Raw genomic sequence first — 121,896 nt, 5'->3', positions numbered from 1 at the left:
CGGGTCTTGTTTTTTGTTTCATCCATTCAGCCATTGTCTATCTCTTGATTGGAAAGTTCAGTTCATTTATATTCAATCTTATTATTGATAATTAAGGGCTTACTCTTGACACTTAGTTATTTGTTTTCTGGTTGTTTTGTGGTCTTCTCTTCCTTCTTTCCTTCATTGCTGTGTTCCTTTTAGTAAAGGTGATTTTCTCTGGTGTTATGACTTCTTGATTTTTATTTTTTGTGTACTTGTTGTAGGTTTTTTAATTTGAGGTTGCCACGAGGCTTGCAAATGATATTTTATAACTAATTATTTTAAACTGATAACTACTTAACACTGATTGCATAAATAAACAAACAAACAAGCAAAAACTGATAAAACTCTATACTTTAACTTCATCCTCCCATGTTTTAACTTTTTGTTTTTTCTATTTATATTTTATTATACTATCTATTTCTTGAAAAGTTGTTGTAGTTTTTATTTTTGGTAGGTTCATCTCTTAGTCTTTCTACTCAAGATATATGTAGTTTAGATACCACAAATACAGTGTTATAATATTTTGTGTTTTTCTGTGTACTTACTATTACCAGTGAGTTTTGTCTCTTCAGATGATTTCTTATGACTCATTAACATCCTTTTCTTTTGGATTGAAGAACTCCCTGTAGCATTTTTCATAGGACAGGTCTGGTGTCAATGAAGTCCCTCAGCTTCCGTTTGTTTGGGAAAGTCTTTATTTCTCCTTCATGTTTTAAGAATATTTTATCTGGATAGTCTATTCTAGGATGTAAGTTTCTTTCCTTCAGTACTTTAAATATGTCATGCTACTCTCTCCTGGCCTGTAAGGTTTCCACTGAAAAGTTTGCTGCCAGGCATATTGGAGCTCCTTGGTATGTTAGTTGTTTATTTTCTCTTACTGCTTGTAGGATCCTTTCTTTATCCTTGACCTTTGGAAATTTATTACTTAATACGTTGAGGTAGTCTTCTTTGGGTTAAATCTGGTTGGTGTTCTATAACTTTCTTGTACTTGAATATTCCTATCTTTCTCTAGGTTTGGGAAGTTCTCTATTATTATTCCTTTGAATAAACTTTCTACCCTGATCTCTCTACTTCCTTTTTAAGACCTATAACTCTTAGATTTGCCCTTCTGATGCTATTTTCTAGATCTTGTAGGTGTGTTTCACTCTTTTTTATTCTTTTTTTCTTTTAACTTCTCTTTGTATTTTCATATAGGCTGTCTTCAAGCTCACTAATTCTTTCTTCTGCTTGATCTTTTTGTTGTTGTTGAGAGACTCTGATGCATCCTTCAGTATGTCATTTGCATTTCTCAGCTCCAGAATTTCAGCTTCTTTTAAAATTATTTCAATCTCTTTGTTAAATTTATCTGATAGGATTCTGAAATCCTTCTCCATGTTACTTTGAATTTCTTTGAGCTTCCTCAAAACAGCTCATTTGACTTCTTTGCCTGAAATATCACATATCTCTGTCTCTTCAGGATTGGTCACTGGTGCCTTGTTTAGTTCATTTGGTGAGGTAATGTTTGCTTGGATGGCGTTGATGCTTGTGGACTTTGGAAATTGAAGGGATAGGTACTTATTGCAGTCTTTACTGTCTGGGCTTGTTTGTACGCATCCTGCTTAAGGAAGCTTGCCAAGTCTTTAAAGGGACTTAGGTATTGTGGTGTAAGTCTTTGGTCCCTGCAGCCATATCTTCATTACGGGGCACTCCAAACCCAGTAATTCTGTGTCTCTTGTAGACACACAGAGTTACCGCCTTGGTGGTCTTGGGTAAGATCTAAAAGAATTCCCTGGATTACCAGGCAGAGACTCTTGTTGTCTTCCCTTACTTTCCCCCAAACAAACAGAATCTCTCTCTCTGTGCTGAACTTCCTAGAGCTGAGTGAGGGTTGATACAAGTACCCCTGTTCCCACCACCATTGGAAATGTGCTGGGTCAGATCTGAAGCAAACAGCACTTGGTTTTGCCCAAGACCCATGGTGACCATTCCTGGCGGCCACCTATGTTTACTCAAGGCCCTACGGCTTTACAATTAACAAGTGGCAAATGCAACCAGGCTTATGTCCTTCCCTTCAGGGTGGCAAGTTCCTCACCCAATCCTGGGAGGGTCCAGAGATGCTATCCAGGAGCCAAGGGCTGGGATTGGGACCTTAGGAATCTACCCGGTACTCTATTCTACTGAAGCTGATGTGGTACCCAAGTTGCAAGACCAAATCTTTTTTACCCTTTCCTCCACTTCTCTCAAGTGGAGGAATTTTTTCCTGTGGCCACCACCCCAGGCTGTGGCAAGTACTGCCTGGCTACCGCTGATGTTTAACTGCCAAGGGTTCTTCTGTCAGCCTGTGGTGAATGCTTCCAGGTCTGGGTCTCTCCCTTAAGGGCACTGGCTCCCCTCTGACCCAGGGAAGGTCCAGAAATACCATCCAGGAGCAAAGGCCTGGTATCAGGAACTCTAGAAGCCTGCTTGGTGCTCTACCCCAATGTGGCTGAGCTGGTGCCCAAGCTGCAAGGCAAAGTCCCTTTACTCTTCCTTCTCCTTTCCTCAAGCAGAAAGAGTCTCTCCCTGTAGCCACCACAGCTGGGAATGTGCTGGGTCACACCTGAAGCCAGCATGTCTCTGAGTCTCACCCATGGTCCACAGTGAGTACTGCCTGGCTACCACTGCTGATTATTCAGGACCCAAGACCTCTTTAGTCAGCAGGTGATAAATCCTGCTAGCACAGTGTCTTTCCCTTCTAGGCAGCAGGTTATCGTCTGGCCCAGGGTGTGTCTAGAAATGTCATCTGGTAGCTGAGACCTGGAATGGAAGCCTCAGCACTCTGCCCAGTGCCTTATCCTACTTTGACTGAACTAGTATCCAAGTTGCAAGACAAAGTCCTCTTTAGTCTCCCCTCTCCTCTCCTTAAGCAGAAGGAAGGAGTCTCTCCTGGAGCTGTAAGCTGCACTGCCTAAGGTTGGGGGAGGGGTGATGCAAGCACTCCCTTGGCTTCCTTAGCCAGTGTCTCACTGCCTGTGAGCCCTGCACAGCACTGTTGCTTGCCCAGGAATTGCAGTCCTTGTGGTGTAGACTGCCTTTCATTTATTTAGGACCCCAGAGAACTTCAGCCTGTGGTGGTGGGGCTTGCTGGAACTCAGGTTCCTACCACTGGGATGGACGATTCCCCCTGGCTAGGGCTGTTCTAAATGCTCCCTCTGTGAGCACTGGCTGAATTCTGCCCTGTGTTGCTTTCTTCTGTGACAGGGCAGCACTGAGTTCCGATGCAAAGTCCCACAATCGCTGCACTCTCCCTCCCCCATGCACACAGATTCTCAGTCCACACTACGTGGTTGCTGCTGGTGGATGGGTGGTGTAGGCAATTCAAGACTGTCTTTTCTACCTTCTTCAGTGCCTCCTTTCTTAATATGTTAAAACCAGGTACTGTGATCACTCGCCTGATTTTTTGTTCCTATAAAGGTGTTTTTGTGTGGATAGTTGTTCAATTTTGTGTTACTGCTGTGCGTATAATTGGTGGAATCTTTTTTTGACCATCTTGCTCTGCTTCCGCCTGAAGTACATGACGTTATGGTAACCATCGTCATATATAATGCACATAAGTGCTTTTACATTTTCCTTTTATGGTTTTCAGAGAGTCATAACTTGCAAATACAATTTTAAATTGTTTTTAAAAATTTGCAGTTGAGTAGAATTAGTCCTAAAATAATAAATACCCATCAATACAATTTTCTTTCTTTTTTTTTAACTCAAGATAATTTGCTGGAAGGTGAATGGTCTAAGTGCTTATTCAGTGTTTTTAGTTTGTCTGTGGAACACCTACATTAGTATCCCTTGGAAGCTTACTAAAATGAAGGTTCTTGGGTCCCACCCTCCATCATCTTGAATCAAAATCTGAGGGGAAACCTAGGAACTTGCTTTTTAAATAAGCTCTCCAGGTAATTTCTATGCACTTTCAAGTTTAAGAACTTTAGATCATACAACTTCTACATGATGTATAGTAACTGGATCTAGTTCTGGTTTTGACAAATAAGTTGCTGCCATTTCATTTTAAACTCATTGTGCCTCAACTTCCAATCTATAAATGTTTGATGTTTACTTTTACTTTAAGTGGTACTCTGAACATTTATGGAGCATCTCACAACCCAAAACTTTCCACAAGTGCCAAATCTGCAATAACTAGTATCATATCCTTGGGAAAATAAAAATCTCTCTGGGCCCTTTACTTCATTTGCACAATAAACAAGGTTAGACTAGGATTTATCTATAAGGCCTTTTCCAAATGAAACGCACTAGAGCTCTGTGAAAAAGTTGTTTACAAATTACCAATTTCTAATGTTTTCCTTCCCAGCAGCACAATTCATAATAAAGCTGCATTAATAGTACATGAAATTACAGAGCCTAAATAGGAGGTGAGTTTAAAGCATTGTGTGACGCTTGAGCTCTAATAAAACTAACAAATGCTTGAAACAGTACTATATACCAATGATTTGCAAAGTTATTTGCACATTAAAATCACCTGGGGACCTTTTAGCTACTCCAGTGCCCAGGCCACACCCCAATTAGAGGTGCATCTCAGGCACAGTAATTATGAAGCTTTCTAGGTGATACCAATATGAAGCTAAGTTTTAGAACCACTACTATATATTGCTGTCAAAATTTAACATTACTAGACCTTTTCAACTACTTGTACTTAATATTAAGTACCTGAATGAAAGTACTTATTACATTAAAAAATCTATATTTTAACTGTAACAAAATCTGCATTTTAATGTTACCTTTAAAATTTATATTGAATATATCTACCTCTCTCAATATTATTTGTTACCTAGCTGGTCTCCTTGCTTTCACCTTTGCCTCCTACATTTGTAGAATACAGGTTTAACTTCTGTTCAGATACTCAAAATAATAGTGACTTAAAGAAAATAGAATTTTATTTTTTGTCTCATGTAACAGCCAAAACTGTGGTAAGCAGTGTGCAAAGCTGGTATGGCAGCTCCACAATGACAGGACCTTGGCTCCTAATAGCTGGTTGCTCTGCCATCCCTAGGGTGTTGCTCTTCTCTGCGTGATCCACAATGTCTCATGACTATGCTCACTTTATAGCTAGCAGGAAGTGGAGGGTGGACGGAAATAAAACATTCCCTCTTAACCTTTGAGGGAATGGTTCCAAAATTGTACATATCACATATGCTCACTCCCATTGGTCAGGACTTGGTCATAGGGCCTACTTAGCTACAAGGGAAGCAGAGCAAGGTATTCTTTATTCTAGGTAGCTTTGTTCCCAGATAAATATTGGGAGATCTATTACTATAGAAGAAGAGAACAGGTATTAGGGTACATCTATTATAGCAGTCTCTGCCAATCTCCTTATAATCCGTTCTCCTTCCAGCAGACAGTGACCATTCTAAAACAGGAATTGAATCATGGCATATACTAGCCACAAATCTTTCAGTGGCTTCCCAGTGCTTTAAAGATACAAACTTCTAAAGTCTTTGCCATAGCCTATAAGACGGCATAGTCTGTAAGAGCTCTTGTCTATTTGCCTGTCTCATCTTGTATCTCACTTTCTACACTCCAGCCATATCAGTCCCTGTTCAATTCTCAAACACACCTTTTGCTGCATGTCCTTTATACCTCAAGTTTACTTCCCCAGGAAAAACTTTCCTAGTGCCCCCCACTTTGTTAAAAAGCTCTAATATAAATCACATGTTTCCATTGACACATTTGTCTCACTTATTTGTGCAATTATTTGGATGTGTTTCTCCTCCATGAGACTTTTAAGTTCCATGAGAATAGGGGCCTTGTTTATTTTTGTTTGTATTGTATTGTGTTCCTAGTGCTAGCCCAGTGCTAGGCATGGAGTGGACACTCGAAGATTTGAATATAAGCTGCAATAATTTAGCTCATTATTTCATGAGCCCCAAGACATAGAATTTATTGTGTAGTGATCTAATATACTAATAGAAATTGTATTATTATTTAAACATTTTACTTTTTCTATGTTTTTAGATGCAGGGGTCTTACCATGTTGCCCAGGCTGGTCTCGAGCTCTTAAGCTCAAGCAATCCACTCATCTTGGCCTCCCAAAGTGCTGGGATTACAGGCGTGAACCACCACACCCAGCCTCAAACATTTTGCTTTTTGCTCTAATTAGAGTTTAAAGAAATAGACTTTGGAATATAAGCTTGACCTTACCATTAAATTGTCTTTACTAATTTACATTAAGTCATTTAGTCTTTTTCTCTTTCAGTTCCCCATCTACAAAATAGATATTAAAACCTTGTTAGGGGCAACTTCTAGGTCTCAAGCTACTAGAAGTCAGGTACAATAACCTTAGAATAACATCAGAGTTACTTGAGTTCTTTTAGGGATATTGCTTGATTTTCACTGAAAATGTGCATATAATTTTTCAAAAAGCTAATATAGTTCAGATTTGTTTTGACAACAGTCTTTAAACCCATATGGAAGAATCATCTTGGCTCATTTAGTAAGTATATATTTAGGCCAAAAATATGAAGGAAACACATCAAATTCATTCAAAATGAGACAGGAGACCAAAAAGTTATTGCATTTGAACTTCTTTAATAATTCACTCAAAACTGTAACACGAGAGGAATCCACTGTTTAGTTAACATTTACACACAATTATAAAGAATAAAAGACTGAACACATTTATGAACAAACTGCAGTATGTCTTTAGGTTCATAGGCTGCTCAACACATTTAAAGCGTATAGCAAATGAAGTCACAGAACTATAGGGCTACAAGGAAATCCCACAAGTTTATAGCTTAACTGGAATCAGATTTATCTTGATACAGAATAATCTATAAACTCATTTAATGGTCATTTTGTCTCATCTAACAAACCACACAGATGTCAACCACCGGGCCTTGCAAATGCAGAGTGGCCATTTACATTTAAAATGAAGTATTATAGACAACCAGAATAAAATCAATTCCCGTATTTACTATTTTCCATTTTCAATATGAGCATTTGAAATGTTAATATGAGATACAATTTCACTATTTGAACTCACATTACATATACTGAAACTACCAATGAGTACAGCAAGAATATAGACATACTGCGGCCTTTGACTTTAACATCAACACACTGGTTAAAATACTGAGAAATTCGAACCACACAAAGTCACAAAATGAAGTGGAAAAACCTTAAGACAATTTAATTTAGCACGCTTATTTTGCAGCTGAGCAAGCTAAGGACCAGGGGCAACTAGACCCTAATAATGTGTACTTTTGAAAATGATACAAACTACCTTGGTTGTAAGAAGTGCAGGTTGAACACTTTAGGAGAACAGTCTTCAAACTGGCAATTCAAAATTTCCCATTATATGTGAATAAAATTGGAAGGATGTTAAATGTCCATGGAAAGTTACTCTTGTAAGTTAGGATGCCTTATACTGAGGCTTTAGAATGAAAGTACACTTCACAAATGGAATAGTGAACATAAATTACCAGAAGTCAAGATAATAGTCATACTAGTAAGGTAAGCAAGGTAAATTCCCTTATACACAAAAATTATTTTGATGACCTTTTTCAATAATGAATCTAAAATGAAGTGTTTTAAAAAGCTCCCTAAACACAAAACGAACATAAAACTGCTTAATAACTTTAGAGCTCATGTAATATTCTTGCTGAAAACAGTTACTGAAATTACCAGCAAAATGATGGAATATCTTTAAAGCAGTACACTCGTATAATCTGTAATAATTTCATTTGCTAACTTTTAAGAAGTATTCTCTGGACTATAAATCTTGTGCAAATAGACTTCCACTTTATTATTACCCAAATTACAGATATCCAAGATACCGACGATATGCACTCTATCCAGTTCAGTTGCTGCTTTTATAATATCACCTAAAAGTAAAAAGCAGATGGTAAGTACTGTAAAATAGTTAAATATTTACTTGACTTTAGTATCACATAAGCTGTTAATTTTTTTCTTATAATATTAACACTGTGCCCCATCCTCTCCCTCTTCCCTCCAATTTATTACATGCATTTACCAAAATTATATGGCAACTTCTGCAGATAAAGGTGAACATATCAAACAGATACACCAAAACTGCCATGGCATGAACTGGTATTCAAAAGCCACATTTAGTTTTCGGGTTTTTGTTTTGTTCTTGGTGGAGCAAAATAAATCCAGATATTTTCAAGGTCATTTGTAAGGTTCCAAATAAATAGCTTATTGGTATACTTCAAAGGAATGCAAAGATAAAGTTTTCTATTTTGAAATTCAATTATCAATATTTTTGTAAAACTATAAGCCATAAAGCAAAACTGTATTTGCCTTATATATTTTACCGCATAAATATATGTATACATATGTGTATATGTGTAACTGATACATCTTTTAAAGTTAAAGTGGCTTTATTAATTAAAACTTATCTTTGGATACTCTTGAGAAACTCTGTGAAAAATATATCAGGTCTCCAGTAAGACAATTCGCTTCTCAGAAAAAAAAAAAAAAAATGGATCAGGTGAGTGACATGGCAGAGTAACGAGTTCCAGGGCCCTGTCCTTCTATAAAGCATCTTATAAGCTGAAAAAACTCTTAGAATCAACTTTTGCAGAACTCTAGAATCTAGACAAAAACTTAGAGCAACTAGGGAAAAATTAATAAAGAAATAAACTGCTACACGGTGGGTAGAGTGTGCTGTGGTATTTTAAATTGCCTGCCTATCACTCCTCACTCCGCAGATAAGGGGCAGTCATGAAGATGGCTGCTTGCACTTCTGGTGCAGGTTGCTAGTACCAAAGGGAGCAATGCAGACCTTATTCTCAAAGATGTGGTCGTGTGTTCTCACCTTTACAGTAGCTCCCTCAAGGAAGATGCAAGGGTTTACTTTTGTTTTACCCAGTTTGGAGCATTCCCACAGCTGGGATGGCTTTTCTGGTGGTGGCATTGCTGAACGCATTTAAAGACAAAAATAGTAGCCAGTGCAGCTGGGCAGGTTATAAAGTTGGGACAAGCAAGAAGCAAACCAAAAAATCCTGGGCAGGAAGAAGCTGAGAAAAGATATATATGGTGGAAAGTGGGCTTTAAAAACTCCTTTGTACAACGGGGAATCAAGAAGGCCACATGCATACCCAGGGCAGACATATGGTCAGAAAAAGGCTGAGAAGACTCTAATCACTCATCTGTGGCTGACCTTCATGCTCTGAGCAAGCAGGAAGTGAAGGCTAAGGCAGAATTGTAAATGGCCTGACTAAGTGTCGAAGGAGTGCCACCACTCCAGGTCAATTTACAAAAACTGGGAGAATATATTTTTTCTTTTTCATTTCTGGGCTCCAGGTGTTTAAGGAAACTGTCAAAACACTAGCTGACTACTGCTAAGATAATGCATCACAGACTTTAGTGGCTACGCATAAAAATACTTTATTTTCAATATAAGAAAATGAAAACAATTAGAGGTTAAGTAACAAGCAAAGTCACATGGTGATTCTTATCCAGACAAGCTGGCAGGAAGGCATATGCTTTTAATCTTTTATGCTAGAGCTACATCTCTACAAAACTGTGCTAAAATATAGTAGTAGATCCAGGTTTTGTGGGATCCCAAGGGTATACTATTTGGCGGCACTTTTTAATGAAAAAATACAAAATACGTAAGAATGCCAAATGGGTTTTAGAAGGGATTTGTGCAAATTTAGGCTACATTAGCGTCACAGTAAATCCATCTCTGCTAGACTTATCAAAAGATCTAATTAATGATTTAAAATTGTGTAAGTTCACTAAATCATAATGATTACAACTGGTAGTACTATATAATTTTCTTTTGCCTTGAGTGGGGTGGACTTTAATCCAGATGCTTTGGAAAGATTTCAAGATCTTGAGATCTGATGCTAACAGATAATTCTAATTGTTATCATATTTTGACTTTTATGAACAATGACTTACTTCTATCCACAACATAAAATATAAATAAGTCTTCTGTTCAGCTGTTCAGGTAATTCTGCCTAGTTGTGTAATGCTTTGAACAAATGACAACTTCTCTATGCCTCAATTTGCTTATCTAGTACCTACATCATAGGGTATTTTGAGGATTAAATACACATAAAGCATTTAGAATGGTAGTTGACACATAGCAAACATTCATTAAATATTAGCAGTGATAATCTTTACTTAAGGAAACCTATTATGAAATTAGGATAGTATTTATATCATAAAAATTCTTTAAAAAGGACTATAGATTTTACCTAATAAAACGAGCTACTCTTCGGTTCATTTTAAATTGCTAGAATTACAAAAATTATACATTTTTAGGAAGCTTACAAATGCATAAGGTAAGTGTGACAAAGGCAACACTATGTGTTCTCCACTCCATTTCCTCTCTTTGGTCACAGGAAAAAACAGTGTCCTGGCTTCCCTTGTAGCTAGGCTGGGATCATGTAACTTAGTTCTTGCAAATGAGAATGCAAGTAGAAGTAATGTGTCAATTCTGGTCCAGCATAATTAAAAGCCAGCATCTCCTTCATCTTTCTTCCTCTGCCTTGATGACCCTAGAAGCCATTTTTTCCTGCTTAGGCAGCAACAAGATGGAAGCAGACTGGATTCGTGAATTGCTGTTGGGAAGAGAGCTGATGACTGATTGCATCAGACTTGAGCAAGAAATAAACTTCTTGAGTTAAAGTGTCTGTGACTTTAGAGTTGCTTTGTAATTGAGCATAGTCCTATAGATATTGTAATACAGTGTGGTATTCCTGTCTCTGAAACTAATAGGGGAAACTTTGATTACCTAGAGAATAATAAAATTGTTTTCTTAGATGTGTTAAAACATTTCCATACCATGCTGTACTTCCAAAATGATATCCTTGGACTTCAAAGTTAAAGATGACACCAAGTAGGATATCATATCAGTAATCAGTATTCAATAAATGACTTGGGATAAATGGCTATTTGGAAAAAAATATGAAGCTGGATCTCTATCTCACTCTTTTTTTTTTTTTTGAGATGGAGTCTCGCTCTGTTGCCAGGCTGGAGTGCAGTGGTGAGATCTCGGCTCACTGCAACCTCCACCTCCCGGGTTCAAGCGATTCTCCTCCCTCAGCCTCCTGAGTAGCTGGGACTACAGGCGTGCACCACCACGTCTGGCTAATTTTTGTATTTTTAGTAGAGACGGGGTTTCACCATGTTGGCCAGGATGGTCTCGATCTCTTAACCTCGTGATCCACCCGCCTCGGCCTCCCAAAGTGCTGGGAGTACAGGCGTGAGCCACCGCGCCTGGCCAAAGATCCCTATCTCATTCTTTACACAAAAATAAATTCCAAATGGATTAAAATTTTAAGTTGTAAAGATGAAGCCATATCAACATCACCCAAATCAAATTCAGAAATGGGCAAAGCATTTGAGTAGATATTTCTCCAAAGAAGACATACGAATGGGCAGCAAGCACATGAAAAGATGCTTAACACATCATTTGTAATCAGGGAAAAACAAATCAAAACCACAATGAGATACCACTTCACATCCATTAGGATCACTGTTGTTAAAACAACAACAACAACAAAACAAAACAGAAAACAAGTGCTGGTGAAGAAGTGGAGAAACTGGAATCCTCATGCATTGCTGGTGGGAATGTAAAATAGTGCAGCTGCTATGAGAAAGCTTGGCAGTTCCTCAAAAAGTGAAACATAGAATAACCATTTAATCCAGCAATTCCACTACTGGGTATGTATCCAAAGGAAATGAAATCAAGTTGAGGGATTGGAGGCAGAGCAGGAGGGCGGAATAGAAGGCTCCACCAATTGTCTCCCACCCCTCCCCTGGGAAGGACATTAATTTAACAACTATCTACACACACACACACACACACACACACAAAACACCTTCATGTGAATCAAAAGTCGGGTGAGCACTCACAGTACCTGGTTTTAACTTCATATCACTGAAAGAGGCACTGAAGAGGCAGAAAAAACACTCCTGAATCACCAATACCACCCCCCACCCCCCTGCAGCCATGGCAGGGTACAGAGAGCATTTCTGTGCCCTGGGGAGAGGGAGATCCAGCAATTGTGAGGCATTGAACTCAGTGCTGCCCTTGTTACAGCAGAAAGCAAAAGTGGACCAAATTCAGCTGATGCCTGCTCATGGATGGAGCATTGAAACCAGCACTAGCTAGAAAGGAATCACTAATCCCAGCAGTCCACAAGCCTCACCACCACGAGCTAAAGTGCTCTGAGGTCCTAAATAAACTGGAAAGGCAGTCTAGGCTACAAGGACTGCAGCTCCTAGGAGAGTCCTAGTGCTGAACTGGACTCAGAGACAGTGTACCAGGGGCGGTGTGTGTGTGGGCGGGGGATGGGGGGGGGAGACACAACCTACTGAGACATCAGCCAGGGTGTCTAAGGAAGTGCTGGCATCACCCCTCCCTTAACCCCAGGCTGCACAGCCCATGGCTCCCAAAGAGGCCCCTTCCTTCTGCTTGAGGAGAGGAGAGGGAAGAAATGGGCAAAGCATTTGAATAGATATTTCTCCAAAGAAGACACAGCAAGACAGGGCATAGCAGGATAGGGCACCAGTCAGTCGTGAAGACATCGTTTCGGGCCTTAGCTCCCAGATGTTATTTCTAGACACACTCTAGGCCAGGAGGGAACCCAGTGCCTTGAAGGAAAGGATCCAATCCTGGCAGTATTCATCACCTGCTAACTGATGAGCCCTTGGGCCCTGAATAACCCGCAGTGATACCTCAGGTACTATGTCAAGGATCTTGGGTGAGACTCTGAGACTGGCTGGCTTCAGGTAAGACTCAGCACATTCTCAGCTGTGGTGGCTTTGGGGTGAGACTCCATTTACTTGCGAAAAGCAGAGGGAAAAGTAAAGGGGACTTTGTCTTGCATGTTAGATACCAGCGCAGCCACAGGGAGGTAGAGCAACAAGTGGGCACTTGGGGTTCCCGATTCCAGGACTTGGCTCTTAGATGGTATTTCTGGACATGCCCTGGGCCAGAGGGGAGCCCACTGCCCTGAAGGGTGAGTGCCAGGCCAGGCAGCATTCACTGCAAGCTGACTGAAGAGCCCATAGGTCTTAAGCAAACATTGGTGGAGGTCTGGCAGTGCTCCCCATAGGCCTGTGGTGCTGATAGCCATGGATGAGGTCCCTCCTGCCTTTGGAAAGGGAAGCAAAGAGGGGGAGGGACTGTGTATTGTTTGAAAGCCAGCTCACCTACAGTACAATACAATACCAGGTAGACATCTAAGATTTTTGACTCTAGTCACTGGCTCCTAGATGGCACGTCTGGACCTGCTTGTGGACTGGAGGAACTAGCTGCACTGAAGGGAAGGTCACAGGCCTGTCTGGCTTTGCCATCGCCTGACTATAGAGCCCTAGGGCATAAGGCGAACATAGGTGGTAGCCAGGGAGTGGTTACAGCAGGCCTTGGGCCAGACTCAGAGTGGTGCTGGCTTCAGGTCTGACCCAGTGCAGTCATAGTGGTGGCTACAGGGCAGCTTGTGTCACTCCAGCCTCAGCTTCAAGTGGCTCAGAATAGAGAGAGAGAGAGAGAGAGAGAGAGAGAGAGAGAGTATCTTTGGGAGAAAGTAAGGGAAGAAAACAAGAGTTTCTTCCTGGTAGTTCAGAGAATTCTTCTGGATCTTGTCCAAGACCATCACTCAGCCATAGCCACAAAAAGGAATGAAAAACAGGCAAATTTCTAGAGACAGAAAGTGGAATAGCTGTTACCCAGGGATTGGGAGAGGGGAGAATGGGAGTTACTGTTCAATGGGTGCAGAGTTTCTGTTTGGGATGATGAAAACGTTTTGGAAATGAATAGTGGTGATGGTTGCACAACATTGTAAATGTACTTAGTGTCATTGAATAGTACATATAAAATGGTTAAAATAGTAAATTTTGACCTGTATGTTTTATCGCAATAAAAATATATCAGTATATATGGGTGAAGCTCTAAAAGTGCTGGAAAAAGACAGTGAATTCAAAAAAATGTAGTCTTGACCTGAGTGATGCCTGAGTATGACATAAAACCAGCAGCTACAAGATAAAAAGTCTAGTGTATTTGAGTACATATGAGTAAAATTACTTAAACAACCAAAGCAAACATCCCATTGAAACAATGTCAAACTGGGTAAAAATCTTTGTAACACATGATAAAAGGTTAATTTCTTTAATATGCAAAGAGAACTTACAAATTATTAAGAAAAAATAGAGACAAATGAAAGGTAAAACCAGCATAGAAAGTATATAGAAAGAAAAAACATATAAATGGCCAAGAAATGTATTAAGATTTTAAAGCTCAGAAATTGATAAATGCAAATCAAAATAATAATATATATTTTTGCTTATCTATCCACCATAGATTAGTAAGACCAATAATATCTAGTTTTTACAAGGGCATGAGTAAAGTGGCACTCTTGCTTTTGGCTCTAGTGTAAATTAGCATAACCATTTTAGAGAACCACTTGACAGTATCTACCAAAGTTACATATCTCTTGTATAAGTATGCCCTGTGGAATACTATTTAGCCATAAAAAGAATGAAATTATGTCTTTTCCAGGAACATGGGTGGAACTGGAGGTCATTATCTTAAGTGAAACAAGTGTAAAGATTTTATTGACACACACACAACACATAATGGATATTCATGCAGTACTGTTTGTTAATAGCAAAAACATTTAGAAACAATCTAAATGTCTACCAGTAGGAGACTGGTCAAATAAATTTTGGCACATCCACACAGTGGAATACTTTGTAGTTACTAAAAAGAATGAGGTAGCTTTCTATATACTAACATGAAATATGTCAAAGACATACTGTCAAAGGGAAAAAGCTGGATATAGAACCATATGTTTACTAATTCCATTTTTGTGTATTTATTCGAGAAAGAGAGCAATAGAATACATACTTTCATAAGCAAAAATCATTTCTTAAAGAGTTCAAATAATACTGGTTATCTCCTGAGAATAGGTGAGTGAGTTGGTGGAAAGGGCTGGACCTGGGAAGGCAAGGAGGGGAGCTTTCATTTTTACCTGGTACCTTTGTGTACTATTTGAATTTTTAAATTATTAATGTGTATAGCTTTTGTAATAAAAAAGAAACTACTTTATAAAGAATGTTTGAAAGATGACACTAGTATTATACCATGAGACACTGCATTATATCATTTTGTAACTATTTTTATCTTTCAGTTGAGAATCATGAAAGGAAAGAAAAAGTTTGGAATCGGATCAGGTTTCAAAATCTAGCTTACTTATGCTAGTGAATCTCTCTGATTTTCAGTCTAGTTATCTATAAATAGGGGATAACAAGGTTCACTTTGTGAGATTCTTATTAGGATTAGTTGTACCATATAAAATGCCCAGGCACAGTGCTTGGTACAGAGTTAAATGAACACTATTATTATTATTATTATATTATACATATTATTATTAATGCTATGTCATGAAAAACATGGTATTCCTCTCAAAATGAACCACTTTGTTTGTGATTACCAATTAATTTGTCTTCCCTAGTGATTCTTGTCCTTCACATTTCAAATATTACCTGCATTGTCAGAAGGGTACCAGGTATATTTCATATGACCATGTTAGTGACTACTGGAAGAATACTGGCACTAGCACTAAGCAGTTAGCTGAGAACACTGAACTGGTATTTTATATCAATAGTAGTGTAGACATACAGCAGAAGACATGTAACATAAGTGGATATTATATGAAACATGAGCATACATGAGTGCACAAATATTTAAGCTGCATGTTAGGGCACTAATTAAGAAATGTGAAATTACTGAAAGTCTAAGGAGCTCCAATGTAGAAAGTAATACGGCAAGTGTATATCATCTCTAAAATGGACTGTGGGAAAAATAAAAAAAAATCATCTCTTATAAAATTAGGTACCCAAGTTCAATTTGCAGCAACTGTTACTGCCCCAAATTACTTTGTCATCAGGCACAGGTCATAAGACTTGTTCAAAAACAACATACACTCAAGAGTTTCATCAGCTTAGAAAGACCCACCACAAAATCCCAAGATAATAAGGCCTTTCTTAAAAGCCATTTTAAATGTAATATCCTGATAAGCTCAATGAAAACTGCTAGAAACTTTACCACATGATTAGGAATTAGAAATAACAGAAAAACGTGAATGGGGTAATTATAATTGGACAGATAACTTTATAGTTACATAGAGACAATTTAGAGTTCAGTATATTATGCAGCAACCTAAACAATTAGCTGGTTGAAGAGTTTCACTATTGGGAATACATATGCTCCTAGCAGTTCTCAAGAAATTTATTGCATAGCACTGGAATAACTAAACATTTATAAGAGAGAATAATTTTACTGTATTATACTATAGAGGTATTGTAATTTCAGGCAATTACAAGGTGAAAGGACAAATTGTGTCGCCTGAGAAAAAGGAAGAAAAGAGTAGAATTTGTACTGTTCCATGTGCATACCACTTATGTCTGATGAAATAATTATACTTGGAATTGTATTATAAGATAATATTCTTAATGCTTGCCTAGAGTAGAAACAGCTATTCAATTTATTTAAAAGACATATTCTCATTTATAAGTCTTGGGGAACATTTACCAAATAACCCTTTAATTAAAACTACACTAAATTTTAAGGCTAAAACTGTTTACATAATAAAATCTTAAGGCTAGGGCTGTTTATAATTATTTTTTTTTTCTGAGTGAAAAGAACACTGAGATTGTTTTACCTGCAACCGCTCTTGGACCTGGCAATCGGTCATTTCCAGTTGTGTCCTGTGGATATGCACAGCTGTAATTCATGGAGGTCAACAGTGTGTCTATTTGAGATGTTCGAATATCTTCTGGACAATACATGGGTAGGAAAGCAACATCGATTGCTATCTCATGGTTCAGACCTGTTAAAGAAAATTCATACATTATTAAAAGTTCAGTGGGTTAGCATGTGGCGCTGATGCCGAGTTTGCTGGTTTGATCCCAACATGTTCCAGATAGCTTTAGATCTGAAAAAACCTGTGTTTGAAAACTGGAGACTAAACTCCTAGTACTGCAATTTATGAATACATGGTATTTGTTGAAAGAGTAGACACTCCAGTACAACCTTTCACCACTGCTGGAAATAACAGTTCAAAAGGTTTCCCCTACTGATGGAAGATTGGAATCTTACTATCCAAAGGACAGCATGGTCACATAAATGACATGTAGAGTGTTTCCTTGGTCATTTAGGACAGGTGCTATTCTGGGGCAGGGGAGTTTGGAGATGACTATTCGTTCCCTTATTGCCATTTGGACTCAAAGATATCTGACTAATGCAAGGTCAGGGATGATATAGTAGCTAGATCTCATCTGTCCTCAAATATACAAGACAAGGTTCGCACACTCACCATCAGGGCCATAAAAGGTTGTGCTAGAAAAAGGGCTAAGAGGGAAGAACTAAAGTGAATCCTGACCTTTGGCTGTCATCTTTTTATGTGGGTCAATGTCAGTTGGGGTAGATAAAAAAGACTTCCTAGAGGAAGAAAAGAATTCTAGCTATGTACTAAAGGATGAATAGCATTTAAATAAACAGAGAAGAGGGCATTTTAGGCATGGCAGGGAATAGCACAAGCCAAAGGTGTAGACCAGAGTAAAAGACCATCTTGGCTAGAGTAAGCGTAAACAAACACACAGAGCACAGCTTCAAAACTATGAATTCTATTTAGTGACCCAAATCAGAAACCTGAGAGTTATCCTTAACTCCTCCTTTTCGGTCTTTCCGAGATATTTAGTCAGCTAGATTCTATGACCTTAATATTTCTCTGATTCATCCCTTATAGTGATTCCTAAGTACTGAGTATGGGCCAATGATGGGTAACCAAATCCTTCTCGTTAAGCTGCAAATCAATCCAGAAATGCAAGTTCTTTGCTTTTTATGGGGAAATGACATTAAATCTCATATATTTAACTTAACATACAGCTAAAGGCCACTTAGCGCTTTCTAAGGATTACTAAAATTTGGTAGCCATAAATTGAAATAATCATGTTATCTAGAATTTTCCAAGAATTCTAATTCAGTATTATAAGAAGCATAGCCACGTCACAACTCCTAGCAATGCTGCAAGACTCATATGAATGTGCACATGCTGGTATCTTATATCCTTGATTCTAAGACTAAATTTAACTTAGATATATATCATTAATTTTATTTTTTAATAAAAAGAAAACACTGCATTAAATTTACCATTGACCGTTCCAACTTGCAAACAAAAAAGGAAGATGCCTTAAAACTGAGAAACTATCAGAATTTGGAAATCCTGATATTTTCAAGAAAGTAGACATATTAGTGTGTTATTGATATTATTTTGAGTTGCTTTCTACATTATAAAATATTGGGAGTAGAGCTTCAGCATTATCAGTGAATTTTTTACTGAGCTGTTTGATTAAAACTAGAGTTCTGGTCGGGTGTGGTGGCTCATGCCTGTAATTCCAGCACTTTGGGAGGCCGAGGTGGGTGGATTGCTTGAGTCCAGGAGTTCGAGACCAGCCTGGGCAACATGGTGAAACCCTGTCTCTACCAAAAATACAATAATAAAAATAATAACTGGGTGTGGTGGTGTGCGCCTGTGGTCCCAGCTACTTGGGAGGCAGAGGTGGGAGGATTGCTTGAGCCCGGGAGGTGGAGGTTGCAGTGAGCCAAGATTGTACCACTGTACTCCAGCCTGGGCAACAGAGTGGTAACCTGTCTCAAAAACAAACAAACAAACAAACAAACAAACAAACAAACCAACCACTAGAGTTCAAAGTACAAACGTTTAAGTCAATAGGCCTCAGGGCTTTTGTGCTTGCTGCCTCTGTGCCTAGAATGGTTTTTCCCCAGATAACTACATCTCCACCAAGTTTCTGAAATGTTCCTTTCTCCAGGAGACCTCTGCTATTTAAAATTTAACCCTTTCCTACTACAACACTTTCCAGCACCTGTTTTTCTTAGCACTTATCACCATCTCACTCTACTACAAGCTCTCATAGGGCAGGGTTTTTATCTGTTGTGTTCACTAATGTGACTTCAGCACTTAGAAGAGTGCTAGGCACACAGTAGCTGCCCAGTAAATATTTCTTAAATTGAGTAAATAAATACACATGTGTGCATTTTACCTATAATTTTTCAATAATAGAATTTAAGACATTTGTGCAAGAGCATTCAAATATAAGTTCATCCATATTCCCATTACCAAGAAATGAACACAAATATCCTGTACAAACCCCAAGAAAAATGGCTATGATGTAAGGAGAGCTGTTAAAATAATCTTTTCTAGATTTTTTTGTCAAAGTATTTTTTGGAAAAATTTGTCATATGGTTTGTTCTTTTCCTTTACCGTAAAATGCATTTAAAAGATAATTTCAAATTTTAATAACATTAATTGTGACATCAAGGTAATTTAATATACTATAGATATGCTGAAATAATAAGGCTTTACTCATCTTTATATTTTCTTTTATTAAAGCAGCCAAGTAGACCAATATAATTCTTTCCCTCCTTGGTATTAGCCTGTGGGCTCAGGATCAATTATTTCTACCTCTGGGGTATGCTACCTTCCTTGCTGAAAGCCTTTTTGAAAGATTAGCTGAGTAGCACTGGGTTCCCTCAATGTTGATTCCCTTACCAATTAATGCTATTATTGGGGTTTATATCTTTTGACTTTTAAAAGAAAAATAGGCAGCCTTCAGAGACTTGGAAAGGCTGGCTGTATTATGTTCCTAATTATCTAAGTCAAATGAAAATTGAGGAGATGACTTTTAAACTTTGATTGACTCATCAGATTTCATGGGTAACCAAATTAGTGTTAGTAGAGCCAATGATACACTATTGTGTATCTTAATGATCTGTAAGTTCAATTAAAACTTTTGAAAGGTGTGTTCTTATATTTCAGGTGAAAAATAATTCTTAAAATTGGGAAAGACTGACCAACAGATTTTACATTTTGTACTTGGGCTAAGGGCACTGAAAATCTAGTTCGTTACTTCATCTCAATATATTCTATTTAAAGTGTGTGATCTTACATGGTAGGCAATGAGCTGAGGTTTTAATGGTCATAATCTATTGATTTGAGGCAAGTGAGATGGCCCAGCAAGAATTTAAAGGCAAGAACCAGTGCTTCTAGGATAGGTTTCTGACATTGCCATGGTACCAAGCTGGTGGTTGCTGAGAGCCATTAGGACTGTGGGAAAGAAGGAAGACTAATAATTCTATTCAATGTTTTCAATAACAATTCACCCTTCCAGTCAGAGGTAATGACCAAGTAACAGAGTTGTGGTCTAAATAACATTTTTGGCTCCAAGAATAAGGCACTTCAAAATTACGAGGTCTTCTAGAGACTTGCAAGATATTGCAGAGGTATAATAAACCACTAGAAGATAGTATCACTAAATTAGACAATCTTCATGCTTGGAGAACCTTAAACATCATACAGATTTATCTGCCTGAATTGGTTTAGGCAGTCTCAACTAAGAACAGGGGTCTAGAACAGGGTAAACTATGACCGGGGGGTTGGGGGAGGGGGTGGAAATTCAGCCTGCCCCTGGTTTTGTACATTCCATGAGCTAAGAATAGCTTTCACATTTTTAAATAGTTAAAAAAAATCAAAAGAACAATATTTTATGATACATGAAAATATGAAATTCAAATTTTAGTGTACATAAAGTTTTTTTCAAACAGCCATGTGCATTCATTTGCATATTGTCAATGGTTGCTTTCACATTAATACAGCAGAGCTGAGTAGTTGCAAAAGAAATTGTATGGCCTGTAAAACCTCAAACATTTACTACTTGGCCCTTTACTGACCAAGTGTGCCACCTTGTATAAGATACACTTAAAGTCATCTTTCAGTTTTGGGACTCTACCTTTCAACAAATAGCACAGTAATAAGAGATTTACTCCTCTCTTCTGAGTTTATTGCTCATGTCCATGCTTAAAATATATATGAACCATTTGTCTGGTCTTATAATACAACTTGGGTTCATACTTTTCTAAAAGATATGACAAATTCAGCACTGTCACATCCGATATTCAGCTCTCATTCTAAGTAGTACTTGAAGTATAGATGTAGATAGTACCTGAATGAATGAAGATATGAATATAGATAGTACTTGAAGTATAGACAATGTATACTTCAAGTACTACTTAAAGCATAGTAGTTTTCAACCTTTAATCTACTCCTTTACACCTGATGGACAGGATGTGTTCTTGGCAGTGGAATTATCTCTGTGGCAATAAGTCTCTCTTATGAATGGAGTAGACTGAATGGGCTGCTTCTCTAGTGTGTATCAGAATTCTAAGAAGTAGGAATAGGCCTCTTGTAGATGACTTTGATAAGCTACCCCCTCCCACCGAGACTGTATGAGAATCACTGGATCCAGTACCATTTATCCCAGCCCTCTAGGTTTTATCCCTCCATTAAGTTAAACTATTAGAGCGTGAAGTACTTGGATTATATAATAATAAAGTGAAAATATATTCCTTTATAGAAATGCTTTATTAAGGTATGACTAATGATTATACTGATTAGGTATATTAAAATGTTGATGCACGAAGCAACTATCTGAAGATCATTTACATAACTTTTTAAAAAAACTACAGTTGAAGTTTCATACAGTTAATTCGGACTTGAATTTTGTTTGAGAGAAAAAATAGCAGGGTTCCTCTACGTAATTGTTTTCTCTGCAACAGATGATACGTTTAGAGAATCAGGAGATCTGATTTATAATCATGGCCTGGCTTTTACCTAGCCAAGGGTAAGACTAGAAGATATCCAAGGTTTGTTTGGTTTTAAAATTAAATATCTCATCAGAAAAAAAACAATAACAATTAAAAAAAAAAAACCCTTCTCCCTTCCTGCCAGAAAGCACAGAAAAATATTGCCAATGGTAGAAATTTGGTTATTTTCAAGTACCTAGTAATACCTACTTTTGTGCTTCCTTTAAAATGTTCTGTTTTGTTTCATTCATAAATGGCTTATTTTCCACTGTCTTTTAACTATGTAAACCATACTTGGAAAAATGTAGGATATAAAATTTATATAGAAACAGCATACTTCTAACATGGATTAAAGCTAGTGGGAGGAATGATGAAATTTCCTTCTTCACATTTGATTCCTGCTCTTAGCTGACTCATAGCCAAAGCTACACAAATTTATAATTACATGTAATACAGCTGAGAAGTCTTAGTCAAGCTGTTTTAATAGAGCACTAACATGTTAAAAGTAAGAAAAAAATTCAAGTTCTATGTTTCTAGATGAACTCATCATTTCCATGGTTACCTTTTTAATTTTTAATTTTGTGGGTATATAAGTGTATATATTTATGGGGTACATGAGATATTTTGATATAGGCATGCAATATGTAAAAATCACATCAGGGTAAATGGGGTATCCATCTCCTCAAGCATTTATCCTTTGAGTTACAAATGATGCAATTATACTCTTTTAGTTATTTTAAAATGTACAATTAAATTATTATTGACCATAGTCACCTTATTCTGCTACAAAATTGTAGGTCTTATGCATTATTTCTAAATTTTTGTATCCATTATCCATGATTATTATTTTTTTGATGGATGGGAAATTTTGCTATAATTTTTGTTCCCTAGATACAAAACTAAAGTTGATGAACTACTTGAAGAGACCAAGTAATACATTCTAGTGAAAAAGCATTTGAAACTTAGGTCTGTGATTGTCTAATGGAGTCAGTGAGAATTCAGACTTTTCATAGATTACATACATACTCACATGTCTGTACATATTTATATGTGAGGAGGTAGGGAAGAGGGATTGGGAGAGAATAAAAGGGAAAAGAGAATCTTGATAAAGGTCAAGGCAATTCATCCAAGGACTGCAAATGTTAGCACCATGCTCTCACCAACTGAGCTAACCGGCCAAGATGTCCAGTACTACAAATGTAAAAATCCATGAACTACATTATTCGGTCATTAAGTTAATTTGCTAATAATTTTTTCCTCATTCCTTCATTTTAAGGTAATAAGACCTGGTACTAAGATCTTCCTGTGAAATACAAATGCATTGTTTTGCTTGACTCTGAGAGTCATTTTAACTAAGATTTTGTTTGAGAATGTTTTTGTGTGTAAATTTTTCATCTTTCCGAAACAAAAAAAAAAACTAAGTTTTAAAATGTTTTGACTTCTTTAAATTTCTGTAAGTTCCATAGCTACCTCTCAATTTTGAAAAACCTGGGTAAATCAGCTTATTTTCTCTTATCAGACAAGGGAAGTATTTTCAATAACTTATTTCTAGTCAACCTCAGTTACTTGATTATTTTATTATCTTGAGGGTCTAAACAGACCTTTTTTCTTTTTTTTTTTTTTGTAGGGGCTTCTTTTGATTAGTATTCTTTCTCCTCTTTAACTTACACTTTACCCTTCAGTGGTTCCGGTGAATGAAGAAGCAGAGAATATAGGCAAGAAAGTGGTGGCTAAGGGAGAACAGAAGCTGCCTTAGAAGCTGACTGATAGTCAGGAATGAGGAAAATTCCCTTAGTTTTCCCATTCTTCTCTCGCCAGATACCTTCCAAGGACTTGCCAATGTTTAGAAGCACACAATTAGAGCTTCATTTATTCCATAATTGGTGCTCCATTCCTTTTGTTGGAGCCAAACAAAAACTTCCCTTGGGCTTAATGTTTTTGTGGGAAGGGCTTAAATTTTTAAAGCGAAATAGTAGGTATATTTAAAATATGTTAAATTAATGATATGCAAAAAGAACAGTGAACTTACCTAGTATGGTTACTTCAAAATGTCCAAGGCTTCGGGCGCTCTTAAAATCATCAAGTTTTGGGGGCCTTCCTTCTGGTGGTACATATTTCGCAGGCTGAGAATTATACTGGTCACTAAGAAACTTTCTGTGTTCAAACATAAATTTCCGTGGAATACTTTCAGGATAAACACGGCTGTAGTGTAGGTGATCTATTAAGCCAAACTTTTTCTCTCTCCACAGCTGACTCTCCCACCTATCACTTATAGTTTTTCTGGCTTTCCCTTGCAGATTAGCATTTATATTTGCTCGACCTGTTAAAGACACAAGGAGATAGACACAATTGATCTATAAACTAATCAAATCAAGTCATTCACTGCAAAAAAAAAACACACATTAATGAGGAAGAGTTTAAGTAACATTAAAAATCAAACCACTACCTACAAAATATAAAATGAATATACAAAAGAAAATTCTTATTAAAGTGAGGAACTAAATTCACTTTCAAAATAAACTTTTACCGTAAAATACTAAAGTGACATTGTTTTCTCTGTTGTTGAAATTATGTAGATTTGTAATTACGTTCTTTCTACTTTTTCTAAATGTTCTAAATGCTCTTAAACATATGTTCTTTTTATATTCAGTGACAAATTCAAATTAAATTAAATTCATGATTAGAGATCACTCACTCTTGGTGGAAATTTGAGCCTAAAATAAACTTTTGTTAATCTCTGCTAAAAGTAAACTGAACAAATACAGTCTCCTTCTTCATTACTTCTCTCCTTCAGAGGGGCCATTTAGGGGTTGGGCATGGTGGTTCATGCCTGTAATCTCAGCATTTTTGGAGGCTGAGGCAGGAGGATCACTTGAAGCCAGGAGTTCAAGACCAGCCTAGTTAACATAGAGAGACCTGTCACTAAAAAACAAAACAAAACAAAAAAACCAAAAAAAACAAGAAAAAAAAACAAAACAAAAACGAAAAACAAAGGGGCCATTTATTTATTATATATGACACTCCTTTATGGAAAACAAAAAGGGAACGAAATTGAGATGAAAGACCCCCTCAATTTTTGTTGTTCTCTATCATCAAATCAAATTATCATTTATGTATGATTAAAATCTAACACATTAAGTTTCTAATGCAGAATATAATTTATCCCTTATTGATATGGTTAGGCTTTGTATTCCTACCCAAAACTCATCTTGAGTTGTAATCCCCAGGTGTTGAGGGAGAGACCTAGTGAGAGGTGATTGGATCATGGGGGTGGTTCTCCCATGCTGTTCTCATGAAAATGAGATAGTTCCCACGAGATCTGATGGTTTTATAAGTGTTTGACATTTCTTCCTGCACACATTGTCTCTCTTGCCTGCCACCATATAAGACGTGCCTGGCATGATTGTAGGTTTCCTGAGGCCTCCCCAGCCATGTGGAACTGTGAGCCAATTAAACCTCTTTTCTTCGTAAATTACCCAGTCTCAGGCAGTCATTTATAGCAGTGTGAGAACAGACTAATACACGTATACATTATGACATTCGTTCATCCATTCAACAAACAATTACAGAACCCCTATTATGTGCCAGACATTGTGTTAAGGAATTTGGTACAAGTTAATATTTTGATTAAATAATGTACCATGGTAGAATCGGAAACACTGTAAAATCAGAAAAAAAAATTGATTTTGGAACAACAGTTCTGCTAGCTGAGATAGGCTGACAGCTTAAGAGTTTACCAAAGTTGCTGACTTTCTTTCTTGCCTATGTCCTGGTATTCTTATCCTAGCATAAAAAACCTTGCTGAGGCAGAAGGTGGCTGCAATAGCAAGGTTTCAGTATGGTTAAAATGCTACTTCTGATTATCAGACTTTATTACATATTCCCAGAGTACTTGCTTGGTTTCTTAAGCCTAGCTGGAGACTTATTGAAAATGTATTACAAGGTAAAGTATTAGTTGAGTTGTAAGGGAAGATGAAGAAGTTGAACACATACTTCTTACCAGGAATTTAAAATATTGCAATACTACAAAAGAGTTTTTTAAACTAAAAATTCAGTTGATGAACACACAAATTCCTATAATAATGATTGGTAACAAAAGGGATAAAAAACTTAGTCACACATGAAAAGATCAAAAGGAATAAATCAAAGCTGAGAAAAAGAGTTAGTAGGACTAAATTGATGATTGGGAAATGACTTCATCTTTTGTATCTTCTAGAAATAAATCTCTTCTCAAACTAATAAAAGTACATAATCAGAACAACAATTAGTAGCTATTGCAATGATCTAACCCATATTAAACATTCCTGCTTGACTTATTTTAGAATACAGCATGCAAAAGAAAAAGTGATATGCTATTCTAATTTTTAAAAATTAAGTATTTACATCTACCTTATAGAAAACAATTATATGATTGACCTGTTTGGAAAAAGCCAGAATATTTTCTATGCATATTTTCTTATTTGAGTGTTAATATTAAGGACTGCCAAGGTACAAATGTTTATATGAAAAATTCCTCTAAAGAAACATGCTTTATTTTTTTATTTTAGTAACTGGGGACTACAATTACCTACCTCAATTGTATCTTCATAATTAAGTAATACAAATCAGTATGAAATCAATACAGGAGACATTGGCAGTTATTGGTTGTGAATAGTAACAAATCAAAGACAATAAATAGGAAAGAGACAAAATATATCTAGAGCTCAGGTTTTTCTAAAAATAAGATGGAAAATCATGAACTAGTTGTTTTTGAATATTAATAAAATTACTATATGAAACATGTTATATTTTAAGCTTAATGCATAGCTAAAATATAGGTTAATTACTTAGCAAAATTATATTTTTATATTTTACAATTATAATTTTCATTCTATTATTTCAATTATCTATTTTACTCTTATTTCTGGTGAGATTGGTTCAATGTTTTAATGAGGAACATTTACATTTAGGTAGTAAGGTTAAAAAAAGAATGCAGTTCAAACGTATGTACGTAGGCATCGTGAATTTTTTTTTTTAAATCTACTCCAAGCATTTCATTACGTGGATAAGAGTGGTAGGTTGATAGAGGCAGGCTCACGCCTGTAATCCCAGCACTTTAGGAGCCTGAGGCAGGAGGACTGCTTGAGGCCGGGAGTTCAAGACCAGCTTAGGCAACATAGGGAGACCCTGTCTCTACAAAGTAATAATAATAATAATAGTAATAGTAATAAAATAAGCAGGCATTATGGCACACACCTATGGTTCCATCTACTTGGTAGCTGAGGTGGGAGGATTGCTTGAGCCTGGGAGGTCGAGGCTGCAGTGAGCCATGATCGTGCCATTGCACTCCTGCCTGGGTGACATAGCAAGACTCTGTCTCAAAAAAAAAAAAATGTAATGGGATGTAGGGAGGCATGGGGGAGGGAAAGGAGCTACTTTCTTTGCCTCTCCTTCTTGCTAGCAAGTATATAACGGACTTTTTAAAGACTAGTGAAAGTCAGAGGCTACCTGTAATGCCTTGTGTTACTGTTAACTTTTCAAGTGTATGTCTGAGTTACTAGATATAAGCACAAACAAACCACACAAACATATTAATTGTGTATTCACAAAATGAATGACTTTTGAATTTACAAGCATCTAAAAAGCCAAAGTTATCATGAAACTACCTGGGAATACATTAGTGACCATGTTGACACATATAGATCTAATTCATTCTTAAAACTGCAATATAATATTACAGTATATTAATATGCTATATTTATAATCATCTGTTAATTAACATTTAGCTTTTAATTTTCTCTATTATAAATAATTTTCCAGCGAAAATCTTGGAATGTGTCTTCCTATGTGGCCAAAGACATAAATGGAATTTCTAGGTCACAGAGTGTAACACATTCCCAACAAATTAGGTATTGTCAAATTATTCTCAAATGGTGGTTGCAGCATATCTATTCTAAGAAAGTGGGGAGGTGCATGAGTCTCTCCCTAATACAAATGCCTACTCCAGCTGGAATACTGAGTTTGTCAAAAAGAGACAAGGAGTAGGTAATTAAGGGATCCTTGACTCTTCTCATTTCTCTACTTTAAATTTTTATCAATATCCAGTTATAGTTGATTGTATCAGAAATCTACTTTTCTGATATAAGTGTAGACACTCAAGTTTTCTTTTGTATGGTATGTGCTTTTCCATCTTTTTATATCATATCTTTACATTTAAATTGGTTTTCTTTTAGATGGTATATGGTTGGGTCTTACTTTTGTATCCAATATGATAATCTCCACTTTTTACTTGGGGTATTTATGCTATTTATTTTAATATAAAGGCATACCTTGTTTTAATGCACTTTATTGTGCTTCACAGGTATTGCATTTTTTTGCAAATTGAAGGTCTGTGGGAACCCTGTGTTGAGCAAGTCTATTGGTGACATTTTTTAAACAGCATATGTTCATTTTGTGTCTCTGCGTCACGTTTTGGTAATTATCACAATATTTCAAACTTTTAAATTATTATATATATTATGGTGACCTGTGATTACTGATCTCTGATGCTACTATTGTAATTGTTTTGAGGCGCCACAAACCACACCCATATGAGATAGCAAACTTAATTGAAAAATACTGTGTGTGTTCTAACTGTCCCAATTACTGGCCATTTCCCTGTCTATCCTCTTTTCCTCAAGTCTCCCTACTCCCTAAGACAAACTAATATTGAAATTAGGCCAATGAATAACCTTATCATGTTTTCTAAGTGTTCAAGTGAAAGGAGAGTCACACATCTCTCATTTTAAATCAAAAGCTAGGAACAATTTAGTTTAGTGAGGAAGGCATGTTAAAAAACAAGATAGGCTGAAAACTAAGGCCTTCTGAGCCAAAGAATTAGCCAAGTTGAGAGTGCAATGTAAAAGTTCTTGAAGGAAAGTAAAAGTGCTATTCTAGTGAACACATGAATGATAACAAACTGAAACAGCCTTATTGCTGATCTAAAGAAAGTTTTGGTGGTCTGAATAGAATATCATGCTAGCCACAACAATATTCCCTAAGGCCAAAGCCTAATTCCTAGCAAGGCCCTAACCTAACTCTCTTCAATTCTATGAAGGCTAAGATAAGTGAGGAAGCTGGAGAAGAAAAGTTGGAAGCTAGCAGAGATTGGTTCATGAGGTTTAAGAAAGAAGCTATCTCCATAACATAAAAGTGCAAGGTGAGGCAGCAAGTTCTGATGTAGAAGCTGCAAGTTATTCAGAAAATCCAGCTAAGATAACTGATGAAGGTGGCTACACTGAACAACAGATTTTCAATGGAGATAAAATAGCTTTGTATTGGAAGAAGATGCCATCTAAGACTTTCATAGTTAGAGAGGAAAAGTCAATGCCTGGCTTTAAATCTTCAACGGGCAGGCTGACTCTCTTCTTAGGGGCTAATGCAGCTGATGACTTTAAGTTGAAACCAATGCTCATTTACCATTCCAAAAATCCTGGGGCCCTTAAGAATTATGCTAAATCTACTCTGCCTGTGCTCTAGAAATGGAACAAAGCCTCAATGACAGCACATCTGTTTATAGTATGGTTTACTGAATATTTTAAGCCCACTATTGAGAACTACTGCTCAGATAAAAAGATTCCCCTCAAAATATTACTGCTTATTGACAATGCACCTGGTCACTCAGGAGCTCTGATGACCAGGAGCTCTGACGGAGTTCCATCAAGGAGTTCAATGTTGTTTTCGTGCCTGCAAACACAAAACCATTCAGAAGCCCATGGATCAAGGAGTAATTCTGACTTTCAAGTCTTAATTCTTAAGAAATGCATTTCATAAGGCTATAGCTACCATAGTGATTCCTCTGATGGATCTGGGCAAAAGTGAAAACTGAAAACTTCCTGGAAATTTGAAAACCTTCTGGAAAGGATTCACCATTCTAGATGCCATTTAAAGTATTTGTGATTTATGGAAGGAGGCCAAAATATCAACATTAACAGGAGTTTAGAAGAAATTGATTCCAAACCCCATAGATGACTTTGAGGTGTTCAACACTTTAGGGTAGGAAGTAACTGCAGAAGTGGTGGAAATGGCAGGAGAACTAGAATTAGAAGTGGAGTCTGAAGATGTTACTAAATTGCTGCAATCTCATCATAAAACTTGAATGGACGAAGAGTTGCTTCTTACAAATGAACAAAGGTGGTTTTTTTGAGATTGAATCTATTCCTGGTGAAGATGTCGTGAACACTGTTAAAATGAAAATAAAGAATTTAGAATATTACATAAGCTTAGCATAATAGATAAAGTAGTGTCAATTTTTGAAAGGAGTGACTCCAATTTTGAAAGAAGTTCTACTCTGGGTAAAATGCTGTCAAACAGCATCACATGCTACAGAGAAATCTTTCCTGAAAGGAAAAGTCAACTGATGTGGCAAAATTTATTGCTGTCTTATTTTAGGAAACTGCCAAAGCCGATTCCTCAGGGATCTAGAACTAGAAATATCATTTGACCCAGCCATCCCATTTCTAGGTATATACCCAAAGGATTATAAATCATGCTGCTATAAAGACACATGCACACGTATGTTTACTGTGGCAGTATTCACAATAGCAAAGACTTGGAACCAACCCAAATGTCCATCAATGATAGACTGGATTAAGAAAATGTGGCACATATACACCATGGAATACTATGTAGCCATAAAAAAGGATGAGTTCATGTCCTTTTTAAGGACATGGATGAAGCTGGAAACCATCATTCTGAGCAAACTATCCCAAGGGCAGAAAACCAAACACCGCATGTTCTCACTCATAGGTGGGAATTGAACATGAGAACACTTGGACACAGGGTAGGGAACATCAAGCACTGGGGCCTGTCATGGGGTGGGCGGTGGGGGGAGGGATAGCATTAGGAGATATACCTAATGTAAATGACGAGTTAATGGGTGCAGCACACTAACATGGCACATGTATACATATGTAACAAACCTGCACGTTGTGCACATGTACCCTAGAACTTAAAGTATAATAAAAAAAGAAAACCTGAAAAAAAATAAAGCTAATAACAACTTAAAAAAAAAAAGAAAAAGAAACTGCCACAGCCATCAGCATAAGGCAAGACCCTCCGCCAGCAAAAAGACTATGACTCACTTAAGGCTCAGATGATGGTTAGCATTTATTAGCAATACAGTATTTTTAAATTCAAGTATGTACATTTTTGGATATAATGATATTGCATACTTATTAGAATGTAAACATAACTTTTGTATGTACTGAAAAACCTAAAAATTTGTGTTATTTGCTCTACTGCAATTTTCACTTTATTCTAATGGTTTGGCACCAAACCCACAATATCTCTGAGGTATGCCTGCAATTAACCATGGAAGGACTTAAATTTGCTACTTTTCTATTGTTTCTCTTTGACTCATCTATTCCTTAGATCAATTTTCTCTTTTCCTGCCTTCTCTTGGATTGAATGCTTTAAAAAATAATCCCTTTATAGATTCTGGATATTAGCCTTTTGTCAGATGGATACATTGCAAAAATTTTCTCCCATTCTGTAGGTTGCCTGTTCACTCTGATGATAGTTTCTTTTGCTGTGCAGAAGCTCTTTAGTTTAATTAGATCCCATTTGTCAATTTTGGCTTTTGTTGCCATTGCTTTTGGTGTTTTATTCCTAAGTCTTTGCCCATGCCTATGTCCTGAGTGATATTGCCTAGGTTTTTTTCTAGGGTTTTTATGGATTTAGGTCTTACGTTTAAGTCTAATCCATCTTGAGTTAATTTTTGTATAAGGTGTAAGGAAGGGGTCCAGTTTAAGTTTTCTGCACATGGCTAGCCAGTTTTCCCAACACCATTTATTAAATAGGGAATCCTTTCCCCATTGCTTGTTTTTGTCAGGTTTGTCAAAGATCAGATGGTTGTAGATGTGTGGTGTTATTTCTGAGGCCTCTGTTCTGTTCCACTGGTCACTTAAACAAATTTACAAGAAAAAAATAAACAACCCCATCAAGAAGTGGGTGAAGGATATGAACAGACACTTCTCAAAAGAAGATATTTATGCAGCCAAAAAACATATGAAAAAAAATCTCATCATCACTAGTCATTAGAGAAATGCAAATCAAAACCATAATGAGATACCATCTCATGCCAGTTAGAATGGTGATCATTATAAAGTCAGGAAACAACAGATGCTGGAGAGGATGTGGAGAAATAGGAATGCTTTTACACTGTTGGTGGGAGTGTAAATTAGTTCAACCATTGTGGAAGACAGTTTGGTGATTCCTCAAGGATCTAGAACCAGAAATACCATTTGACCCAGCAATCCCATTACTGGGTATATACTCAAAGGATTATAAATTATTCTACTATAAAGACACATGCACACTTATGTTTTTTGAGGCACTGTTCACAATAGCAAAGACTTGGAACCATTCCAAATGTCCAACAATGATAGACTGGATAAAGAAAATGTGGCACATATACACCATGGAATACTATGCAGCCATAAAAAAGGATGAGTTCATGTCCTTTTCAGGGACATGGATGAAGCTGGAAACCATCATTCTCAGTAAACTAACACAAGAACAGAAAACCAAACACTGCATGTTCTCACTAACAAGTGGGAGTTGAACAATGAGAACACATGGACACAGGGAGGAGAACATCACACACTGGGGCCTGTCGGCATGTTGGGGGCTAGGGGAGGGATAGTATTAGGAGAAATACCTAATGTAGACGATGGGTTGATGGGTGCAGCAAACCATCATGGCACATATATACCTATGTAACAAACCTGCACGTTCTGCAAATGTATCCCAGAACTTAAAAGTATAATAAAATAAAATAAAATAAAATAAAATAAAAAATAATCCCATTAAGCCCTGCTATTGATTAGCTACACTTTTTTTTAGTGTTTTCTCCAAGGTCTACAATATACAACATTAACTTACTACAATCTACCTTCAAATGATGCTATGCATCTTCATGCATGTAGTGTAAGAATTTTAGAACAGTGTATTTCCATATCCCCTCCAGTCATCATGCTATTTTTTCATAACACTTTACTTCTATATAAACTATAAACTCCACAATATATTTTTATTATTTCTGATCTAAAAGAGAAATGAGAAAATATATTTTATTTTACCCACCTATTTACTAATTCTAGTGCTTTATCTTCCTTTACTTAGATAAAAATTTCTATCAGGTGCTATACATTTTCCGCCTGAAGAACTTCCTTTAATATTTTTCATTGTGTAGGTCTCGTGGTGATGAATTCTCTCAGCTTTTGCAGCTTTTGCAGCTTTTGTCTTTATTTTGCCTTTATTTTTAAAAGTTATAGTCACTGTGTATAGAATTCTAAGTTTACAGGTTTTTGTTTTTTTTTTGACAGAATCTCACTCTGTCACCCAGGCTAGAGTGCAGTGGTGCAATTTTGGCTCACTGCAACCTCCGCCTCCTGAATTCAAGCGAATCTCCTGCCTCAGCCTCCCAAGTCACTGGTAATACAGGCATGCTCCGTGATTACATGATTTCTTAAGAGACATCTGCTGTCATGCTTGTCTTTGATCCTTTGTGACTTATGTGTATTTTTTTCTTTTCTCTTTTGCTTCTTTTAAGATATCGTTTATCCTGGTTTTCAGTGGCGTGTGTGTGTGTGTGTGTGTGTGTGTGTGTGCATTTAATGATGTTTTTGTCTCCTTGTTCTATTATTTTAAGAGGAGTGCACCATGACTGTTATGTGCACCAACTGCTCTTAAAATCCACCAGGTTATTTACCTTTTTAAGATTATATGTTATACACATTCATGATTGTTACTGTATTCTTAGTGGAATGTCCATTTATCATCCTATATATTCTATATCGTCCCTATTTATCTTTACTTACAGTTTTTACCTTAAATTCTATTTACTTCATATGAATATTGCTATACCACTTTTCTCTTGGTTAGTATATATCAGGTATATATTTTGCCATTCCTTTATTTTCAACTTTTTATATAATTTTGCTTAAGTATGTCTCTCTCTTAAAAAAAATTTCTTTTGAGATTGGTTCTCACTATGTTGCCCAGGCTGAAGTGCAGTGGCTATTCACAGACACAATCATAGCACACTACAGTCTCAAACTCCTGGGCTCAAGTGATCCTCCTGCATCAGCTTCCTGAGTAGCTAGGACTATAGGTGCATGCCACTGCACCAGGCTTAAGTGTGTCCCTTATATGTAGGATGTAACTGGATTAATTTTTAAGATTGAAATACGAAAGTTTAATATGTTTAAATTTATTGAAATTGTTGATAATTCAGAATTATCTCAGCTATATCATTTTGTGTTTTATCTTAAAAAAAAAAAGAGAGAGAGATGGAGTCCCATTATGTTGCCCAGACTAGTCTTGAACTCCTGGCCTCAAGTAATCTTCCTGTCTCAGACTCCCCAAGTGCAGGAATCACAGACATAAGCCACCATGCCCAGCCCATGTTTTATCTTAATCATGCTTTTTCTTTGCTTTTTCCCCCTTTTTTCTACCTTTACTGCCCTGAAAAATTTTTCATAATTCCTCCCCTTTTTTTCTGTGCTGCTTCAGAAGTTACACATTCTATCCTATTCTTTCAGCTTGATCTTAAATTTTTAACTCACATGTTTAAATTTACAAAGCCTGCAGTATATAAATCTCTATTTTCCATAAAGATACAATGATCTTAGAATGCTTTAATTCTCATCTTTCCATCCATTTCACCTTAAATAGTATTTTCATTCTACTTTGTTTCAAATCCCATGAAATAATTTGTTACCATAGTTATTAATTTCTACTGCATATATTTATTTATATTTACCAATATTTTACTAACTTCTTTGCTTACCATTGCTTCTTACATTCTGATATTTCCTTTTGGTTTGATTTTCCATCTCTCAGAATTCTTTAGTAATTCTTTCATTGAGACTCTACAAGTAATAACTCTTTTAGTCTCTGACTATCTGAAAATATCTTTATTTCACCGTCACTCTTGCTTGATTGTTTAGGTAGACATAAAATTCCAGGTTAGGAATTATCTCGACACTTTGAAGATATTTCACTGTCTAAAGCATTATTGTTTTTGGGAAATTTTTCCGTCTAATTTTGTTTTCTTTGTTGATAAATCTGTCTTTTTTTTTTTATCTCTGGTAGTTTTAAGGATGTTTATCTTTGATGCTCTGCAGGTTCACTATCATGGTCTGTATGATTTATCACATATCATATGTCTAGATACAGTTTATTTTTATTCTACTCAGAATTCACTGTGATCCTTCAATTTAATAATTCTTTTTTATATATATACAATTTTGAAAAAATACCCTCTTCAAATACTGCTTCTTCCTAACTATCTCTGTTCTGTCCTCCTGAACCTTTATTAGATATAAATTGGACTTTCTCATCCTATCCACTATGTCTCTCAACTTGTATTTTACCTTTCTAAACTCTTTACCACTCTCTGGTGTGATTTCATCAGTATCTCCAATAAATTATTTCTTCATCTGCATTTATCTATTATTCTACTCATCCTCTACCGATAAGTGTGTGTGTGGATACCTTTTTCACATATGTCAGTTCTTCATATTTTTCTGTTTCCAACCTACTGACTTTTATTTATTCCTTTAACTTTTTAAACATGTTTATTTTAGAGCTGGATGTGATGGCTCACACCTGTAATCCCAGCACTTTGGAAGGCTGAGGCTGGAGGATCACGTGAGGCCAGGAGTTTGAGATCAACCTGGGAAACATAGTGAGACACTATCTCTATAAAAAATTATAAAAATAATAAACATACGTTTCAAAGCCTCTTTCTGATTGGCCTAGTATTTCTAGTTCCTGGGGTATAAATTCATCCATGTGTTACATCTGATCACATTGCTTTTCAGAAGTAGCTCATTTCCTTTGGAAGTTTGTAATTTTTCACCATGAATCCATTTTCTGTAGATATTGTTTTCTAAGGGAATCCCAAGCACCCTAGGTTACAAGAAACCTCCCTTTTAGGAAGTTTCACAACTGCCTTTGTCTAGACCTTAGGGTCTTGATTTCACTGATTTTGGACCAGATATTAGTGTTAACTCCTTAGTTCAGTAGCCTCACCATTTTAATCATGTGAACTGCAACCATACTTCCATGCTGCACAGGTCTGGGATTCCACTTTCTCTCAGATGACTTTTTCTTACCCATTGCCCAGGAGATACAGGAAGCTCTTTGATATCTCTCCACATTCATGGTCACAATTTTTCTGCCCTTCTGCAAACTTCCAACTTTACATTAGTTTTACTTCTTCACAAGTAGGAGGCCTGTGGTCTGGACTCTCCTTCCCATGTGGTTATTATACCTCAGCCCATGAAAATTAAGGTCTCTATCTAGTTCTGAGATGTCTATGAACACTTTCAGTTTTGGTTCCTACTCACTAGTAAATTTAAATTCCTTTTTTGTTTCTGGCACCTGGTGATTTTTCATTCTTGTTTAGAGCTTGATTAGATACTTATATTATAATGTTTTTCTTTTGTGGGTTTTCAATCGGCCAGATTTACCATAAGGCAATCCCTCCTTTTGCTACTGGTCTGTCAGGCTATTCTTGGATTTATTTCTTTCTGCAGCCTAAGACTCAATCCATTCTATCTTTCAATTTTAGTTAGCAAGTGAATGATTAACTTACATCTGAACAAGAGCTTTCTCCAAAACAGCATGGAATAGGAAGGAAAAGTTGAAATTAATTTCAAATAACCACTTCCTGTGAGATAAACAAAATGTGTCCATAAAGCTCAGCACAGTGCCTGACACATAAATGCTCAATAAATGGCTGGTACTACTATTATATAATTGTGAGAAGTACCATATTATCTTCTGTAGGTAAAAGAGATGGGATAATCTTAGCAGATGCTAATATAGAAATCTGTATGAAGTTTAATCACCAAGCTGACAAGCTGAAGAATAGAATTTAATTGCTTTCTTGGATATTAAACAGAGAATCACAAAACCTGGGAACAATTATGGTTTTCTCCTTCATTTTTAGAATTTAGAGTCCAGGCAAGATCCATTGCCTGAGGAACATTTTTTTAATTCAAATTATGCTTAGCTGGGAAAAATAATCTTTTTCTCCATAAGTACGCAAATTACATTTTTTACTGAAATCATCTAAAGTGCTCATTGAAACTTTTGGACAAAGTATTCAGCCTTATAGAGAATAATCAGTCTAGAATATGACAGGAGAAATGAATAAAAATCTATTATTAACTAACCCACATAAATCTAATAGGTAAGGACAGATGTTTCTAAAAAGATTTAAAATGTTTAGAATGGACTTGTTCACAATGCTCCAATTTTATATCATGTAACAATCAACAAAAGTCATATTTAAATACTTTGGAAAGGTTCGTTGAGACATCAAATTTAACAAGGTAGTATTCAATAAAATGACAGTATCACTTTTGTCTAGGTGGAGGATGAAAACAAAATAACACCAAAAGCAAAGCAAGGAAATAAAGTGCTAAAAAGTCTAATCCAGAGAGATGATACCTGATAAGATCTGACTTAAACCAAACTACTCTACGGACACCCCACCAGAAAAAATTGTATTACGAAATCACTTCAGAAATGAGGCCAAAGTTCAAATCAGCCAACCCAATAGCAAAGAAAGAAGATACAATTTACTTTTAAGAGCTATCCATATTTGTTGTCAATTAAAAATTAAACTTCCTACTTATTCTTCTATTAAAAATAGTACATTTGAAGAGATATACTATTACTAATGAAACAAACTGGTAAGTATAAGTTTGTTTAAAATTACTTTCACTTTTGGGATGATACCAAATTGATCAGTACACTTTTGACAGTGACCTAAGCTAATATTACTATATGCAAAGTATACATTCTAAGCATGTATTACTTGTGCTTAGTAATTAAATAGTAATCTTCATAGAATAATGTTTCATAAAGTTTTCATAAATAATAATAACAAATAGTAACATACGGTTGAAGATGCTTGGCATGCCTGGTTTAATTCCCTTTGTTTGTACAGAAGCTCCTGGTTGAGGTACAGCAACTCTATAAAGGATAAGAAGAGTATAACCAATCCTTATAAAAAGAGTCTCAAATGAAAAACAAATCAACTGGTTCTATTCAGAATTTATTTTAATTCAATAAATTTAGAAAATATACAGGTTAAGTTTGTTGAATAATACATTAACATACACTAATAATTATGAAAAATATACATATATAAAACAACTCAAATACTGCAATAGATTTAAATTTTAAAGATTATTCCATAAAAGGGAGCATTAATTTTATTAAATATTAACTGAAGATAATATTTTTATTCTTTATGACAGAAATTTAAAATTTAGTGCATGCAGAGCAAATGAAATAATCAAAGTGAAGAGACAACCCACAGAATGGGAGAAAATATTTGCAAACTACTCATCTGACAAGGGATTAATAACCAGAATACACAAGGAGCTCAAATAAAACTGTAAAGGGAAAAAGCTAATAATTTGATGAAAAATGGGGAAAAGATTGGACATTTTTATGAGAAATGACATTTCTGTAACAGACATTTCTCAAAAAAAGACATATAAATGGCAAACAGGTATATGAAAAGGTGCTCAACATCACTGATCATCAGAGAAACCCAAATCAAAACTACAATGAGATATCATCTCACCCCAGTAAAAGTGGCTTAAATCCAAAAGACAGGCAAATAACAAATGCTGACAAGAATGTGGAGAATGGGAAAACTCTGTATAATGTTGGTAGGAATGTAAATTAGTATATCCACTATGAAGACAGTTTGGAGGTTTCTACAAAAATTAAAAATTGAGCTACCATATAATCGAGCATCCCCCCTGCTTGGTATATACCCAAAAGAAAGAAAATCAGTATATCAAAGAGATAGCTGCACTTCCATGTTTGTTGCAGAAGCTTTTACAATAGCTAAGGTTTGGAAGCAACCTAAGAGTCCATCAACAGATGAATAGATAAAGAAAATGTGGTACATATACACAATGGAGCACTATTCAGGCATAAAATGATTAAGATCCTGTCATTTGCAATGACATGGATAGAACTGGAGATCATTGTGTTAAGTGGAAATAAGATAGGCAATAAAAGATAAACATTGCATGTTCTCACTTATTTGTGGGAGCTAAAAATTAAAACAACTGAACACATGGAGATAGAGAGTAGAAGAAGAATGGTTACCAGAGGCTGGGAAGGGGAGTAGGGGAGTTTGGGAGAGGTATGGATGGTTAATGGGTACAAAAATATAGAAAGAATGAATAAGACCTACTATTTGATAGCACAACAGGGTGACTATAGTCCATAATAACTTCACTGTACATTTTAAAATAACTAAAAGACTGTGTAATTTAATTGTTTGTAACACAAAGGATAAATGCTTGAGGGGATGGATACCCCATTCTCCATGATGTGATTATTATGCATTGTATGCCTGCATCAAAACATTTCATGAATGCACCTAACATATACTTACAAAAATTAAAAATAAATAAGTAAAAATGAAATAAGTGCAATGGCCTAGTTTTTACGTTTTCTTTGTTCAAAAATTATGGGAAACAATCTGGCCTGCCTTTCCAATTTCATTTCATAGTTTCTTATTAGTCCCATGGTGCTTTAAACCTTCACGCTTTTCTTTCTGCCTGGAACAATCCTATGTCCCCTTTCATTTGCCTGGTTAACTCTTACTCATCCTTCAGGATTTAGCTCCAGCATAATTTCCTACAAGAAGCTTCCCTTGATCTCTTGCCAAGGCTAACTGCCCCTTGTATATGCTATTACAGTACTGTGAATAAACTTCTATCATGGCATTCACCATATCATATTGAAATTACAGGTTTAAAAGTCTGTCTCTTCCACAAGACTTAGCTCTCTATGAAAGTATTAACTCATCTTTATCAGTTACATCTGCTATGACCCTATTTCCAAATAAGGTCATATTCAGAAGTCCTGAGGGTTAGGACTTCATCGTATGAATTTCGTGGGGACACAATTCAACCCATAAGTCTGCCCTCTGGTCCCACAAAATTCCTGTCCTTCTCATATGCAAAATAGGTTCACCCCATCACAACAGCCCCAAAAGTCTTATCCCATAGCGGCAAAATCCATTGATCTGTTGCTTATAAGAAACATACTTTACCTATAAAGATACATGTAAACTGAAAATAAAAGGATGGTAAAAGGTATTCCATGTCAATGGAAACCAAAAAACCGTAGGAGTAGCTATCTTTATATCAGACAATATCGATTTTGAGACAAAAATAATAAGGAGTAGCTATCTTTATATCAGACAAAATCGATTTTGAGACAAAAACAATAAGAAGAGACAAAGAAGATCACTATATAATGATAAAGGAGTCAATCCAGCAAGACAATATAACAATTTTAAATATGTATGCACCCAACACTGGAGCACCCAGATATATAAACCAATTATTATTAGAGCTAAAGAGACAGATAGGCCGCAATACAATAATAGCTAGAGACTTCAACACCCCACTTTCAGCACCGGACAAATCTTCTAGACAGAAAATCAACAAAGAAATATTGGACTTAATCTGCACTGTAGATCAAATGGATCTAATTAATAGATATTTACAGAACATGTAATCCAACAGCTGCAGAATACACATTCTTTTCCCCAGCACATGGATCATTCTCAAGGATAGATCATATGTTAGGTCACAAAACAAGTCTTAAAACATTCAAATAAACAAATAATATCTAGCACCTTTTCTGTCCACAACGGAGTAAAACTAGAAATTAGTAACAAGAATGATTTTGGAAACTATACAAATACATAGAAATTAAACAGCATGTTCTTCAATTACCAATGTGTCAATGAAGAAATTAAGAAGAAAATTGAAAAATTGCTCGAAACAAATGAAAATAGAAACAAAATATAACAAAACCTAAGGGATACAGCAAAAGCAGTAGTAAGAGGGACATTTACAGCTATAAGTGCCTCCAACAAAAAAGAAGAAAAACTTCAAATAAGCAACCTAATGATGCATCTTAAAGAATTAGAAAGGCAAGAGCAAAACAAACCCAAAGTAGTGGAAGAAAACAAGATCAGAGCATAAATAAATAAAATTCAAATGAGAAAATCAATACAAAAGATCAATGAAGCAAAAAGCTGCTTTCTTGAAAAGTAAAACAAAACTTACATTTAGCCAGACCATGAAAAAAAGAGAGAAGATCCAAATAAATTAAATTAGAAATGAAAAAGGAGCTTTTACAACTGATACTGCAGAAATTCAAAGGTTCATTAGTGGCTACTATGTACAACCATATGACAATAAAATGGAAAATGTAGAAGAAATGAACAAATTCGTAGATACATACAACCTACCAAGATTGAACCAGGAAGAAATCCAAAACCTGAACAGACCAATAACAAGTAATGAGATGGAAGTTGTAACAAAAAGTCTCCCAGTAAAGAAAAGCCTGGGATCCAATGGCTACACTGATGAATTCTACCAAACATTTCAAGAAGAGCTAAGATCAATCCTACTCAAACTATTCAAAAAAATGGAGGAGGAAGGAATACTTCCAAACCCATTCTGCAAGGCCAGTATTACCCTTATAACAAAACCAGACAAAGACACATCCATAAAAGAAAACTACAGGTCAATATCTCTGAAGAATTTTGATACAAAAATCCTCAACAAAATACTAGCAAACCAAATTCAACAATATATTAGAATGATCTCTCATCATGACCAAGGGAGATTTATCCCTGGGATGCCAAGATGGTTCAACATATGCAAATCAATGTGATATACCATATCAACAGAATAAAGGATCAAAACCATACAATCATTTCAATTGATGTTGAAAAAACATTTGATAAAATTCAATATCCCTTCATGATAAAAACCCTCAAAAAGCTGTGGATAGAAGGAACGTACTTCAGCATAATAAAAACCATATATGAAAGACCCACAACTAGTATCATACTTAATGGGGAAAAACTGAAAGCCTTTCCTCAGATCTGGAAGACAACAAGGATGCACACTTTCACCCCTGTTATTCAGCATAGTACTGGAAGTCCTAGCTAAAGCAATCAGACAAGAGAAAGAAATAAAGGGCATCCAACTTGGAAAGGAAGAAGTCAAATAATCCTTGTTTGCAGAGGATATGATTTTATATTTGGAAAAACTTAAAGACTCCACAAGAAAACTATTAGAACTCGTAAACTCACTAAAGTTGCAGGATACAAAATCAACATACAAAAATCAGTAGCACTTCTCTATGCCAAAAGTGAAAAATGTGAAAAAGAAATAAAAAAGTAATCCCATTTACGACAGCCACACATAAAATTAAATACCTAGAAATGAACATAACCAAACAAGTGAAAGATGTCTATAATGAAAGCTATAAAACACTGATGAAAGAAATTGAAGAGGACATTCAAAAATGGAAAAATACTGTATGATCATGTATTGGAAGAATCAATTTATTACAATGTCTATACTGCCCAAAGCAATCTACATATTCAATGCAATCCCTGCCAAAATACCAATGACATTCTTCACAGAAACAGAAAAAACAATCCTAAAATTTAGATGGACCCACAAAAGACCCAGAATAGCCAAAGCTATCCTAATCAACATATGCAAATCAATGTGATATATCATATCAACAGATTAAAGGATCAAAACCATACGATCATTTCAATTGATCAACACACAAATCCACACACCTAAAGTGAACTCATTTTTAACAAAGGTGCCAAGAACATACACTGGGGTAAAGACAGTCTTTCCAATAAATGGTGCGGGGAAAACTGGATATCCATATTCAGAAGAATGAAACTATACCCCTATCTCTTGCCATATACAAAAATCAACTCAAAATGGATTAAAGACCTAAATCTAACACATCGAGATATGAAACTACTACAAGAAAACATTGGGCAAAATCTACAGGACATTTGTCTGGGCAAAAATTTCTTGAGTAATACCCCACAAGAACAGGCAACCAAAGCAAAAATGGACAAATAGATTGACATCAAGGTGAAAAGCTTCTGCACAGCAAAGGAAACAATCAACAAAGTGAAGAGACAACCCACAGAATGGGAGGAAATACTTGCAAACTACCCATCTGACAAGTGATTAATAACCAGAATATATAAGGAGCTCAAACAACTTATAGGAATAAATCTAATAATGCAATAAAAAACGGGCAAAAGATTTGAATAGACGTTTCTCAAAAGAAGGTATACAAATGGCAAACAGGCACATGAAAAGGTGCTCAACATCACTGATCATCAGAGAAATGCAAATCAAAACCATACAATCGTTTCATTAGATGCTGAAAAAAATTTGATAAAATTCAACATCCCTTCATGAAAAAAACCCTCAAAAAGCCGTGGATAGATACCATTTTACCTCAGTTAAAACGGCTTAAATCCAAAATACAGGCAATAACAAATGCTGGTGATGATGTGGAGAAAAGGAACTCTGTACGTTGTTGGTGGGAATGTAAATTAGTACAACCACTATGGAGAACAGTTTGGAGGTTCCTCAAAGAAACTGAAAATTGAAATACAATGTGATCCAGCAATTCCACTGCTGGGTATACACCCAGGAGAAAGGAAATCAGTATACCAAAGAGATATCTGCACTCCTATGTTGCTGCAGCACTGTTTATAATAGCTAAGATTTGGAAGCAACCTACATGTCCATCAACAGATGAGTGGATAAAGAAAATGTGATACATATACCCAATGGAGTACTATTTAGCCATAAAAATGAGATCCAGTGATTTGCAACAACATGGATGGAACTGGAGATCATTATGTTAAGTGAAATAAGCCAAGCATAGAAAGATAAACATTCCGTGTTCTCACCTATTTGTGGGATCTAAAAATCAAACAAGTGAACTCATAAAGGTAGAGTTTAGAAGGACGGTTACCAGAAGCTGGGAAGGGTAGCAGGGGGGTGCGGGGAAGTGAAGACGTTTAACGGGTACAAATAAATAGCTAGAAAGAATGAATAAGACCTACAACTTGATAGCACATCAGAGTGACTATAGTCCATAATAACTTAATTGTACATTTAAATGTAACTAAAAGAGTGTAATTTGATTGTAATACAAAGGATAAATGCTTGATGGGATGGATACCCCATTCTCCATGACATTCTTATTTCACATTGTATGCTTGTATCAAAACATCTCATGTACCCCCATAAATATATATATACCTACTAAATGTACCCACAAAAATTAAAAGTTAAACAATTTTAAAAAATAAATTAAAAATTTTACCTATTACTTATTCACAACCAAAAACTGCTGTGCACCTGGGCACACTCTAAAAGATTGGAATTTTTAAAATCTTAAAATCTAAAGTGATTCTGCACTCTGCTTTATGAGTGTTTGGGCTTTCCTGACACTTTAAAGAAACCAAAACTTCCAATCATGTACAATTCATAATGTATGAATGTTTTGTAGTAAAGACCCATGCTCAAACAACTGGTAAGCAAATGTAAGCTATAATGTTCTTGTTGTTCAAGAAAATGGAAGAATGACCTTGGGAGTGAGACTACCTCCTTGGTTTCAGAGGACAAGGGCTCCCTTTTCAATTCCAGAGGGTGGGTTCATTTCCTTGGTTCCAGAGTGTGGGGCCATCACCCAGGATTGTAGAAGTGGGGATGCTACCCCAGTGAGCCCAGAGGACATAAGACTGTGGCGAAGAGAATAATTCTGAAGCCTTAAAATCTAATGCAATTTATTTGCCTTGCTAGGTTTTGGAGTTGCTTGTGATCCATGATCCCCCTTTTCTTTCCAATTTCTCTCTTTCAGAATGGGAGTGTCTATCCTATACCTATCTCATCACTGTATTCTGGACAGATAACTTGTTTGATTTTATAGGTATACAGATGCAGAAGAATTTTGCCCCAGGATAAATCACCATGATCATGGATGGATGAATTACATCCATATGAGATTTAGATGAGATTTTGGATTAGAATTGATGCTGCTATGGGATAAGACTTTTGGGGATGTTGTGATGAGGTGAACCTATTTTGCATATGAGAAGGACAGGAATTTTGTGGGACCAGAGGGCAGACTTATGGGTTGAATTGTGTCCCCACAAAATTCATATGATGAAGTCCTAACCCTCAGGACTTCTGAATATGACCTTATTTGGAAATAGGGTCATAGCAGATGTTACTGATAAAGATGACGTCATACTGGATTAGGGTGGTCCCCTAATCCAATATGAGTGGTATCCTTATGAAAAAGGTGAAATTTGGACACAGACATTACACAGAGAGAACTCCATATGAATATGAAGGCAGAGATTGGGGTGATGCTTCTACAAGTTAAGGAATGCCAAAGATTGCCAGCACACTAAGAGGCTAGGAGAGAGGCATTGAACAGATTCTCTCTCGCAGCCCTGAGGGAACCAATGCTGTTGACACCTTGATCTTGAACTCTATCGTCCAGAACTTTGAGACAACAAATTTCGGTGTTTAAGTCACTCAGTTGTGGTATTTTGTTATGGGGGCCCTAACAAATTAATACAGCTTCTACAATAATTGCTTATTTTACAGGGTAGAGATAAACCAAAAGAAAAAATATACTTTACATATACTTAATACAAATGACTTACGGATTAGCGTGTGGGCCTTGAAGAATTCTTATTTTATTGCTCAGACTTAAATTTGTAGATGTAGTTTGGAAATACTGAGAATTCACAGGCTCATCATCTTGATGCCGTTTACCATTTCTTTCTTGAATTTCTACTCTAGCTGCTTGAGAGGTCGAGGGTCTGTTAGCATTCTAAAACCAATAATTTAGAGAAAACACTTTATGCTAATTCACAATTATTAATCTCATAAAAGACTACAATTTTAGTGTATTCATTTTTCATAATCAACAGTTCTGGCAAAACTTCAATCATAACAGTGCTTTTATGAAAATGATTGAATCTAATCCATCTGCTATTAAAATATTTTTTAAAAGGAAGACAAACAAAAGTCCTTCTTATACTACTATCTGAAAAGCTGGATTAAACACTTATTTCCATATAAATAGTAGTAGTCCTGGACGTAGTGTTTAAAAAGATAAACTCATGGGAAAAACTAACTTGTTTGTCTTGATTGTGCCAATATTCCAGAACTGGCATCTTCTATAATACTAAACTATTTATTCTAGAAGAGTTATAGAACCTGGGTAAGACTACTATGCCAGATATAGAGAAAACTTCCCATGAAAGCTTTCCTGTAGTACTGGCCTGGACAAAAGGTAGGAAATTAATATAGTCATAGATACCACCTAGAAATTTAAAACACCCACAATAGCCTCAAATTACACAGAATGCAAAAACAGGATACCAAGTTTTGAGGGCCTTGGGAAATGTCAAGAGGCTATAATCATTATTGGCCTAGTCTGCCCCCAAATAAATGACACAAAAAGGAAACAAACAAAAAAGTAAAAATATTAGGTTGGTGCAAAAGGAATTGCGGTTTTTGCCATTACTTTTATAGGCAAAAACCACAATGCCTTTTGCACCAACCTAATGTTTTCTCTTAGGCTTACATTATTAAGAGTCAATACACGTGAGTTCTGAATAAAATGTAAAAGGTATCAATTGCAATCATAATCACAGTGCTTTCAGAGAAATACTATTAATTCTCTGGCACCATACCCGAAGTGTTTCTGATGCTGAGGCACTTTCAGTCGCACTGCTATGGGGGATATACTTTATAGCAGTAATTATCCCCTGAATTGCAATGCGCTTTTGTTCCCTATACTGCAAGTCTTCAATCTCCTTCCTGACTTCACTTATAGCTGTCAAGAGCGACTCAACTGCAAAAAAGTCCAAGAAAATTGTAAGTTTTAAAGAACTGAAATGATAAAAATAAGAATTAGATTTGCAATGTAATTTCACAACACAAAATTATAAACTTACTACATTAACTGTGAGACACTGTGTTTATATCTGGCATCCTTTTATATAATTTTGTGAAATAGGCAAAATACTTTTATCAGTTAAATTTGAATACAGGCTTCCACTCTGTACCCCTCATTTGCAAAATAAATTTTGCATATTAAATGCAATTTACATATTATATTTCAAACTATAAAGTGTTGCCTAGCCACTGCATAGAAAAACACATTTTAATTATTTCAAACACTATTACATATTGCTAGCATTATGATGTATAAGAGGATGCCAATATTTAGATGATGATAGGTCCGCATTTTAAAGTTTCTCTTTTTTTCCAAAACCATGCAATTATCTCATAGCTTTTTAAAAAAGAACATGCTTGTGCTAAACTTTTCAACTGTCATATATTAATTCTACTAAAAAGTATATTAATAGTAGGCTTCTCATCAGTACTTCAATTCCAAATTCAGCATCTCATTTATTTTGGCATCATTTCATATTTAAAGATAGCACTCAATTGTGTTAAACACAATATATATCATTCCACAAGAGTCGCATAATACAGTTGTCAGTCTCTGAATATCAAGTTACCCAGTGTCTCCTTTAGATATCTTTAGTCTTTCTGTATAACATCATAGCAATTGAGATCTACACCAAGGTCAGATGTGATCTCAATGACATTAAATAAAGATATTTATAGGCTGAACATCCCTTCTCTGAAATACATTGGACCAGAATATTTCAGATTTCTGATTTTCTTTATTTTGGAATATTTGTATTATACTTATCAGTTCAGCTTCCCTAATGCAAAATTCCAAAATCTGGACTGCTCCAATGAGTAGTTCTTTGAGTGTCACTTCAGTACTCAAGAAGTTTCAGGTTTTGGAACATTTCAGATTTCAGATTTTTGGATTAGGAATACTCAACCTATATCTCCAGTTGGTTATCATCTGTGTTTTCTCTTTTCTTCCAGTCTGATAAAAATCAAAGTATTAATCTTTAGACCACCATGCGAGATATAGGGAAAACTATATAGAAAATACGTGACATATATTTTTAGATCTGCATTAAGACAAAGCTATTATCGGTGAATGTTGCTCAACTTTAGATCACTCCCATAAAAGAAAAGAATAAAGATGACTAATTGAAATAGCATAAGCCATACATATAAAATATAAACATATTTAGAAGGACTGGCAATTACATTAGTACCTTTAATAGAACTACTATACTTGGAAAATGTCTCTGGCACTGGTGGATAGGGGTAATATCCACCAATAACCATATTCTTCTGTTCCCCGGAATCAGACTTTGTTCTAATCCATTGAATAAAGTTTTTTACCTTGGCATCATACGTATACGGCTGGCCTCTATGACCTCCTCGCGGGAAGGGTAAATCATAAAAAATGAGAAATAAAAATGTCACTGTAACAATCTGTATGCAAATTTTTGTGTAAAAACAGTTTACTATTAAAACAATCCCTCTTTTATCACCAAGAAAAAAACAGTCAAGTTTACTTATTCACTATGTATAATTATCCAAAGACAGTAAATAAATCCTAAGAAGGAAATCAGACACACTGTGTATTAGAGTTTAAGTGGACTAAACTGTAGCTAGCTATAGGATGCTAGAAATCACAGGAAGAAGAAAAACTAATAATTTGAATTTTTCTAACCATCCAAATGGTTGACATCTTCTGAAATAACCGATTTTTAAACTACGAATTAACTTGAAATTATGGCATCATGTATGAATGAAACTTCCTATGAATATGGCTCAGCATTTAAATTTATGTTCTTAAAGCATACTTAAAAGTGCTATATTCACATCTGATAGTATTTATAAAATAAGATATGCATTGACAAAGATGTATGTTACACCTTTCCTAGGACTCTTCTTTTAACAAATTTCTTAATTACCAGCATGGTAACAATCTGGTAAACACCCCATTCCACACTATTTCCTCACTCTCTCATTTGGAAACGTTTTTCTTTAATGTTTTGATCCTATTATTGGAGGGAATAGGGAAAAACAATATACTTGCAGACAAGTAATGAGACATCTCTTGTTATATAAATAAAACATAAGATCTTGGGGCTGCAATTTGACACTCAGTTTTGTTTTCATTTAGAATTTTAAAATATTGTTAACAGAATCCATATTATGATACCAGGCCTAACCAGGTCTTCAATCTATCAACCAATTTATGATTATCTACATTCTATGCCAAGCAGGAATTAAAGTTGACTGAAGGATATAAATGCAATTTTCCACTGAGTCACAAAATCATTGCCTCATTCGTAAGTAATCCATAAGCAACGTATTTCACAGGCCAAAAATTCTTTGCTAAAACACTCTTATAGTAATAAAGGAAGTCAAAATAAAGCTATCTTGTAGTTGAATGTTATTATATAAAAGTTAATATGTACTGAAGGATTCTAGGGAAGAGAAAATATATTTCTAATAATATACACAAAGAAATTACTCACCAGTAATAAACACTCCACTCTCATTTGTAGTGGTGAGGTAAAGCAGCTTAGGTACTTGATTGTCATTTCTGACAACTTTCAACTGTGTACACACAAAATATGCCACTAGAGAACAAAAACACTTATGAAATTACTTTTCCATTTCAAATAGGACATAACAAGATCAGGATCTAACACAATGCTTCTCAAACTTTAATGCACAAAGAAATCACATGGTACCAATGTTAAAATGCAAATTCAGATTCAGTAGGTCTAGGGTGGGGCCTGAGATTCTGCATTTCTAATAATCTCCTAGGCAATTATTAGTGCTGCCAGTCCTGGGACCACACTAGGAACAACAAGGGTTTAACACTACTCTGCTTTTTGCGAGAGGCCCCCTTTTTTTAAGAAAGTACAACAGCTGCAACTAACTAAAGTCATTTGTTTGTTGCACAGATAAAGAGTGCAAGTCATTTTAACTGGGCCCACACCTGAGTGTGAACAGTGATTTCCAACAGAGAAAAAAAAGCTTAGTTTCTCCATGATACTTTCACTGACTAACCCTAACTAACACTAAACTCTGAATTACTCTAACTCCTTCCACCAGATAGGGCTTATATATTATTGACTGGTATTTGCTTATGCAACTGTTTTTTATCTTTTATGTATTTATCTTAATTAGATTTTAAGGCCAATGGCAGGGCTTATATCATCTGTTTATTTTCTTTTCACCTTGCTAACTTTATAGACTAAAAAGAATATCTAAAAATGAGAGTATAATGTCTTCAGATTTCAACTACTTTCAACAACTATCAATTGTTTTTACCTAACAGGCTATCTAATTATTATAGTTTCATTAATCCAACAGTATTTTTTATTTTAACTCATTATATGTCAAAACACTTACGGTTTTACAAACTAGGAAATGAAGAAATAAATGTAAATTCTCATAATCACACAAAAGTAATTTCTCATTTGAGAATAAAAATTTCTCCAGAGCACAACTGTACATTCATTTGCTACATCTCATATTTACTAAGTTCTTTATTCTGTAGCAATGAAAATGAAGAAAATCTGTTCAAATGCTAAGAATTACCTTAATTTATATTAAGAATTATCTTAATTTTTCCATTATTTCAAAAACTACAAACATATGAATACTAATGGCTAAAGGTGTTGATACAGGAATATTAAAGAAACCTCTAAAATATGTTAAGCCAGTAGATCTCATGTTACGTGTTCTTACAACAATAAAATAAATTTAGAAAAAAATAAAGAAACCTCTAATTCTAAATTCATGGCCACTAAAAATCTGAGAGTCAGATCTAACACTTCCTAGCTATATGAAATCCAGGAAATTACTTAACCCCTCTGGAAGTTTGCTTTCTCACCTGAAAATTTATAACAACATCAACTCTTCAAAAGGTAATTGAGAGTACAAAATGAGATAATATCTATAAGCATCTGGTACATGGTAAACACACAACATTACTTCCCCTTAGTTCTTCACTTTTCTTATGAAAAAAAAAAGTCATACTACCAAAGAATTTTGGTATTATTCCTGAAGACTTTTGGCCATGCTCCCCTTCTTGGGCCTGAAGCCCCCTTAATACTCACCATTAATTTAATGATTTTTTCCTTCACTTTTGGTCAAAAGATAAAAACAAATTGTGACTGTTGTCAACTATTATACTAGAATAAATCTCACCAAGATCCGAATATACGTTTCTTAGAAGGATACATTTCACATTATCACAAGAAATACAATATGCGTGCTTGGCAAAGTTCCTGCGAGAAATCTTTATCCAAAATTCTTGTTAGCTTGTTGTTTAAAGTGGTTACAAACAAACAAAAAGGAAGTTGGCAATAAAACCCACCTAAATTGAGGCAATAGGATTATCGCCAGAAGTCATCACTGCCAATTACTTATGCCCTAAAAGAAGTTATATCAGAGTTAATAGCCCACTCACCTTGGAAGTCCATGCCATGGTTTGGCCAAAACTCTCTTTCTGTTCCATCCCCCATAAATTGGGGTGAGGTTTGGTTCTATTCAGATATATTTTTAAAATTTAATCTCACAAGCCTAGGGTGGAATCTAACAAAGCAGAGGTGTATAATACTGTTTTGTATAGAGAATAAAGGGGCAGCAGAACAGCCCTATATATAGTGTCTAGGTCTCTTGGTGTTCTACAATGTCTATCTTATTGCTGGTTAAAAAAGTAATAATAATAGATATAGGCCAGGTGCAGTGGCTCACGCCTGTAATCCCAGCACTTTGGGAGGCTGAGGTGGGCAGATCACCTGAGGTTGAGTTCGAGACTAGCCTGCCCAACATGGTGAAACCCCGTCTCTACTGAAAATATAAAAATTAGCCAGGCATGGTGGTGTGCTCCTATAGTCCTAGCTACTCAGGAGGCTGAGGCAAGAGAATCATTTGAACCTGGGAGGTAGTGGTTACAGTGAGTCAAGATCGTGCACTGCACTCTAGCCTGGGCGACAGAGTGAGACTCCATCTCAAATATATATATATATGTATACAGATAGATAGATAGATAGATAGATACAAACACACACACATATATGTAGTAAATATTGGGAGTTTCTTCAATGTTGGCCAAGCATTTAACACAGATAGCAATTAGTGTTTATTCATGTAATTATTTGGAAAAAAATAAAATGTCATCCCCTAACTACAATAGCTTTATATTCTAAATTTAAATAAGGAAATATTCATTGAAACTGCTGAAAAGTATTATACTTTTTTCCTTATCATAATAGATCTGAAGACTAGCCTGTTATATGTAATATGTAATAGGACAAACCTAAAATAATTTCAAATAAATAAAACTAGTGGAAAAAATACTTTTATATCTGAATGAATCCAGGGGAGAAAGTCAATGCCAAAGTAAGCCAAAGTAAAATATTGACCAGCCGGTATAAATAACACTACCAACTTACTTGAATAATTTAATATTCGACCAGAACCATACTTACCATTGTTATTATGTAATTACATAGTCCACCAATCTTCTACCAATTAATGCTATATAAGTCTTCGATGTCTTTAATGTGGTCTACTTACATCAATTTCCAAATGTATAAAAAGGGAATTGACTGCCCATGTTTTAGTCTTACTGAAATTTAAGGATTTTTTTAATGCATGGAATTTTTACAATGAGAATTGATAAGAGGACCTGTTTTCTGAAAAACTGGTTTCAATCCCAAGTTAATTCTGAACAGACAACCAACGGGTTGTTAATGTCTATAAAAAACAATATTAATATAGAAAAGATTTAAACATGCTGTCAGACTGCTTGAATTGCCAACTCAATGTCACCCTACTTCTGTAAGTCAGTTTACTCTACATTTTTAAAGTTAATTCTCCTACTTCCAAACATAAAATAAAAATATTAAAAATCGCTTACTTGGGTAAATATTTTCAAAGATTTCTGGCTGCGATGTTGAAAACAGTTCCACTATAAATGGTTGTTCTGAAGTACCGTCAGCAATGTGAATCCAGCGATATGACCAAAAATCTTCACGGTTTTCTATATGGATAGAATATTAAAATAAATGAAGGTAACTGTTATATACATATGAACACAAAATTATTCACTGAAATACTTTTTATGATTTTCAATTTTAAAAGCTTACCTTTCTTTTTTGACCGCTGGACCCTTCCTACAAAAACTAAAAGGCCAATAACATCACAGATGCAATTTTCTGGCATATCATCCAGTTCTGACCTAAAAAGGTAAAATCACTAAATTAATATTTTATTTTTAAACAGTGAAAAAGCATTCTACAATTATTATTTTGAAAATGTATATCTACATAATTGCTATAGCTTAATTCTGGGTAGATTTTGAGCAAATTATAATGCATTGTTTTTCAGTAACCAAGACTGAAGATTAATATTTAAGACATTTTACAAGAAACTATTTTACCTTGTGGTAAATCGGTGATTTAGCTTTGGCAGTCTCCATTCTGGTTTCACCTGCTTTTCTGGAATGATAATTATATTTGTTGGGGGATCTCGAAGATTCAGGCAGATTTCTGAAAAATAAATATATTACTTTAATATGCTATTTAATACACACCAAAGAATATACATGAATATATATTAAAAAGCAAAATAGTAGACTGAACATTTTGAACCCACCACTAAACTCAAGAACTAGACTATTATCAGTGTTCTTCTACCTCCATTATCACATCCACTTATCTCTCCACCACAGTTTAAAAAGTTTAACCACACTTTGAGAACTTTGTGTTCTATCATTTCTTTAACTTAAAAAGGGTTTTATCACTTTGCCCAGACAAAATCCTATTTGGCTTTGTTTTTGAACTTCATATGAGTGAAATTATATTCTGCATTTTATGACTACTTTTTTCACTCAACATTATATTAATAAAATTCATCCATGTAGCTGCATGTAGCAGTTTTCTTGTCATTTCCACAGCTGAATAATGTTCCAGTGTGTTAATATACTACAATTTATTAACTAAAATTTATTTATCCATTATTGTGTTAATGGACATCTGGATTATTTCCAGGTTTTTACTATTATACATAAGGTTGTTTAAAAATTTTTGTATATGTCTCCCTGTGCACACAGGCAACTGTTTTTCTAAGGTATTATATGTAGGTGCAAAAATGCTGGATTATGTGATATGTAAATGTTCAGCTCTATGGCATAATCCCTAATCATTTTAAGTAATGAGCCTATTTGTGTTTCTACCAGCAATGTGTAAAAATTCCCACTGATACACATCCTCTCCAAACCTTGGTATTGTCAACTAACTTTCTTTCTTTCTTTTCTCTTTTTCTTTCTTTTCTTTCTTTCTTTCTTTCTTTCTTCTTTCTTTCTCTTTCTTTCTTTCTTCTTTCTTTCTCTCTCTTTCTCTCTCTCTCTCTCCCTCCCTCCCTTCCTTCCTTTCTTCCTTCTTTCTTTCCTTCTTTCTTTTTTTTTTTTGACAGGGCCTTACTCTGTTGCCCAGGCTGGAGTGTAGTGGCACAATCATACAATCATGGCTCACTGCAGCCTTGAACTCCTGGGCTCAAGCAATCCTCCTGCCTTAGCCTCCTGAGTAGCTAGAATCATCATGTCCAGCTAATTTTTGTAATTTTTGGTAGAGATGGGGGGGTCTTATGTTGCCCAGGCTGATCTTGAACTCCTGGCCTCAAGGCTTCCTCCAGAATCAGCCTCCCAGAGCACTTAGGTCTCAGGTGTGAGCCACTGCACATGGTCAAATTTGGTACTTTTGGCCAATCTAGTGATATGACAATTTGTTGTGATCCTATTTTGTATTTCCCTTAGTACTAATCATATTGAACAATATTTCATATACTTATGGTTCATATATGCATTCTCTTCTGTGAAATGCCTTGGTCTTTTGCCCATTGTTCTATTGAATTGTTGAATTGTCTTTTAAAAATTTGCAAGAGTTGTTTATATGTTGGATATTAATTCTTCATTGATTATGTAGTGGCAAATACAATCTTTACCCAGTTTATTTATCTCTACTTATTTATTTAAGGCTTTCTTAATGTCTTCCAATAATGTGTCATAATCATCTCCACACAGGTCTTACACATCTTCTCTTACATTTATTTCTAGACATCTTATAGTTATTGTTGACAATGTCAATGATGTTTTCAAGTTATAATTTCTAACTCTTTATTATTGGAGTATACATAATCAGTTGACTTCTTTTGTAGCTTTGCTAATATCTTATTACTTTTAATTTTTCTTTTTAAAAACTTTTATTTTAGGTTCAGGGGCATATGTGCAGGTTTGTTATATAGGTAAACTCATGTCACGGGGGTTTGTTGTACAGATTATTTTGTCACCCAGGTACTAAGCCTAGTACTCGATAGTTATTTTTTCTGATCCTCTCCCTCTTCCCACCCTCCACTTTCAAGTAGGCCACAGTGTGTGCTGTTCCCCTCTTTGTGTTCTCATCATTTAGCTCCTGCTTGTAAGTGAGAACATGTGGTATTTGGTTTTTTGTTCCTGCATTAGTTTGGTAAGGATAATAAATCCTATTTTTTTTAATACTTTGTGTTATTTTTTCTCTGTATAAAATTTAATTTGCGAGTAGTAACAGTCTTGCACTTTTCTTTAAAACCTTTATACCTTTAATTCATTTTGTCTTCTCACACTGGCTAGGACAGCCAGTACAACATTAAATAGAAATAGTAATAATAGGAGACATCCATTTTCCCCATTTTATAAAGGAATGATCTAACTTTTACCCATTAAGAATTGTGTTTGCCGTTTGGTTTTGATTTTGTAAATACCCATTATTAGGTTTTTTTTTTTTTTTTTTTTTTTTTTTTTTTTTTTTTTTTGTAGTTGTTGTTGGTATTACTCTGTCGCTCAGGCTGGAATGCAGTGGTGCAATCACGGCTCATTGAAGCCTCAAACTCCTGGGCTCAAGCAATCCTTTCTGCTCAGCTTCCTGAGTAGCTAGGACTACAGGTGCATGCCACCACAACTGGATAATTTTTTCTTTTTATTTGTAGAGACAGGGTCTTACTATGTTGCACAGGCTGGTCTCAAACTCCTGGCTTCAAGTGATCTTCCTGCCTTGGCCTCCCAAAGTGCTGGAATTACAGGCATGAGCCACCATGCTCAGCCCCCTTACTTAGTTTAAGGAAGTTTCCTTCTCTTGCTATTTTCTTTTTTAAATTAATGAATAGTTGTAAAATTTTAATAAAAGCTTTTTGTGTATCTATTAAAATGCTCATTATCTAATTTGTAAAAATGGCGGGTGACACAGATTTTTATATGTAAAACCAATTTTGCATTGCTGAGGAAAAATGCAACCTACTCACAGTATGTGAACTTATTTTTTTTTTACACATGATGCAGTTTGCCAATATTCCATTCAGAATATCTATATATATGTTTATATGTTAGTGGCTGAAGCTGACCTATAATTTTTCTCCTTCATACTATTCTTGTTTGGTTTTGATTATCACGGTTATATTGGAAGCAAAATATGAGTTTGAGAATATGCTTTCTAGTCTAGTCTCTGGAATAGGTTTAGAATGATATATTCCCTAAATGTTTGGTAGAATTTCTCTATAATATGATGTATGCCTGATATTTTCTTTGTGGGAAAAATTTAAACCTCTGATTCAATTCCTTTAATAGTTATAAAGCTATTTGGGCTTTTTTCTTCTTGGTTAGTTAAATTTTTCTAAGAACTTTCTGTGTAGCAAACAAGGCTTAAACCAGGATGAAGATATTTTATTTCTATTTCTGCCTATTACTAGTCATGTGAAAGCAAATATTCACTTTACCTTTATGAGTTTCAGTCTATTCATATATAAGCAAGCAAAGTTGTATTACATAATATTACCTTGCATCATAGTTTGCATATTCCGAAGTACTTTCATTGTCATAGTATCACTTAATTATATTCAAGGTCCCTTCCAGTTCTAAAATGCTAGGGTTCCGAATTAAAGAAATAGCCCCTGCCCGCCAAAATCAAAAATTCTTGTTGCTATCATCCAATCAATATGCATTATGTAATACAGTCTGAAAATCTCAAGATTTTAAAGGGTGTATTATTTGTGTATGCCAGCTATGTACTATTTTGTAAAAGGTATACAGAATAATGTACAAAATTCAATATACAAAGTCATACACATCCAGCAAATAATATATCCTTTGTTTTGCAATAGAATTTCCATCTTTATAGATTTCCATTTATTCAGTCTTTTAAAAAAATTACGTTGGCTAGGCGCGGTGGCTCACGCCTGTATTACCAGCACTTCGGGAGACCGAGGCGGGTGGATCACTTGAGGTCAGGAGTTCAAGACCAGTCCGGCCAATATGGCAAAACCCTGTCTCTACTAAAAATACAAAAAGTAGCCTGGCATGGTGGTGGGCGCCTGTAATCCCAGCTACTCAGGCAGGAGAATCATTTGAACCCAGGAGGTGAAGGTTGCAGTGAGCCAAGTTTGCACCATGCCACTCCAGCCTGGGTGACATAGCAAGACTCCGTATCAAAAAAAAAAAAAAAAATTCACATCTTAGTTCTAACTTGGAACTATGTGTGGAAATATGAAAAATAAACCAAGATAAATGACCCCAGTAGTTTTTCTTCCAACATGAACACCTAGAAGGCAGTGATGGTACCACAAATCCTTATTCCTTTACTGACCAACTCTCCTCCCACTATATACTGTTTCTCATTTATAATGCTCAGAACATTTAAACTCCACTGATATTTTTCCTAATCTCTGCTTAACACTTTCTCCCATGCAACACATTCTCCTACTTTACTGTCCATTCTTTCTTCAATTACATTTTTATTCATTTCCTTATCCTTTTTGTCTATGACATTTTTAATATGGTTTACTGTCATTAGTCTTTCATTTTACTCTAATTTGTTTATCTTACATAGCTGTCATCCCATTAGACTAATTTTTAAGAGTAGGACTGTATATTACTTACTTTTGCATCTCCTGTGCCTAACATGATTTACATAACTGCCTTTTTTTTCTCTTTAAAAGATAACTAATCACCTTCCAGCCAGGTGCAGTGGCTCACACGTGTAATCCTAGCATTTTGAGAGGCCGAGGCAGGTAGATCATTTGAGGTCAGGAGTTCGAGTACAGTCTGGCCAACATGGTGAAACCCCGTCTCTACTAAAAAAACAAAAATTAGCTGGGCTTGATGGCGTGTGCCTGTAATCCCAGCTACTTGAGAGGCTGAGGCAGGAGAATCGCTGGAACCCAGGAGGTGGAGGTTGCAGTGAGCCGAGATTGCACAACTGCACTCCAGCCTGGGTGACAAAGTGAGACTCTGTCTCAAAAAATAAATAAATAAATAAATAAATAAAAACAATAAAAAAGATAGTCACCTTTCTACTCTGTTTCTATGGGATCAGCTTTGTAGATTCCACTTATGAGTTAGATCTTACAGTATTTGTCTTTCTGTGCCTGGCTTATTTCAATTAGCATAATGTTCTCCAAGAATCTAAAAAAGTCAATCTCATAGAAAAAGAGAGTAGAAAGATGGTTACCAGAGGCTGGGGAGTGAGTGGGGAGGGATAGGGAAAAACGAGATGTTGATCAAAGGGTACAAAATTTCAGTCAGATTGCAGAAATGTCTTAGGGATCTATCGCATTGGATGGTGACTACAGTTAATAATAATGTATTATATATTTCAAAATTGCTGATAGATTCTTAATGTCCTTACCACAAAAAAGTGACAATTTGGTAAGATGATGGATATGTTGATTGAGTCTTTCTACAATGTATATACACAGATCAAAACATCACACTAGACCCCATAAATATATTTTATTATTATTTGTCAATTAAAAATAAAGAACATGCTAGGATAAAAAGATCATTAGTCAGTTTCATGCAGGTAATGTTTAAAGATCATAAAGCCATAGTTCCCAACCTTGACTGTACCTTTGGGATCAGCTGAGGAGATTTAAACCCATAGCAATGCCTTGGTCCCATTCTCAGAGTAATTAAATCAGAATCTCTGAGGGTGGGGCACCAGTGGCTCTTTAAAGCTCCCCAAGTGATTTCAATATACAGCCAGAGTTGTAATCCACTTACACATGTAGGCTAGGCAAACTACAGGCTGCAGATGGCTGCAAGTTTTTGTAAATAAATATTTATTGGAATATTGCCATATACATTCCTTTACATACATATGGCTGCCTTCAGTCTACAAAGGCAGAGCTGAGAAGCTGAAACAGAGACCATATGGCCTGCAAAGCCTAAAATATTTACTACTTGGCGCTTTACAGAAATAGTCTATTGCTTCCTAAAAAAAGAGGGCAAAAGTCCTGTTACTTATCAAAAATATAAGGAAGAAAATAGAGACTGCTGCTAACATTAATAAGAAGTAATACTGTTTTAAAGACCAAAAGGTACATTTTAAATATATTATCACCAACGCTAACATTACTAAGAAGTAAAACTGTTTTAAAGACCAAAAGGTACATTTTAAATATATTATCACCAAGGCTATCATTTATAAAAATAATTTCTGTATCTGCAATTACTTACTTGAAAGCATAAATAATTTCTCATACCTTAGAGAGTTTCCATTATGAAAATCTGGTCCTATAATTCTATATAGCAGAGGTAGCATGCTGTAAATCAGCGTCCTCTTGCCAACTTTTACTGTGTTTTCTTAGTAAGTCACAATATCTCTATCAGTTTAGTTCCTCACCTTTCTATAGCAAAAACTAATGAGGTAATAGACTGTGTGTACCAGACTACCTAGGTAATAACTTCTTCATCTAGCAAGATCTGACCAATGTCTGCAAAATGCTTAAGATTTTAATAAATAATCATATAAGGTTTTTGCAAATAAACACAAGTTTAAGAAAACAATGAACAACTGCTACCTTTATCTGAATATTCTCTAAGTAATTAAGCTTAATGGATTAGCTGGGGAATTTAGAATACACAGAAATTCAGGTTCAGAATAAAGGTATTATAAACCAAAAACAATATTTAAACTTAAGCAATGTAATCTACAATTCTTACAAATGAAAGTGAAAAAATCACGGTCATATCTAAAAACAATTATTTAATATATTAATCTTAATGGTCCAAAAATATTTGTGATGTCAATATACCAATACTAACTAGGAAAAGCCCTTTCAAGATTGCAGCAATTGGCAAAATTTGAATACTGACTATAGGTTAGGTATTAGTATTGTATCAATTTTAAATTTCCTGATTTTGGTAATTGTACTCAGATTATGTAATAGAATGCTCTTGTTATTAGAAAATATACGCTGAAATATTAATGAAGTGTTTAGGCTTAAAGGGGTATGTATGATGGCTGCCACTTTCTCTTACTGGATCACAAGGAATATATATACATACATATGTGTGTATGTGTGTGTGTGTGTAAAGATATGTATATGTATGAAGAGAGATATATAATGATAAAGCAAAGGTAAATGCTAGTAATTGTTGAATATGCATAAAGGGTATATGGGAGTTCTCTATACCATTCTTTCAACTTTTATGTAAGTCTGAAATTATTTCAAAAAGTAAACAGAAGTTCTTTTTAGATAGCACCTACCAGTAAGTGCAAAATATATTCGTTATTAACTTAATATTATATGACCAAAAATAAAATAAAACAAAATAAGTACAATCCAAGTGGAGCTCATTCTTCAATCAACAATAAATGTCTCAGATAATTTTTCTTAATAAATAAAATAATAAATAGGTATATTTATTAGGTTATGTGATTGCTTGAAAATTTTATGGACAAATAAATTTAAAGGTTTCATAGGTTCTAACAGCTTCAGTAATTTTTATGGTCTTTTTTCCTAATATGGTACGTTGCAAATTTATATAAACAAAACAGCGATAAGACAACAAATTCATTGAATACTTAACCCATTGTAGAAATTAGTTTGATCTGTGGATCCACGGGGACAGGCTGTATTCTGAATGGGTAACTCTTTTTAACAGAATAGTCTTGAAGCAGAAGAACTAAACCAACCCGCAAACTTTTATACCACTCAGGACACAGGGCATTCCACATAATCACTGACACTGTGCCTGAACTGTCAGCAACTTCCAAAAAGGTCTAGAAAGAAAATGAGTAAAAGCACATACATATTTGTCACTTTTATCTGTACAGATAATATATAGCATATTATTTGTGATCATTTAGAGTGATGGAAAATAACAGCTAAATTTTAATTATTTATTAATAATGATTCAGTTGTCAATTCTGCTAATATTGATCATCTAAAGATTAGAGATAGAGAAATGTATTGAGGTGGAAAGTATTTGGAGTTTTTCTCAGTATTAAAATACAGTGACAGACAACTTCAGTTCTGCCTAAAAGGCAGTCCGTAAAGTGTTTTCTAATTCTTAATTTCTTCTTAAATAATGATGTTATATTCTCAGACCCTTTCTCTAAATGATGAATATACATTTTGGGTAATTCATTCCTTTATTCATTAAACATTTACTGAATCCATATTCCAGACATTATGTTAGGCCCTGGAATGCAGAGATGAATCAAACATTGTACCTAATAATAATAGCTAAAATATATATAGGACTTGCTATGTGCCTGGAACATAGGTAAATCCTTTACTAATTCAATCCTCACATCAATCCTGTAAGGTAAGTACAATTAGTATCCATATTTTACAGATGAGTAAACTGAGGCTTTAAAAGGATAAATAATTTTCCCTACATCATAAAGGTAAGAAATGGTAAACAGAGCTGAAACTTGAATTCAGTTCATATGACCACAGGGCATGCACTCTTAAGCACTATTAGATACTTCTTCCCTACAGTCAGGGAGCACACAGTAGAGTAAGATTAGCAAATCTATTAACAGGTATGTGTAACTGGGTTATGCATGCTCTGATAGACCTATGTAAGGGCATATAGTGGGGTCCTGAGTAGCATGTAGTTGATTCTCCCAGTGACTAGGCATATGGGTATACATGGAAAGACTTAAATCAGAGGTAAGCACTGAACTGAATCTTAAAGATGGCTTTGCCAATCTGATGAGAAGTGAGAGGAAGAGGATTCTAGGCAGAAGAAACAACGTGAGCAGAGGTATGAAAGGTAGAAAACAATTGGTTACTGTTAGAAAATTCCAGGTAGGGCAATTTGGTTAGTGTGAAGCATAGAGAGCTCAGGAAGAGATGAGACTGGAGAGGCAAGCAAGGGCAAAATGATGGAGGCACAAAGAGGTAGGAAGGCAACAAATAAGCGGAGTTAAAAAATCAGGGAGGAAAGTATTGCAACAATGAGAAGGCAAAAAACTATCGGGGAATGACTGAATAATTTATGATAGAATGTGCTAAAAATATATAACTGTAAAGTATTATGGATGAAGAATTTTAAGTGATATAAGAAAATATTTAAGAAAATGTTAAACGACACAAAATTGTATGCACAATATGGTTCCCATTTTGTAAAATAATGTAATGTGATATATGATATACACACTCACATGAAATATATAATACATCTACATATGCACATATATGTGATATATATGATTAAATATCATAGATATGTGTATGTATATATATATGATATGCTTGTATATGTGTATATATGTGATTTACAGACACACAAGAAAGGGAATAAAACACACCATGTTAACAGTGGCTCTGAGTGGTAAGATCTTCAAACAGCTTTCTACATTTTCCAAATTCCCTACAATAAGCATGTATAACTTTCATAATAAAAGTTTAATGAAACATCTAAAATAGTTCTTGATATCATGGGAAAGTACAATATAATATTAAGTAAGAAAAAAATAGAACACAAACATATCAAGAAAGTAGAGCTCATGAGCATTATATGGCACAGAGAGTCAAGACAATAGAGAAGTATCACACAGATTTGACAATTAGAGTTACTAGTGAATGATAAGCTAAGGAAAAAAGCCAAGCTAACTGTGTTGAGAAATGGGAGGCAAGAAAGTAAAAACATCTAGTGTAGACTACTTCTTCAAGAAGCTTACCTGAAGAGAAAGATAGGGAATAGAAGAGTCATAAGGCCAAAGGAGATTCTTTTCTTTTCTTTTCTTTTTTTAAATGGGAGACTAGAGTATGTTTATATATTGGCACAGAAAGCATAGGTGAGAAGAAAAGGTTGAAGGAAAATAAAAAGGTGGGAAGGAGACCACCTGGATCAGGGAAATAAAGGGCACCAATACAGAAATAATTTCTTTTTGTACAATAAATTATGCAGAAAAATACTTCATAATATACATTTATGTACATTTAAAAATTATTACATTGAACTTATGAAATGTTATTTAAACGAACAGGTTATCATACTATGGAGTGAGGTGTGTAAGTTATAATTTATAACTTTTAAATTAACATATGATATCTTATTACTTGTACCTGATATGGTTCAATCATCTTTTTATCAGGTTTTCCATAGTATCGCAGTTTTGATTTATGTAAGATCCTCACAAGCAATGCAGGAAAATTTCTTCTGTTAGTCCAGGTCATTTCCAGATGAGAAAGGGAAATTATTTTGGTATCTAGAATATAAAAAAGAGGAAAGAAATCCTGTTTAACATGTAATGGTAACTTCAAAGATCTATTTTAATGGTTAAAAATAGTAGCTTGATCATACCTAAAGTGACTCCTTCTTGCCAGCTAAACCTTGTCAGCTAAGTCTATTACCTCTCATAAACTACATTTGATCCCTAATATTAACAGCTGAAATATATATAGGGCTTACTATGTGCCTGGAACGTAGGTAAACACCTATATTAACCAACACGTTGTCCCACCTAGAATGGCCTCCATCTTACCAAACCATTTAATAACTTCCTGGAAAACCTGGATTTAAACTCACCTCCCTTAAGCTATTTTGTGAAAAAAAAAACCTCAATGTCATGGAATATTTTTCCCATTACTAAGCACTTATATATTTAATTTATAGAAATGGGCCAGGTGCAGTGGCTAATGCCTATAATCTGAGCACTTCAGGAGGGCGAGACCATCAGCTTGCTTGTGCCGAGGAGTTTGAGACCAGCCTGGGCAACATGGCAAAACCCCCATGTCTCTCCAAAAAGACAAAAATTAGCTGGGCCTGGTGGCATGTGCCTATAGCTCCAGCTACTCAAGAGGCTGAAGTGGGAGGATCACCTGAGCCCAGGCAGCTGAGCTCACTGCAGCCAGGCTGCAGTGAACCATGATCACACCACTGCATTCCAGCCTGAGCAATTGAGAGTCTGTCTCAAGAAAAAAAAAAAAAACATAGAATTGTTTTATTACACATTTTTGTATTGCCTTCACCTCAGTTTCATATGTATAAATTCTATCTCCCGCAAACATGACAGACATGGCCCTGTATCAGGACCTTTGCAATTGCTGTCTTCCCTTTATATATCCAAGTGACTTTCTCCCTCCTCTCTTCAAGTTTTGCTCAAATATCACCTTCTCAGTGATATTATCCCTAACCATCCTATTAAAAACTGACCCCTTTACTTATCCTCCATTCCACTTTACTTTTCTACATTGCACTTACTATCTTCTCATATGCCATATAATTTACTTAGAAACGTTTTTATCTGCAAGCTTGCTGGCAAGTTCAAAAACTGCTAAAAAGCTATTCATCAACTTAAAGAATTAATTTGTAATACTGATGTGTTCTTCCTTGGATTAAGAGAGGTTCCACCTGCAATTGTCTCCACATTTTTCTCTCTCACAGCCCACAGTTTCAACTATTAAGACTTGAATTTGCATTAGTACCAGTATTTCTTTTGCTAAGGGTCCCTTCATTTCTAGCTTTGTTCAAATAATTTTTTACCTAGTCAACATTTTTGACACAAAAATCACACTTGTAATTTCTTTTTAATAAGGGATTAAGTGGTATTATATAATTATGTCTATACTATAAAACACACACAATTTTTAGTATTAGGATACTCTGTAATTTTCCTTCCAGATTCTCCCAATAGATTACTATCCCAGGATCACAGGTCCTAACATTTGATCTGATATAATTAAGTGATTTCATTTCAACGTCAGATGAATCTCAGATCAGCTTTGAGTTGTCTGGGATGTACATGGAACATTCTTGATCAATAAAGGCACATAGAGCTCCTTTATTGTCTGGAATAAATTCAAGAGCTACATAGTTTTGTAAAAGCAGATTTCTAAGAGCCTCTGTTTCTGTTATAATTAGGTCCAGAGAGTTAGCTGTAATCAGACATCTTTCTGGTTAACATTTTTCCCAGTTAGGGTTTTTAACTCACAAACTTCATGGAATACACATTTTATCTCTCAAATCTAAAAAAGAATTAGAGGCTGTTTACAGACAATGAAGAATTTGTGTAAATTCATAGTAATAAATGTGTTCATTATCAAAAAAGAAATAATGAAAATAAACTGGTTATTCAATATGCAATAGAACAGTGATTCTCAAAATGTTTTGGTCTCAGGATCCCTATATATTCTTAAAAATTATTGAAGATCTTGAAGAGCTATTTTTTTTTCTTTTGTTAAGATGGAGTCTCACTCTGTTGCTCAGGCTGGAGTGCTGTGGTGTGATCTCAGCTCACTGCAACCTCCACCTCCCGGGTTTAAGTGATTCTCCTGCCTCAGCCTCCTGAGTAGCTGGGACTATAAGCATGCACCACAATGCCCGGCTAACTTTTGTATTTTTTAGTAGAGACGGGGTTTCACCATGTTGGCCAGGCTGGTCTCGAACTCCTGACCTCAAGTGATCCGCCTGCCTCAGACTCCCAAAGTGCTGAGATTACAAGCGTGAGCCACCGTGCCCATCCTGAAGAGCTTTTTACTGTACTATAAAGTAGACTAAGAATTTTTTAAATGATCAATTCATTAAAAATAGCAATAATAAACTAATATGTATAATTATAAATAACATTTTTTTTGAAAAATGACTATATTTTCCAAAACCAAAAAATAATGTAGTGAGAAGCGTGGCATTGTTTTGCATTTCTGCAAATCTTGTTAGTATCTAGCTTAATAAATGACAGGTGGATATTCATATCTTCTTTGATACTCAGTTTGCTTTTATGTCATACGTCATTTAGCCCCTGGAAAACTACACTGTACACTTGCGACAGCATAAGAGTGAAAAAAGGTAAGTAAAGCCTTAGTATTGTGAAAATAGCTTTGACCTCATGAATCCTCTGAAAATGTCTTGGGGCACCACTAGAGGTCCCTGGACCATACCGTAAAAATCATAGCAGAAGAATAAATCTAAGGAATGCAGAAGGAATAAAAATTAAAGCTAAAAATAATGAATCAGAAAACACTATACCACAATAAAAAATAGAATTGATAAATTCAATTCTCTGGAAAAATTAATAAAAAGGTAAATCTTTGGCAAGTCTAATCATGAAAAAGAAAACAAAAATGTAATACTCAGAATGTAAACAACTATACACACAAATAAAAATTGTTAAAAGATTATTATGTATGATTTTATATCAATAAATTTGAAAAGATCAGTGAAATAGATAATTTCTTAGAAAAATATGAATTACCACTATTGCCATAAGAAGCAAAAGAAAACCAAACTAGGTCCTTAACCGTGGAAGAAAAGAAAAAAGTTTATGAATGATGGCTTCCAAAACTGGCAGCAGGTTCACATTGTTTTCTAAGAAAATTCTAACAAATTTCAAAGAACAGCTCTTTCCCTGAGCTATAAATTGTCCCAGAGCCTAATAAAGTATAGAAATTGTACCACTTTGCTTTATAAACTTAGAACAATCCTGAAAAATTCCAACAGAAATAGTACAAGAAAGAAAACTATAAACCAAAAATCAGTTATGATGGCAAAAATCCTAAATACAATACTTATTTAGAAGCATGCACAAAGACAACTGTGCCATGATCAAGTGGAGTCCTAAATATCTTCTCTTATTCAGTAGGGGTGTATTATATATTTTGAATAATTCTGGAGACGGAAACAGAAATGTTAAGTTTAAATAATTTTGTTAAAACATTAATACATGTACCCCATATATATCTACACCTACTATGTACCCATAAAATTTTTTAAAAAAACATTCAGTAACAACTAGGAGACTAGGAGAATACAAATACAATGTATGATTTCCAAACTACTAGAAGAAAAAGAAAATTTTAATCCGGCAAAAGTAAAAAAAAAAAATAAGGTGGCATATGGTAAACATAAAGTAGAATTTCAAGAACAGGTACAAACACCATTATTCACATTAAATTTAGATAAATTAAATTGATCTCTTAAAAGAAAAATAATTGGTTTGGATCAAAAGGCAGTCTTAGCTATATACTTTTTAAAAGAGACAACCCTAAAACAAAATGGAAATAAAGGGATGGACAAGCATACACTAAGGCCAGTGGTTCTCTTTTTTTATTTTTTGAGACAAGGTCTCACTCTTTTGGTCCAGGCTGGAGTGCAGTGGCATGATCAAGGCTCAGTGCAGCCTCAACCTCCCGGACTCAGGCTCCCCCCACTCCACCCCTGCACCAAGTAGCCGGGATTACAGGCACAAATTCATGCCCCGGCTAAGGTATTTTTATTAAAGATGGGGTTTCGCCATGTTGCCTCGGCTGGTCTAGGCTGGTCTGGACCTAGGCTGGTCTCAACATGGACTCTGAACTCAAGCAATCCGCTCGCCCTGGTCTCCCAAAATGCTAGGATTACAGGCATGAGCCACCGTGACCGGCTTGCCAGTGGTTCTCAAAGTGTGGTCTCTGTACCAACAGCATTGTTACCATCAGTGAACATGTTAGAAATGTAAATTCTAGGGCCCTACCCCAGACCTAATGAATCATACACTGGGAATGGTGGTCAGCAATCTGTATTTTGTTTTATTTCTGTATTTTTGCATTACTGAATTACTGTAGTCATTTTTTAAATAATTACACTCTAGCCTAACGGCCTTTCTTTACTGTTTTCCGTCTTTCAAATCCATTAAAAAAAACGACAAAACTGATTTAAACAATCATGTTGGAAACTAGATGTTGTGATAACTTATTGTGCATCAATTCATTTTGATTATATGCTTTCATGACTTTCATGTATTCTGTTTAGCTTTTTGGGGTCTTCTTTGCCATTTCAAGTGAGAATTTTACTGAGACGGTAATATCTTTAAACCCCTCTCTTTTATTTTCATGGCATGCAATTGGCATTTCTTTTTTGCTTCAACATTTGAAACATACTGCCTTAATAATTTCTTTAAGTTTTGGTGTATTCTTTATCTTTGCAACCTTTTCCAAATCTTTTTTTCTGCATAAAGTTTTTTTCTCTCATTTTTGTAAGTGTAATTTGAACTTGTTAGTACCGGGATGCTTATTTGTCTCCAATTCCCATTGCTCATTTTTGCCCCATCCATTTTTTTGCAGTGTTTCTTGATATTATTTGTGAATTCTTAGAGTAAGGAAGCACTTAAGTTATTTTTCTGACTGGCACTCTTGAGGTGATATGCATGCCTACTCACATTTGAGTATTATTGTCCTAATAAGCTACCAAAAAGACTGTGGAAGTGGCAAACATTACTATTAGGGAAAATAGAATTCAAGGCAAAAGGTACAAAGAGGCAAATTCCATATTGATAAAGTGTAAAACTCAACAATAATACATTAATCAGTTATGAAATTGCACACGTTATAGTAACATCTAAAGCAAAACCTTTTAGAAATATAAGGAGAAATAAATGCAACTATCATCATAGAGAGAAGTCAATATTCCTCTGAGAAATGGGCAAATAAAGTAGATTAAAAATAAGGATCTGGAATATGTGAATTACATTTTTAAAAACCTGGTATAATAATAAACTTTAAACCTAATAAATAAGCTTTTTCTGAACTTTCAGAGATTAAAGAAGCAAAAAAGAGCCGGGCACAGTGGCTCACAGCTGTAATCCCAGCACTTTGGGAAGCTGAGGTGGGTGGATCACCTGAGGTCAGGAGTTCGAGACCAGCCTGGCCAACATGGTGAAACCCCGTCTCTATTGAAAATACAAAAGTTAGCCAGGTGTGGTGGTGTGTGCCTGTAGTCCCAGCTACTCAGGTGGCTGAAGCAGGAGAATCGCTGCTGGAGAACCCGGGAGGCGAAGGTTGCAGTGAGCCGAGATCACACCAGTGATCCAGCCTGGGAAACAGAATGAGACTCTGTCAAAAAAAAAAAAAAAAAAAAAAACCCACAAAAAACAAAGAAATGCCAATTGCAAGCCAAGAAAATAAAAGAGAGGGGTTTAAAGATATTACCATCTCTGTAAAATTATCACTTGAAATGGCAGAGAAGACCCCCAAAAGTGAAAATATCAGTGAAATTTAGACTCCAAAAGGCTAAATAGAATACAGGAAGGTAATGAAAGTATATAATCAAAATGAATTGATGCACATTAAGTTATCACAACATCTAGTTTCCAACATGGTTGTTTAAATCAGCTTTGTCATTTTTTTAATGGATTTGAAAGATGGAAAACACTAAAGAAAAACCATTGGGTTGGAGTGTAATTATTTCAAAAGTGATTACAATAATTCAATAATGCATAAATACAAAAATAAAACAAGATAAAATAAGAAAATATAAATAACGAGTAACAATAAAATCTCTATACTTCCAAACCTGGGGGATGCAGCCTAAGCAATATCCATGGGAAATTTCAGAATTTTAAATGCTTTTGGAAGAAATAAACAAGGAAATATATGAACCAAGCATTTAACTCAAGAAAGTAGTACAAGAAAAATATGAACAAAGGAAGTACGTAAAAGAAATTAAAGATAATAGCAGAAATTAAGTAGAAAACATCTCCTCATTATAGATTTTGTTATTAGTAAAACCAAGTGTCTTAAAAAACACCAACAATAAGACTAATAAACTTCTGGCAAGGCTCACCATAAGAAAAGGTGAACACACAAACATGAGGATTGTGAAAAGAGTCATGATTGACAAGATAGGTCAAAAAACATAGATTACTACGTACAACTTTGAGATCTAGGTGAAATGAGATTTCCTAGTGAATTACCAACTCTCAGAAATGGGCTCTTGAAAAAGCATTATTGGTTTAATCACTTTTTCTAAAAGAAATTGAAAAAGAGTCATCCCCCCACAACCCCCAATCCAGGCCCAAGACAACAGGTTCAGATAGTTTTAGAGAGGAATTTTACTAAGTCTTTAAGGAACATATAATTTCTGTAAGTACAGAAAGACGGGCAAGCTTTCCAACTCATTCCACTAGGCTAATATTAACGCCATATAAAAATTGCATTGAAAAAGTTCTCTCCCTGCAAAAAACAAAAATAAAAACCAAATCTGTAGACCAAATTCACTTAAATAAACAGATGTAAAAATAATCGTGACCAAGTGGGAATTCAAAAGTGGCTCAACATTAGTAAAAACATCAATTTATTTCATTCATTCTTTTATTCAACAAATACTGAATGCCTACTATGTGCCAGTCATTGTTCTAGCTGTAAGATATGGCCCACAGAAATGAAAAAAAAAAAAAAAAAGAGTTGTGGATCTTATAAAAATGTAAGGGGGGAAAGAAAAACAGCTAAAGAAAATAATTTCAGAATGCTATGATTCTATGAAGATCATTTGCAAGGTGGTATAATAAGAATAAATGGGGGAGGAAATATTTATTTAAAAGGCACTTTTAAAATGTTTTTATTTGAGCTGAAACTGGAAGATGGGAAGAAACTTTCCAGAAAGAGGAAAAAGCAAGTGCAGGAAAAAGACTGGAGGTTTGAGGATCAAAAAGAAGGCTGGTTGCTAGAACAAAATGGTGGAGGAGGGGGGTTAGAGATTCGAGAGGTGAGTAAGGGATTCTGTAGGGCAGGGGTCAGCAAATTATACAGCCCACAAGCCAAATCCTGCCTGTTGCTTGTTTTTGTAAATGAAGTTCTATTGCAACACGGCCAGACCCATTCATTTACATACCGCTTGTGGCTGCTTTCCATATACAATGGCAAAACTGAATGGTTGTGACAGAGATCATGTCTGGAAAGACAAAAAGATTTACTGTTTGGCTCTTTACTGAAAGTTCGCCATCCTCTGCAGTACGGCCTGCCTTCCAGACCCCGGTAGAGTTTGGGTTGCTGCCTAAATGCAATGGGAGCCACCTGAGAGATTTAGGCAGGAGGGTGTGGCACAGGCTAACTTATATTTTTAAAAGCTATATTTGAGGTTACAATATGTGTTACCCTTCAGATAGGGTACTGACCAGGAGGAGGCATGAGGGAGACTTTTGGGGTAACAAGATACAGAAATGTTCTATATCTTAAAGGGAGGGGGGTGATGGTTACACAGGTATATGTATGTGAAAATTTATCAAGCTGTATTTTTAAAACCTTTTTTTTAATGTGTACAAGGTAAACTTTAATGAAAAGTTTCAAAAGCACAAACGTGTGCCATAAACAAAGTTAAGAGAAAAAGAACAGAATGCAAGAAAATAATTTGCAGTATATAGCAGACAAAATTTGAATACCCATTAGCAAAGGAATCCTATAAATTAATTAGAAAAATGTCAAAAGATGTATTTAAAAATAGTAAGATATGGGGAAATGGGCATTCTCATATGTATGTTGGTAAATGTAAATTAGTACAACCTTTTCAGAAGATGATCTGTCTATATCCACAAAATTAAAAAAATTAAATAGCTTTTAAGCCAGCAATTCCGCCAGAGGAAGCCGTTCAACAGCAATGCTTAAACATAGTAAACAAAAATATGTGTACATTCTAATGATGCTTATCATTGTATGTAATACTAAAACACTAATAAGTGCCTAAAACTACAAATTACCTATTCACATGGGCATGATTATAGAAATTATGGCACACCCATGCTATGGAATATTGTATGTACAGATGTACATGAAAGATGCCTGAGATGTGTTCAGTGGAAATAGCAAATCACACAATGCGACATTAATTCCTTTTTTTAAAAAAAATACACAACAAACTGCTGACAATTTGAGATTTTTAGAAGAAAGGTGAAGGCACTAGGGAAGGTGAAAGAGGTCTTTCACTTCTCCCTAATATTTTATTATTAACAATTTGAAACATATAGCAAAACTGAATAAATTTTACAGTGAACATCAATATGCCCACTTCCTAGATTTTATCACTAACATTTTACTATACTTTGGTGGTATATTTCTAACACAATATACTTTCAAATATACAGATTGGGTTTTATTTTGGCATACAGACATTGCCTTTTGTATTATAAATATGGTTTTAATGAATGAATAGATATTACGACAAAATACATTTTACAAAGTATTAATCCCCTCAACTTTTCTTGTAGGGCACCAGTTTTTCATTTACATATTCAATTCTAAAAATTAAAGTGATCAACATTTAGAGTAGTAATGCACTACTGCCTTATTTCACACTTGAGATAAAATCACTCCATTTTTTCATCCCCGAAATAGCTATCTTGCTTTTTAAAATTTAGTTATTTAAAATATCCTTTCCTACACATTTCTATAACATCTTTTTTCCTTACAACTGGATGTGACTATAATTGCATGGTTTTTGAGCTAGTTATTCTTTTACTTTCAAGTTTGTTGCTCTTACACGTCACAGTAAGATTATCCGTGATTTAGCATTGTGACAACATTGTAAAAGGGACTGAAAAGCAGTAATGTAGAAAATTATAGTCTTTCTCCTTCCAGTACTTTCTCTTATTTTATTTTTTGCATTTTATTTCTTTCCCCATTTCAAACGTGTTCATGCCTACAGTACTATCATTCCCCTTAATTTCATCTGTTAGAGAAAAAAAACGTATTTTAGAGCAGGTGCTGATGGCAAGCTAGTGTTTTCAAGCTAACTTCCTACTTCTGATACAGAAAAATTGAAGTTCCCAGATCAGTACTCTTTGTGGTGAGTAATAAGAAACAAGAAAATGAGAATGTCAAGCCTTCCCATAAAAATCACACAGTTAAAAGGTGATATTTACATAACTGCTACACGGCGTTTCAATCAATGTAAAGTATTAAGGAATACATCACCGAACATCCTTTTTGAATGAAGATTAAAACATGCAAACCCGCAAATTTTTACAACCTTTATGCCAAATTCAAATCTATAAGCTCTTCAACCGACACAACGTACTATTTCCACAACTGGATTGGGAATAAAACTAAGATTAATTCCACCACAATCAAACATGTAACGAACGTATGAGGAATACTGACTCCCACATCAGTACGTTTGCCAGACTGAATTTTAAGATGTAGTCAAACACACTTCCTGAATTGGCCACTTTTGCAATCAAAGAAACAAACAAACAAAAAACACCAACAAAAACCACGGGCTGTGCAAATTTCATTGAGCATCCCTTGGTCATTTAAGAAAACTTGTCTATCTACCACTCCTGGCTTGTAATTAACAATACAAAAGCATTTTCATTTCCTTTCCCGTTCACGCAAGCTCCTGAAAACTATTTTTTAAAAACCCTCTGCCGTTCTTTCCAAACACTTACCGCTAAAGTTGTGTTCCTCAGGTTGCTTGTCTGTTAACCAGATATCTCCATAGGGATCTTCGTTATTCCACAGCGCCAGGTAATGACTCTTCCCGCCTCTTAAAGGCCTCTCTGGTTTCTCCTGGTGCGCTCTATTTCTGAAGGGAGTTTCTAAAGAAATACTGTCTGAAGTCTCCCCACAGTGGACGTTATCTATGCACAGGATCCCCTGGCCTATCCTTTTCTCATTGTAAAGACATGAGACCCTGGAAATTCTCATTTGAATGCCAACTTTAAGAATATTTTGATATACGAGAGAGTTCAAGCTGGGGTCCAGGTAGCACTTCTCCTGGTACACCCCATCTGAGATCGTCACATCATAGCAATAAAGGGGAGGCTTGGGCACCGTGTCGCGTGGCTCATCCTCTAACAGGTACCTCTGGACGGCCAGCACAGTTACAGGCACCACCTCCGAGGGGGTGACACACTGGCGAGGTGAGTCCATAATCTGCTCAAGAACCTTTTGGATCCAGGACCTGGGCCCTTGGGAACCAGCTCTTCGGATCACCCCTCCCGGGACCCCAGCCCGATTCCTCTCAGGGTTCGGCCAATCTAGCCCCGCATGTGAGGGACCAGCCTCAGGCTGTCCTGACTCACCAGACATTGTTGGATAACTGCGTACCCGCTTCACTCCCAAAAGCTAGTTTGCCCTGTCCAAAGCGGAGAGAAATAAAACCGCGCGCTTTGGCGACGATCGCTACTCTGCCCCTGCTGACAGGCAAGACTCCGCCCCGTAGCGAGGCTGCAAAGACTTTACGCGTGCGCGCGCCAGCTCTCCCACCCCGCCCCTCGCTCCGAGCGCTTCCGACTCGAGACACTGTTACTAGGCAGTCACACGCGCAAGTTACGTAGCAGGTCGTCCGACCTTGTGCCCGCCGGGTTGCCGTCTGGGGGAGGGATGACAGGGGAAGGGGAGGGGGAATCGGTGGTTGTCATGGTTCTCAAAGAGGGAGGGGGAGAGCGCTTGTGGTCCCCTGGAAAGGAGGATGCCTAGAGGCAAGGGAAAAGAGAAAGTGGCAAGAATCAGGGTGCAGAGTCAAAGCTCAGGGATTTGGGGGTTTGGGCTTTGGGCCAGGAACAGAAAGTAATTTAGAGTTGGTTAACATACGTTAATGTAATAACATGGGTTTCCTGTAGTATGAACAAAACCAGATAATTTATGCAGAGCCTCCAGGACAGACTCTAGCACAAAAAGTCCTCAATAAACATTAGCTGCTATTGCGATTAGCATTAGCATAATTATCTGTAGTGGCTCCCTGAGTGTAGGGTGGGTGAATTAGTGTTTAAGTGCAAATGAAAATAGAAAACTAGAACTGGCTTGTAAAGGGCTGCCTTTAGATTAGACTTCTTAAAATGCAGCTAGTTTTAATATAATACCTGGCCTAATATACATCTAGGGTAGAGATTTCAGAAACTTTGTTTAATGTTTGTTTGTTTAATGCAAGGCATATATCAGGAACGAATGTAAAGTGAAAAAGCTGATACGAATAGTAAAAATTAAGGATAAAATATTTAACAGATGTACTTAGATCCAGTATACATAGAAGGGAGTAATTGTTCTAAGAATACTTTTTAAGATGGTTATGAGCTGATTTTGTTGATACTAATTTCCTTTGGCTCTCTATTTTATCATTCTTTATTCACTATTTATGAAGTCTCTATATGAGGTAGGCACTGTTTTAGGCCACTGGGGATAACTGTAGTCAGGGTCCTTCCCTCAAGTTTCTTCTCATTGCTTGGGCTAAAGAGCCCTGCCGTTATTAATACTTAACTAATTTACTCATTCTATACAGATTTCTTGAGTGTCTGGTCTGGGCAGGGTATAGCCTTGCTAGGGAGACCAAAAAACATAGTAAGGGGAAATAAAGTGGAGGGAACAGGAGTTAATATTTTATAAAAAGTATGATTACAGAAAGGTTCTCTAGTAAGAGACTGAACAGAACAGAGATGTGCAGGAAGTGAGGAAGTGAGCTATGTGGATATCTAGGGGAATGGCACTTGAATCAGAGAAAACAAGAAGAATAAATTCCATGAGACAGAAGCATACTTGATATTTTCAAGGAAATGCATAAGCCAATCAGCTGCAGTGGAGGGGCGAGGGGGAGAGTGGTAGGAGGTGAGGTCAGAGAGGTAGCAGGGTTTCTTCTGTTATGAGCAAAGGAGTGACATGACACTTAGTCTTGAACCCCACTTCCTTCATGATGCCTCCCCTCACCAATTCAGTCTAGGATAATCTTTCTCTTCTCTGTATCACCTTGTGTCACTCATTTGATACTTATCATCTAATACTTGCAGTTAAAAAAAAAAAACTTAATGTATGCGTAACTCAGAGTTTCCCAACATGGGCACTCTTGATTCTTTGGGCCAGAAAGTTTTTTGTTGTGGGCTGTCTTGTGCACTGTAGGATGCTTAGCAGCATCTCTGGCCTCTACCCATTAGATACCTGTAGCACCTCCCCCTCCAGTTGTGAGAACCAGAAATATCTCCAGACATTGCCAAATGTCCCCTGGGGTAGCAAAGTCGCTACAAGTTGGAACACCCGATTATGATCTGCATTAACTAGATCTTAAACTTTTCGAAAGCAGAAACTGATTTGTTCTTTCACTACTGCTATGCATAAAAGGCACTCAAATATTTTAAATAAGTAAAACATATAATTCCCAGTGCCTCTCTACCAAAGGGAATATACAAGTGTGGCTTTCCATAAACAAACAAATGCAATATACAAAAATCCAAATTTACCAAACATAAAATAAGTTGCCTGAGTGTAGGTACTTTGTTATGTAAACTGCAGAATCTCCAGTGGCAAAATAAGTATCTAGCATATAGTAGGTACTCAATAGTATTGTTGAATGAATAAATGAAATTATGGATTTGTATTGCATTTACTGTAGGGGTCATTAAATGTCGACTATCTCTGTTGTTTAGCAAAGGAGAATGTGTTTGAAATATTTCAAATCTATTCCATCAGCAGCCCCTAAACTATATATGCTCAGTGAAATTTATGACTAATAGTATTGTCTCATCACATTCTGTGTCCTTCCAGCTAATTCATGAAAGATGGATATTAGCAGTGGTGCTTAGTATTTGGATAATTACTGGAATTGGGAAGAAATAGCACTAATGTTTAGTTTTACACTACTACTAACAACGATGTATGGTGACTGTGGGCACACATTTGGAGACTTATATTGCTCTACTGACAATCTGCTGATAGTGTGCAGCTCCCCAAGAATTAATTTGCCTACTTGAGTAGTGGTCACACCTGTGAAAGTATGAATGCTCTCTGATTTGGCGTTACTAAGCACCTGTTTTAGGATCAATTTCACAATAATAGAAAAAGTAAAGGATATGACCTTCAAAGCCAGTAATGAGTATTATTAAGGTTATTGATCTTTTTCTCCTCTCAGATCTGGAAGGTTTATTACAGTGCCTTCCAGGGTTTAAAATGGTAAAAGTAGGCAAAACAGAATTTTATAAAATGGAATGTTCTAAGATATTCAAAACACCTTAAATACATTATGAAATGTATTTTGGTTGTCCACTAAATTTGGTGCAGCTATAAGCCACATTGATTTTCTTCATCTTTAAAATTGAACTAATAAAAGTAGTCATAGTTGTTGAAAAAATTAAGTTAGTTCATATGGGCAAAGTGCTTAAAACAATACCTGGGACATAGTAAGAGCTCAATAATTACTAGCTATTGTTACTATTATTCTAAAAGGAAGATAAAGACATAACATAAAATGATAGAATGCTAGAACTATAGGGAGCCATTAGCTGCCCACAGTTCAGTGTTCTTCAGACTGTGGATTGTGAAACATTAATGAGGCTATGAAGTCAATTTATTGGGTCACAACTAGCAATTAAAAATACGTAAAAATAACAGCACAGAAAATATCAGGGTACATCACACATAGTAAGGGTAAGAATTGCTTTGTAAAATTTTTGTGTTAGATTTGATGTATGTATATGTGCATACTGGGTTGTGATGTAAACTGTATTTCTTACTATAGGTTTGGCCAAAATGTTTAAAAACAACTTCTATAGCTCAACTATCTTTTATTATAAATGAAGAAACTCAGGCCTAGAAAGGGGGATGAACATGAACAAGATAACAGTGTGATAAGTGGCAGAGCATAAGGCTTTCCCTGATGTTAGGTAGGACAGATCCTGCATTATCTTCCAAACATATCAATTTTTTTGTTTGAAGAACCTTGTTTTTTTCTATCATCACATTCACTTAACAGTCCTTTCATTCATTTGCCTAGATAGGCAAATTAGCATAATTCTCCAGCCTTGGACATTGGAGGTACACATACAGGTTCATCAAATTCATAAGATTATGAGAGTGTGGGTGGAGTTGTGGGGGAGGAAGAAAAAGAAGTGGCATGACTAGTTGGTGCTAAAAGGATGTGGAGAGTTCGGCTGCTATCTCAAAGAGTATTTAGGTAAGCTCTCCAAACATCACCACGGTAACAAGAGAGGGCCTGAGGGTGGCTGCCTGGCAACGAGAGCACTACAACCTCCAGCGCAGTGCTGCCCTTTTCCAACATCTTTCCCTTTTAAGGCTCCTCTTGATGATTTTATTAACTAAATTGCCGCTATATACAAGGATAGATCTGTATAGCTTATAATACCCCATAGCTCATCGGAATCAAGGTTGCTCCTATGTTATCTTTCTATCAGATGTCGAATGAGGTTTGATTGATATATTTGAAGCACGTAAACAGAAGTCTTTAACACAGATTTACCATTAAAGTGGTTCTAGACTCCTTTTGCCCTTTAGTATCTCAAGCAAATGTTCATATTTGTTCCCTGCCTTTGCTCAACCTGAGCACATATTAAACATACTACGAATGGTTGATTGATGTTGTTCCCTTTTCCTTTCTTCCATCCAAATCCTACTTCTATTTTTAATAAAGACCTAAGCATGTTAGATTTTCTTCCGAATCTTAATATTATATATCTGTAAGAGACTTGGATTTTAGAATGTAAATTTGCTGTTTTCAATTTATTAAGTCCTTATTTTCTCTGACTATTAGAGAAAGTGGGATTGCCAGTAAACTCCTGGGATTCTACAGATTAACTTAGTCCTTCTTATACTCACTTATCATCCTCATTTGTCATGATGTGTCTAGCACCCTTTAATGCTTATATTATTTCTTTCAAGATTTTGCTTGTTAAAATGTATGGCTAAAATTTGATAACATTTTGGAAATCTGAAATAGAACTGGACTGGAAGTTGGTTCAAAATAGGCTATTTCTCTAAAGATGTCTTTATTCGTTTTTTTTGTTTTTATACAACAGCCTTATTAAAATATAATTCACAGACCATACAATTTACCCATTTGAAGTGGAAAATTCAGTTGTTTGTAGTATATTTAAAGACTTGTGCAACCATGACCACAATCTAATTTTAGAACATTTTATTATCCTATAAAGGAACCCCATACACATTAGCAGCCATTTCCAATTCCAACTGGCCACTGGCAACTGCTAATCCAATTTCTGTCACTATGGATCTGCCTATTTCGGACATTTCATATAAATGGAAACATACATTGTACTTGACTTCTTTCACTTAGTGTAATAATTTTAAGGTTCATCCATGTTGTAGTATACTTCATTCCTTTTTATGACTGAATAATATTTCATTGTATGGATACACCACATTATGTTTATCCATTCGTCAGCTGATGGACATTTGGTTTGTTTCCACTTTTGGCTATTATGAATAAAACTGCTATGAATATTAGTGTATAAGATTTTGTGTGGACATATATTTTCTAATCTCTTTTGTAGTTACCTAAGAGTGAAATTGCTGGCTCATATGACAAGTCTATGTTTAACTTTTTGAGGGACTGCCAAACTGTATGACAAAGGGTTGCATCATTTTACATTCCTACTGACAATGTATAATTTCCACTTTCCCACATTCTTGCCAACACTTGTTATTTTTCCTTTTTTATTATTATAGCCATCATTGTGGGTGTGAAGTGGAATATTTTGTCAAATATTGCAAATATATTCTCCTAGTCTGTCGCTTGTCTTTTTATCCTCTTAACAGTGTCTTTCACAGAGCAAAAGTTTTTCAGTTTTTAATTTTGATGAAGTCCAATTTATTAATATATATATTTTAATTTTTAATTTTTGTGGGTACATAGTAGGTATATATATTTATATGGTACATAAGATGTTTTGATACAGGCATGGAATGCATAATAATCACATCAGGGTAAATGTGGTGTCCATCACCTCAAGCATTTATCCTTTCTGTTACAAACAATCCAATTATGCTCTTTTAGTTATTTTAAGATATACAATTAAATTATTATTAACCGTATTCACTCTGTTGTGCTACCAAATACTAGATCTTGTTCATTCTTTTTTTTTTTTTTTTTTTTTGAGACAAGGTCTCACTGTGTCGCCTAGTCTGGAATGCAGTGGAGCGATCTGGGCTCACTGCAACCTCCGCCTCCGGGGCTCAAGCTCTCCGCCTGCCTCAGCCGCCTGAGTAGCTGGGATTAAAGATGCATGCTGCTGTGCTGGCTAATTTTGTATTTTTAGTAGAACCTGGGTTTTGCCATGTTGCCCAGGCTGGTCTTGAACTCCTGGGCTCAAGTGATCTGCCCACCTTGGCCTCCCAAAAAGCTGGGATTACAGGCGTGAGCCACCGTACCTGGCCCATTCTTTCTAACTATATTTTTGTATGCATTAATTATCACCATTTCCGCCCAACCCCTTATTTGTGGGATCTAATATTTCCTTTTAGTATCAAGTCTGAGAACCCTTTGCCTTGCACTAAATTTCAAAAATAATCTCTGTTTGTTTGTTTTTTTTCCTAGAAGTTGTATCCTTTTACATTTTATATTTAAGTCCATGGTCCATTTTGAGTTTGCTTTTGTATAAGATGGGAGACTTTGGTCAAGATTCATTTTCTTACCCATGGATGTCCAATTATTCCAGCACCATTTGCTGAAGACCAACCTTCCACCAATGAATTGCTTTTGCACCTTTGTCAAAAAATCAGTGGCCAGTTCTTTTGTGAGGATATTTCCAGGTTCTCAATTTTATTCCATTGATGTATGTGTATATCCCTCCAGAAATACCACACAGTCTTTATTATTGTAGGTGGTCAATTCTTAAAATTAGATTTCTCCTTTCTCCTTTTATCAAATTTATTTTAGCTATTCAAATTTATTTACCTTTCTGTAAAAATTATAGACATATTTTGTCCATATCCACAAAAATCTTGGTAGGATTTTGATAGTAATGGCTTTAAACCTGTGTATAAATTTGGGGAGATTGACTGTTTTATTACATTGAGCCTTTCAATGCATGAACTTTGTTTACTTAGATTTTCTTACCAGCATTTCATAGTTTTTAACATATAAGTTTTGTGCATGTATTGTGAGATTTACACCTATTTCAGTTCTTGAGCAATTGTAAATGATACTGTGTTTTAAATTTCAGTGTCCGTGTCTTCATTGTTAATATGTAGAAATAAATTGATTTTTGTATGTCGAAATTGTATCTTGCAAACTTGCTGAACTCATGTATTAGTTCTAGAATTTTTTGGTACCTTCTTTGGCATATTTTACATAGACCACCATGTCATCTGCAAAAAGGGAAAATTTTATTTATTCCTTTCTGAATTGTATAACTCTTATTTCTTTTCTTGTTATGATGGTTAGGATCTCCAGTATAATGCTGAATAGCAGTACTGAGAGCAGACATCTTTACCTTGTTCCCAGTCTTGGAAAGAAAGCATTCAGTCTTTCACCATTAAGCATGATGTTAACTGTACGGTTTTTGTAGATGCCCATTATCAAATTGAGATAGTTACCTTCTGTTTTTATTTTGTTGTAATTTTATAAAGCATCATGAATGGATTTTAGATTTCACCAAATGCATTTTCTGCATCAATTGGTATGGTCATGTGATTTTTCTTATTTAGCTCATTGATATGGTGGATTACATTGGGTGACTTCTGAATATTGAACAAGTCTTGCATACCTAGAATACATTTTGCTTGGTCATGATGTATAATTATTTTTATACCTTGCGAACTTGCGTGGCTAATATTTTGTTGAGAAGATTTATGTCTACATTTATGAAGAAAATTGGTCTGTAATTTTCTTTCTTTTTTTTTCTTTTTCTTTTCTTTTTTTTTTTTTTTTTTGAGACAGAGTTTCGCTCTTGTTGCTCAGGCTGGAGTGCAATGGTGCAATCTTGGCTCACTGCAACCTCCACCTCCCAGGTTCAAGGGATTCTCCTGCCTCAGCCTCCCAAGTAGCTGGGATTACAAGTGCCCGCCACCATGCCCAGCTAATTTTTTGTATTTTTGGTAGAGACAGTGTTTCACCATGTTGGCCAGGCTACTCTTAAACTCCTGACCACAGGTGATCTGCCTGCCTTGGCCTCCCAAAGTGCTGGAATTACAGGCGTGAGTCACCATGCCTGGCCAATTTTCTTTTTTTGTACTGTCTGTCTGGTTTTTGTATTAGGGTAATAATGCCTTCATGAACTGAATTAAGCAATTCCACTCCTTTATTTTCTGGAAGAGATTGTGTAGAATTGTTATCTAAAAAAAATTTGACAGAGGTCTCCAGTGAAACCATTGGAGCCTGGAGATTTCTTTTTCAGGACCTGTTAAAAATTATAAATTCAACTTTCTCAGTAGATATAATAGGCAAATGGTGTAGTTGGTGTACATGAATTGAACCCAACGTACCTCCTAACTTACATTTTACCTCACAAGAGCAGAGTTTGTCCCACCAGTTTCAGCATGTAGTTGAAAGAATAGAGCAGAATGTACCATTGGCAGCAGGCGGAGATCACAGAAACCAGAGGATGAGGCTAAGCTGTGTGTGCTGAGATCATTACCCCAAAGTCATCAGTTTCATTATTCCTTCTGTGGGGAGGAGCAATTAAAGGGTGGGAGGAGAGGTCAAGGGTGTTAATCTAATGGGGGGGGTTCTTCAGTAGAAAATATTAATTTAAGAGAAAGATGGGATACCCCCCAAATAGCTACATGACAGCAAGATTTCAGAAGCAAATTATCTTAAAATGAGTGAACATACTTTAGAGAATTTTCTGCATCCTACACGTAACAGAAAAGGATATTATTACATTTCTTTAAAAAACAAAATTATTTTAAGTCCATTTTTAAAATTAAAAAACCATAACTCTAACAAGAAAAAAAAATGTTCTAAGTAAAACAATAGAGGTATTTAGACTATTCTCAATATACATTAGCCTTAAGGGTGCATATACCCTGATTACTGTGGATTGCATTCTCTTGGTTTGGATCCTGTTTGGTTATCCTCCTCCTGCTTCTCCTCTTCTTACTTCTTTTTTTTTTTTATACTTTAAGTTTTAGGGTACATGTGCACAATGTGCAGGTTAGTTACATATGTATACATGTGACATGCTGGTGCGCTGCACCCACTAACTCGTCATCTAGCATTAGGTATATCTCCCAATGCTATCCCTCCCCCCTCCCCCCACCCCACAACAGTCCCCAGAGTGTGATGTTCCCCTTCCTGTGTCCATGTGTTCTCATTGTTCAATTCCCACCTATGAGTGAGAATATGCGGTGTTTGGTTTTTTGTTCTTGCAATAGTTTACTGAGAATGATGATTTCCAATTTCATCCATGTCCCTACAAAGGACATGAACTCATCATTTTTTATGGCTGCATAGTATTCCATGGTGTATATGTGCCACATTTTCTTAATCCAGTCTATCATTGTTGGACATTTGGGTTGGTTCCAAGTCTTTGCTATTGTGAATAGTGCCGCAATAAACATACGTGTGCATGTGTCTTTATAGCAGCATGATTTATAGTCCTTTGGGTATATACCCAGTAATGGGATGGCTGGGTCAAATGGTATTTCTAGTTCTAGATCCCTGAGGAAACCTAGGCATTACCATTCAGGACATAGGCACGGGCAAGGACTTCATGTCTAAAATACCAAAAGCAATGGCAACAAAAGCCAAAATTGACAAATGGGATCTAATTAAACTAAAGAGCTTCTGCACAGCAAAAGAAACTACCATCAGAGTGAACAGGCAACCCACAAAATGGGAAACAATTTTCGCAACCTACTCATCTGACAAAGGGCTAATATCCAGAATCTACAATGAACTCAAACAAATTTACAAGAAAAAAACAAACAACCCCATCAAAAAGTGGGCGAGGGACATGAACAGACACTTCTCAAAAGAAGACATTGATGCAGCCAAAAAACACATGAAAAAATGCTCACCATCACTGGCCATCAGAGAAATGCAAATCTTCTTATTTCTTGATTTGACTCATCTGGTTCTTTGCCATCTTCATTAGGATCTTGAACCTCTTCATCAGAGGCATCATTATCATCTGTGACACCTCTTGAGTGATGTCACATTGATCCTGGGAGTCATGGAAAAAGTGCTCTACTTTATCTGCAGCAAGGATAGTTTCAGCAGCATCATCTAGAGATCATCCCCCAAGAACTTCAAGGGGACAAAAGCAATTAAATAAAGAATCATTATATATGGGTTAGATTGGCAATAAAAAGGGCATGGACCAATAAACCGCCAGTGGGAATGTAAATTGTTTCAACTAGTGGTTAAATTGAACATATGCACACTCTATGATCCACGAATTTGTGTGTGTGTGTGTGTGTGTGTGTGTGTCTCCAAGAATAGTGTTTGTCAAAGTGGAGGGTGATACTAACATTTCATGGGGAAATGATTTTTCCTTGTGCTGGAAAGTACCAGACATTTTAGGGTGTTTAACATCCCTGGTCCTAACCCTCTGAATGTCAGTTGTACTCCCCAATCTCTGTGAAAATCAGCCCTTCCCAGGTGAGACCTATTGGCCAAAAGAAACCCAAATAGCTGCACTAATAGATGTGTAAAAGAATGTTCACAATAGCTCTTAACTGGAAATAGCCCAAATGTCCATAATGGAAGACTGAATAAATAAATTGTGGTGTAATCAGACAACGGAATAACTTGTTGCCCTCATGATATCAGCATACCAGCCCTCACTTGCCTATGGTCGGGCTTTATAATGTAAGAGCAAAATAATCTGTCTTATTCAGCTACCTTTCCAGTCTGTAAAAAAAATACTAGTTTGAAAATTACTGTGATTTGGAAATGAGCCCTGTCCTTTAGTAGGGACCCTGCCAAAAAAAAATGTGGTATTGTAAAGAGATTTTGCCCCTTTAATCACCACACGAGATTATTCCCTAAAATGTATGAAACCCATAGGGCTTAGATATAATGCTGGTTGATGCAAGTTGATTATGATACAACATTCTGAATTGAGGCACAATATTTTTGAAATGAAAGTGTGTGGTTGGCTTTTAGCTATATGATTTTTAAGGTGGACTACTATGCCTGCGCAACCCAGTCTCTGAATATCTGACCACCTTTGATGTAATTAAGTTGGTCAGACTCTGGATATCTGGTGGTCCTCCAGGTGATTGGATAGCTTAAATCTTGAATGTTTGCTAATTTTCATAAAAATCAGGACTTAGATGGCTTCATAAGATAGAAGGCCTAATGTTTTACTTTTTTAAACAGCCTGGAAACAATTCATATCACTAGTTTGTGTTGGCGCTATTATAATCTCTGACACATACTTTAAAATGTACTATTCCTTCTTTGACTAGACACAATTTTCTGCATGGCTAGGTTTCTTTGGGAGTACCCTTAGGCTCTTGAAATAATTTTTTCCATCCTTCTCCTCTACCAGTGTACTTTATACTCTGAAGAATGTTGAGACATTTTAACTCATAATTTCTCTTTAGTTGAGAATCTTCCACTTTATTCCTCACTGGATCACAGGAGACAGGCATTGGCAACAACATATCTGTGTGTTTTATCCACAGTTTGCCTCTATTTTCACTATGAGAACTGGAAAGCTAACTTTTAATTCAACTAGTACGAATATGAATTCTTATTATTCCACGTACTAGTTGTTTCACCTTGTGTAAGTTACCTAAACTCTCTAGGCCTGTTTCCTCCTTTTAAAAGTGGAGTGGATCACCTACCTCACAAGGTTGTTATGAGATTTGAATTATACTGTACCTAGAAGGTCTAGAACCTGGCGTGTTTGAAAGTTAACACTATTTACAGGGTTAAAATAGCTATTCCTAAAGAGCAATAGTCAGTAAAAAGATGTTTCATAATGTATACTACTCAGGCAGGAGAATGGCGTGAACCTGGGAGGTGGAGCTTGCAGTGAGCCGAGATCACGCCACTGCACTCCAGGCTGGGTGACAGAGTGAGACTCCATCTCAAAAATAAAATAAAATAAAATAAAATAAAAATAAAAATTATAGACCAAATTGCCAGAAAATTTTAAAAGAGTGATAATGGATTATTGTGAGGTAGCCATTTTGTCTCATCTCCAAGTGGTTGGACCTTAGTGAGGTGAGAGTAACAAGGAGAAGGACTTGTTAACCAAACTGTAGGGAAGGCACTTGGGCTGCTTATGGATCTTTCATGCTTTTTCTCCTTTCATACTATGGACTGATCCAAACTCTAAACATCACGTTAAAGCCAGAAGCCATCTCTTTTCTTCCCTCCAGAGGTGCCTCTAAGGCAGAGATAAACCTCCAGAGGTGCCTCTAAGGCAAAGATATATTTTAGAATATAAAAATTATAGCTTGAAAATTATGCATCGAGCTTTTACTTTCAGCTAGGATGGAGCAGCTAATATCAAACGAGCTATACTATTGACAATAATTATAAATGCTTGACAAATATTTTACAAAGCTGTTTGAAGACACTAGAGACCAACCAAGGCAGATAGGACATGACAGGACAGGATACAGTGAAGGGAAAAACATTGAGATGAGTTTTGTATTTGCTGCTGCTTTCTCTCCTCGAAGAATTGCCCAATTCACAGAGTGTTTGATATAAAGGCCAAACAGAAAGCAGCAATTAGAGATTATAGCACTCTTACTGGGCCAGGAAGACCAAAACTGAAAGTCACACCTACCAAGTGGCTGGGACTCGAATGGCCAAGGTCCCTGGGGGGAAAAAAGGAGGCTGTTATGGACTGAATGTTTATGTTGCTGCCAAATTCATATATTGAAATCCTAACCCACAAAAAGATAATATTAGAAGACAGAGTGTTTGGCAGGTCATTAGTTCATGAAGGTGGAGCCCTCATGAATGGGAATAGTGGATTTGTAAGAGACATAAGAGAGATACTTTCTCTCTCCACTATGTGGAGATCTAAGAAGACGGCTGCCTGTAAACCAGAAAGAGGGCCTCCACTAGGACCTGACCATATTGGCACCTTGATTTTCTACTTCCCAGCCTCTAGCTCTTTGAGAAATAAATTTCTTTTTAAAGCCATCAAGCCTGTAACAATTTGTCATAGCAGCCTGAGCAGATTAAGACACAGCTAGAGAAGTGTGATCAACATTCTGCATGAAATTTCTCCTTGACTAGATCAGTAGAGAAAAAGATGGAAGGATACAGAAAAGAGAATAAGAAACATAGATAACATGATGAAAATGATACAGAAAAGAGAATAAGAAACATAGACAACATGATAAAAAGGTCTGACATATGTAGAATTGGAATCCGGTAAGAGAAGAGAGAGAAAAGAGGGCAAAAGCAATATATATATATATTTTCTTTTGAATTTTTAAAAACATTATTTTATTGTTTTTTCTTTTTTAAGTTCCGGGGTACATGTGCAGGATGTGCAGGTTTGTTACACAGGTAAACTCTTCACCTAGGTATTAAGCCCAGCATGCATTAGCTCTTTTCCCTAATGCTCTCCCCACACTGTCCTCCCCTGACAGACTCCAATGAGTGTTGTTCCCCTCCCTGTGTTCATGTGTTCTCATTGTTCAGATCCTACTTATAAGTGAGAACATGCGGTGTTTGGTTTTCTGTTCCTGCATTAGTTTGCTGAGGATAATGGCAAAAGCAATGTTTAAACAAATACTTGCTGAGGGTTTTCCACAAATTGAGGAAGGCATCAAGCTACATGTTTGAAAGGCTATGTAACTGTGAAGGAGCATAATGACCCCAATTCAAAAAATCTGTGAATATGTTCTGTTACATAGCAAAAGGGATTTAAGGTTTCAGATGGAATTAAGGTTGTTAATTAGATGACTTTCAGATAAGGAGATTATCCTGGATTAGTTAAGATGTACCCTTAAACATGGACAAGGAAGGTAGCAGTATTGATTAGGGAAAGACGTGGCATGAGAAGGATTTGATCAACCGTTGCTGGCTTTAAAGAAGGAAGAAGGGGGCCATGAGTCAGGGAATGCAGGTGACCTCTAGAAGAAGGAAATGCTGATACTTATACCCAGCAAGAAAACTGGGAATTCAGTCATACAAGTGCAAAGTACTGAGTCCTGTTAGCAATCTGAATAAGCAAGGAAATGAATTTTCCCTTAGAGTCTACAGAAAGGAACTTATCTCGCTGATACCTTAATTTTAGCCCAGTAGGACATTTTCTGGACTTCTGACCTATGAAATTGTAAGACAATACACTTGCATTGTTTCAAGTCACTAAATTTGTAGAAACTTGTTATGACAATAGAAAACTAATGTAGTGAGAAAGAAAACCAGACTTGGGTACATCAAAGTGAAGCTGATGGATATCAGAAACAAATATAAAATTTTAAGAGTAACTAGACATCAAAGGTCCATTATCCTTAAAGGGGCAACAATAAGCTTGACAAATAAAATTTTCAACAGGAATAGTGAAAGAAGACAATGTTGTGACATCTTCAAGTGCTGGAAAAAAATTAATGCCAACCTAGTAAACATTCTTTCAAAATGAAAGTGAATCAAATGTGTTTTAAGATAAACAAAAATTGAGAGAATTTATAAGATGTGCACGAAAAGAAATACTAAAGGAAGTTATTTAGGCAAAAGGGGAGTGATTGTAGATGGAAGCAAAGCAATTCAAGAAGGAATAAAGAACATTAGAAAGGATTAATATGAGTAAATCTATATGAATATTAGCTATTTAAAACAACAGCAATAATATCTTTTGGGGTTTAAAATATATGTGCAATTAAAATACATGATTACAGCACAAAAGGTAGGAGACTATAAATGGAGTTGAAGTGTTTTAAGGTTCTTACCTAATATGGGAAGTAGTAAAAGCACTATCTTAAGGTAGGTTTTATTTTTATTTATTTTTTAATTGAAATGTGACCATTTATTTTTTATTTTAAAAAATTTAAACTTTTAATTTAGATACATGGGGTACATAGTTTGTTACATGGGAATACTGTGTGATGCTGAGGTTTGAGGTATGGATTCCATCACCCAGGTAGTGAGCATAGTACCTGGTAGGTAGTTTTTCAGCCCATCTACCCTCTGCCCCCTAATAATCCGGTGTCTGTTGTTCCCATATTTATGTCCATGTGTGTTTAACATTTAACTCCCATTTTTGTTTTCTGTTCCTGCATTAATTCACTTAGGATTGTGGCTTCCAGCTCCAACCATGTTGCTGCCAAGGACATGCTTTCATTATTTTATTGCTGTGTAGTATTCCGTGGTGTATATGTACCACATTTTCTTTATCCAGTCTACCATTGGTGGGCACCTGGGTTGCTTCTATGTCTTTGCTCTTGTGAATAGTGCAATGATGAACATATGAGTGCATATGTATTTTTGATAGAATTATTTATTTTTCTTTGGGTATATACCCAGTAATCGGATTGCTGGGTCGAATGGTAGTTCTGTTTTAAGTTCTTTGAGATATCGCCAGACTGCTTTCCACAGTGGCTGAACTAATTTACATTCCTACTAATGGTATATAAGTGTTCCCTTTTCTCTGTAGCCTCAAGGTAGATTTTATTAAGCCAAGAAGGAATGGTGTAATTGTGGTAACTAAACTATTAATAAACAATATATCACAGACAAGGTATAGGAGTGTTAAAATGAAATAAAAAAACAACTTGATTAATTAAAAAGAAGGGAGTAAAGTTGAAAAAGGAATGAAGAGAGAGCAAATAGAAAGCAAATAGTAAAATTGTAGATGGAAGCAAAGGAATTCAAGGAATCACATTAAATATGAATAGATTAAGTACTCCAACTAAAAAATGAAGATTGTCAGACTAATACTAATACTAAAAATACTAATTACAACTATGTGCTGCTTATAAGAGACATACCTTAAATAAAACAGAATATTTGAAAGTAAAAGTATTAAAAAAGATATACCATACAAACATGAACCAAAGTGAAGCTGCTGTATTTATAGTAATATCAGACAAATTAGACTTTAAGACAGGAAACATTATGAGACATATTAGAGAGACATTTCACAATTATTAAAGGATCAATTTAACAAGTTTTTTTTTAAAACTTAATTGGTATGCATATATGAAGTAGATCAAAAATACAAAAAGTGAAAACTGACAGAACTCTAAATATAAATATAAATATAAATATAAATAGATAAACATATAAGCATGGTTGAAAATTTTAGCACCTCTCCTCCAGTAACTGGTAAAAGAAGCAGAAAAAGAAAAGTGTGGATGTGGAAGAATGGATAAGAAGACTAACAGGTAAGTCCTAGGTAATATATTTAGAACATTGCATGCAATAAATGTAGAATGCACATTCAAGTGTATGTAGGTTATTTATCAAAACTGACCATGTGCTGGGCCACAAAGCAAGTCTCAATAAATTTTGATTGGCTGAATTCACAGAATATGTTCTTTGTCTGCAGTGGAATTAAGCCAGAAATAATATCAAAAAGATAGTAGAAATCCCCAAATATTGGAAAATTAAGCAATATATTTCTAAATAAAGCAAGTCAAAGAAGCACTCAAAATGGAAATTATAAAATATTTTGTGCTGAATTACAATAAAAATATGACATCACAACTTGTACTTAGAGCTTTAAACCTTATATGCATGTATTAGAAAAGAAGAAATGCAAAAATAATTATGTAAACACTCACATCAAAAGGGTTAAACAAACAACCAGTTAAATTCCAAGAAAGGAGAGAAATAATACGGGCTGAAACCAAAGAAATACAACAGAGACAATAAAGAAGATCAACGAAGCCAAAAGTTGGTTTTTTGAAAAGAATAATTAAATTGATAAATCTGTATTAATATCAATGAAGAAAAACTGAAGGCATAAACTATAAGTATCAATAATGGAAAAGGGACATTAGTACAGAATCTATAAATATTGAAAAGATGAGATGATATAATGAACAACAAATCTGATGATTTGCATAAAATGCACAAATTACTTGAAATACATTTTACCAAAACTGATTTCAAGAAGATATACAAAATCCAAATAATCTCATAGACATTAATGAAATAGATTCCATAGTAAATATCATCCTGCAAAGAAAATACTGAATCCAGGTGCTTTCATAGTGAAACTCCCCAATATTTACGGGAAAAAATAATACCAATCTTACATGAACTCTTCCAGAAACTAGAAAAAGAGGGAGGAACACATTTCCATACTTGTTTTGTGATGCTGTTATAACCCTGATACTGAAAATCTATGAAGGACCTTATAAGAAAGGAAAACCATAGACCAATATCTCTTGTGAATATAGATGCAAAAATCTTACATAAAATATTAGCAAATTGAATCCAGGGATTTATAAGGTTAATACATCACAACCAAGTTGAATTTATTCCAGGAATGAAAGAACGGTTTAACATTTATAAAGCAATAATATAATTCATCACATTAACAGAAAAAAGAATATATGATTATTACAATAGAGGCAGAAAAAGCCTTTGATAAAACTCAACACTCGTTCATATGAAACAATTTTAGAAAACTAGGAATAGAAGGAAAGTTTCTTAATTTGATAAAGAGAATCTTTAAAAACTACAATACATCAATACATGGCATACTAATGGTGAAATATTGAAAGCTTTCCTCCTGAGATCAGAAATAGACCTGCTTGTCTGCATCGCCATTTCTAATTACTGCATATTTTAGCCAGTAAAATAAGGTAAGAAAGATGAATGAACTTTACAAAGATTGTAAAGGAAGATGTAAATCTTTCCTTATTCACAGATGACATAATTATGTTTAGAAATTTCAAAAATATTTACAAATAACTTAGAAGTAATAAGTAAATTTTGCAAGTTTGCCAGATATAAGGTCAGTATACAAAAATTAATTGTATTTCTATATATTAGTAGAAAGCAGAAAATACAGTAAAAAGCAATACCATTTGCACTAGTTTCAGAATAATCAAATATTGAGGATTAAAATTAGCAAAATATGTCCAAGATCTCTATACAGAAAACTTCAAAACATTGAAAGTAATTAACACAGACTTAAATAGAGAATTATACATTGATTGTGAATTGGAAGACTTTATATTTTAAAGATATTATTTTTTCCTAATTTGATCTCTGATTCAAAATAATAATTCCAGTAGGGTTATTTTTCAAGGAAATTGACAAATGCATTCTAAATCTTAAATAGAATTGCAAATGTCAAGAGCAGCACTGAAAATATTGAAGAAAAACAAAGTTTAACGATTTACAGAAATCAAGATATTTTACACAGCCACAATAGTTAAACCAATAAATTACTGTTATAAATATAGAAAAATGGCACAATGGACTAGAATAGTCCAAAAAGAGGACTATACATATTCTCTTTATGACAAAGAATTCATAACAATGCAGTGGGGGAAAGAATGGTCATTTTAATAAGTAGATCTTGATCAACTGGGTATCCAAATGGATCCAAAAGAAACTTTGCACCTATTTCAAACTGCATACAACATTTAATTCCAAATGAATTGTAGAGTAAATGTCAAAGGTGAAACAAATAAAAGTTACTGGATATAACATAGGAAAATGCCTTAATGGTCTTGATGTAGTCAAGCATTCCTTTAAAAAGACGCAAAAAGCACTAACTCTAAACAAAAATAAAATAAATTTGACTTAATTAAAATCAATACACTATTGGAGTTAAAAGACAAGTCACAGAGTGGAAAAAAATATTTGCAATACTTATATCTGAGAAATGGCTTGTATTCAGAATACATACAGAACTATAAATCAATAAATAAAAAGCAACCCAATTGTTGTTTTAAAATGACAAGTCTTGAATAGCCAGATCAAAAACAGTACATCCAAATGGTCAAGGCAACAATAAAAAGGTGTTCGATTTTATTATTTGAGTAAATATAAATTAAAATCAGTATCTGGTAATACTATATATCCATCACAAATGCTAAATATTTTTTAAAAAAGCAAGCAGACAGGTGTCATCAATGATGTGGAATGTGAGAATTCTAATACATTGTTGGAGGGCATGTTAATTGTTACAACTTCTTTGGAAAACTGATGGGCTGTATATCTTAGAGCTTATGGTGTTACCCAGCCATTCTAAGTATATAAGTACAATAGAAATGCCTATATATGTGTACCAAGAGAAATGCATGAGAACATTGATAGCAACATTATTGTAATAGACAAAACCAGTAAATAACCCAAATGTCCACCAACAACAGAATGAATAAATCGTGTTATATTCATAAAATGGGATTTTAGCAACAATGGAAAAGAGTAAGCCGCAATTACAAATAACAAGGATACATTTCACAAAAAGAATATTGAGCAAAAGAAGCTAGATACAAAGAATATGCACATATTATTCCATTTATACAAAGTTTAAAACTAGTCAAAACTCATCTATGGTAATAAAAGTCAAAATAGTGGTTTATATCATAATGCCGGTGACTGAGCAGTATGGAGGAGGCTTCTGGGGTGCGGATGATGTTCTAGATCTGGATCTGGATGTTGGTTCCATGGGTGTGCTCATTTTGTAAAAAAGCAAAACAAACAAACAAAAAAACCCATCAAGCTGTTGGAAATACTCTTGCACATTTTTACTAAAATTTGACTACTATATTCCTTTGGAATATTGAAAACTGTACTTATGAAAAATTAAAATATACTTGTTACTGACCAAACAATTCCACTTCTGGGAATCTATCTGTGGTAGTCAATGTTGTTTGTGTAATATTTCTGGTTTCTACTCTAGGTGTGTGGTAGGCTTGCTCTTCCCAGCTCCCTTGGATTTGGGTATTGCCATGGACTAGCTTTGGCCAATAAAATTTGAGTAGAAGTGACATATCCACAATCAAAATAGAAATGACCAATGATTAGGTAAACAAACAATAAACAAAACAATTAAGTAAATTCAAATATAAATAGTACTGAGAATTGAGTTTTTGCCTATTTGGATGTAAAAATTAGAAAAAGAACAAACACCATGTTGACAGTAGGGAAAGGAAACAGGCATTTTTGGGCCCCAGGTCACACAGCTGGGAAGTAGGGAAGCTTAAATCAGAACGCAGGACTGTCTGTATCCATAGCTCTCTCCTTGGAAAGCATAGACATATGGGTATCAGCTGCTGACTAGAGTTAGTCATCTATACAGGTAGATGACAAGGAAAATACACCCAGGGTATTTGGTCAAGTAGAGACAGTGGATTTATGGGCTGCACTGTTTAGCCAGGGAAAATTCCATTCTTAACTAAAGACAAGGATGTATGTGTATGTGTTCATATGTGACAGGTTGTGATGTGCAACACAATGAGATATGTCATTTTAAGCTTATTTTTTCTCTGATTATAATACTGTGACCCAAAGAGTGAGATGAAAAGAGAAACACACTCTAAGCAAGTCGGGCAACTCTTGATATCAAGTACCTATGCAGGACTCTGCTCTTCAGCTCCATGGAGAATTCCATTCGCATCGAAAGGTAAGTCACGTGTGTGTGTTTAACAAAATAGGATAAGCCAGTTTCCGCTTCAATTTTTATTCTGATTTTATAAATGTCCCTTAAAAAATCTAATAAGATGCTGAAAATTATAAAGGAGGACATATATATTATCAGTAATTTCTTCACCCAGAAACTTTTGTTGTTAACATTTAGGTCTATAAACTTCCAGACTTTTATCCTGCTTGTTGTGAGTTGAATGTGTCCCCACAAATGATATGTTGAAATCCTAATCTCTGTTGCCTATGAATGTGATCTTATGTGAAAATCAGGTATTTGCAGATGTAATCAAGCTTAAGATGAGATCATACTGAATTAGGGTGGGCCCTAATCCAATAGTGGAAGAAGAGACAGAGATAGAGAGAAAGAGAGAAGAATGCCGTGGGAAGACACAGACGTATCGGGAGACAGCCATGTGAAGACTGAGGCAGGGTTTGGAGTCATATATCTGCCAGCCAAGGACCAGCAACCACTAGAAGCCAGAAGAGGCAAGAATTCTCCCCCTAGAGCCTTCAGAGAGAGCATGGACCTGCCAACACCTTGATTTTTGACTTCTAGCTTTCATAATTGTGAGAAAATAAATTTATCTTGTTTTAACCTACTTAGTTTGTGTTGTTTTGTTATGGCACCCCTAGGAAATTGATTCCTAAGGGTCCCACTATTCATACAATTTAAATAAACTATTTGAAAATCATTTTAAAAAACAGCATATTTGACAATCTTCCATGTCCATACTATCTACATCATTACTTTGTGAATCACTTGCAGAAGGAATGATTTCTTCAGAGCTTCAAAATTGTTTACTTCTTTTACTTTTCTGACTACAAGGAGAGTATATGTTTTAGATAAACAAATGGTAGGGAAATCTGTAAAGTAAGATTTAGTTGCCCTATGACCCCACACCTAGGCTCCTTTCCAAGATATTCTCTATAAGCAGGTTTTTAAAATACGTTATTCCAGATTTGGTACCAAGAGAAATGTAACTGCCTTTTATTTTCGCTTACTCTCTCAATGAGAACTGCATACGTTTTATTGATGTACTCTATTAGCATAAGAATGCTTATTTGAAGCATTGTCTATAATGGCAAAATACCGGAAACTAATTGTATGTACACCAATAGCTGGATGCTTGAATAAATTGTGCTACATTCATAATAGACTATTTTCTTCAGCAATTAAAGAAAGAATGAGTTATAGCTATATTAATTACTAGAAGGATATTCATGATGTATTGGTAAGTGAAATGTACACACAATATATTGAGAAAAGTGTACAATAATACACAGTAGGTTATCTGGAGTTTGGAGCTGAGGAAGGACAAGGTTTATGTGTATGTGAAATTTTATTTCTTTTTAAAAAAAGATCATTATATTATTCCATTCCATTGCTTGCAGTGAATGCATATTAATTTTATAATTAATAATTTATAATTTTTAATTAATAATTAATTTTATTAATAATTAATAATTTATAATTTATAATAATTGCATTACAGCTCTCCAAATTGAAAAAGCCATTGCCAAGCCTAAGGTTATCTTGATTTCTTCCTACACATTTTTAGGAATTTTATAGTTTTGCATTTTGTATTTAGCTCTGTGATTCATTTTGAGTTAGTTTTTGTGAAGGGTTTAAGGTCTGTGTCTGAATTTATTTATTTATTTATTTATTTTGTATATGAGTATCCAGTTCTTCCAGCATTATTTGTTGAAAACCTTATCTTTTCTCCCTATATTTGTATTGCCTTTTCTCCTTTGTCAAAGATCAGTTTACTATTAATATATCTATGTGGGTCTATTTCTGGGCTCTCTATTCTGCTCCATTGGTCTGTTCATTTATTCTTCCACCAATACCACACTGTGTTGGTTGCTGCAGCTTTACAACGAGTCTTGAAGTTGGTTAGTGTCAGTTCTCCAACTTTGTTCTTCTCTTTTAATATTGTGTTGGCTACCTTGGATCTTTTGCTTCTCTCTATAAATGTTAGAATCAGTCTGTCAAAAAATACAGAATAACTTCCTAGAATCTTGATTGTGATTGCATTGAATCTGTAGATCAAGTTGGGAAAAACTGACATCATAACAATATTGAGTGTTCCTATCCATGAGCATAGAATATCGCTCCATTTATTTACTTCTTTAAATTCTTTTAATAGTTTTCCTCATATAGAAGTTATACATATTTTGTTAGTTTCATACCTAAGTATTTCATTTTGGGGGGTGCTAATATAAGTAGTATTGTATTTTTAATTTCAAATTCCACTTGTTTATTGCTGGTATATAGGGAACTGATTTACTTTTGTATTATATATTAACCCTGTGCCTTGGAACTTCACTATAATTGCTTGTTAGTTCCAGGAGTTTTTTGTTGAGCATTTTGGGTTTTAACCATAGACAATAATGTCATCTATAAATATAGTTTTACTTCTTACTTCCCAATCAGCATATCTTAATTTCCTTTTCTTGTCTTATTGCATTGGCTAGGGCTTCCAGTATGATGTTGACAAGGAGTGGTGAGAGGAGTTACCCTTGCCTTGTTCCTCAACTTAGTGGGAAAACTTCCAGTTTTTTACTATTAAGTATGATGTTAGCTGTAGGTTTCTGCAGATATTCTTTAACAAGTTGAGAAAGTTCCTCTCTGTTCCTAGTTTAGTGAGAGTTTTTATCATGAAAAGCATTTGTCAAATGCTTTTACTGAGATTTTAGGGGGGTGGAGCCAAGATGGCTGAATAGGAATACCTCCAGTCTACAGCTCCTAGCGTGAACGACGCAGAAGACCGGTAATTTCTGCATTTCCAACTGAGGTACCAGGTTCATCTCACTGGGGAGTGTCAGACAGTGGGTGCAGGACAGTGGGTGCAGCGCACTGAGCATGAGCCGAAGCAGCAGTGCACTGAGCGTGAGCCAGGAAGCACAAGGGGTCAGAGAGTACCCTTTCCTAGTCAAAGAAAGGGGTGACAGATGGCACCTGGAAAATCGGGTCACTCCCACCCTAATACTGTGCTCTTCCAACGGTCTTAGGAAATGGCACACCAGGAGATTATATCCTGTGCATGGCTCAGAGTGTCCTATGCCCATGGAGCCTCACTCATTGCTAGCACAGCAGTCTGAGATCAAACTGCAAGGCGGCAGCAAGGCTGAGGGATGGGTGTCCACCATTGCCAAGGCTTGAGTAGGTAAACAAAGCAGTCAGGAAGCTCGAACTGGGTGGAGCCCACTGCAGCTCAAGGAGGCCTGCCTCCATCTGCAGACTCCACCTCTGGGGGCAGGACATAGCCGAACAAAAGGCAGCAGCAACCTCTGCAGACTTAAATGTCCCTGTCTGACAGCTTTGAAGACAGTAGTGGTTCTCCCAGCATGCAACTGGAGATCTGAGAATAGACAGACTGCCTCCTCAAGTGGGTCCCTGACCCCCAAGTAGCCTAACTGGGAGGCACCCCCCAGTAGGGGCAAACTGACACCTCACACGGCCGGGTACTCCTCTGAGACAAAACTTCCAGAGGAACGATCAGGCAGCAACATTTGCTGTTCACCAATATCCGCTGTTCTGCAGCCTCCGCTGCTGATACCCAGGCAAACAGGGTCTGGAGTGGACCTCCAGCAAACTCCAACAGACCTGCAGCTGAGTGTCCTGACTGTTAGAAGGAAAAATAACAAACAGAAAGGACATCCACACCAAAACCCCCTCTGTTCGTTACCATCATCAAAGACCAAAGGAAGATAAAACCACAAAGCTGGGGAAAAAACAGAGCAGAAAAACTAGAAACTCTAAAAATCAGAGCACCTCTCTTCCAAAGGAACGCAACTCCTCATCAGCAATGGAACAAAGCTGGATGGAGAATGACTTTGACGAGTTGAGAGAAGAAGGCTTCACATGATCAAACTACTCCGAGCTAAAGGAGGAAGATTGAACCCATGGCAAAGAAGTTAAAAACCTTGAAAAAAAATTAGACGAATGGCTAACTACAATAATCAATGCAGAGAAGTCCTTAAAGGACCTGTTGGAGCTGAAAACCAAGGCACAAGAACTACATGACAAATGCACAAGACTCAGTAGCTGATTCGATCAACTGAAAGAAAGGGTATCAGCGATGGAAGATCAAATGAATGAAATGAAGCGAGAAGAGAAGTTTAGAGAAAAAAGAATAAAAAGAAACGAACAAAGCCTCCAAGAAATATGGGACTATGTGAAAAGACCAAATCTACGTCTGATTGGTGTACCTGAAAGTGACGGGGAGAATGGAACCAAGTTGGAAAACACTCTGCAGAATACTATCCAGGAGAACTTCCCCAATCTAGCAAGGCAGGACAACATTCAAATTCAGGAAATACAGAGAACACCACAGAGATACTCTTCAAGAAGAGCAACTCCAAGACACATAATTGTCAGATTCACCAAAGTTGAAATGAAGGAAAAAATGTTAAGGGCAGCAGGAGAGAAAGGTCGGGTTACCCACAAAGGGAAGCCCATCAGACTAACAGCTGATCTCTTGGCAGAAACTCTACAAGCCAGAAGAGAGTGGGGGCCGATATTCAACATTCTTAAAGAAAAGAATTTACAACCCAGAATTTCATATCCAGCTAAACTAAGCTTCATAAGTGAAGGAGAAATAAAATCCTTTACAGACAAGCAAATGCTGAGAGATTTTGTCACCACCAGGCCTGCCCTAAAAGAGCTCCTGAAGGAAGCACTAAACATGGAAAGGAACAACCAGTACCAGACACTGCAAAAACATGCCAAATTGTAAAGACCATCGATGCTAGGAAGAAACTGCATCAACTAACGAGCCAAATAACCAGCTAACATCATAATGACAGGATCAAATTCACACATAACAATATTAACCTTAAATGTAAATGGGCTAAATGCTCCAATTAAAAGACACAGACTGGCAAATTGGATAAAGAGTCAAGACCCATCAGTGTGCTGTATTCAGGAGACCCATCTCACACGCAGAGACACACATAGGCTCAAAATAAAGGGATGGAGGAATATTTACCAAGGAAATGGAAAACAAAAAAAGGCAGGGGTTGCAATCCTAGTCTCTGATAAAACAGACTTTAAACCAACAAAGATCAAAAGAGACAAAGAAGGCCATTACATAATGGTAAAGGGATCAATTCAACAAGAAGAGCTAACTATCCTAAATATATATGCACTCAATACAGGAGCAGCCAGATTCATAAAGCAAGTCCTTAGTGACCTACAAAGAGACTTAGACTTCCACACAATAATAATGGAAGACTTTAACATCCCACTGTCAACACTAGACAGATCAACAAGACAGAAAGTTAACAAGGATATCCAGGAACTGAACTCAGCTCTGTACCAAGCGGACCTAATAGACATCTACAGAACTCTCCACCCCAAGTCAACATAATATACATTCTTTTCAGCACCACACCACATCTATTCCAAAATTCACCACACAGTTGGAAGTAAAGCACTCCTCAGCAAATGTAAAAGAACAGAAATTATAACAAACTATCTCTCAGACCACAGTGCAATCAAACTAGAACTCAGGATTAAGAAACTCACTCAAAACCACACAACTACATGGAAACTGAACAACCTGCTCCTGAATGACTACTGGGTACATAATGAAATGAAGGCAGAAATAAAGATGTTCTTTGAAACCAATGAGAACAAAGAAACAACATACCAGAATCTCTGGGACACATTCAGAGCAGTGTGTAGAGGGAAATTTATAGCACTAAATGCCCACAAGAGAAAGCAGGAAAGATCTAAAATTGACACCCTAACATCACAATTAAAAGAACTAGAGAAGCAAGAGTAAACACATTCAAAAGCTAGCAGAAGGCAAGAAATAACTAAGATCAGAACAGAACTGAAGGAAATAGAGACACAAAAAATCCTTCAAAAAATCAATGAATCCAGGAGCTGGTTTTTTGAAAAGATCAACAAAATTGATAGACTGCTAGCAAGACTAATAAAGAAGAAGAGAGAGAAGAATCAAATAGATGCAATAAAAAATGATAAAGGGGATATCACCACCGATCCCACAGAAATACAAACTACCATCAGAGAATACTATAAACAGCTCTATGCAAATAAAGTAGAAAATCTAGAAGAAATGGATAAATTCCTCGACACATACACCCTACCAAGACTAAACCAGGAAGAAGCTGAATCTCTGAATAGACCAATAACAGGCTCTGAAATTGAGGCAATAATTAATAGCTTACCAACCAAAAAAAGTCCAGGACCAGATGGATTCACAGCCGAATTCTACCAGAGGTACAAGGAGGACCTGATACCATTCCTTCTGAAACTATTCCAATCAATAGAAAAAGAGGGAATCCTCCCTGACTCATTTTATGAGGCCAGCATCATCCTGATACAAAAGCCTGGCAGAGACACAACCAAAAAAGAGAATTTTAGACCAATATCCCTGATGAACATCGATGCAAAAATCCTCAATAAGATATTGGCAAGCCGAATCCAGCAGCACATCAAAAAGCTTATCCACCATGATCAAGTGGGTTTCATCCCTGGGATGCAAGGCTGGTTCAACATATGCAAATCGATAAATGTAATCCAGCATATAAACAGAACCAATGACAAAAACCACATGATTATCTCAATAGATGCAGAAAAGACCTTTGACAAAATTCAACAGCCCTTCATGCTAAAAACTCTCAATAAACTAGGTATTGATGGGACGTATCTCAAAATAATAAGAGCTATCTATGACAAACCCACAGCCAATATCATACTGAATGGGCAAAAACTGGAAGCATTCCCTTTGAAAACTGGCACAAGACAGGGATGCCCTTTCTCACCACTCCTATTCAACATAGTGTTGGAAGTTCTGGCCAGGGCAATCAGGCAGGAGAAGGCAATAAAGGGTATTCAATTAGGAAAAAAGGAAGTCAAATTGTCCCTGTTTGCAGATGACATAATTGCATATCTAGAAAACCCCATCATCTCAGCCCAAAATCTCCTTAAGCTGATAGGCAACTTCAGCAAACTCTCAGGATACAAAATCAATGTGCAAAAATCACAAGCATTCTTATACACCAACAACAGACAAACAGAGAGCCAAATCATGAGTGAACTCCCATTCACAGTTGCTTCAAAGAGAATAAAATACCTAGGAATCCAACTTACAAGGGACGTAGAGGACCTCTTCAAGGAGAACTACAAACCACTTCTCAATGAAATAAAAGAGGACACAAACAAATGGAAAAACATTCCATGCTCATGGGTAGGAAGAATCAATATTGTGAAAATGGCCATACTGCCCAAGGTAATTTATAGATTCAATGTCATCCCCATCAGGCTACCAATGACTTTCTTCACAGAATTGGAAAAAACTACTTGAAAGTTCATATGGAACCAAAAAAGAGCCCGCATCGCCAAGTCAATCCTAAGGCAAAAGAACAAAGCTGGAGGCATCACCCTACCTGACTTCAAACTATACTACAAGGCTACAGTAACCAAAACAGCATGGTACTGGCACCAAAACAGAGATATAGACCAATGGAACAGAACAGAGGCCTCACAAATAATGCTGCATATCTACAACTATCTGATCTTTGACAAACCTGACAAAAACAAGAAATGGGGAAAGGATTTCCTATTTAATAAATGGTGCTGGTAAAACTGGCTAGCCATATGTAGAAAGCTGAAACTGGATCCCTTCCTTACACCTTATACAAAAATTAATTCAAGATGGATTAAAGACTTAAATGTTAGACCTAAAACCATAAAAACCCTAGAAGAAAACCTAGGCAATACCATTCAGGACATAGGCATGCGCAAGGACTTCATGTCTAAAACACCAAAAGCAATGGCAACAGAAGCCAAAATTGACAAATGGGATCTAATTAAACTAAAGAGCTTCTGCACAGCAAAAGAAACTACCATCAGAGTGAACAGGCAACCTACAGAATGGGAGAAAATTTTTGCAATCTACTCTTCTGACAAAGGGCTAATATCCAGAATCTACAATGAACTCCAACAAATTTACAAGAAAAAAACAAACAGCTCCATCAACAAGTGGGCAAAGGATATGAACAGACACTTCTCAAAAGAAGACATTTATGCAGCCAAAAGACACATGAAAAAATGCTCATCATCACTGGCCATCAGAGAAATGAAAATCAAAACCACAATGAGATACCATCTCACACCAGTTAGAATGGTGATCATTAAAAAGTCAGGAAACAACAGGTGCTGGAGAGGATGTGCAGAAATAGGAACACTTTTACCTGTTGGTGGGACTGTAAACTAGTTCAACCATTGTGGAAGTCAGTGTGGCGATTCCTCAGGGATCTAGAACTAGAAATACCATTTGACCCAGCCATCCCATTACTGGGTATATACCCAAAGGATTATAAAACATGCTGCTATAAGGACACATGCACACGTATGTTTATAGCGGCACTATTCACAATAGCAAAGACTTGGAACCAACCCAAATGTCCAACAATGATAGACTGGATTAAGAAAATGTGGCACATATACACCATGGAATACTATGCAGCCATAAAAAATGATGAGTTCATGTCCTTTGTAAGGACATGGATGAAGCTGGAAACCATCATTCTCAGCAAACTATCGCATGGACAAAAAACCAAACACCACATGTTCTCACTCATAGGTGGGAATTGAACAATGAGAATACATGGACACGAGAAGGGGAACATCACACACCGGGACCTGTTGTGGGGTGAGGGGAGAGGGGAGGGATAGCATTAGGAGATATACCTAATATTAAATGATTAGTTAATGGGTGCAGCACACCAACATGGCTCATGTATACATATGTAACAAACCTGCACGTTGTGCTCATGTACCCTAAAACTTAAAGTATAATAAAAAAAAACTAATGCTTTTACTGCATCTATTGATATGATCATGTGATTTTTCTTCTTTGTCTTATTGATGTGATAGATTATATTGAATTGATTTTCAAATGTTGAACCAGCCTTGCATACCTGGGATAAATTCTACTTGGTGGTGGTGTATACATCTTTTTCACATTATTGGGTTTAATTGGCTAATATTTTGTTGAGGATTTTGCAGCAGTGTCTAAGAGAGATGTTGGTGTGAATTCGTTTGCTTAGATTGTCTGTGTCTGCCTTAGTGTTAGGATGATGTTGGCTTTGTAGAATGAGTTAAGAAGTATGTCCCCTGCTTTTATCTTTTAAAGGAGATTACAAAGAATTGGTACAACTGTTCCTTAAATGTTTGGTAGAATTCTCTAGTGAGCCCATCTGAGCCTGGTGCTTTCTGTTTTAGATGTTTATTAATTATTGATTCAATTTCTTTAATCGATATAAGCCTATTCATATTGTCTATTTCTTCTTGTGTGAGTTTTGGCAGATTGTGTTTTTCAAGGAATTGACGCACTTCATCTGTTATCAAATTTGACCTATTCATCATTATGTTATGCCCATCTTTATCCCTGATAATTTTCTGTGGTCTAAAGTCAGCTCTATATGAAAAACATAGGTTCTTTTGTTTTCTTTTGATTAGTGTTGGTATGGTATATCTTTCTCCATCTATGTACTTTTAATCTATATGTATTTTTATATTAAAAATGAGTTTCTTTTAGACTACATATAGTGTACAAGTGTCTTATTTCTTGGTCTACTCTTTCTTTTTTAAAAACCTTATTTTTTAGGTTCAGAGGTACATGTGCAGGTTTGTTGTATAGATAAACACGTCATAGGGGTTTGTTGTAGAGATAATTTCATCACCCAGGTATTAAACCTAGTACCCAATAGTTATTTTTCCTGCTCCTCTCCCTTTTCCTACCCTCTACCCTCAGGTAGGCCCCAATGTCTGTTGTTTCCCTCTTTGTGTCTACGTGTTCTCATCTTTTAGCTCCCACTTATAAGTGAGAACATGCAGTATTTGGTTTTCTGTTCCTGTGTTAGTTTGCTAAGGATAATGGCCTCCAGCTCCATTCATGTTCCTGCAAAGAACATGATCTTGTTCTTTTAATTTCCGCACAGTATTCCATGGTGTATATGTACCACATTTTCTTTCCATGCCCCATTGCTTGTTTTTGTCAGCTTTGTTAAAGATCAGATGGTTGTAGGTGTGCGACCTTATTTCTGGGTTCCGGTCTCTTTATTCTGTTCCATTAGTCTATGTGTCTGTTTTTGTATCAGTATCATGCTGTTTTGGTTACTGTACCCCTGTGGTATAGTTGAAAGTCAGGTAACGTGATGCCTCCAGCGTTTTCTTTTCTTTTTTTTTTCTTAGGATTGCCTTGGCTATTCAGGCTCTTTTTTGGTTCCATATGAATTTTAAAATAGTTTTTCTAGTTCTGTGAAGAATGTCATAGGTAGTTTGATAGGAATAGCATTGAATCTATAAATTACTTTCGGCAGTATGGCCATTTTAATGATATTGATTCTTCCTATCCCTGAGCATGGGACGTTTTTCCATGTTCTTGTGTTACCTCTGATTTCTTCATACAGTGTTTTGTAGTTCTCCTTGCAGAGATCTTTCACCTCCCTGGTTAGCTGAATTCCTTGGTATTTTATTCTGTTTTTAGTATGAGATTCTTTTGTGAATGGGATTGCATTTCTGATATGGCTCTTGGCTTGACTGTTGTTGGTATAAAGGAATGCTAGTGATTTTGGTATGTTTATTTTGTATCCTGAAACTTTGCTGAAGTTCTTTATCAGCTTAAGGAGCTTTTGGGCCAAGACAATGGGGTTTTCTAGATACAGGATCATGTCGCCTACAAACAGGGATAGTTTGACTTCCTCTCTTTTTATCTAGATGCTCTTTATTTCTTTCTCTTGCCTGATTTCTCTGGCCAGGACTTCCAATACTGTGTTTAACAGGAGTAGTGAGAGATGGCATCCTTGCTTTGTGCCAGGTTTCAAGGGGAATTCTTCCAGCTTTTTCCCATTCGGTATGATGTTGGCTGTGGGTTGGCCATAGAAACCTCTTATTATTTTGAGGTATCTTCCTTCAATACCTAATTTATTGAGAGTTTTTAACATGAAGTGATGTTGAATTTTATCAAAAGCCTTTTCTGCATCTATTGAGATAATCATGTGGTTTTTGTTTCTAGTTCTGTTTATGTGATGAATCACATCTATTGATTTGTATATGTTGAACTGACCCTGCACCCCAGGAATAAAGCTTACTTGATTATGGTGGGTAAGCTTTTTGGTGTGCTGCTGAATTCAGTTTGTGTTGAGGATTTGTGCATCAACATTCATCAAGGATATTGGCCTGAGGTTTTCTTTTTTTGTTGTGTCTCTGCCAGGTTTTGTCATCAGGATGATGCTGGCCTCATAGAATGAGATGGAGAGGGGTCCCTCCTCCTCAATTTCTTTCATTTTTTTTTTGCTTTTTTTATTATACTTTAAGTTTTAGGGTACATATGCACAACCTGCAGGTTAGTTACATATGTATACATGTGCCATGTTGGTGTGCTGCACCCAGTAACTTGTCATTTAACATTAGGTATATCTCCAAATACTATCCCTCCCCCCTCTCCCCACCCCACAACAGGCCCCGGTGTGTGATGTTCCCCTTCCTGTGTCCATGTGTTCTCATTGTTCAAGTCCCAATTTCTTGGAATAGTTTCAGTAGGAATGGTACAAGCTCTTCTTTGAACATCCGGTAGAATTCGGATGTGAATCCTTCTGGTCCTGAACTTTTTTGTTGGTGAGCTATTTATTACTGATTCAGCTTCAGAGCTCATTATTGGTCTGTTCAGGGTTTAACTTTCTTCCTAAGTTTCAATCTTCAGAGGGTGTATGTGTCCAGAAATTTATCCATTTCTTCTAAATCTTCTAGTTTGTGTGCATAGAGGGGTTCATAACATTCTCTGATGATCATTTGTATTTCTGTGAGGTGAGTGCTTATGTACTCTCTGCTGTTTCCAGTTATCTTTATTTGGATCTTCTCTCTTTTCTTCTTTATTAGTCTAGCTAATGGTCTAACTTTTTTTTTTTCAAAAGATAAACTTCTGGAATTGTTGATCTTTTGGATGTTTCTCTGTGTCTCAATCTCCTTCAGTTCAGCTCCGATTTTGGTTATTTCTTGTCTTCTGCTAGCTTTGGTGTTGGTCTTCTCTTGCTTCTTTAGTTCTTTTAGTTGTAATATTAGGTTGTTAATTTGGGATCTTTCTAACTTTTTAATGTGGGCATTTATTGCTTTAAATTTCCCTCTTAAAACTGCTTTACCTGTGTCCCAGAGATTCTGGTATGTTACTATCTTTGTTCTCATTAATTTCAAAGAACTTCTTGATTTCTGCCTTAATTTCAGTATTTACCCAAAAGTCATTCAGAAACAGATTGTTTCATTTCCATGTTTTGAATGATTTTCTTAGACCTGAATTCTATTTTTATTGTGCTGTGGTCTGAGAGTGTAGTTGGTATGATTTTGGCTCTTTTGCATTTGCTGAGGATTGTTTCATGTCCAATTGTACACTGAATTTTATATGCCATGCGGCAATGAGAAGAATGTATATTCTGTCCTTTTGGGGGTACAGAGTTCTGTAAATGTCTATCAGATCCATTTGGTCCAGTGTTGAGTTCAGGTCCTGAATATCTTTTTCAATTTTCTGCCTCAATGATCTCTCTAGTACTCTCAGTGGGTGAGGGAGTTTCCTACTATTATTGTGTGGGAGTCTAAGTCTCTTTGAAGGTCTCTAAGAACTTGTCTTATGAATCTGAGCACTCCTGTGTTGGGCGCATATATATATATAGGATAGTTATGTCTTCTTGTTGAATTGAACCCTTTACTGATATGTAATGACCTTTTTTTGTCTTTTTTGATCTTTGTTGGTTTAAAGTCTGTTTTGTCTGAAGTTAGGATAGCAATCCCTGCTTTTTTCTGTTTTCCATTTGCTTGGTAGATTTTTCTCCATCCCTTCATTTTGAGCCAATATGTGTCATTGCATGTGAGATGGTTCTCTTGAAGACAGTATACCATTGGGTCTCGATTGTTTATCCAGCTTGCCACTCTGTGCCTTTTAATTGGGGCATATAGCATGTTTACCTTCAAGGTTAGTAGTGATATGTGTGGGTTTGATTCTGTCATCATGTCATTAGTTGATTATTTTGAAGACTTGTATGTGTGGTTGCTCTATAATATTACTGGTCTGTGTGCTTAAGTGTGCTTTTGTAGCGGCTGATAGTACCCTTTTCTTTCCATAAAGGGTCGCAGTGCTTCTTGCAGGAGCTTTTGTAAGGCAGGTCTGGTGGTAATGATTTTCCTCAGCATTTTCTTGTCTGAAAAGGATCTTATTTCTCCCTCACTTATGAAGCTTGGTTTGGCCAGATATGAAATTCTTGGTTGGAATTTCTTTTCATTAAGAATGTTGTATATTAGTCCCCGGTCTCTTCTGGCTTGTAGGGTTTCTGCTGAGAGATCTGTGTTAGTCTGATGGACTTCGCTTTGTAGGTCATCTGTCCTTTCTCTCTAGCTGCCTTTATTTTTTTATTTTGACCTTGGAAAATCTGATGATTATATGTCTTGGGGATTATCTTCTTGGGAAATATCTTGTAGGGGTTCTCTGCATTTTCTTATATGAATGTTGCCCTGGCTAGCTAGGTTGGGGATGTTCTCATGGATGATATCCTGAAATATGTTTTCCAAATTGCTTCCTTTCTCCCCATCTCTTTCAGGGCCATCAATGAGTCACAGATTTGGTCTCTTTACATAATCCCATAATTCTTGGCAGTTTTGCTTATTCCTTTTTAATCTTCATTCTTTATTCTTGTTCAACTGTTTTACTTCAGAAAGCTAGACTTCAAACTCTGAGGTTTTTTCCTCAGTTTGGTCTATTCTGCTGTTAATGCTTGCAATTGCATTATCAAATTTTCGTAGTGTGTTTTTAAGCTCTATCAGGTCAGTTACATTCTTTTCTATACTGGCTATTTTGTGTGTTAGTTCCTATATCATTTTATTGTAATTCTTAGCTTCCTTGGATTGAGCTTCAATGTTCTCCTGCATCTGAATGATCTTCATTCCTACCCATATTCTTAATTCTACTCCTGTCATTTCAGCTATCTCAGCCTAGTTAAGAACCTTTGGCCTGGTTAAGAACCCTTGCTAGCGAATTACTGTGACAGTTTAGAGGAAAGAAATCTCTCTGGCTTTTTGAGTTGTCAGGGTTCTTGCGCTGGTTCTTTGTCATCTTTGTGAGCTAATGGTGCTTCAATCATTGAAGCTGCTCTCCTTTGGATGAGTATTTTTTCTTGTATCTTATTTGATGACCTTGGGGGTTTGATTGCAGTATTTCATGGACTCAGTCAATTGGCTTCTTTCTGGAACATTTTAGGGGCCCAATGCTCAGCTCAGAACTCCTGGACTGCATGTTCTAACTCTGTCAGACTGGTACCAGACCCCAGCTTTGTTCTCTGGCTCCTCGAGAGTAGGAACCTGCTGCACTGGAGGGGCCAATTTGCTCCTGGACTGTTGGTCACGACACTCCAATGGGTGGTGCCAGCCAAAGCAATCTGTAGGGCAGTGGCAGTGGAATTCATCCTTGTTTGTATGTGTCAGCAGCAGCAGCAGCAATGTGACAGGGTGCATGCTCCTTGGGTCTTGCAGGGTGCTAGTGGGTGCTTGGTTGCTGACCTCCATGTGGGCATTTGCAGCAGTAGCAGTGGCAGCACAGCTTGGGGAGGCAGATGATTTTCGCTGGTGATTGTGCATGCATTCACATTAGTGGTGGTGTTAGCATGGGAGCAGGGTGCTGGTGGGCATAGGACTGTGTGCACCCTCTATGCTCATTCATGCAGGCAGCAGTGGCCACTTAGGATGAGGGAGGATCCATTGTTCTCTGTGCCTTGTTTCTCAGTGGAGGTAGTGTTGGCACAGGGCAGGGCTCTGGCAGGGGCGAGGCTGGAAGGCTTCAGATGACAATGATGGTGTGGCCAGGGAGGGGGTACAGGGTGCAACCACTCTGGCAACAGTGGCACGGCAAGGTGCATATGCACATGCACACTGTCAGGGAAGGGAAGGCAAGGTCCAACTGTGCACACACTTGCTGTCAAAGTGATGTGGGGGGTGACTGTGGGTAAGCACATTCAGGTAAGGTAGCACAGGGGAGGCTGCAGTAGGGGAAGGGCAGTGGTGGGCTGGTGCATGTCTGCAGAGGCCACTTTGCTGGAGCACTCTGCCAGTCAGGCACAGTCCACCAGTGGAGGAGCTATAATCTAGGATCCCAGCAGGGTCTTGGGGGCTACACTGTAGGCAGACATGGCCAGGCTTGTGCCCCAACAGAGGCCAGCAGTCCGAGGTGTGCTCATGTTAGACTGGCACCATCTCATGGGCAAGAATGCCCTGCAGAATTCAGGACCAATAGTTCCCCTAGGGCTGAAGTCTGCTATGGGAGAAAGTTGAGCCTAGTCGGATGGGCATCTCTGGATGTGCTCTACTGCAGACACTCTGGCATCGAACACTCTGGACTTTTGCACTTGCTGGAGTTCTGCCCCTATCATTTCTCTAACCAACTCTCCCTGCCAACTCAAGTGTCTGTGGTGGTCAAGGGTTCTGCCAGGATTCTCGAGGCCTGTGGCAAGAGTAGGTTTCTCCTTGCCTGTTCAACTCTCCCCTTCCACAAGAGTTGTTTGGGGCCAGGCATGAGGCCCTGTGCACAGTAGCCCGGTGCAGCATTCCCAGCTTTCTCCCACTTCAGTCCAGCATTTGTGTCTTCCCTCCATTTGCTCCTAATGCACATTGTGCATTATGTGCTCCTCCATTTGCTCAATTTTCCCTCTGAAAATCTGCTAAGGGTGTGCCAGTTTTCCTGATGTTCCAGTCTCTTAGTGGCCAATGTTCCTCCTTGCTGTGTCTAGTCAGCCATTTTGGAGAGACTTAGAGAGATAAGGTTTCTGTAGTTCTTTAACATGGCATCCCTATACACATTCTGCTGAGCAGCATCCAGGCTTTGCCACTCCTCCAGAGATAATTCTATGGCCACATCCCTGAAAGTCTACAGTCCCTGCAGGTCACAGGGTCGCAGAGGCTAGACCTCTAGGAGCAGAAGACACAGAGCAGTGAAGATGAGACCTGGAGCTCTGGCTGCAGTGAGAAACCCATATACATTCTTAATGTAGTACTGAAGCTGGCAGTGTTTGGAATCAGATGCTTCACAAAATGCCATGCACATGGTAAATATTCAAATGCAGGAATTGCTGTTACTACTTCTACTATTGCTGCTGCTACTGCTACTCCTACTACTACTCCTGCTACTACTACTACTAGAGCTAGAAACTGCCGGAGGCAAGGTTGAACTCGTGTCTCCTGATTGAGCCCAGTTCTGTTTGTTCCCATTGCTGCTTTGCATATAATAAGTACATAGTTAATAGTGGACAGTGGAATATTTGATTCCACTCTCTTTGCCTCCTTCTGCATCCTCTTTTGGAGTCATGTGGCCAGGGGAGGGCATAGGGGATTTTAGTGAGCAAAAGAGGACTGGTTTTTCCCCCTGAGCAGACATACATGTGTGCAGCACCAGCAATCTAGTGTTGGAAGCTACCTTTGACATCATTTCCTCTGCAAATAATTTCTACAGCACCATTAGGAGGTTCACCCAGCTCTGCCTGTATTCACCTTTCTCCTTCAAAAGGCTGCCAGTCCCAGAACTGTTTAGCCCAGTAGTGAGAACTTTATTCTGGTGCCTTTTGGTGCTTTTGCCTTATTCTGCCTGATGAAAAGACAGTTTTTCTAGCAGGGACAGGGAGCCTTCCAGCTCTGACAATCCTCTTTCTCTTTTGTTTTACATGAGGGATCTGGCAGCCAAAGCAATCACCCAAATTTCCATGCTTATCACTTTTCACTCTGTTCCTTTTGGCCTTGGTTTTAGGTATTGGCTTTGAAAATATCATTTTGCCATTAATGCTGGGGTTAATGAGTAACTAAGTGTAGCTAGTTTTGCAATACAGAATATGTTATAGAGATGAAAAGGTTTTTCTTTCTGAGACATGCAAATGGCTTCTTGGGCATGCTTTATAAGTATGTTTTTTTCTTTTTGGGAGCTTTTAACATCTCTATCAGCAAGTCAGAGTTCCAAATCACTATGAGGTCTGAACTGCCAGCTCCAGGATCCAAGGCTTAAGTGTGACCATCTGATCATTGGCTTCCTACCTGTCTCAGCAACTTTTTACAGAAAGAGGACTATGGCTACAATATGGAGACTGGATGAAGTGTGAAAGAAATGAAGATGAGATGGAGGAGATAGAAGACAATGTGGCCTGTTGGGAGTTGATGCAGTAGTTCAGGCCTTGGACTTGATGCAGTGGCAGCAGGGATGGAAAGAAGGGAGTTTTGAGAGGTATTTAGAAGGTAATACTCACAGGACATCATGACTCATTAAATGTGAGCAATAAGAATGAAGAAAACCCCTAGCACAATGCCTAGATTTTTGGCATGGGGGTTTCAGTAGACAGTGATATGATAGCCTGAAAATGTGGAACAAAGAAGGAGAAGACTTGAGGGTATGATGAGTTTACTTTTGGAAACTTTGAGATTGATATATGTGTGGACCATCCTGGTGGATATATCTAACAGGGAGCTGGATAAACAGCTAGGAACACAGGAGAGCAATCCGAGTTAGAGATATGTAGTTTTGTGAGGTAGAAGTTGAGTTTCTGGGAGTGGATTATATCACCCAGTAAGAGGATAGAGGTCTAAGGAAGGAGCCCTGTCCTGACTCCAGGGATCTCTTCCCTCTGACCACTCATGTCCGTGGTCATTGGTGATTTCACAGCTGACCCCCTTACTCCATTGCCTTGTATTCTTCCAAGTTCAGAGCATGTAACACCATATTTTTCTGGCTTCCTCACTAGCAATTTAGAAATAATGCACGTGGATATTAAGAATAACAGTGTTAAATGCCTTGCAACGTAAAATGACTCTTTAGATGATAATGATGATAAGAGCAATCTAAAATGTAGACATTTACATCTTTATCTCCTTCTTGTTCAAAAATACTTCTGTGATTTCCATGTATTGTACAAATGCATGGATTTCAACATGTGATCTTGCACACGGCTCCACAAACTCCCACCCTTCCTTCCCAACAAAACATATATTGTGAAAATTATTCTCCTTTTTCTTTTAGTAGAAGAAAGTATGAATCTTCTCTCATCTCATCTCTTATAGATTTTATCTTAAGAAAAGGCCAAATTAAAGAAAAACACAATCCAAAATTCTAATCTACAGATAATAGTGTATGCCAAGGGAATACTAGTTTTATCTAAGGATTCTTCCTTCTTCAAAAGGCTGCCTCTGATTAAAATCAAAAGTGCTTCAATTTCCATGAATTTAATTTACTCACAGCAATTTCATAATTTCGCTATTACATCTAAATGAGAGGCCATGGCATTATTTCTGTGCCCCAGCAAGCCACTTCTCCTACTCCCTGCCCACATGAGATGAATCATCAGTTTTTCAAGGGAGAGAGACCTCCACCCAGCCCCTGGTGAATACCTCATCAAAATTTGGTATTGTTTTTAAATCAAGGTAGGAGATTATTATGTTTCTCTGGCTAGGAGTATTTCATCCAACAAAGTTCCCCTAATGGTTCTCTTACTTCATCTCTTATAGAGTATCTTTCTTCTAAAATGTCACCATTCCTCTATCTGGTTCTCTTGGTACATGAGCTTCATGCTACAGTTCACTGTGCATCACCTAACAACTCTGAAGGCAAAGTAATCACCTACCATTTGTCCCAACAAAATGGTACTCCATATAAAATATCATTAATTAATTCTGACTTTGCATTCAACCTGTATTGGAGGTTCATTGTGGATATCCCACATAGAAACACTTTCTTTTCTCTTGTGAGCATTTTTGCAGTTTTGGCCATGCTTTCCCTTGAGGCCTGCTCCAGAACCCAAACTCAGATCCTGGGGTGTTTGGGATTCAACCTCACAGGCACGTCAATGATAGAGATCTTGCATGGCTTCGCCTCCCTTGAGGCATACTCCAGGACCCAAACTCAGATCCTGGGGTGTTTGAGATTCAACCTTACAGACACATCAATGATAGAGATCTTGCATGGCTTCCAGCACATGATCTACTCACTGAATTTTCCAAAGAAGAAGCTAGAACTGCAAATGGGAAACACTCTCTTCACTGGAAAGTGGCTGGAACCACTGGCAAAGTTATTGGATGATGTGAAAACATGTCAAAATAGTCTCTGAGACTTACTTCCCCAATGTTTCTGGATTCCAGTAGGAGATAAAAGGTAATATGGAAAGGAAAGCCAAAGGAAAAGTTGTAAGCCTTATCCACACCCTCAAACTGAACTTCATCATGGTCTTAGTGAACTCGATTTGCTTTAAAGGTAAAGTCCTAAGTGTCAATTTTAAGATCAATGTTAAGATCATTTGAAAATAGAAGAGGAAGCTCTGGATCTCTTCTCACTAGCCTAAACAGGTCTTCTCATACCACAGTGACATGCTCCCCGGCCATTGCTGCACATTATATGGGCATCTTTCATAGGCAGGTATGGATCACACAGCTCTGTGAGTTATTCTAGGAAATTTCAATGGAGAGGGTACTTTCAGAGAGATGGGTGACAATGGCATGAATATCCTTCTCACGTCTCTTTAGAGCATAAGATTTTCCAAAAAATTTGGTGAGGTGAGAAAAGTCTGCATTTGGCGCGTGTCAGATTTGGGTTTAGACTCCACTGTGACCTGCACTTTTTGTGCACTCTGAGGCAAATTACATACATTCTTCTATCATGTTGTGTTAGTCTTCTCAGGCTGTCATAAAAATATCATTGACTGGGTGGCTTAAGCAATACAAATTAATTTCTCACAGTCCTGTAGGCAAGGTACCAGCTCATTTAGTTTCCAGTGAGGGCTCTCTTCCTTAATTGCTCATGGCTGTCTTTTTGCTGTGTCCTCACATGGCCTTTGCTTGGCACCTTGCATGTGGAGAGAGAAATCTCAGTCTCTCCTCCACTTCTAATAAGGCCCCCAATCCTATCAGATTAGAACTCTGCCTTTATTGTTTAATTTAATCTTTAAACTATCGCCTAAAAGCCCTGTTTTCAAATACAATCATATTGAGGGTTGGAGCTTCAACATAGAAAACTTAGGGAAATATAATTCAGTCCATAATACATGTACTATGCACAATAGTTTTAATTTTGATGTAGTGCACTCTGCTTTTCTGTTCCCTGCACTTTTGATGTCATATCCAATAAATCATTAACAAATTTAATGTCATGAAGGTTTATTATTATGTTTTCTTCTAAGAGTTTGGTGGTTCTAGCTCTTACATTTAGGACTCTGATTCATTTTCAGTTGATTTTTTTGGTGTGGAATAAGGTATTGGTCCACCTTAATTCCTTTGCTTTCGGATATCCATTGTTTTGTCATATCATTTGTTGAAAAGTGTGTCCTTTCCCCATTGAATGTCTTGGCACCTCTGTTGAAAATCATTTACCATGTATTTGAGGGTTTATTTCTGGGCTTTCTGTCCTATTCTATTGTTCTAATATGTCTGTCCTTAAGTCAGTACCATATTTTTTTGATTACTGTAGCTTTGGAGTATGTGTCAAAATCAGAAAATGTGAAACCTTGAACTTTGTTCCTTTTCAAGATTGTTTTGAATATTTGGGGGCCTTTGAAATTCCGTATGAATTTTAAGACAAATTTCTGTATTTCTGCAAAAAGTATTGTTAGGATTTGGTAAGGATCTGTAGATTGCTTTGTGTACTGTGTACATCTTAACAATGTTGTCTTCATATCTATGAACAAGGGATGTCTTTCCATTTATTTGTGTCTTTGTTAATTTTTCAGCAACACTTCATAGTTTCCAGTGTATAAATATTTCTCCTTCTTAGTTCAGTCCTAAGTATTTTACTTTTTATGATGCTGTTGTAAATATAATTATTTTCTTAATTTCCTTTTCAGATTGTTAGTGTCATTTATTCACATAATATCTTGTATATTTTTTTCTGTATTCTAATCAGACTTCATTCTAAATGTTGTATCCGTGTTCCACTTGTTCAAGTAGGAATCGCCTGGTTAGTCTGTATTTTTGTCTGTACTGTTACTGAAGTTTGTTACCTCCCTATCCCCATATCCTTTGACAACTACATTTTGCCTGCATATGCCATCCCCTCCATCCACCAAACTAGATTTTGTCTCAGAAAATATGTATTCAAAGCCCCAGTATTATAATTTGGTACGTAAAAGAGCATAAGTATTAATGACATAGTAGCTGAAATTCTAGCCATAAGGTGAAACCTTTTAGCAAAAGTGTGAAAGTGCTGTTGCAGGTATTGTACTTTTCATTTGTAATTAATATATGCTATTTAAAAATATGTGTCCCATAACCATTTAAAATTTTTTTCTCATCAGACCCACTTGCATGTAGGTTGCTTACTCTTGGTCTAGTTCAGACTTTGGTTTTAGAGATAAAAAATTGGAATCCCAGAGAGGGAAAGTAACTTGTGGCTCAGAAAATTAATTGATAACATTGAGTTTGGTTTCACTGAAGTTATATTACAATCTCGGCTTTGCTACTTACACTGTTTTGTGACATTGGGGCAGATGCTTAAACCTTGCATAACTTATTTTCCTCATCTGTCAAATGGGAGTGTAATAATATTCATGTCATCAGGTTTTTGTAAACACTCACTGCAGCAAAGCATTTAATGTGCTTATTATAGAGCCTGACACTTGATAAGAGCCCTGTTAATGTAAGTTGTTTCAATCATGTTGATCAACATCAGACAGTGGGGCTGGTGTAAATTTCATTTGGAGATTGGTGAAATGAAAGATTTTTTCTTATTCAAATTCATGCATCCTTTGAATTTTACTCTTAGACCTTTTTAAAGGGTTTGTGGACCCTAGGTTAAAATCTCCACCTTAGGAAAGTACCTTTATATCTAAATACACACATAGAGGAGAGCTTCCCACTGATCAAAAATATTTATGACAGATGATTAGGTGAGCAGACATAAACTTCTCTCTTCTTAAGAATCTGATTTATTGCTGGGCCCATTTACTAAGCAGCGTAACCTTACTCCAAGTAACACAGAAATTGGTAGCCGTAGTAGAGATGTTGCAGATTACATTCTCCTGAAAGCAGATTCTGAAACAGTATTTATTGTACAGGATGTTTATGTGGGAGTGCTCTTGGGATAAATAGCTGTGGGGGAAAAAAGGGAAAAAAGCAGAATTGGGCAGGGGCAGAAATCAAGGTGAAATGCAGGCCCAAACAGCAAAAGTCTCTTGGATGACTGCATGAAGGGATCTGTAGTAAAAGTGGCCCGAGTTGTTTTGCATCGGGTCAAAATATCTGGGCCTACACACACACACACCTTGATCACTCACTGTATCAGAGTGAGATGTCTCCTGCAACTGAGGCTGTCTTTGATGGGCTAAAAGCTGAAGACTGCCTGTTGACAGGACTCCCGACATCTCAGACAATACGTCCTTTCTTAGAGGGAATCTGTATGGGGCACCTCCATGTCCAACGCTGGTTCACCCCTTTTGCTGATCAAATTTACTTCTTCATATAAGTCTGGGAAATAGCTCCTCTAGGGTTCTGGTGCATCTTTCTTTTCGGGGGGAAACAGAGAAAGAAAATTTTTGGAATGTACAATACAAGAACCCTGCATTTCACAATATTAAATAAATTCCAGATAGATTAAAGATTAAAGTGTAAAAACCTTGAAAGCATTAAAAACATAGAATATTTTATACTACAGCGGATGGCCAAGATTCTTGAAATAATAATGAAGTTAAACACATAAAGGAATATATTAGAAAATTTGACCTCAAGAATAAAGCCTTATAATTGAAAAAGTACATTTTGAGCAAAATGAAAATAAAATAATAGATAAGTTATTTGCAATAAGTATACCAGACACAATGACATAATAAATGCCTACAAAGTTATAAGACAATGACATACAATCCATAAAGGGGGTAAAATAAAAAAAATTAATTCTCAGATAAAAAGAAAAGATTGTCCAGTAAACCTTTGTATGAAAAATGCTGTTCCAGGACCTATCACAGCTTTATAAAAACCAAATCCCTTGTGGTGGGGCCTGTGCACATTTTTTTTTTTTTTTTTTTTTTGCTACTCTTATCTTAAAGTTTTGATTTTTTAATTGCAGTAAAACACACATATTAAGAGTACAAAAATCATAAATATTTAGCTCAATAAATTTTAATAAGTGAACATACTGATGTAACCAGCACCAAGAGGATATTATCTATACCCTAGAATCCACATTTATGCCCCTTTTCTGTTATAACTGCCTCCCCCAAATAAACCATTATCTTTACTCCTAATGCTACAAATTAGCTTTATCTGTGATGTTTTAAAACTTATATAAATATAAATAGAATCATATAGTTTATATTCTTTGGTGTCTGGCTTTTCTTTCCCACTCAGCACTATGTTTATTATATTCATTTATATTTTTGCATGCAGTTATGGATTGTTCAGTCTCATTGTTGTATGGTATTTTGTTTTTTGATAATACCACATTTTATTGATCCATTCTACTGTTGATTGACATTTGGGTAATTTTCAGTTTTGAGCTATTATGAATAGGGTCTCTCTGAGCATTATTGTACAGATTTTTTCGTGAGTAAGTATATACCTTTCTGTTGTATAGAAAACGAGGAGTGGAATTGCTGGAACATAGGATGTACATATAATCAGCTTCCAGAGACATCTCTCTGCCTAGGCCAGAACCTTGATTGTCAGCATATTGCTGCATTCACATTGACAGATTTCCCCAGGGAAAGCTGTTGCACATCAACAAAGTAAATTCTTTTCTGTCTCCAACTCTTGCCCCTTGAATATAGTGAAGTATTCTCAGCATAACTCCACTTGGGGAGTTTTTGTCTCCTAGGTCTTGAGAAAGTATTGGAAATTCCATTCTACTTTCCAGAGGGATTTCAACTTAGCTTTTTAGGCTCCCTCCTTTTTCAGTTTTGGAATTTAGCAAATGTCTTGAGAGGGGTTCTGGTTATGTGTGTGAGTCCTCTCAAGTTTTCAAATTTGTCACTCTGTTTCCCTGTGGCCACCAAAATCTCATCTGGTTTGTTCATTCCCCATCAGCTACCCTCTGCCAGAAATGGCAAAATCTTCATGGAAAAAAGAAATTGTAGCTCCTCAGTACATCTTGGAAAGACTCTACCTTCTTCGGAATTTTTGAGCACCAAAAGTTTTGTGAATACTGTTTGAGCACCAAAATTAAGGAACTATAGCTACATGCCCAAACATGAATATATCTCAAAAAATGTTACCTGATAAAAGCCAAGTTGAAGAATGAATAAAGTATGACCCTGTTTACATCACTGTAAAGCACATAAAACAATACTAAATAATTAATGGACACATATATATGAAATAAAAGTATAAAAATATAGACTGGGAATATTCATGATAAGGCTTACTTCTGGGGGAAGAAGAGTAGCAATGGGTTTGAGAAGGAGAATAAAGAGTAATTCAACCATATCTACAATTGTTTATTTCATTTTTATTTTTTTCTCAGGGAATATGACAAAAAATAAAACATATAAACATTTTTTATAACTGTGTGACTGGCATCTAGGTGCTGTTATGTTATTCTCAGTACTTCCTTGTAGGTTTTATTTATTTTTTTGACACAGGGTCTCACTCTATCACCCAGGCTGGAGTGCAATGGCATGAACACAGCTCACTACAGCCTTGACCTACTGGGCTCAAGTGATCCTCTTACCTTAGCCTCATAAGTAGCTGGGACTACAGGTGTGTGCCACCACTCCTGGCTAATTTTTTAACTTTTTTTTTTTTTTGTAGAGATGGTGTTTCACTGTGTTTCCAAAGCTAGTCTGAAATTCCTGTGCTCAAGCGATCCTCCTGCCTAAGCCTCCCAAAGTGCTGGCATTACAGGCATGAGCCACTGTGCCTAGCTCCTGTATAGGTTTTGAAACTTTTAAATGTTAAAAAAGGAAACTCAGTTCAAATATAACCTCTCTGGTGAAGCAGTCCCTGATTCCCTCAAGCAGATTTACCAGTTCTCCTCACCCTATGCCCACAGATTTTTCTCAACATCTACAATAGTAGATGTCAGGGAGAAAAATATTAATCACAATCTATTTGAATGATCTATTTGCTCACATTGCCACCTCCATATGAAAAACTATATAAGGAACCAACTCATACTCTGGTAAGTAATTAAAAAGTTTAACTACATCAGAGTACCTGGAGGTGGAGTCCAGGCATGAGCATTTTTTAAGAACTTCAGGTGACTCTAATGTGTAGCCAGGGGCAAGAACTACCGCTTTTGATTTGAGCTCCATGAGAGCAGGTATTCTTGAAGGGTGGAGGTATTCTTGAAGGGTGGAGGCTGGATCTCCCTTTTCACCTTTTGTGTCTGACAGTATAAAGCTGCTAGTTTGTTTTGTGTCATCCTGGAACAGCACCTGTGATACTCCTGTTAATATCAACTTGGGTTCATCTATTTCATAAGACTGTTAAAGAGAAAAATGTAAGTTACTAGAAATTACAGACCTGATGACAGCAGCAAGCCCATCTGGAAGGTCATGTAAGTCATAGCTTTGCTCCTTTGAAAGGTCCAGCCTGATCAGAGGTCCACTGATCATTGACTGAACTATGTCATACAAAATAAATGGAGTATTTTCTGGAGCCAAATACTCTCCACACATAATTCTTTGAAATTCCCTTTACTTTATTATGGTGGATTGGGGGATATTTCCCTGAAGTAGTTTATGAAAGTAAAAACAAAATTATTGCTTTATTCTCCTACAACTACACCAAACTATGTTCTTGGCCACTTGAACTGTTTTTTAATTTTTAATTTTTGTGGGTACATAGTAGGTGTATGTATTTATGGAGTACATGAGATCTTTTGATACAGGCATGCAATGACTAATAATCACAGGATGGAAAATGGGGTATCCACCCTCTCAAGCATGTATCATTTTTGTTACAAACAACCCAATTGTACTCTTTTAGTTATTTTACAGTGTACAATTAAATTATTATTGACTATAGTCACCCTTTTGTGTTATCAAATACTAGGTCATATTCATTCCTTCTAACTATTTTCTGTACCCATTAACCACCCCTACCTCCCCTGACTTCCCCTGTACTGTTCCCAGCCTCTAGTAGCCATCCTTCTACTCTGTACCTCCATGAGTTCAATCGTTTTGACTTTTAGATCCCACAAGTAAGTGAGAACATGTAATGTTTGTCTTCCTGTGCCTGGCTAATTTCACTTAACACAATGATCTCCAGTTCCATCCATCTTGTTGCAAATGACAGGATCTCATTCTTTTGTATGGCTGAATATTACTCCATTGTGTATATGTACCACATTTTCTTTGGCCATTCATCTGTTGGTGGATACTTAGGTTGCTTCCAAATCTTGGCTGTTCTCAACAGGGCTGCAACAAACATAGGAGTGCAGATAACTCTTCGATATATGGATTTCCTTTCTTTTGAGAATATACCCAGCAATATGATTGCAGTATCGTGTCATAGCTCTGTTTTTAGTTTTTTGAGGAAACTCCATACTATTCTCCATAGTGATTGTACATATTTACATTCCCACCTTTTTCTCCACATCCCCACAAGAATTTATTATTGCCTGTCTTGTGAATATAAGCCATTTTAACTAGGGTAAGAAGATATCTCACTGTAGTTTTGATTTGCATTTCTCTGATGATCAATGATGTTGAGGAACTTTTCATATGCCTGTTTGCCATTTGTATGTCTTCTTTTGAGAAATGTCTATTCAAATCTTTTGTCCATTTTTTGATTGGATTATTAGATTTTATCCTATAGAGTTGTTTGAGCTCCTTGTATATTTTGGTTATGAATCCCTTGTCAGATGTGTAGTTTGCAAGTATTTTCTCCCATTCTGTGGGTTGTCTCTTCCCTTTTTGATTGCTTCCTTTTGCTATGCAGAAGATTTTTAACTTGATGTGATCTCATTTTTCCATTTTTGCTTTGGTTGATCATGCTTGTGGGTTATTACTGAAGAAATCTTTGCCCAGACCAATGTCCTGGAGATTTTCCCAAATGTTTTCTTGTAGTAGTTTCATAGCTTGATGTGCTAAAGTCTTTAATCCATTTTGATTTGATTTTTGTCTACAGCAAGAGATATGGGTCTAATTTCATTCCTGTGCATATGGATATCCGGTTTTCCCAGCACCATTTATTGAAGGGACTGTCTTTTTCCCAGTGTATGTTTTTGGCATTTTTGTAAAAAATGAGTTCACTGTAGGTGTGTGAATTTGTTTCTGGATTCTCTCTTCTGTTCCATTGGTCTATGTGTCTGTTTTAATGCCAGTACCATGCTGTTTTGTTCACTATAGTTCTGTAGCATAATTTGAATTCAGGTAAAGTGATTCCTGCAGTTTTCTTCATTTTTCTTAGTTTAACTGGGTATTTTGGGTCTTTTGTGGTTCCATTTAAATTTTAGGATTGCTTTTCTGTTCCTGTGAATAATTTCATTTGTATTTTTATAGGGATTGCATTGAATCTGTAGATTACTGAGTAGTTTGGACATTTTAACAATATTGAGTCTTTCAATCCATGAACATGAAATATCTCTCAATTTTTTGTGTGTACTCTTCAATTTATTTCATTATTGTTTTGTAGTTTTCATTATAGATTTTTTTCACTTCTGTGGTTAATTCCCTGCTATTTAATTTTATTTGTGGCTATTGAAAATGGGAAAATGGGTTTACTTTTTTTATTTGTTTTTTAGATTGTTCACTGTTGGCATATAGAAATACTACTGATTTGTGTATGTTGATTTGGTATCCTGTAACTTTACTGAATTTGTTTATCCATTATAATCATTTTTTTGGTGGAATCTTTAGGTTTTTCCAAATATAAGATTATATCATCAGCCAACAAGGATAATTTGACTTCTTCCATTCCAACTTGGATGCCCTTTATTTCTTTCTCTTGCGTAATTACTCTAGGTAGGACTTCTAGTATTATGTTGAATAACAGCAGTGATGTTCTATTCTCTGGCTGAATCAACCCATTTATTATTACATATTGACCTTCTTTGTCTCTTCTTGTAATTTTTGTCTTGAAATGCATTTTTTTCTGATAC

General features: G+C 36.2%; 1 protein-coding gene across 3 annotated transcripts; it reads right to left on the bottom strand.

Moving 5' to 3' along the window:
• Positions 1–6,562: 6,562 nt before the first annotated feature.
• On the bottom strand, positions 6,563–73,831 carry RADX (RPA1 related single stranded DNA binding protein, X-linked). Of its 3 annotated transcripts, XM_063804623.1 has the most exons (15): positions 73,647–73,777; positions 73,011–73,160; positions 62,944–63,086; positions 60,452–60,644; positions 52,994–53,102; positions 52,701–52,792; positions 52,472–52,594; positions 49,068–49,172; positions 47,790–47,954; positions 46,335–46,495; positions 45,297–45,466; positions 37,629–37,702; positions 23,721–24,011; positions 16,692–16,859; positions 6,563–7,874 (listed from the first exon to the last, which is right to left on the bottom strand). In XM_063804623.1, exons 1-15 carry the CDS (start codon positions 73,651–73,653, stop codon positions 7,744–7,746), a joined length of 2,082 nt encoding a protein of 693 aa, XP_063660693.1. In that variant the 5' UTR covers positions 73,654–73,777; the 3' UTR covers positions 6,563–7,743. The 3 variants fall into 3 exon arrangements, with proteins under 3 accessions (XP_063660693.1, XP_016799526.1, XP_016799527.1); XM_016944037.3 differs by having other exon boundaries at positions 73,011–73,831; XM_016944038.4 differs by lacking the exon at positions 46,335–46,495 and having other exon boundaries at positions 47,920–47,954; positions 73,011–73,795.
• Positions 73,832–121,896: the final 48,065 nt, after the last annotated feature.

This window comes from Pan troglodytes, chromosome X (assembly GCF_028858775.2).
Source record: "Pan troglodytes isolate AG18354 chromosome X, NHGRI_mPanTro3-v2.0_pri, whole genome shotgun sequence".
In the NCBI taxonomy this organism is placed as follows: domain Eukaryota; kingdom Metazoa; phylum Chordata; class Mammalia; order Primates; family Hominidae; genus Pan; species Pan troglodytes.
Note: the sequence above shows the minus strand (reverse complement) of the source record. Positions and strands in the feature narration are given on the sequence as shown.

Bases quoted from the DNA above. Each gene is read 5' to 3' on its own strand.
- RADX (XM_016944037.3), bottom strand. From the start codon at position 73,653: ATGTCTGGTGAGTCAGGACAGCCTGAGGCTGGTCCCTCACATGCGGGG. The intron at 63,087-73,010 runs GTAAGTGTTTGG...TTTATATTCTAG, and splicing joins TGAGGAACACAACTTTAGCG to ATACCAAAATAATTTCCCTT. The intron at 47,955-49,067 runs GTGAGTAATTTC...TCCCGCGAGGAG, and splicing joins GAGTGGAGTGTTTATTACTG to GTCATAGAGGCCAGCCGTAT.